Here is a 143,672-nt window from a genome sequence, read left to right as displayed (position 1 = left end):
GTCTAGTCAAAGCTATGGTTGTTCCAGTAGTCATGTATGGATGTGAGAGTTGGACTATAAAGAAAGCTGAGCACTGAAGAATTGGTGCTTTTGAACTCTGGTGTTGGAGAAGACTCTTGAGAGTCCCTTGGACTTCAAGAAAATCCAACCAGTCCATCCTAAGGGAAATCAGTCCTGAATATTCATTGGAAGGACTGATGCTGAAGCTGAAACTCCAACATTTTGGCCACCTGATGTGAAGAACTGACTCATTTGAAAAGACCCTGATGCTGGGAAGGAGTGAAGGCAGGAGGAGAAGGGGATGACAGAGGATGAGATTGTTGGATGGCATCACTGACTCAATGAACATGAGTTTGAGTAAGCTCCAGGAGTTGGTGATGGACAGGGAGGCCTGGCGTGCTGTAGTCCATGGGGTCGCAAAGAGTTGGACACGACTGAGCAACTGAACTGAACTGAATTTCATCAGACACTTGACTGGGGCTTTCAAGGTAAGGCTCAGGCTCAGGCTTTCCTCATCTGGTAGCATATTCCATAGGCCCTCTTGCATGTGGAAGCTTATTTCTTCCAAGCAGCTGAGGAGAAAAGTCTCTCTCTCCGACTATTAAGACAGGGCCTTAAATGATGTAGCACAGCGAAAACAAGATTATCACCTGTGTCTTGTTCCCTGACCTTTGGTCAAGTCATAGATACTACCTGAATTCAAGGGGAAGAGATTTATACATGAATGCTTTTATGCAGTCTTCTGTATATGTAATATATCTTATAGTACATTAAAAAACAAATAAATTAAAAAGAGAAGTAGCATAGATATATACAAGAGTGGAGTCAACTTGTCTATCTATCTACCTACCTGCCTATCATCATAATCAATCTATGGTTAATTAAAAATGAAAACAAAAGAAAACCAGTGCAAGGCGTTAAGTGTATCTTAACCATAGTAGAAATCAAAGAAAGAGCATCTACAAGCACAATGAAGGTCATTTTATATTGATTGTACTTAATTTTTGCTTTTCAAAGGTAATTTTTTTCCACAAGTAGATATTTTCATAATCTTTATTATTCTTTAAATGTTAACATTTTAACACACTGTACCTTGGAAGAGATCTCTCTATTCATTACCTTTTCCAGAACACGGTGATGAACTCTTCTAGAGTTAAAGCTTTGTTTAGTGTGGGAAAATTGACTTCAATGCTATCCTCAGTAATACTTTTATTCCACGTGATTTGACAGGATTCAACTCTTTTGGGGGGAACACCCACCAATCTGTGGGTTTCATTTCACTATATTATTTCTTTTATAATATCTATCCCTATTTTTTCTCATTGTTTTCATTTCTGCATTCACTTCCTTTGTGATCTGAGAGTTTTTTCCAGTTTGTCTTCTAGATAAGTAAGTCGCAAATTTGTCTTTTATCCCATCCAGTGTATCCATTTTATTTCTTCTCCCCGGGTGTTAGTTTCATCACACATCCTTCTTATCTTGGTTTATCTTCTCTTCAAGGAGGTTGCTTATTCAACAGAGGCAATTCCTTATAGGAACATAAGTGAATAAATATTTACCCATTTGTCTTCTGTTTCAGTAAAAGCTTTTCCCACTGAATGATTTGGTCATTTACAAAGGCTTTTCTTCATGCTGTAGAGTTTTTTCATATATATCATATTGATTTTTGTTCTATTATTCATCCTAGAAAGAAGGCAAAGTCTCTATAGAACTGATGTTAAAGAATAGACTTCTGTCTATTTCGATCAGAACCCTCACACTTTTCCTACAAGGGGCTACCTGCATTTCTGCTTGAGTTTAAGGCTGCCTACCTACCACGTACAGGCATATAGTTGTTGTTGTTTAGTTACTAAGTCGTGTCCAACTCTGCAGCCTTATGGACGATAGCATGCCAGGTGCCTCTGTCCTCCTATATCCTGGAGTTTGCTCAGATTCTTGTCCTTGGAGTCAGTGATGCATTCTAACCATCTCATCCTGTGCCATTCCCTTCTCGTTTTGCCTTTAGTCGTTCCCAGCATCATGGTTTTTTCCAATGAATTGGCTTTTTCATCAGATGGCCAAAGTATTAGAACTTCAGTAGTTATACCTCGGGGATACCGTAGGTTTGGTTCCAGCCAGCCACAATAAAGCAAATATCGCAAAAAATGAGCCTCAGAATTTCTTTTCATTTCCCAGTACACATAAAAGTTACGTTTCCATTATATGGTAGTTTATTAAGTGTGCAATAATAGCATGCGTACAAAACCAATATAAATAGTTTAAAGTATTTTATTACTAAGTAATGCTAGCCTTCCTCTGGCTCTTCAGAGAGTTCCAACCTTTTTGTTGTTGCAGAGTTTTGCCTCACGTTGATGCTGCTGACTTCCAAGGGTGGTGGTTGCTGAAGATTGGGGTGGCTCTGGCAATATTTTAAAATAAAATGACAGTGAAGTTTACCACATTGCCTGACTCTTTCTTTCACAATTTCTCCATAGCATGTGATGATAGCATTTTACCCACAGTAAAACTTCTTTTGAAATTGGAGTCAGTCCTCTCAAAACCTGTCTCTGCTTTATCAACAGCTTTATGTAATATTCTAAAACCTTTGTTGTCCTTTTAACAATCTTCACAGCATCTTTACCAGGAGTAGAATCCATCTCAAGAAACTGCTTTCTTTGCTAATCCATAAAAAGCAACTCCTCATCTGTTTTATTATGAGATCGTAGCAATTCAGTCAAATCTTCAGGCTCCACTTCTAATTCTGTTATATCTACCATATCTGTAGTAACTTCCTTTACTGAAGCCTTGAGCCTTTTAAAGTCATCCATGGGTGTTGGAATCAACTCTTCTAAACTCGTGTTAATGTTGACATTTGGACCTCTTCCCACGAAACACATATGTTCTTGAAGGTATCCAGAAGGTGAATCCTTTCCAGAAGGTTTTTCAGTTGACTTTGCCCAGATACAACACAGGAATCACTATCTATGGCAGCTATAGCCTTATGAAATGTATTTGTTACCCAACAAGACTTGAAGGTGAAAATGACTCTTTGATCCATGGACTTCAGAATGGTTGTTGTGATAGCAGTCATGAAAACAACTTTAAAGTTATGGTACATCTCCATCGGAGATTTTGGGTGACAAGGAGCACGGTCAGTGAGCAATACTATTGTGAAAGGCAACTGTTTTGTTTACCTTGAGAATCTGTTGTTTAGTGTATCCACCTTAATTATTCCCTTAGCATTAGATCTCAATAGTGGGCTTGAAATAATAAACGATATTGTCAACAGATGTGCTGCGATCCAGATTTTGTTTTTCCATTTATAGAACAGAGGCAGAGTGGATTTAGAAGAATTCTTAAAGGCTCTAGGATTTTGGGAATGGTAAATAAGCATTTGCTTCAAATTCAAGTCACCAGAGGCATTAACCCCTAACAAAAGGGAGCTCTGGTTCTTGGGGCCGAGTACTGAAGCTTTGGAGCCAAGCATTGATTTTTCCTCTTTAGCTATGATATTTGTCTATTTTAAAAAGCTGTTGTTTAATGTAGCCACCATAATTATTTACTTTAGCTGCATCTTCTGGATAACTTGCTGCAACTTCTACGTTAGCATTTACTGCTTCACTTTGCACTTTTATGTTATGAAGATGGCTTCATTTCTTAAACCTCACTAATCAACCTCTGATATTTCAAATTTTCCTTCTGCAGCTTTCTCACCTCTCAGCTTTCAGAGAATTGAGGAGAGTTAGGGTCTTGCTCTGGATTCGGCTTTGGCTCAAAAGGAAGTTGTGGCTGGTTTGATCTTCCATCCAGACCAACAACACTTTCTCCAAATCAGCAGTAAGGTTCTTTTGTTTTCTGTGTTCACTGGAGTATCACTTTTCATTTCGGCCAACAGTTTCACATCAAAGGCCTAGGTTTTAGACCTATCTCAGCTCTTGACATAGGCCTTCCTCACTAAGCTTAATCATTTCTAGCTTTTTATTTAAACTCAGAGACATGTGACCCTTCCTTTCACTTGAACCCTTAGAAGCCATTGCAGGATTATTAATTGACCTAATTTTGATATTGTTGCATCTCAGGGAATAAGGAGACCCAAGAAGAGGGAGAGGAGTAGAACAGATGGCCAGTGGAGTGGTCAGAACACACACGGCATTTTTCAGTTAAGTTCACTACCTCATTGGGGATGGCTCATGGCAGCCCAAAAGCAATTACAGTAGTAACATCAAAGATCGTTGATTGGGACTGCCTTGGCAGTCCAGTGGTTAGGACTCTGTGCTTCTGATGCAGGAGAGGTGAGTTCAATACCTGGTCAGGAAACTGATTACCACATGCTACTTGGCAAAAAAAAAAAAAAAAAAAAAAAATCATCAATCATAACAAATACGAAAAATCATGAGAACTACCAGATTGGGACGGGGACACAAAGTGAGTAAACGTTGCTGGCAAAATGGCACTGACAGACTCGCTCAATGGAAGGTTACTACAAACCTTTGATTTGTAAACAGACATAGCATCTCTACAGTGTAATAAAGTGAAGCACAACAAAAATGAGGTGTCCTTACAATAAAAAACAATGCTAGCTTTCTCTCTGAACGTAAAGCTCTTCAGTGCAAATGCAAAGAGAAATTGCTCTTACTTGACTCAGCAAGTTCTTTCTTATTTGATAGGATAAGAAGGCAGATAGGGATAGGACTGTATACTCTACAGGCTCCTTTTAGTTTCTTAGCATGAATTTAATATGGTAAAAACACATACACTGTCATTGAACTGAGGATAAACTTTATATGTCTCTAAAGCAGAGACATTACTTTGCCAACAAAGGTCCGTCTAGTCAAAGCTATGGTTTTTCCAGTGGCGTGTATGGATGTGAGAGTTGGACTATAAAGAAAGCTGAGTGCTGAAAAATTGATGCTTTTGAACTCTGGTGTTGGAGAAGACTCTTGAGAGTCCCTTGTTCTGCAAGGAGATCCAACCAGTCCATCCTAAAGGAGATCAGTCCTGGGTGTTCATTGGAAGGACTGATGCTGAAGCTGAAACTCCAATACTCTGGCCACCTCATGCAAAGAGTTGACTCATTGGAAAAGACCCTGATGCTGGGAGGGATTGGGGGCAGGAGGAGAAGGGGACGACAGAAGATGAGATGGCTGAATGGCATCACCGACTCGATGGACATGAGTTTGAGTAAACTCTGGGAGTTGGTGATGGACAGGGAGGCCTGGCGTGTGGTGATTCATGGAGTTTCAAAGAGTCGGACATGACTGAGCAACTGAACTGAACTGAAAGCATTGGTTGGGCAAAAGAGGTTTTAGGGAGAGGCTTCCTTGGGCATTCTTTAACCTGTCGTTTCTGCCTGACTTCCTGGCTAGTGCATTCTGCTTGCCTGAAATGGATTTTTATTCGTGCCTTTGGAATTTGCTTCAAGATACTTGGAACAGCTGCTTCTCTGTGCAGATTCTCTAGTTTCCTCTAGGCGCCAAAGCCTCTGTGCTTTGGGTGATCCTGTTCATCAGGGCAGCCTCCCTTCCCAGCTCTAAGTTGGAAGGTATACCTGAGGCTGTCAAGAAAGGGGTTTCAAGTCACTTCTCACTGAGCTTTCCCTGTTTTCACTTTCCCCCTTCTCTACATATTCCCTCTCCCCTTCTTGCCTATCTTGCTTTCAGGCTATTTTCTCTGCAAAAATTGAGAAGTGGATTGGAGCCCTGTTATGGACTGAATTATATCCACCCCCCTCGCCACCGACCCAGGTTCATATGTTGAAGCCCTAACTGCCTATGTGACTATATTTGGAGATAAGGCCTTTAAAGGGGTGATTAATGACTTGAGTTTGAGTAAACTCCGGGAGTTGGTGATGGACAGGGAGGCCTGGCATGCTGCGATTCATGGGGTCACAAAGAGTCAGACACGAGTGAGCGACAGAACTGAACTGAACTGAACGTTAAATTGTGGTCATTTCACATGCCAGCAAGGTTATGCTCAAAATCCTTCAAACTAGGCTTCAGCAGTATTTGAACCACAGCTTTCAGGTCTACAAGCTGGATTTTGAAGAGACAGAAGAACCAGAGATCAAATTGTCAATATTCATTGGATCATGGAGAAAGCAAGGGAGTTCCAGTAAAACATCTACTTTTGCTTCATTCTACTTTTGCTACTCTAAAGCCTTTGACTGTGTGGATTACTACAAACTGTGGAAAATTGTTTGGAGATGGGAGTACCAGATCACCTTACCTGTCTCCTGAGAAACCTGTGTGCAGGTCAAGAAGCAACAGTTAGAACCAGACATGAAATTGATTGGTTCAACATTGGGAAAGAAGTACGTCAAGGCTGTACATTGTCACCGGCTTATTTAACTTATATGCAGAATACCTCATGTGAAATGCTGGGCTGGAAGAAGCACAAGCGGGAATCATGATTGCCTAGAGAAACATCAACAACCTCCGATATGCAGATGACATCACTTTAATGGCAGAAAGCTAAAGAACCTCTTGATGAGGGTGAAAGAAGAGAGTGAAAATTCAACATTGAATTTCAATGTTGAATTTCAACATTCAACATTGAAAATTTGAATTACCTCATTAAAATTAATGAGGAAATTAAAATTACCTCATTAATGAGGAAATTAAAAGCTTGAAATTGAGCATTCAAAAAACTAAGATCATGGCATCTGGTCCCATCACTTCATGGCAAATAGATGGGGAAAAAGTGGAAACAGTGACAGATTTTATTTTCTTGGGCTCCAAAATCATCACAGACGGTGACTGCAGTCATGAAATTAAAAGACGCTCCTTGGAAGAAAAACAATAAAGAACCTAGACAGCATATTAAAAAGCAGAGACATCACTTTGCCAACAAATGTCCATAGAGTCTAAGCTATGGTTTTTCCCTTGTAGCTCAGATGGTAAAGAATCTACCTGCAATTCAGGAGACCTGGGTTTGACCCCTGGGTCAGGAAGATCCCCTGGAGAAGGAAATGGCTACCCACTCCAGTATTCTTGCCTGGAGAATCCCATGGTCAGAGGAGCCTGGTGGGCTATACAGTTAATGGGATCACAAAGAGTTGGACATGACTGAATGACTAACACACACCCCCCCGACACACACACATGTACAGATGTGAGAGTTGCACCTAATGAAGATTGTGCACCGAAGAACTGATGCTTTTGAACTGTGGTGCTAGAGAAAACTCTTGAGAGTCCCTTGGACTGCAAGGAGACCAAACCAGTCAATCCTAAAGGAAATCAACCTTGAATATTCATTAGAAGGATTGATGCTGAAGCTGAAGCTCCAATGCTTTCGCCACCTGATGGAAAGAGTTGACTCAATGGAAAAGACCCTGATGCTGGGAAAGATTGAGCTCACAGGGAGAAGAAGGTGCCGCAGAGAATGAGATGGTTAGATAGCACCACTGACTCAATGCACATGAATCTGAGCAAACTCTGGGAGACAGTGAAGGACAGAGGATCCTGGCGTGCTGCGGTCCAAGGGGTCACAAAGAGTCTGACATGACTTAGTGATTGAACAACTATGCAGAGGTCATGGGGTTATGTGGATGGGCCCTAGTCCAATAGGATGGGGTCCTTTTCAGAAATAGGAGACAGCAGGAACCCGTAAGCATAGGGGAAAGACCATGTGAGGACCCAGCAAGAAGGCAGCCTGTGCGCCAAGCAGAGGGGCTCCGGAGAAACCGATTCTGATGACACCTTTGCTCTTAGACTTCCAGCCTCCAGAACTTTCAGAAATCAATTTCTACTGGGTGAGTCCCCAGCTTGTATTTTGTTATGTCAGCCCTAGAAAACTAATGCAACCCTATTTACCTGTCATTCTCCTAATCAATAGAGACTTCTCCTGGGGATCTTGGCATAAGTCTAATTTTTATCACTTATATCTGGTCCTGCTGAAATTTTTCTCTCATCTTGGATGTTTTTATGGGCATTTTCAAGGGGGCATTGGAGAAGAAGGGTCTCCTTGGCCTTAATCTCCTCTGAAACTTTACATTTCTTACGGTCTGTAGCATGCATTTAGCAGTTATGCCCTATCTGTTCCATTCACTAATAGCAACAGCTTTCATATCATTTGCCCAATTAACGAAGCCTGCAAGCCGCAGGTTATTAAATTCTGCAATCTCTGTCTAACACAATGCTTATGCTTAAAAATGCTGGAGATCTGGTCAATTGGTTTAAAACCTGGAATTGGATCCAGGGCACAGGGATCCTGTTTCCTAAGTTTAGATGGTGAAGGCAGATTCCATGAGGACTGAGGGAACTAGGGCTTCTTCCAACAGATGTGAGTATTTTGGAGCCCCCAGTCTGGTTTCCACATGAAATGATGTGCTGGTCTGTTGTTTTCCTCAGGGACCTCCAGGCCGATGCAGACAAACAGCAGGTGAAGAGGAAGAGCGGCTCAGAGCTGTAAACAAGCGCAGCTATATTAAGAAAGGTCTCCATCGACAGCACTGTCTCAACCCTGCCCCCTACTGGGCGGATTCCTGAACTGACTTTCCACAGTCAGCTGCTCCGTGACAGGTGCGTCACGATCTGTAAGACACACGTCGCAGCTTCTTAGAATTGGGAAGATTCTTAAATATCACATCCTTTGGGGTTCTGCAAAGCCTCATTGCGGAGCATGAAATGAGTTTAGGTAGCACATGAGATGACTTCAGGTGGCGACATTAGCTTCGCGTGCAAGTTAACTGCTGAATTGCTTTCTCAGTTTTCTTTCCATCCTTCCGAATTTGGGAAGGAAAAAGTATCTATTTGGTAGATCTTTATAATCACTAACCTTCCTTTCTAACACAGAGAGAATTTTTCTTCCTCCATTGTATTTCTGCTACAAACATTTGATAGCTTATAAAAATCCTTCTCTAAGTAAATTAGTAAGTAAAGAAGGTGGCTTCCTTTAGACAAATATTAAACAAATAATAGTGCAGGTGGTATTTGGATAAAGCAAAAATCGTGAATGTGGTCAGAGTGAAATTATGGAGATACTGCTATCCCATTCCCTCCCAATTGCTTCTACAAATGAAGAAACCGAGGCCTCTTTTGTAATGTCTCACTAAGAGGCTGAGTTGGGAGTGATGAGACAATTGACTAGTGGCATCTGTTATGACTGGGGCTTCCCAGGTGGCGCTAGTGGTAAAGAACCCACCTGCCAATGCAGGAGACTTAAGAGACACAGGTTCCATCCCCGGGTCAGGAAGATCCCCTGGAAGCGGGCATGGCAACCCAGTCCAGTGTTCCTGTCTGGAGAACCCCGTGGACAGAGGAGCCTAGGGGTCTCCAGTCCGCAGGGTCACAAAGAGTCGGACATGACTGAAGCAGCTTAGCACACAGGCGCGCATCTATTATGACGAGGACGCCCAAGAGGAAGGAGAGGCTGCCCCAGAAGTAGTCTGAGCTTGGCCTGGGCATCTGCTCGGACCTCCATGATGGTAATGTCTGACACACAGGAAGGTGAAAGGAATATCCAAGATGAGAGACTGATCCCCATTTTCTTAGTCTGCTGGGGCTGCCGGCACAAAATACCACAGGCTGGGTGGCTTAAGCAGCAGAAGCTAATTTTCTCACAGGTCTGGAGGCTACATGGTAGAGGCTACAGGAGCCCTCAGGTTGGTTTCTCCTGAGGCCCGTCTCTGGCTTCGAGACGGCCGCCTTCTCATGGCGCCCTTACGCGGCCTTTCCTCTGTGCTTGCACATGCCTTGGTGTGTCCCAGTTTCTTCTCATAAGGACATCAGTCAGATGAGATTAGGGATCACTCTACAAAATGTTTTGGCATATGATTTTATTTGTTTGTTTATGCTTGGCTGTGCTACGTCTTCGTGCTGTGCGAGGGCTGTCTCCAGCTGCGGGGAGCTGGGGCCCCTCCTCGCTGTGATGTGCGGGCTTCTCGGTCCAGTGGCTTCTCTTGTGAAGCTCGGGCTGTGGCTTCAGTAGCTGCAGTTCCCGGGCTCCAGAGCTCAGTAGTTGCGGCTTACAGGCTTAAGTTGCTCCTCCCCACGTGGGATCTTCCCGCACCAGGGATCAAACCCATGTCTCCTGCATTGGCAGGAAGATTCTTTGGCACGGAGCCACCAGGGAAGCCCAGGGATCGCTCTGATACCTTATTTTAACTTAATCATTTAATCACTTCTTTCAAAACCCTATCTTGAAGTCTAGTCACATTTTGAGGTACTAGGGGTGAACATTTCAGCACATTCACATTCACATTTCAATCTAAAGCCCATGTTTAGATCGACAGACACAAACCACAAGTTGCTTCAACATTATACCATATTGTTATTGATTGCCACCTGGAGGAATAGCTTTGTTAGAAAAAGGGATTTGTGAATCCAGGTGGCCAAAAGGCCCAGGAACCCGGGGGCGATTCCTGGAAACTTACAGCAATTTCTACGTAATGGTCTGTGGTCCATGGGAAACAGAGAAGCCACAAAGGCACTGAGGAAGTCATGATGAGGAAGGCACTGATGTCATGTTACCGAGAACTTTCTTTTTTCTGGTATAACATATGTAATATGTGCATATTAGAGGTATTCATGGGTTCTGTTGTGGCTGGTGATTTTGGGGAATTGAGGGGGTGCATTGGAGAGACTGGAAAAGTTGAGGGGAGCCTGAGGAGAATGAAGTTACATTCTTCTTTGATGGAAGTAAAAAGCATAGCCAATCTCAATTCAAGCTGAATTCGGCTGGTCTCCCCTTATTTGTCACAAAGCAAAGTTACGTTCTAGTTTTATTATTTTAAAATGTATATTATTTTTATTACTGACTTCACTGCACACAGCTTGTGGGATCTTAGTTCCCTGACCAGGAATTAAACCACCCAAGGCAGTGGAAGCATGGAATCCTATCCACTGGACCACCAGGGAATTCCCCAGAGTTGTTTTTTAAAATTGATATGTGGACAGGAAAGAACAGAATCCAGACTTTCTAATAGAAACTTATATAATGAAATAAATAAATAAATAATAATAATAGTATCTTCAGATATAGAAATAAAGATACAATTTTTTTTTTTTCTATAACAATAGTGGTAAAGTGTGATTTTATCTGCATTTGGAAACAGTACTTTTTTTTGAGTGGGAGGAATGTCCCAGAAAAAAATTTATAATAAGATATACATTTAAATCACATAAATTTTCAACTTTTTTGATAAACATATTATAGACAAGTCAATGGCAGGTTTTTGTACAAATATAATTAGAAACTGATTCTGCCTATGTATTTCCAAAAAACTATTCATAAGTTGAAAAACAATATAATTTTAATTAACATTTATTAAAAACTTAGTAGCTGTTCTCATTAGATAAAAAGTCAAGCTACATAGTAACTATAGATAGAAACACAGTTAAATTACAGTTAAATTCCCTTCATTTAAGAGTATTCCTTTCTCACTCTCCAAAAACAATTATAGAAGTTTTGGAGCCCCCAAATTGTAGAGCTTAAGACAGATGCCCAGTTTGACTTTTTGCAAACATATCTGTGGCTGTCCTACAATTAGTAGTTTCAGGCCATATGCTTATTCTAGGCTTGAGAAAGCTCATTCCTCAGACTTGAATTCTAACCCCTGGACACTTAGATCAAATTCATCCTACATTGATATTTGAACTCATTCTTAGACCCTGTACAGCTGAATGAGATGAGAAGAAAGAAATGCCTTTCTATATTTGGGGTTGGAAGGTGGAACAGATGTCTCCAGTTTAGAAAGGATATCTAATAAAGTCTGAAACACTGGACAGCACTTTTCAGTCCTCAGACTCCCTCATGAGACACGTTCCTTCTGTCTTCACTTTTCTGAGGAAAGGGGGAGAAGGCACTCATTAAATATTTTCTGGGACTAGTCAGCAGTAGCAAAGTAAGGAGTTCCATGTTAGACCTTCGACTTTAGTGGAAGACTAGAGTTAACTAGGTCTGGGTCTTGAGCAAGTTAGTTTGACCATCTCAACTTCTGATGTTTCTTACTTAGTCTGTAGGAATTACAGGAGATTCCTACAGAGGCAGGCGATAGTGAAGGGGATGGGTAGGGAAGACAGAAGTCGGGGTACATGGAAGAGAGAAGAGAACCAAACTTACTGACTGCTTCTGACCAGTTCACAAACTTCTTGAGACTTTTTCTGATGGCTTTTTCTGATTGCTCAATGATACAGCCTTTTTTTGCCCACACGATGGCACTAGTTGTTTAGAAAACAGCTTAGCTAATGCCAGAAAGCCCGCCAAGGCACTCTGAATTTGTGGAGAATGAGGGGCAGCTGACGTTTAGAGCAATTAAATGCATTAGAAAATTTACTAACAGGGATAATCCACATTGAGTTAATTAGATGACAATTTCAAGACTGGGGAAGTGGGGGAGAAACGAGCAGGTGGGGGTGCCGGCTCTCCACCACCAGCTCTGTGACAAGTCTGCGTTATCACTGAAGGCTCTAGTCTAGCAATGGCCTGCTATGGTTCTGCTTCGTTGCCAACTGGGTTTCCTTTCCAGGCTAAGAGAAGCAAGAAGGCATCGGGGTGGGCGGGGGAGGAATGCTCCCTTTTCAATGTACTGGAAAGAATCTTGTCCTAGGACTCCAGAGACCCATTTGTAATGCTATTTTTGCTACTAATTCTCATCCCCTCCTATGAGATTGAATAGGACACTTTGCCCTTCGGGGACTGTTTCTCACTTTTAAGAGACATCCATTGGGTCAGATAACGTCTAAGTTCCCTTCCAGCTCTGGCATTCGATTCAGTGATGTTGGAAGACAAGAGTTTTGTGAGCTGGAGATACACAGATACAGGCTTATATATGTAATCACAGTGTCAGTAAACAGCATCTGCTGGATTATGATAAGAGCACGGAAGGCAGTGTTCACACACTCAGACCACAGCTGCAGGAGTAGATTTTGATTGATATCAGCAACTGGAGCTCCTGGCTGTCTGGGAGGAAATTGAATTTGAAAAGGTCTTTTAAAAGGGTCTGCAAGGAGTCCAGGGGAATAAGTGGAGGCAAACTGCTAAGGAGGGTTTGGGGCTTGGGTGGAGAGGCAGGTGAAGTGAGAGATAGTAGGGTGCCTGTTCACCATACGGACCAGGGCCAGTGCTGGCCCCTTCGGCATTTCTAGGATTAACTACAGCTAGTCTCTCAGCCAGGAGGGCTCTGGTCAGCGCTGGGACCTGCCTGGCCTTGAATTGTCCAAACTCTAGTTTGCCCTTTTCATTCTTTTCCTCCTGCTAAACTTGGTCAAGATCTGTCAGGCATGTTTTATTTTTAATCTGCTTGGAACAACGTGGAAGTCTTGGCAGCTCTGACTTTGTTGTTTCATGACGGAAGTCAAGGTTTGCTCCAGGTGGGGGTCGGTCACATGGCAAAGACTTGAAACAGGAATAGTGGGTGGCATTTTAGTGGCCAGGAAAAGGGGACATGGATTCATGGCTCAGCGTGTTTTCCTGGTGATCCAATGGAGGTGTCATCTCTCAGCAGAGAACAGGGGACAGCTATAAGATTTCAACAGGGATAGGAAAAAGAGGTTCCCAGGTGTAATGGGGAGGGACAGGAAACTATTGGAAATCCTGACCCTGAAGAACCTGATGTATAAAAATCCAGATTTTCAAATATAAAAAATTAGAAGTGTTTCTTCACCTGTATCCAGTATCTTATTTTGCTTCATTTTAAATTTTTAATATTTTATTTGTATATCTTGTTTTTTTTTTCTATTTTAAAAGGAAAATGACTGATAAAAAAACTTAAACAGCACAGAAATGCTTGGCAAATATGATAAAAGATAAATCTCTTTCATAATCTGATTTGTCCCTTATGCCCCTGGTCCCTATGGCCTGATGCATATTCTTTAATGAGTCTCTTTGAACATCTACTTTTCCAAAGAACAGTTGAAAAGGATTCCATGTGTGAATATTTGAGGTTAGAGAAATTTTCCAGCTCTGGTTTGGGGTTGAAGGATGACCCACTAACTCTGTTTGCCTTGGACTTTCAGGGCTCAACCCAGGAAAGTTCCAGGAGAGTGGAACAGACGGGCCCTCTAGGGTTACATAACTTCTAAGTGGGTCTGTGGAATTGAAGCCGACCCTTGGAAGCTGGGACTTGCTGCTCTGTTCCAGTTCTGTGAGATATGACTGTTTTCTTGGTTCCTTCAAGGTGAGGTAAGGTGAGGTGGCCCTCCCTTCCTCTTTCTGTGAGTCCAGTGGAGATGCAAGGTTTTACAGCGTGGGAGAGTGGAGGGGAAGGGAAACTTCCTCCACATCAGCAATGCCCTGACTCCTTTCTACATGACCCCATCGTACAAAGAGGACATCAAGACCATAAGTCACATCCTGGAGGCCCTGCTTCCTGCTGATTTGAACAGGGGCTTCGTCTCCAGGAACTTCTCAGCTTCCACCTGCCCAGACTCATGACGGCATTTGAAGCTTGGGTATAAACACAGAAGCTCCTGGAAGATACAGGCCATCTCTCCCAATATTGTTGCAATGGCTCCTGTTCAGTTTTTATGAGCAGAAACTGTGTCCCCCAGGACTGTTGTGTGGTTGGACAGGCCTGAGTGAAAAACAATGGGGATATACGAGGAGGGGGGCTTCACAGGTGGCTCGGTGGTAAAGAACCTGCCTGACAAGCAGGAGACATGGTTCAATCTCTGGGTTGGGAAGATCCTCCAGAGAAGGAAATGGCAACCCACTCCAGTATTCTTGCCTGGGAAATCTCATGGAAATCTCGTTGAGCCTAGTGGGCTACAATCCATGGGGTTACAAAAGGGTCAGATAAGACTGACAAAACAACAACAGCAACATACTAGGAATGTCTTGGAAGACATGTCCTTCCTTGGAAGGAAAGTTATGACCAATCTAGACAGCATATTAAAAAGCAGAGACATTACTTTGCCAACAAAGGTTCATCTAGTCAAGGCTATGGTTTTTCCAGTAGTCATGTATGGATGTGAGAGTTGGACTATAAAGAAAGCTGAGCGCTGAAAAATTGATGCTTTGGAACCGTGGTGTTGGAGAAGACTCTTGAGAGTCCCTTGGACTGCAAGGAGATCCAACCAGTCCATCCTGAAGGAGATCAGTCCTGGGTGTTCATTGGAAGGACTGATGCTGAAGCTGAAACTCCAATACTTTGGCCACCTCATGTGAAGAGTTGACTCATTGGAAAAGACCCTGATGCTGGGAGGGATTGGGGGCAGGAGGAGAAGGGGACAACAGAAGATGAGATGGCTGGATGGCATCACCGACTCGATGGACATGGGTTTGGGTGGACTCCGGGAGTTGGTGATGGACAGGGAGGCCTGGCGTGCTGTGATTCATGGGGTCGCAAAGAGTTGGACACGATTGAGCGACTGAACTGAACTGAACTGAGGAATGTCTAGAGAGGGCAGGACAGCACAGAGAAATCCTCACACCTGATGCTAACAGTTTTTGCTGAAGATGTGAACAAGACCGCCCCTCACAATTAGCTGAGCACAGGGGTACTTGGGCCTAAGAAATATAAAGGGGATTTGAAACAGAGACCTTGCTAGGTAGACTGAAGTTCGTTTTTGAGTCATCCTCACACTCTTGCTGCTGATGGCTCTCAGTATCCTCCTTTTACAGAATAGTGAAGTGGTTGAGAACATGCACTTTGAATCCCACTTCACTATTTAGTGGTGTGTGTCCACGGGTAAGCTTCTCCATTGCTTTAAACTTCTGTGGCTTCTCTTTAGAAAAAATAATGTCAAATGCATAGCGTTGTGGTGACAAATAAGTGAGAGTAAGTAAAGTAAAGCACTTGGAAGCCTGGCCTATAGCTCTGAATAACATGGGGCTAATATAATCAATATTGGGACACAGATGAGGAGATAGCATCTCATAAATCTGTTACTTTGATTTAAGTAATATATCCAAGACCCAAAGCAACTGAAGGCACAGATCCTAGTCTGTTCTTTCAAAACTCTAGTAATGTAAATCTAGTGTTATTTCGAGGAGTACAAACTTCCCTTACTGAGAACTGTCCAGGTAGGTCATTTCAAAATTAAAATAAAAGTGATCACAGAGATGGGAGGGGAGATCGGGATGGGGAATACATGTAAATCCATGGCTGATTCATGTCAATGTACAGCAAAAACCACTACAATATTGTAAAGCAATTAGCCTCCAACCAATAAAAATAAATGGAAAAAAAAATAAAAGTGATCACAGAGTTAGCATTTGATGAGTATCTACTAAGGGCAGATCTCTGGGCTTCCCAGGTGGTTCAGTGGTAAAGAATCTGCCTGCAATGAGGAGATGTAAGTTCGATCCCTGGGTTGGAAAGATCCCCTGGAGAAGGAAATGGCACGCCATTCCAGTATTCTTGCCTGGGAAATCCCATGGACAGAGGAGCCTGGTGGGCTACAGTCCATGGGGTTGCAGAGTTGGACACAACTTAGAGACTAAACAACAACAAGGGCAGATGCTGTTGCAAGTATTTTCCTATGATAACTCTCGCTGTATAAGCTCATTGACTATTTGAGGTGTATGTATTTCCATCTTACAGATGAGGAAACTGAGGCACAGGTATAGAACCTTGGCAGAAGTCCAAAATTATGTTGACAAGATCACTTCCAACCAGTCTTGGGGAGTGAACTGGTGGCTCTGGCAGTGTTCCAGCACACACCAGAGTGTGGTTCTACACTCAGGTCCCCCAGCTAAGCTTCCTGAAGAACCAGGTGCCAGCTGGAGCTGGGGGGCTCACGGGCTATGATTGGCTGCCATCACTTGTGGTTAGCCCTGTGTGGTAGGGGGAGGCTGGGAAAGGTGGTGGAGACTGATAAATAATGCAGCAGCCTGCCTGAAAGACAGGAGAGCACCCTCTGCCTTCTTTTTGGTATCAAGTGATATCAACTGAATTGCAGTCTTCCCAACACTTTGCCCAGGTAGCCTGCTGAGCAAGGTAACACTCATGCTTTTCATGCCTCGAGTCACAATATTTATTATCTTTTTATGTTGCTAACTAGAAGTACTTGGGCTTTTTCCCTTGTGGGGAATGAGAGGAGGGATCAAGGGAAACTGACTTATGTTTGGTTTTTCTCTCTAATGTGCTTAAAATAGGAAAGGAACAAGAAACCAAGTTGAGGAAGACACTGTAGGTCCATAGAGAAGATGCAAAATATCTGAATTACTGTAGATGAGGGCTGTAGGCAGAGGAAGGGGTTTAGGGAGTGTGTTATTTATTTATTTGGCTGCAGTGTGTGGCTTGTGGGGATCTTAGTTCCCTGACCCAGGGATCAAACATGTGCCCCTGGCAGTGGAAGCTCAGAGTCCTATCCAATGGACTGCCAGGAATTTCCCAAGTAGTGCTTACTGAAAGGGTTTGCAAAATGAATCAGCAGAAGGAAAGGAGGGAGACTCTTGGAAAAAGTACTGTGCTAATCTAGGCAAGAAAAATAATCAGGAGAAAAAAAATTTCAGGATTGGAGGAAATATGTACTTGCCCAGGTATTTGCCAAGAATTGCCAGGAATTTCCTGAGCTGCATCAGATTAAGTAGGAGACCAGTATTTCCCAACGCATGACCTGCGGGCCCCTAGAAGCAGTGTCACTGAAATGCTTGCTAAAAAATACAATTTCTGGACTTTGTCTCAGATGGAGAATCAGACTCTCTGGGACCTGATGATATGCATCATTGTTTTTAAACACAAGCTCCCTAGTGATGCTGGCACATAGCAATTTTGAGACCTGCCGCTGTAGAGACCCTACACAGAGGTTACGTTCGTGAACAGGATTCCTGAACAGGGTCTTTCTACAGTAGTTCAAGCAAGAAGTTGCCTGGAGGAAGAGCAAGAATCTTCAGGTCATTTTGTAGATGTCTTGAGACATAAAAGGGCTTTTGATGCTGTCAGTTTTTTGATGTTGGTGTTTGGCCAAAAGTAGACAATAGTTATTTGTGGAGTGAGTGAATAAATGGACGAATGAGTGCAACAGGTGTCACAACAAGGGGTCACGCTTGGGCACACAGCAGTCACTCAAGCATTGTGTGGGGTCCAAAGACGTTAAGAGGAGGGGTTGTGGACCAAGTATGAGCGTGTGTGTGTGCGCGGAGTAGGGGGCTGGGCTGGGAGTGCGGGTGGCGCTGCAGCTCTGCCTTCCAAAATAACTAATGATGCGCTCGTATGAATGACAGTTTCCGCCCCAGCCAAATCACCTTAGACTGGCTGCCAAAGTGAATCCACGCCCATGGAGGGAGAAGGACCTCTCCAGCTGTGATGGAAGGTGATAGCAATGCTGAGAGGGCAGAGCACGATGGGAACAGGGCTGAGCCAGCAACAACCACCCTGCCTTATAGAGTCTGACGCTGGTCCACCACTGAGACCCTGTGTTAGAAGAGAGGAGAGTTTGCAAGATTCCCAGGTGTCAAAAAAAAAAAAAAAAATGACCACACGATAACTCTTTCATGGTTCTAATTTCATGCTGTCTGCAAGTCCATATTTCAGTCCCCTTCAACTTGTTTGGGATTCCCAGGTGGCTCAACGGTAAAGAATCCGCCTGTCAATGCAGGAGACATGGGTTCAATCCTCGGGTTGGGAGGATCCCCTGGAGAAGGAAATGGCAACCCCGCTCCAGTATTCTTGCCTGAGAAATCCCATGGACAGAGGAGCTTGGCAGGCTCCACAGGGTTGCAAAGAGTTGGACACAACCGAGCAACTGAGAACGCATGCACATGTTTACCAGAAAAGAAAAGCTAAGAATGGTGGTCAGATTTGACACTTGGCCAAACTTTTCTGGAAGGAAATTTAGGAAAAAATATGGGAAAATGGGAAAGGAGGAAAGGGTGTCCAGAGGATGAGGTGGCTGGATGGCATCACCAACGCAATGAACATGAACTTGGGCAAATGCCGGGAGATGGTAAGGAACAGGGAGGCCTGGCGTGCTGCAGTCCATGGGGTCACAAAGAGTCAGATACACTGAGTGACTCAACAACAACAATGGGAAAATGACTATGGGTACATAGAAATCTAGCCTTAAAAATACTTTTTTCCTAAAGTAAATGTATCACAAAAGTTTAAAAAATAATATGTATTTGTTGTGAAAAATTCTAATGATATAAAAATGAATTAAATAGAAAATTAGAGATCCTCTCACCAGTGTCAATTCTATTTTCTAAAGTGTTGACATTGTGAAGGTTTCAGCGTATACCCTTCCAGAGTTTCTATATTTTCAGATATATACAAATATGAACAAATATGCAAGAACAAGGTCTTACTATACTTGCTATTGTTGCTCTTGTCTCTGCTTTGTGATGTAGGCATCACTTTATTTCTTGATGTATATAGAAATTGCACATATGTATCAATGCATATAGAAAATTTTAATTTCTGTGCTGTTTTCCATTGTGTACCTGGTACACAGTTTGTGTAATAATGTTTGGTGATTATTTATGCTGTTTTCTATTTTGCAAAGTAACAAAAAATTTTTTAAACACATTTAAAATGTTTTTCTTTCTCTCTCTCCATATAACATATCACTATGGGAATAACCTGTGGGGATGTTTTTATAGAACTTTGTAAAATCAGATTTATTTCACCAAAGATACTATATATTTAAACTTTTAAAAGACACTGCTACATGTTCACTAGAAATATTATACCAATTTACACTCCTCCCAAGGATGTATGAAGATCCCTTCAATCCCCATACCTTCATTAATGCTGATGAGCATCATTGTTTTCAATCTTTGCTAATCAAATATATAAATGATATCTGATTAGAACTAGTTATTAAACGTTCTATCTTCTAAAAATAATAGATGCTTATTTCATAGGCAGTAAAAATCCTAGATAAGGATAAAAAATATAAAACATCTATAACTTTTACCTGCGTGCATCCTAAGTTGCTTCAGTCGTGTCCAACTCTTTGTGACCCTATGGACTGTAGCCCACCAGGCTCCTCTGTCCATGGGATTCTCCAGGCAAGAATACTGGAGTGGGTTGCCAAGCCCACTTCTAGGGGATCTTCCCAACCTAAGGATCAAAACTGCATCTCTTCTGTCTCCAGCATTCGCAGGCGAGTTCTTTACCACTAGCGCCACCTGGGGAAGCTTCATAGTTTTCACATACCACCACTATTAGCTTCTTGGCGTTATGTTTCCCTAAAAAAGAGAAAAATAACACATTTTTCCTACTCCATTCTTGCTTCTAGTTTGGATAAACTTGTAGCAGCTAAATAGAAAGACAATCTAATGAGCAAATTTGATTTGGATGTAAATGGCTAATAACAGCTTGGTGATGGTACTCTTTCTGGGAGTGCTTTCACAAATGTATTTCAGCTGATTTTGATAGACTATTTTAGGGTAGTGGGGGTCAAGGGGAGGTGTGGGTAGGGAGGGGAGAGAGTTCTAGGGCTCCTTCTAAGATGCCTTGACTTACTGATTGTGAAAGTTCAATATTTAACTTGAATAACTCTAGAGATGGTCATACATTTTTAAAAAGAAGAATTCATAGTATTATCTTGGAATTCCAGAGAACTAGTGTGCTAGAAAAAGACAAGGAAGGGGAAGGCTAAAGAAATGATAAAGGCACTTGGGAATGAGTTCAAACCAAGGTGACAGAGAGGGCATGGGAAGGCCCCTGACCCTGACCCAGGAGAGAATTTAGGAACATAACTGAACCGTATGCAACTTTGAGGTGTTGGCTGGGTTGCAGCTGAAATACTTCTGAGGTTAATGAGACCTTTGAAATGGTTTGGAACTGTTTGGTTCTCACACAGTCCTGCATATAGAACAAGGTAACAGGATTTCCTTTTCAACCAAGAGTTGGAAGTTGGCTATTAGTTTTTACGAAAAACATGAACCTCTGAAGCATAATGCATGCAAGATGGAGCAGACTTCAGCGGTTTAAAGGGACGGCCTGGCAGGAAACTGTCAGCAGCCGTCAGGACGGCCCTCGTGGCTTCCCCCTGCCCGCCCGCCCCCACCGCCAGTCCCACCTCTGGGCAAAGTGTGCTCCTCTTGAGGGTTAGTCTCCATGACCACATGACTAGAAAAATATCATCAATTTGGCTAGTTAGTTAATTGAGGGGAAAATGTTATTTAATATAATCGCCAAGTCAAGAGCATTAAACCAGGGACTTCCCTGGCAGTCCAAGTAATTAAGACTTCGCCTTCCAGTGCAGGGGGTGGTGGATCCCTGGTTAGGGAGCTAGGTTCCTGCATGCCTCACCGCACCCCCACCAAAAACAAAAGAGTCCAAAACATAAAACAGAAGCAATATTGTAGCAAATTCAATCAAGACTTTAAGAGAGAGCATTATTCCAGGCAAATATGGGATACATAGATGACAGTTTGAACATACAGTTGCTGTTTTTTCCAGTTATGTGTACTAAAGAATTTTGAGAATATTGGGCTAATTGGGTCTAGAGATACTCAAATGGCATTTTAAAACTTTTTCTCTACAGCGCCATGGTGTCTACACCACAACCCAGATTGTTCGGGTTTCCTGAAATGTATAATTGCTAATGTTTTTCAAAGAAGAAAAATATTACTCCCACCTCTTCTTATTACAAACTATAGAGCTAATTAACGATCAGTGCCTGGTAATGACTTTCAGGATGGCCTGTGGAATTTTATCTGAAAACACTTGAATTTTTCATCTTAAAAGTTCTTTGGAATCTTAGTACATGCACACTGTGGTTTGTTTCAGAGAATTCTGTGGGGTTTGTTTCTAATGGAGACACAGCCTTTTAATTTACAGCAGCGTTCACTAATTAAAATTGTAAGCATAATTACTATCCATGATACTTATTATTAGCATGCATTCACAGAGCTCAAAATTCACTTCATCCTTTCAAGTACTGAGTAATTAGTTTCTTTGGGTTTATAGCTTTATCATCCTTTTATGTCCCATTTGGAAGAAATAAACAATCAACCTCTCAGGAGATATCTTTAAAAAGCTGGAAATATATTGTCCAGCTAGTGCGATGAGTCTGATACAATGCAGAAAATATGACTTTTCTTTGGTTTTAGTAGCCAGTTTTTTTCTTGCATTTATTCAGCAAATAACTATTGAGCATGTAATGTGTGCTAGGAACCTTGGGGAGACAGAGGTTAATCGTTCAGAGATTTTTGTCCTCAAAGACCTTAAGGTTTTAGTGAAAGGGAAATAATACTGTATATATGGTATGTACATCAACTGTACCTCAATAAAATAATAAACTAAAATATAAGATTGTACACATGTATGTAAAATAAACTATGGTGGTGCATGTACTTACATACATGGTTTAAATGACCATCCACACTGTAAGAACAGGGAATGACTCTATTCTCTGCTATATGATCAGCACCTAACATAGTATATCAAAATAGGAAATTTAGTAATCAACTTTCTGGATGATTTAATAAGTGAATAATTGAATGTACTAATCTGTATTCTTTCCAAGATGTATCAGTGGGATGTTGACATTTTTTCCTCATCTGACTTGTTTTTATTGTTCCCAGGTATCAGCCAGCATGGCTGTCTCTCTGCCACCCACCCTGGGACTCAGTTCTGCCCCAGATGAAATCCAGCATCCACATATTAAATTTTCAGAATGGAAATTTAAACTGTTCAGGGTGAGATCCTTTGAAAAGGCCCCTGAAAATGCTCAAGCAGAAAAGCAAGATTCCTCCGAGGGGACGCCCTCTCTAGAGCAATCTCCAGCAGCCCTGAACAAGGCTGGTGGTCCAAAGCCAGCCCTGACTCAACCGGCATTAAAGCCCCACCCAAAGTTTCTGAAAAAATTCCATGATGATGGAAAAGCAAGAGACAAAGCAATTCACCAAGCCAACCTGCGACATCTCTGCCGCATCTGTGGGAATTCTCTCAAAGCTGATCGGCACCACAGGAGATATCCAGTCCACGGGCCCGTGGATGGAAAAACCCAAGTCCTCTTACGAAAGAAGGAAAAGAGGGCCACGTCCTGGCCAGACCTCATTGCCAAGGTCTTCCGGATTGACGTGAAGGCAGATGTGGACTCGATCCACCCCACTGAGTTCTGCCATAACTGCTGGAGCTTCATGCACAGGAAGTTCAGCAGTGCCCCGTGTGAGGTTTACTCCCCAAGGAATGCAGTGATGGAGTGGCACCCCCACACACCATCCTGTGACATCTGCGATGCTGCCCACCGGGGACTCAAGAGGAAGAGTCAGCCGCCAAACTCGCAGCTCAGCAAAAGACTCAGAACTGTGATGGACCGAGCGAGACAAGCCCGACGGTGCAAGAGAAAAACTCAGGACAGGATCAGCAGCAAGGAACTGATGAAGAAGATCGCCAACTGCAGTAAGATACACCTCAGTACCAGGCTCCTGGCAGTGGACTTCCCGGCGCACTTTGTGAAATCTATCTCCTGCCAGATTTGCGAACACATTCTGGCGGACCCCGTGGAGACCAACTGTAAGCACGTCTTTTGCAGGATCTGCATTCTCAGATGCCTCAAAGTCATGGGCAGCTATTGTCCTTCTTGCCGGTATCCCTGCTTCCCCACTGACCTGGAGAGTCCGGTGAAGTCTTTTCTGAGCATCTTGAATTCCCTGATGGTGAAGTGTCCAGCAGAGGAGTGCGATGAGGAGGTCAGCTTGGAAAAATACAATCACCATGTCTCAAGCCACAAGGAATCGAAAGAGACTTTTGTGCATATCAATAAAGGCGGCCGGCCCCGCCAGCATCTCCTGTCTCTGACCCGCCGGGCTCAGAAGCACCGTCTGAGGGAGCTCAAGATGCAGGTCAAGGCTTTCGCCGACAAGGAAGAAGGTGGAGATGTGAAGTCTGTGTGCCTGACCTTGTTCCTGCTGGCGCTGAGAGCCAGAAATGAGCACAGACAAGCCGATGAGCTGGAGGCCATCATGAAGGGACGTGGCTCTGGCCTGCAGCCGGCTGTCTGCTTGGCCATCCGCGTCAATACCTTCCTCAGCTGCAGCCAGTACCACAAGATGTACAGGACTGTGAAGGCCATCACCGGGAGGCAGATTTTCCAGCCTCTGCATGCCCTTCGGAGTGCTGAGAAAGTCCTTCTGCCAGGCTACCACCCTTTCGAGTGGCAGCCACCTCTGAAGAACGTGTCTTCCAGCACTGATGTGGGCATTATTGATGGACTGTCCGGACTGGCCTCCTCTGTGGACGATTACCCGGTGGACACCATCGCCAAGCGCTTCCGCTATGATGCTGCTTTGGTGTCCGCCCTGAAGGACATGGAAGAAGACATCCTGGAGGGCATGAGAGCCCAAGAGCTTGACGACTACCTGAACGGGCCCTTCACCGTGGTGGTGAAGGAGTCTTGTGATGGGATGGGAGACGTGAGCGAGAAGCACGGCAGCGGACCGGCAGTTCCGGAAAAGGCAGTTCGGTTTTCCTTCACGGTCATGAAAATCAGCATCGCTCATGGGTCACAGAACGTGAAGGTGTTTGAGGAAGCCAAGCCTAACTCCGAGCTCTGCTGCAAGCCGCTGTGCCTCATGCTAGCCGATGAGTCTGACCACGAGACCCTGACGGCCATCCTGAGCCCTCTGATTGCAGAGAGGGAGGCCATGAAGAGCAGCGAATTAATGCTGGAGATGGGAGGCATCCTCCGGACTTTCAAGTTCATCTTTAGGGGCACCGGCTACGATGAGAAACTGGTCCGGGAAGTGGAAGGCCTCGAGGCTTCCGGCTCAGTCTACATTTGCACCCTTTGTGATGCCACCCGCCTGGAGGCCTCTCAAAATCTGGTCTTCCACTCCATAACCAGAAGCCACGCTGAGAATCTGGAGCGCTATGAGGTCTGGCGTTCTAACCCCTACCACGAGACGGTGGAGGAACTGCGGGACCGGGTGAAGGGGGTCTCGGCCAAACCCTTCATTGAGACGGTCCCTTCCATAGACGCGCTCCACTGCGACATCGGCAATGCGGCTGAGTTCTACAAGATCTTCCAGCTGGAGATCGGAGAGGTGTATAAGAACCCCAACGCCTCCAAAGAGGAAAGGAAAAGATGGCAGGCTACCCTGGACAAGCACCTCCGGAAGAAGATGAACCTGAAGCCCATCATGAGGATGAACGGCAACTTTGCCCGGAAGCTCATGACCAAAGAGACGGTTGAGGCAGTTTGTGAATTAATTCCCTCCCAAGAGAGGCACGAAGCCCTGAGGGAACTGATGGACCTTTATTTGAAGATGAAACCCGTCTGGCGATCCTCATGCCCTGCTAAAGAGTGCCCGGAATCCCTCTGCCAGTATAGCTTCAATTCACAGCGCTTTGCTGAGCTCCTCTCCACCAAGTTCAAGTATAGATATGAGGGCAAGATCACCAATTATTTTCACAAAACCTTGGCTCATGTCCCTGAAATTATTGAGCGGGATGGCTCCATTGGGGCATGGGCAAGCGAGGGAAACGAATCTGGCAACAAACTGTTCAGGCGTTTCCGGAAAATGAATGCCAGGCAGTCCAAGTACTACGAAATGGAAGATGTCTTGAAACATCACTGGCTGTATACCTCCAAATACCTGCAGAAGTTTATGAATGCTCATAATGCCCTGAAAGACTCGGGGTTTACGCTAAACTCGCAGGGAGGCTTAGGGGACTCGTTAGACCTAGAGGACTCTCCAGAACCGCAAGATTCAATGGAATTTTAAGCAGGGCAGCCGCTTATGAGTTGGTTTTGCAAATATGTTTTTCTCTTGGTGGCATGAGACCTTCTCCTGGTACCCTGCGCTCCATCCAGTGTGTGGGGCTTCACCACCCAGGCAGTGGTAGGTTGGAGAGGCTCAGATGCTGAACCCGTGTCAGGGATGGGTAACTGGTGAGCTGATTGCTTGAGCTGTTGAGGGAGTTCAGAAATGCAACAGGGGAAATCAGTTATTTGAAAGCTCAATAGCTGAGAGGAGGAATAACTGCAGGGGAGCAGAGATGAACAAAGATAGGTATGTGTGTGACTGAGTGACGTGAAAATCAAAGTCAAGGCTGCCAAAGGACCCAGGAAAGAAATTTGACTTGTGGTCTACATCCCCCAACCAAGTTACTCGTTTATATTGAGCTGTGTTTTTTATATCATTTTTGTAGAATTCTTTGTTTTATAAATTTCACATATTTTGGCTTATTCTACAAGATTCAAAAAAAGCTTTTCAGATATCTGTAGCAATGGTATCTTCCTTGTGTATGATACAGTGTCCTTGACAAAGTGCTCCTGGTGCATCCTGTCATTTGGTACACTTATGCAGAAATACCCTACATCCAGAATGTTTTGGAAAATTAGTCCTCTTCTGAATTTAAATGATGTCTCTTTTGTAACAGTTGGAGTTTAGGAGATCATCTGTACCATGAATTTTTCAATAACAAAGTTAGAAGAATAAAACTGTTAGCTGCAGCTAGTTATTAATCTTGTGGTAGTACATGTTTAGTTTGCTATCAGTAGCCAAGTATGATCTTTATTTTTACTTTTAACTAGTTTAGATTCTCCAAATGATTTTCCATACAATCTCAAAGCCACAGGGGCCTTTTTTGTTTTGTTTTTACTTTAAAAAAATTATTTCTAATTGGAGGATAATCGCTTTGCAATGTTGTGTTGGCTTCTGCCATATATCAACATGAATCAGCCATAGGTATACACATGTCCCTCTTCTCTTGAGTCTCCTTCCCACCTTCCACTCCACAGTGGTCTTTTAAATCTGGGTTTGTTTACTGTATAAAAACTGATTTAATGTCTTGCTGAAAATTTCTGCCAGGTTTTCTCCATATGAAACCTGGATCAATTTTACTAAATCTAGTTTTCATGGAGTTTTTCCCTCTACATTATGTTATTTTTTTTCTATTATGATCAGTTTAATTTTGGTGTATTAAGATTTTTGTAGCAGGAAATTGTTGTACTTTTCTCACCTGCTAAGTTTAGATGGAGGGCTTCCCAGGTGGTGTCAGTGGTAAAAAATCTGCCTGCCAATGTAGGAGATGAAAGAGAGGTGGGTTCGATCCCTGGGTTGGAAAGATCCCCTGAAGTAGGAAATGGCAACCCACTCTAGTATTCTTGCCTGGAAAATTCCATGGTCAGTGGAGCCTGGTGGGCTATACTATGGGATTGCAAAGAGCAGACATGACTGAGCCACTGAGCATGCATGCGCAGGTTTAGATGGAGCCTGCTCATAATACAGTGAAAGAGTTAACATTTGTAGAGGTTTTTTTTTTTTTTTTTTGCCACTTTTAAAATATTTCCACATTCATCCTCACTGCAACTTTGTGGGGTAGACATTGCTATGCTTCTCATTTGTGGAGGGTTAAATGACTTGCCCAAATTTGTAGGGATAGTAAATACCTGATCTGGAATTTGAACTCAAATCTTTTGTCTTCAGATTCCATGTTGTTTCTGCCACAAAAATGAACCATTAATTTTCTTTTTTAAATAAAGCAGTAACATAATTTGTTTAGAATCTACAACTCATCACTATAGTTCATAACCTTGAGATTGCATTTCTTGGGAGCAGGGACGGGTGGGTTTGAAGTCCTTGGTGTGCTTAGGGCCTTTTGCTAGGAGGAAGAATTGTCTCAAGTTCTCAAGAGCCCCCCAAACCTCTGGTGGCTCCAGTGTTTGGAAACTCTTGTCTGCATCCTTAGGAATTTGGGAATTGCCAATTGCTGGCAGTTTAGAGCAGGCATGGGAGTTTATATGCTAGTGAGTCAACGATATGTTAGTGTTAATTAGTTTTTCTTCTTCCTTTGATTTTATTGGCCTTAATTGCCACTCTTCATACGCAGTATATCAAAGAGCTTTGTAATTTAGTTGTCAAATGTGCATCAGTGATATTATCCTAAATGGTATGCACTTGATGCTTTTATAGGGATTGAACCTAGTATTTTCCATTTAAACAATATAGCAGTTTTTTCTTGCTTCTTTTGTATAGAATATATAAATTACAAAGATACTTGTAATTTAGTTGTCAAAAAGATATACATATTTTAATTTTATTTTTTTCTAGAAAACGTTTACGTTTTGCATTACGTAAACTAATGGACTTTGAAGCCACCCCTTTCCTTCATCCCCTTTAATCCTTATAGCATGTCTCTGCACTAATAAACAGCTAAATTCCTGTAATCTTCTTACTCCCTGAGGCATGCTTGCTCTGATTTGTAGATTCCCCCCACCAACTTCCTCTCTGTTACTCGATTGGTGGCAATGTAAACACTTTCCAATGTTAAATTCAACTTTTCTAGCATTGTAGGAACTACTTTGAATGCATGTGACTAACAGCATGATTTATAGCACAACCCTCCCAATAATCCCTTAATCAGATCACATTTTAATAAACCCCCGGAACATCTGGCTGCAGGGATTTCAATATGTAGAAATGCTGCCTATGGTTGTTTTTGTCATCCTCACTGTTGAGATTGTAATATCCTAGACCCTGGTTTTATATTCAAGTTTTATTTTTTGACGGCGTCCATTGTAAATGCAGTCACATTCTCTAGGGAAATTCACCACACTGAATGGAGCTTTTTTTTTTTTTTGAAGTATAGACTGAGACTTGAGAAGTGAAAAGCATCTTTCTTCCATGAAACCTGATTCTACAAGTTCTTTTGCCAACCCGCTGAGGTGCACTGCAGGGACCAGTGATAATGGCTGATGAAAATTGATGAATAGCTGGTATGAGGTCAAAAAGCTCTTTGGGGTTAATAAATGTGTACCGAGAAGCAGGAACAGGAGGAAGAGATGTCTTTTCCTTCCAAGTGAATTAAAATTAAGTTTTGCCTCAATTTGTTTTCACAAAATATGGATGAAGGTAAAGATTTTTTTTTTCTTTTGGTTGAGCTTGTGGATCTCACATTAGATCAAACAGAATTCGAATTAAATTCAAATTCAAATTCAAATTACACACAGCTAGGAGGCAGAGTTTGTAAGCACTGGTGGTGGTTGCGAGAATGAATCATCATTTCGATGCAAATGATTTTTGATTGCAGATATGTCTTTGTCTTCAGTTATTGTTTGAGAGGTGGTTTATTCTTTTGATGTTGAGAGATTTTTAAGTAACAGTAGATATTTTGTCACTATTTTATTTTTTCCATTTCGGAGAAGGCATTGGCACCCCACTCCAGTACTCTTGCCTGGAAAATCCCATGGATGGAGGAGCCTAGTAGGCTGCAGTCCATGGGGTCATGAAGAGTCAGACACGACTGAGCGACTTCACTTTCACTTTTCACTTTTATGTATTGGAGAAGGAAATGGCAACCCACTCCAGTGTTCTTGCCTGGAGAATCCCAGGGATGGGGTCACACAGAGTCGGACATGACTGAAGTGACTTAGCAGTATTTTTTCCATTTAACTACAGTTAAATATAAATATACCTTATTTATAAGGTATAAATATACCTCATTCATTTTTGGTGAGATTTTTTTCCTTTTGTGAAATTGCACTTCACTTTATTTTCATACACATAATTGTAAAATTTGTTTAATGGCTTCTAAGACCTTTCTTCTTATTATTTTGTATTTGTTTTAGGAAAAGTTCAGGCACCAGGATGTAGCGGTTTTATTTGATGATTTGTTGTGAAGGAATTTCCATGTCAAATGTTTTCAATTAAAATATATTTCAGCACTTAATTTTTATATTTTAACATTTCTATTCTTTATTAATATTATGGCTATAGTTAACAGTTGTATGTTTAAGTATGTGAAATAAAAGTTTAAAATTTGGAAACAGTGGGTATTGTGATTTATATTCAAATAATAATATTGAGTACAACATTAAATAAATGAAATGACATTTTTCCTTGAGTCAAATACAACATGAATTTGGTGCTTTTATAATAAAAAAACAACAGAATAATGGATATAGTTTATGCTAAAATAAGAAAGACAATTTGGTACCAGACACGGTAAATGTAGGATTTGAAATGAAAATTTAAATTCCTTTGACAATCATAAAAATATGATGCTGTGCCCCACAAAATTCATGCATTCATACACTCAGCATTTTGGTCGAGTGGTTGACTTGCCAGGGCCACACAGATAATGGCAGAAGTGAGCTAGCCCCCAGGTTCTCTTGACTAGTCCTTTCCCTAGTAAAAACAACAACAGTGGTGATCACAGCAACAGTAATAATAGCTACCACTGACCAAACAGTGTGGCAAACACTTTGCCCATGGTTTTCTCATTGGATCCTTTTGGAGTCAGTACCACTATTTTCTTCACGTTACACACGAGGTCACTGAAGCTTATCTCAGCCCGAAATTGACAGAACTGCAGCTTCACAATTTTCCCTCTCGCTCCGTCAATCTTACCTTCGTACTAGTCTGTCATCCCCACATCATCCGTGAAATTTCAAGCAACTTAGTGCTGCTTTGCTGGAGACTTCCCAGCTTGCTCCTACTCAGAATAGAGATTTGGCTTGGCTACTTCCATGTAAACATGTCAGTTTTTTAAATATCGAAATTTGTTTGTATTTGTAGGTAAGCAGCATGTCCCCCAAAGACCCTGGTACCCTCCCTACTCCTGCAGCCCCAATCCATCTTCCAGGAACTCAGATCCAGCAAGTAGCAAGTTGACTGTTGGCCCAGCAGGGGGTCTTAAGGACTGTTCCAGTGCCATCTTCTTTGATGGACTTTTAAAAAATCCTACTATCTTTACTTTGTACTATTCTCCCCCACCTTTACTGAGGTATTATTGACACACAAAATTATCTATATTTAAAGTGATGATTTGATATAAGTATACATTGTAAAATATTTACCACAATCAAGTTAATTAGCTCACCCAGTGCCTCACATAGTACCTGTTGTACATGTGTAGTTCAGTTCAGTTCAGTTCAGTCGCTCAGTTGTGTCCTACTCTTTGCCACCCCAAGGACTGCAGCCCGCCAGGCCTCCCTGTCCATCACCAGCTCCCAGAGTTTACTCAAACTCATGCCCATTGAGTCGGTGATGCCATCCAACTATCTCATCCTCTGTCGCCCCCTTCTCTTCCCGCCTTCAATCCTTCCCAGCATCAGGGTCTTTTCAAAGGAGTCAGTTCTTCGCATCAGGTGGCCAAAGTATTGGAGTTTCAGTTTCAGCATCAGTCCTTCCAATGAATATTCAGGACTGATTTCCTTTAGGATGGAAAGGTTGGATCTCCTTGCAGTCCAAGGGACTCTCAAGAGTCTTCTCAAACACCACAGTTCAAAAGCATCAATTCTTTGGTGCTCAGCTTTCTTTATAGTCCAACTCTCACATCCATATATGACCACTGGAAAAACCGTAGCCTTGGCTAGACGGACTTTTGTTGGCAAAGTAATGTCTCTGCTTTTTAATATGCCATCTAGGTTGGTCATAACTTTCCTTCCAAGGAGCAAGCGTCTTTTAATTTCATGGCTGCAGCCACCATCTGCAGTGATTTTGGAGCCCCCCAAAATAAAGTCTCTCACTCTTTCCACTGTTTCCCCATCTATTTGCCATGAAGTAATGGGACCAGATGCCATGATCTTAGTTTTCTGAATGTTGAGTTTTAAGACAACTTTTTTCACTCTCCTCTTTCACTTTTATCAAGAGGCTCTTTAGTTCTTCACTTTCTGCCATAACGGTGGTGTCATCTGTATATCCGAGGTTATTGATATTTCTCCTGGCAATCTAGATTCCAGCTTGTGCTTCATCCAGTCCAGCACTTCTGATGATGTACTCTGCATATAAGTTAGAACACTTAAGATCAAGTCTTTTAACAATTTTCAAGTCTATAAGACAGTACAGTGTCAGTCGTATAGTCACCCAGCTGTACATGAGATCCTCAGAATCTACTCATCTTATAACTGAAAGTTGGTACCCTTTGACCAAGGGTATCTGATATTACCCCTGCATTTGAAAATGAAGCAGCTTCTTATCCTTTAAGGCTTAGCTAAGTTCTAGATATTTCTTGATACCCTTTGTAAATATTTCAGCCTATTTTAAAAGCTATTTATAGGATAACTTTTAGGAGCAGGCAATGTATACTTGGCACTGGAGATAGAGGAGTGAATTCAGACAGTTTCTGCTTACAAAGAACTGGTTGGAGGTAGACACTGAATCAACAGTAATTATAATAAATGCATGACTCCACAGTCTAGTGGGTGTTATGAATGAGAAGTACTAGGTGCAATTCAAGTACAGTAAGACAAAGGAATTTAAATTGGGAAATCACAGAAACATCTAGGAAGAAGGAACCTTTAAGAGAAGACTGGTAGGATGAGTGGGGTTAGGGCAGGTGAGGACTGATAGACCAGGCCCAACATAACCTGTGGGAAGACAGATGGGAGACCTGCCCACTTTTTGACCTTTTATGATTGGCTTCAGAACAGTCATGGTGCTTGTGGGTGTGTCGTTTAACTTGCTAATGTATTACAATGAGCATGTAATGGGGATCAAGGTCTACTGGAAGTGGAATCTTCCGCCATCTTGGAGCTGGTTGGTTCTAACCAGTTTTTGTCATGCCCCGTGACCATGCCATTCTTTTAAAGGTTGTTCCCTGCCCCCTTCCCTTTTGCTTCAACTGGAGATGTTTCAGAACTGAAGGAAGGTTTGTGTAGCAGAAGCAGACCAAGGGAGGGGCTGCTGAGTTCAGATAATCAGGCAGAAGCCTCATCACGCAGGACCCTGTGGTTGGGTAAAGACTTTGGATCCTACCCCAAATGCAAATGGAAACCATTGAAGAGTTTGAGGCATGCAACCCATGCAAAGCCAGGGGAGGGACAAGAGTGAAATGCTTTTGAAAGGTGTTAAATGTGAAGTGATTTGTCAAAGACTGAGAAGGACTATGCATATAATTTTAAATGTTGGAGTAGCCACTTCAAACATCTTAGAGACACTGCCTGCTAATTCTTTTGTCTTATTCCCTGAAGTGACTGTGGCTCTGTTTCCAGTTTAACAGAACTGTGTTAGTGCCCTTTATTATTACTTCAAGGTACTTGGGACTATTTAATCTGCATGTTTAAATATATACTATGGCAGATATTGGGCTTCTCAGGTGGCTCAGTGGGTAAAGAATCAACCTGCAATGAAAAGATGCAGGAGACTCGGGTTCAATTCCTGGGTTGGGAAGATCTCCTGGAGGAGGGCATGGTAACCCACTTCAGTATTCTTACCTGGATAATCCCATGGACAGAGGGGCCTGGGGGTTTGCAGTCCATAGTACTGCAAAGACTGAAGCAACTGAGCATGTATGGCAGATACGGGCTTCATGCTTACCGCATCCATTTCCCTTTTCCGGGCAGACAGTTAAACTGTATTTCCCAGGCCCTTTGCATCTAGGTGGGGCCGTACTACTTGAGTTTTTTTTTTTTTTTTTTTAAACAGGGGAATGTTGGAGGAAATGATGTCTCATTTGCAGGCCGAAACATTTACAGGAGAGTGTGCCTTCTCCGTGTTCTTTGTTTTACTTGTATCTGAAGTCTTGAGGATACAAGATAAAGATGGCAGAATTGCCAAATTGAAACAGCCTGATTATCTGAGACCCATCTTGGAGGAAACCTACTCTGGTGAATAGCTTAATAAGTGAAAGTGAAAGTGAAGTGAAGTTCACTCAGTTGTGTTCGACTCTTTGAGACCCCATAGACTGTATAGTCCATAGAATTCTCCAGGCCAGAATACTGGAGTGGGTAGCCTATCCCTTCTCCAGTGGATCTTCCCAACCCTGGAATCGAGCCCGGGTCTCCTGCATTGCAGGTGGACTCTTTACCAACTGAGCTATCAGGGAAGCCACCTTAATAAGGGAAACCTGCATTGAACTCTGCTTGAGTGGGGGAGAGACTTTGTGACAATTTACTGGTGTTTTGGAGTTTTTGTTACCACAGCCAGTGTCACTTAACACTCATTTTCTTCTCATCAGTGTAGGCATTCACAGGTTTGTTGGTTCCATTTATTCTTACATCTCTTGCTTATTCAGCTAGTGTGACTGATTCTATTTTGCTTTCAATATTTATATCAGTATTAAGCTAGACAATGAGTAAGTCATTTTGGCTGCCCATACTGGAATGCAGAGGCAACTCATGGAAGAATTTAATTCAATTCATTTCAATGAAAATGTAAGTGCCTACAGTATGCAAGGCGTTATGCTAAATACTAGATATATAGAGATGACAAAGTATCCTATATCTCGGATTGAACTGTGGACTTGGGAGAACAGCACAAACTCCAGATAAGCTTGGGGAAGTAAAAAACAGAGAGAAGAGGCAACTCACTTTCCTGATAGAACCGGAAGCGAATGACTTCAGAGGTGAAATGGTGGTGAAGTGGTGTTCCCCAAGACAGTTGGGGAGAGGTTTTGTGACGCAGTAGAGGTGCAGGGTGAGGAAGAGGTACCCGGGAGTGGTACAGAGCATAGACACATCCTCGATGGTCTCGCTAAGACAACTGTCGCCATGCTGGGACAGGAAGGGACAGAAAGAGCTCCTCTTTATCATACGAGCCCAGATGAACCTGACAATGGCAGAGAGAGAAAGTGGAACTGTAGATGTCCTAAGGCCTGTGGTTAAAGCTAAGGTGCCACCCATGAGTCATCTTCCCAACTAACCTCAGGCTAGGTAGGAATGTGAATGTTGTAGAAGCAGCTGGTGAGGAGGGATAATGACCCTAAATAGCAAATGTTTCACCCTCACTCACTCCCACTCCTGACACCTCAGCATTATATTTCTTCCTAGAACTTGGAGAAAAAGCTGGGTGAAGACAGAGAACTCTAAATTTATTAAACTAAATTTCCAACGCACAGTGAAAGGGATGCATAGTATAATGTGAGTTGATTTTCAGAAAAATGCAGTTTTATTTCTTGGAATTTTGAGTCTATAAGCAGAGATTTGGGGTGAGGGGGTCCAGAGGAGTTTTCTGGGAGGAGGAGCAGATATCTGAACTGGGATGTAAAGAGTGGAGAGGAACGAGCCAGATGGATTTGGGTATTGGCAGAAGTTATCAAGTGCAAGAGGGAAAGTGTACCCTGAGGAAGGAATGGGTTCCCCCAAAGCCCTGAGTACCTGTGAAGTAACTAGGGGGGCTCACCACAAATGTTATCAGTTCAGCATTTTGGGAGATTGTGTATAAAGTGTGAAAGCATAAGCTCATTAGGTGAGGTGTCCCCACACGGAGAGTAGTAACACAGAGAGGCAAGCAGGAAGGAACAGGTCACACGATATGAATGAAGTTTTATGTGATGTTCTTGTGCTGATGAAAATCTGGGGGTCCCTGCCCTGGCCACCTCTCCACGCCCATGGCATTCCATGCTCCTCTTGTTTACTGCGTTCACCAGACCGATGCTGTTCCAATTCCACAAACATGACAAGCCTCCTACCCTTTAGACTGACTACTCCTTTTCCACTATGCTTTCCGCTTTCTTGACACATTGAACTTGTTTGTGTATTTTGCTCTTGTTTATATATATACACTTATGTGTGTCTATCTCTCTGTATAGCTCTATAGGTCCATATGTAGATATCTGCCTGGGGGTCTTAGTTGCAGCACGTGGGATCTTTGTTGAGTCATGCAAGATCTTTTCTAGTGGGGTTTGGGCTCCAAGGGCTTAGTTGCCCCACGGCATATGGGATCTTAGTCCCCTGACCAGGGAACTGAATCCACGTCCCCTGCATTGCAAGGTGAGTTCTTAACCAATGGACCATCTTTGTGCTTGGAGAAGAGTAGAGTCCCTCAAAATAGTCACCGTGGAAAGCCATATACTTATTTGTTGACATTATTCTGTGTAAACCATTTGGGACTTACCTTTAAAATCTATTTGTGAGGCATATCAGAAAACCCATTTTGTTAGCTCAGGCTTCACGTTTGGCCTAAAGTGACAATAATGCTGAAAAATGACACTCTGCTTGGCTTTGGATAACATTTGCCTGTTTCCAAAAACCAAATTCATCTCTAACTGTTGACTATCTTCGAAAGAATGAAACATAGACTCTGAAAGTGATTGGAAAGTGAGTCCTAGAACTGTGTTAGGCAAAAGCATCATATCCTTGGGATAAGTGGGTACTCTTCTAATGTGGTTCATTTGAAAGTTTGCATATGCTTAGTAGAAAAGAAACCTTATTGTCTTCAAATCACATCTGGTAGACTCTTTAGTGAGATGACTTAAAAAGACCTATTTTTACTCAAACTTACGGTAAGTAAATCCAAAGTACTTGCCCTCGACTTAAACACACCCCAAAAGCAACTATAATTGAATTTCTCAGATTACTATATGTAATCTGCTTCCACTATGAAACAAATATGTGTAATTACTTTTTAGCCGCTTGGTCACTGTAGACAAATAAAGATAAGAGAAGATTGTGGGAATAACTACAACTGAGGGAATAACATTTTAAACATTGTGGAGGCTATTTCAGCTCCCACTCAAGTCACTTTCTACTGACAGATAAAAAATAAATAAAAGTAGAGTGATCCTGAGAAAATTAAACAGTATAATTTTGCCAATAACTGGGTAACTACAAATGTTAATAATTGGAAGAAATCAATATAAACAAAAGACATTTTCATATTTTATTAGTTTTATATAGGTAATAGAAACAGCAAAAAGCAAAACAATGGTACAGCAAATTATGCAAAAGGAATATTCATCAAGCAACATTAGTGAAACAAAGTGAACATGATTTAATTTTTTCAGATTTATTTCAGTATCTGAGGCATGAACTATTAGCAAAACTTTGTTGCAGGATTTCATCTCCTGTATGGTTCATATTTCCCCTAAATTTGGCAATAATACCTTACACATTGTTGACTCCGTGAAAACAAATGAATGAGAGGCTATGGTTTAAGCTCTTAGGCTAAAATGGAATACATTTCCAGAAAAATACTCCAGGAGGGAAGACATTTGTATATAAGGTCACCTAATTATCAGTTGATGTGAAGCCTCAACATTAACAGTTCTTTTAATTTTAATTATAGCAACTATCTAACTGAACCTGAGCAAGCTCACTGATTTTACAACTTTCACTGCCAGCAAACTCCACGTACCAACTAGACTGATAAACACACATTTATTTCTTTTTCCCTCTTAAAAATTATCTACCTGTTAACTTTGTCAAATTCTCTAAACTTTTGTTATTTGGGTAAGTAATAAATATTACTTGTGAAAAAAAACCTCTCATGAGATCTATTTAGAGATTCTTTCTTATTGTACTCTGACTCTTCTCCCTGTTTCAAAGAGCTAAGTATCAGTGGACTGAAGTTTTCATTAAATCTCTTGAAGAACCAGTTCAACTGATTAGCTTTACTTTATCATCTGTTAACCATATGAACGGGTGAGTCTATGAAGAAAGTGCATGTGGATAGCTTGATAAAATGTAACAAACGATGTAGATTCTTTTTGTCTTTCTTCATGTCAATGGAGATTCTCAATTTTTTTTTCTATCTAGCTTCCCTGGTGTCTTAGACAGTAAAGAATCCACCTGCAACACGGGAGACCTGGGTTCGATTTCTGGGTTGGGAAGATCCCCTGGAGGAGGGCATGGCTACCCACTGCAGTATTCTTGCCTGAAGTGTTCCCATGGACAGACAAGTCTAGTGGGCTACAGTCCATGGGGTCCAAAGAGCTGGGCACGACTGAGCGACTAAACACAACAATCTAACTATCTCTACCTATCTCCTTAAAGATTTTTCTGTATATGGGCATAGCCAGGTGACCATCTTTGAGGTGTACAAAGAACATTCATGTGGGATACAGGTGATCTCAGTTGTAATTTCTGGTCAACCACCAAATTGTTACAGTTTACAAAATAATTCATTTAACTCCTTTGGGTGTTAGTTACTTTACTGGCTAAATTTGTATTAACTGTTTGGTGGATTATTTGTTACCAAAAGCCCTGTAAAGGATGTAAGCATACCTTGATTATTATTACTATTTCTGTGTTTAAGATTCCTTGAATAAAAATTCAGATCATAAATTCCCATTGAATATAACTTTGAATAAAATATTTTCAAAATACAGGTTATGGGTCCTGTATAGGTCTAAATACAATGACTGTATTCAGTATGGCATTATAAGCACTTTCCCCTAGTACTTTACTCATATAACTAAATGAAACATTAGATGTTTTCAATAAACAAAAATGGGAAGATAAATTTTATCATTGTTACAATTCTTTAAAATAAGTTTAAAATTTTGATGCACCTGAATCTGAAAAGCTTTCATGGAACTAATCAAATAACCTTCTAAGAAAAGATTTCTTGGCAGGAGTAATAATTTTCCCAGAACCCTTTTTGTGGAGGGATCTCAGTGGAGGCTTTTTTAATGATTGAACTCTTTTGGGAGTTTGCAGTGCTCTTGCTATCTCCACATGCTCGTTGCAGTAATATTTATTGCTTCCTTCTGACAGTTGGATGAGTGTGCGTTCTGCCAGATCCATACACTGGGCATGGACCCAATGTCCATCTCCATGAGAGCAATAGATCATGGCAGGCTTGTTGAGCTCAGTTGAATAAAATGGTACCCAAGTGTTGATATCCACATCACAAGTAGAACAGCATGTAATCCAGTAGCCTGTCTCAGACTCATCTTCCTCATCATCTTCATTGTAGGTGTCAAATTCATCATCACCATCGAAACTGTTTGCTTCTGCACTGAAGCAAAATTCTTCTGAGTCTTCAAAGGGAGTGGAGTCCCCTGGGTCTTCTGTTGATGTCTGACTACTTGTGAAAGTTTTCTGATCTTCGTTCACATCATCTTCAGCACATTTCAATGTATAGAAGTAAAATGCTTCTGAAACAGCCTGTTTATTGTCTCCTGGTATGCCGAGGAAAACAGTTCCATTTCCCATGTTGCTTCCAAACCATATTTTGCTATGCTTAATATCTGGGGTCCAATCTGGGGTTTCCATCTCATGAATGTCTATCTTGTTATCCTTGAAAGAGATGATGTTGCAGACCATTCTTTTTTGATTTTCAAGCTGATAGCCACCAACAATAACGAATTCATCATTGTTTATTTGAGTCAGGATTGCACTGGAGACAGAGATTCCTCCTGGCAAGACTGTGCACTCCACAGCTGGGCTACCCAGGGGGAGATCAACCCTTATTCTGTACAGATTGGCAGGGCGGATGTTATTGGCAAGTGAATGGCCTCCTAAAATATAAACGGTATCATTTCTGGCAATGGAGACATGAAAAGATAGCCCATCTTGAAGTTCTGGAAGAATGTATGACGTGGAGCATCCAAATTCAAAATCCACCAAGAAGACATGGGGCAGGCAGTCAGCCACGCTGTTCCATTTCTCTGTGGTTCTTTGGGCAGAAGGTATGTATGACCGTCCTCCAAAGAGAACACCCATACTTTTCCCTCGACTATACACCACATCAATGGAATGACCATATCTGCCTTCAGGAACGTCTCCTACCAAGTCCTTCTCTGTGCAGCGAAAAGTAACTTTTTTGTTGTTCTTGCAGACAACAGACATCACATAAAGCTTATCTGAAAGCTCATTGTTTGGTGTTTTTCCTCCATGGATGATGTACTGATGCTTTTCAGACTCCAAGTTGCCGCTGAATGTGCAAGTGGCTGGGTATCGAAGAGGAGGAAGGTAGCAAGAATCCTTAGAGAAAACTGCAGGCTTCAGTTTGAGATGGCTATGCTTTACCTCAAAATGGAAAACTCCAGTGGGGCAAGACCTCTTGGGCCAGCCTTTTTGGCCAAAGAAGAAAACTTGCCCATCAAAATTCATTAATGAGAAGCCTGGTTGAATTAAGGCTATGCTATTACCGACTGTTACCATCTGTAGTGACATATTTTCTGATGGTGGATAGATCTTTTATCTGAAAGAATTACAAAAGAAATTTTTTTTACTTATTACGTCTCTTCATATAAAATCACTATGTGTAAATTCCCTCACATGCAAAAAGCATGTTAAAAATAAAGAGTTGTCCCACAAGTTTGCAGTGGAATAGCAAAAATTAAGGCCTCACAAGCAAAGAGACACGGAACCTTTCTGCTTCAGGCAATCCTAGCAGCTGGGAGCTGTTTTAGACATGGACTACCGTCCCTTAGATTTCTGGGAAGTGTAGTCCTTTTTCCTTAAAGATTCACCACTTGTCAGCAGAAAGAACTACATTTCCCAGGAATCCGTTCTCTATGGGCCGTGTGGCTCCAGTAGTTTACTGCTCGAGGAGACAAGTCTCGCTGAGTAAAGACGCCAAAAATGCGAAGTGACTAGCTGGGAGCCAAGACGGAAAACTAGGGAATGGGAGGTGAGAATGGCTGATGCAACCTGACATCCGGGTTATGGGAAAGTTGCGTACCAGGAGGGGCGTCAGGCTACCCCCGCCCGGGTGTTTTTGGAGCCTCTCCGGGGGACTCATTAACAGATGACCGGGTAGGAAGCACAACTGCTTCTGGCCAGAGTGGGGTTGCCTGGAAACCGCCGCCTGAAGAGACTCCTGCCGGGACGCTTTGGAGCTCGGACTCAAAGTGGCACACTTGGGCATCCTTAGGTTGCTGGGGCGGGAGTTTGAAGGGGGCACCGAGAGTACAAAATGTGACTGTTTTGCAGAACCAGAAGATTAGTCTCTGAATACCTAGCGTGCTGGGGAGAATTTACCTGATAGTGATTTTTACCATTCCCGTGTGTAGCCATAGACATTTGGTAATTTGACTTTAGCGAATACCTCGCCAAAGGCTGTTTTCTCAGCTGCTCTTGTCGGTTTTAGAGTTCTTTTAGAGAAGCAGAGTTTTCCAACACCTCTTCTCTCCCCTGTCTCTTCCCCTCCCTCCCTTCCTCCCTCTTTTTGGATAAGAAAATAAGAGTTAGTGGCCGTTATTTCAGATCCTTTTCCAGCTCCAGAAGCTGGAAGTAATTCTTTAGTAATTCTGTTGTAAGCAAGCGTTAAGAAAAGAGGTACCAGAATTATACAGAATGTAATATTTGTATGATTTTTTAAAAGATATTTATCAGATGAAGTAAGCTTGATTAATTAAAAAAAAATTATTACCTACCTTGAAGAGATATCAGGAGCCTTTATGTGAAATACACTCCCTGCTTGCAGACTAAATTCCTAAATTAAAGGAAACAAAAAAAGCACAGATTCCTTGACTTCTAAGAATAAACTGTTAATGTTTCAAAAACAGTGGCTAAGAGGATGGACTCTGAAAGTTGACTCCCTGGATTCAAATCCTGGCTCTGTCACTTCCTATGTTACCTTGGGCGAATAATTTAACCTGTGTCTAGTTTCCTCATCTGTAAAACGAAATGATAATTTTACCTACCTCACAGGTTGATGTAAGTTGTGATTAGTAAGTTAATACATGGAAAGCGCTTAGAACAGGGTTTTGTACACTGTAAGTCTTAGTTGTGATGATTATATTTGAACTTATAAAAAGTAAGGTTGTTAATGCATAGTTAGCTGATTAGAAGGGTTTTAAGGTCTAGGAATCTGGTTAGTGGGTGTAGACTGATAATTTTTTAGATTGGTGAGAATTGAATAAACATATGCAACAGTCAGTCCTAAAAAAAATCAGTCCTGAATGTTCACTGGAAGGAATGATGCTGAAGCTGAAGATGAAGCTCCAGTGCTTTGGCCACCTGATGTGAAGAACTGACTCATTAGAAAAGACCCTGATGCTGGGAAAGATTGAAAGCAGGAGGAGAAGGGGATGCCAGAGGATGAGATGGTTGGATGGTATCACTGACTCGATGGACATGAGTTTGAGTAATCTCCGGGAGTTGTTGATGGACAGGGAAGCCTGGCGTGCTACAGTCCATGGGGTCACAAAGAGTTGGACACAACTGAGTGACTGAACTGAACTGATGCAACAGAAGGGGCTTCCCAGGTGACTCATTGGTAAAGAATCTGTCTGCAATGCCGGGGATGTGGGTTTGATCCTGGATTGGGTTGATCCCCTGGAGGAGGAAGTGGAAACCCACTCCAGTATTCTTGCTTGGGCAGTCCTGTAGAGGAGCCTGGTGTGCCTGTAGTCCATGGGGGCACAAAGAGTTGGACACAACTGTGCATGCATAGGACAGAGGTGTTGGTAGTGAGCTCAATTTAAGTAACAGGGAATATGTCATTCTTCTTGTTATCGTTTCACTAACTCCTGATTAAATATGCAGACTCTAAAGTTAGATTGTCTGAGTCCAAATTTGGGCTGAAACACTTATTTGCTATTTAACTCTCTTGGCCAAGTTTATTACCTCTCTTTCCTTTTTTCCCCCCTCTCTTTTCTTATCTGTGAAGTAGAGATAGTATTAGTACCTATTCATTGAGTTACTTTTGAGAGTAAATGGGATGACACATATAAATCATATAGCACATATGTGATTATATATGCTGGTACATAATAAGTATTGAATAAACATTAGCCTGCCAATGCAGGATATGCAGGTTCAATCCCTGGGTCAGGAAGATCCCCTGGAGAAGGAAATGACAACCCGCTCTGGCATTCTTGCATGGAAAATTCCATGTACTGGTCCAGGAGCTGGGGGGGCTACAGTCTATGGGGTTGCAAAGAGTTGGACAGGACTTAGTGACTGAGCATAGCACACCACACAGCAAACATTATTTGATGCTATAATTTATTTTATTCCCCCTGCAAAGTTTCCTTGGGCCATTCGGAATCTATGGTCAGTCTAATGCAGTTTTGGTGGGGCCTTGAAGATCAGATCTAATTAATTGTTAATTATTCTCTTCTAGTTATTTTTAATTTGGGAGATTCAAAGTGTGATATTTTAATAATCATCTTGTGGGTTATTAAAGCAAATGAGGAACTGGTGAATGAGAAGGATTATGCCTAAGGTTATGAAGCAAGCCTCTCTCTTCCTCAGACATGGTGGTTTGTACGTTCAGCAACTTGGCCTTGCTTATGAAATAACCTGGGCAAGTGTTTTATTTACTTGTGGCCTATCTAGGTATACACGAGAGAAGGCATCTGTGCAACTGAGAAAATGCTCTCCATTGGAACGAAAAGGAAATGTTGTTGGCGCTCAGTTTAGTAAATGAAAACCAGCAGTGATTACACTCAGCATGATGTGCAGATGATTTCAGAGTTGCCCACTCTGGGGTTGAGGAAGCACCAGCGCCAGTGCCTGCTTATTGTAAACAGTTGTGAAGACTGGGCTTTGCCCAGTAATGACTGGGCTAGAAAGCCTGCTGTGCAGAGGTAATGGATCCCAGATCCCAAGGGGTGACCATACACCAAGAGTGCTTGCTTTTAAACAGAAAGCTTCATTGTCGCCTATTGGCTTCACTTCAAAGTTCATGGGGATTTTGCACTTAAATTACTTTTTACATTGTGTTAGTTTCTACCGTACAACAATGAAGCAGCCACACACATCCCTTCCCTTCTGGACTTCCTTCTTGGTCAGGTCACCACAGTGCCTTAAGTAGAGTTCTCTGTGTATACAGAGAAAAAAAAAGATTACTAATGAAAAATTGATTACAAACAAAGTTCACAGGGATTTTGACTTCTCATAAAAGAAAACATGGTTATTGTAGATTAAACAGAAACATTTTCTTAGGCAAGACATGAGGAATACTACCCCTTTGTGTAGCTTTTTCGGGTCCCCAAAGATTTCTGACCTGTCTTCCCTTTGATGTCCTGCTTTTGGCTCACCCCATAATTACAGGACCCTAAAAATAGTGGTAAAGTTGATTACCATTAAGATGAATTACCTCTTCTTGCAACACAAATTGTTTGTGTTTTTAATTTTTAGGTTACACATTTTAAACTGTGACCGGATGACTTAGGTATTTAAAGAATGAACAAGAACATTGAAAGTGTTTTCACTTTATTTTGCCATGTAGTTTAGATTTTGCAATTTTGCTTTACTAACTTAAATATGTCTTCACAGGAGTAGACTATGGTATATTTTCCACGGTTTCAATGTGACTCTTGGCCCATCTCTGTTTTTAAATGAGTTTTTAAAAGGTGATACTATAACTAAAATAATCTACTGAAGTGGTTCTCTTTAAATAGGCCAGATAAAAACAGGCAGGGTTTGAAAAAGAAGACACTGTTCTTCGATTGAAGGAACTTTCAAAGTCAACACATCAAAGATTCATTTTAAAAGACAGAAATATGGGACCAATAAATTTATACAACTTTCCCAACCCCATGCTAACATCCCTCAGCAGGGAGCTTTTCACTTACTCTCTGTGAAGCTGGGGCGTAGTTGAGAATCAAAAGAGGACTCATGGTGTGAGGTCTGGGTTTGTAGTTTCCTGTGTCTGAACTGACTGTTTTTCCCTTCCAAAGAAAGCTACTGTACTCAGAAGCATTAAATCTTACTGATCAGTGTGGCACACGTTTTCCTGATTGCTCCAAAATAGCAGGTAACCTCATGTAACTGCAGTCTTTTCAGGGTGTGAATTAACCCTATCTTGCACAGTTAATCAGGCTTGAGGCACACATTGTTTGATTTCTTTTTTTGCTGACGTAGAGCCAGGATTGGGTCTTCCTTCTGACCCGTGTACCAGAGAAGCATTTATGCACTAAGATGAATATGTCAACTCGGATGCCACAGGAATAAAATCCTTTTTGCAGCCTGAGACCAGAAAGCCGCTTTCTCTCCAAATTCTACATCATCCCTTCCCCATCTGGACACCCAATCCAACTGGAACTAATATCCTGTCGAAGAGGGCATCTTTCCCAAAAAGTTGACAAGCGTAAGCTCCCAGGTTTTAGCTCCCGTAGAAATGAAGTTATTGGACCTACCTGAAGGCCAGGGGTCTGCTCAGCCCTCTCAGTCGTTGCCGCTAAACCAGGTATTAAATGTCAGCACTTGGGGAAGATTCACTGCTGACTCTGACCGTGGCCTGCAGAAGGATGACAGTAAACAGAGCGTGTATGTGTGCCTACAGATGTCCCAGGGAACACAGATCTAACGGGAGTAACTGACTGTGACTTTTTTTTTTTTCTTTAGATGGTTGAGGGAGATATCCACCAGGGTGTACCCTCAAGATTTAACTGTTGCCTTACTGGTGAGCAATGAAAACCTAATCTGCTATTCATCTGTAAAGACAGAAAAAAAGCCCTGGTAGAAACCTGATATAATTATTATGATTTAAATAAATACTGGGGCTTACCAGGTGGCTCTGTGGTAAAGAACCCACCTGCCAAGCCAAACAGGAGACATGGGTTTGATCCCCTAGTTGGGAAGCTCCCCAGGAGAAGGAAATGGCAACCCACTCCAGGATTCTGGCCTGGGAAGTCCCATGGACAAATGAGCCTGGCGGGCTAAAGTCCAGGGGTTAGCAAAGAGTGACTTAACAGTAACTTAACTTAAAGTGACTTAACTTAGTGACTAAATAGCAACAACAGCAACAAATAAATACTATCATGATTCAAATGGGAAATTATTTTTCCAAAAGCAGAAACTACTAGTACCAATGTCAGTGATTTTGAGTGTTCTTGTTTTCTTTAATGCAAGGCTCAAAAGGAGTTCTGTTTATGGGAGGCCTGCTACCAACTTTGTATCAGGCAACTGCTGTGTAGGATTGTACAATGGCATGATTAAGAAAATGGGCTTTGGAGTCAAGTGGCCCTGGTTTTCTCTGCCAACTTTGCTGTTTTCCAGGTGGAGTCATCTTCATCCTTAAGCCTCTGTTTCCCCATCTCTGAAATGTGGATAGAAATATTTACCTCAAAAGATTGTTGCAAAAAGGTTAAATAAGTGCTCCACCAAGGAAAATATTCCACAGCGATCTTAAAAACTGTGATAGTAGCCTCCCCCATTCCTACTCCAAAGTTTCACAGTCAAAGGAAGAATAAACCAAAGGGTTCAGAACAGATGTAAAAGCTGGCTTAATTTTTTAAGATAAACTTTATTTTTTAGAGCAGTTTTAGGTTTGCAGCAAAATTGTGTGAAAAATTCAAAGTTTCCCGTATACCTAGTGCCTCTACTCATTCATAGCCTCTTGTTATCAGTACCTCCCCCAGAGATACATTTGTTAAAACAGGTGAACCTGCATTGACACCTTGTGCTGTGCTTGGTCACTCAGTCATGACCGACTGTTTGCAGCCCTATGGACTGCAGGCCGCCAGGCTCCTCTGTCCATGGGGACTCTCCAGGCAAGAATACTGGAGTGGGTCGCCATGCCCTCCTCCAGGGGATCTTCCCAACCCAGGGATTGAACTCAGGTCTCCTGCATTGCAGGTGGATTCTTTACCCACTGAGCCACCAAGGACGCCCACGTTGACACATTATTATCACTCAAAGTTCAGAGTGTACATTAACATTCACTCTTGGTGTTGTACATTCAGGGGGTTTGGACAAATCTATAATGGCATGTATCTATTATAGGATCATGCAGAATAATTTCACTGCCCTAAAAATTCTCTGTTCTCCATCTACTCATTGTTCCCTTTCCTCAACCCCTGAAACCACTGATCTTTTTTTTTATTGTTTCCCTACTTTTGCATATTTCACAATGTCATATAGTTTTCAGATTGGCTTCTTTCACTTAGTAATATGCATTTAACTTTCCTCCATGTCTTTATATGACTTGATAGCTCATTTCTTTATAGCTCTGAGTAATATTTCATTGCCTGAACATCCACAGTTCATCTGTTTTCCTACCAGAGGACATGTTGGTTGCTTTCAGATTTTGGCAGTTATGAGTAAAGCTGCCATAAACATCCCTGTGCAGGTTTTTGTGTGGACATAAGTTTTCCAGTCCTTTGGGTGAATACCAAGGAGCGCTATTAGTGAGTCATGTGGTAAGAGTAGGTTTAGTTTTGTAAGAAACCTCCAAACTGTCTTTATGATTTTGTATACCCACTGGCAGTGAATGAGAGCTCATGTTGCTTACCTCCTCACCAGCAGCTGGTGTTGTCAGCATTCTCGATCTTGGCCGTGCTGATAGGTGTGTAGTGTCTCATTGTTTTAACTTGCACTTCCCTAATGACATGATGTGAGCATCTCTTCATTTGCTTGTAATCTGTATGTCTTCTTTAGTGAGGTGTCTGCTAAGGTGTTTGCCCTGTTTTTTAATCAGGTTGTTTGTCTTCTCGTTGTTCTATCTTAAGAGTTCTTTGTATGTTTTGGATAACAGTTCTTTATCAGATGTGTTTTTTACGAGTATTTTCTCCCATCATATGGCTTTCCTTTTCATTCTCTTGTCTGTGTTTTTGGGCAAGCATAAGTCTTTAATTTTGGTGAAGTTCAGCTTATCAGGTATATTTTTCATGGATCATGCTTTTAGTGTTGTATCTAAAAACCCATTGTGATAGCCAACGTCATCTAGGTTTTCTTCTGATACAGAACTGCTAGGAGTTTCATAATTTTGTGTTTTACTCTCTGTTCAGTGATCCATTTTATTAATGTCTAGATCCCTGTGTTTGCTGGGGGACGTCCAGTTGTTCCAGAACCCTTTGTTGGAAAGTCTGTTATTGTCTCTCTTGTGTTGCCCTTGCCCCCCTCTCAAAGGTCAGTTAGCTCTCCTTGGATCTATCCTGGGTTCTCTGTTCAGTTCCATTGATCTATTTGTACATTCTTTCACCAATACCACACTGTCTTGATTACTGTAGCTGACTTAACTTTAAAACAGTTCATTAAAAAAAAGAAAAATGTATACCATTTATTAAGCCCATTTCCTAAACATAAAATTTTTTATTTCTCCGTGTTCTAATTTTTATCCAGGTGTCCATGCATTAATACTTAATTATGATAAGAATGTATTTAAATTGTGTTTTATCTTTTTGATGTAATGTTATTTCATATGTATTATGAAATGTATATTTCCACCTTTATAATTTTTAATACTTGCCTTAAATTCTATTAGGTAAATATAATGCAATCTATCAGAGCATTTAGTGTTTTTGGTCACTTAATCAGGTTCTGTGTGTCTTAGATGATAGAATGTAGTGGTCAGAGGTAGATAGATTTGGATTTGAGTCTGAGTTCTTCCACTTACTAGCTGAATGGCCTTTTTGAGCTTTAGTCCTTATCTCTAAAAACGGGTGATACCTGCCTTATTGGGAGGATGGATGGATATTAAGTGTCTGTTATAAAGAGTGTTCTCAATAAATCCATCTAATGATGATGGTGCCATAAATTTATTTGTATAAGTGAAGATGTTCATTTTTTGAAAAATTTTAGGGTGCATTTTCAGGGTTGACTTTTTAAAAACCGAGCAAGTAGCTCAGTTGTTTTGCTGATTTTCATCATTTGAAATGTTGATCCATTCTTTAAAAAAGTGTCATCATCTCTTCTGGTTACTTCCATAGTGATTTTTTTTTTTTTTTCTATTTGCAAGAGCATTGGGTTATTTCCCTAACCTGTTTATGGTATTGTATAATGATTTTGGACTGGAAATTCCAGCATCAGTGACACCTCTCATCTAACTGACATATCAGATATCTCCACAATAAATATAAAATAATAAATGCAACACCAAAACCAGGGGTGGGTTCAGGTAAGTGTTTTGCATTCTACTAACACCAGAAAACAGGTAGTTGGTGGCTGAGTGGGTTCGTTGTCCCCAGCCTATCAAAATCCTAGCACAGAAGCTAAATGTGAAGTCATGAACAATATTTATCCAGCATCCACTGTGTACAGAGTCATGTGGAGGATTAGGAAAAAAAAATATCACAGACACAGGTCTTGCCTTAAGGAGCTTGCAGGATAGTAGGAAGTAGTCACCCTTTCTTAAAAATACAAGAAATCACAATTATAGGGGCAGAGTCAAACTCATACTGATATATGTGTATTTCTTCTACCTTAAATCCAAAGACAGTGGGCAATTAAAGAATACAAGTCAGTGTCATTACAGCGTAATCTTTATTCCACAGAGGAGATAAAAGACTTAGTAATGGGATATACTGTCATATGTAATTGAATGAAAAGGAAACATAGTTGGAGAAAAATAGAACATCAGAGATGGAAGACAACTTAAAATCCTGTCCCTTTATATCTACATTCAAACCACTTAAGGCCAGAAAAGTTAAATAACTTGAAAGGGTAACACAGCTGCAGGAGCGTGCGTACATGGTGAGCTGAGGCGGGCAGAGGAGGAGCACAGTTTTGTGAACTCATGACATGTTTCCCAAGAAATGTAGTGACCTGTCGAGCATATCCATCCCCTTTTATAAGTGAAGAAACATCTTAAATGGCATTATTGTCCAACGGGTTAGCAAGTGTTTGAAATAAGGTCAATGGCAGCTTTTCATAGCGTTCAAACAGGCATAGACAATTTTTACTTTTTTAAATAAGTGGCTGATTTTTTTCAGGAAATAATATAAATAGTATGGGAAAGGGAGATGTCTGACTTGTTGAATTAATCCCACGATAGAAGCCACAACTGAAACTAGCAAAGAGGAGAAAAGAGGAAGGAGAAGGAAACACATAGATGGAAGCAATCTACAGTTAGTATGATGGATTGTCAAGAGAAGAAAATGACAAGTGACTTGTCACTTTTTATTTAAAGTGATGAATTAAAAGCAGCCACCTGACCAGAACATTCTCCGATTTTTAAGGAGATTTCTAATTGTAGAATAAAATAGAGCAACATTTTAGAGGTGATTTACAGTGTTGTAACAAAAAGAAAATGCACTTAAAATTTTTATCCTTAGAGAAGGAGGGAATTTGTGTTTCTTAATTTCTACCTCTGTGTATAGAAACCATGCTGGCAAAAAGAAATTGGTTTTTATGTAGGTGTATGTGTGTGTTATGTTGTGTACACCGAAGGAAAATTGCAAATAAAATGCTGAGGGAAATTGAAAGTTAGGGAATCACTGAATTACTGCTTAAGGCCCATTTGTTATAACATGGTCATAGGAATTTAGAATCAAAAATAGCTGGGAAATTCAGCTTTAAAATCTTATTTCTTTTTAAGAGAATGTCAAATGAAAAGGTCGATATTATTTGCACCATCTGGCATTTTGAAACACTCTTTGAAATGAATTCCTAAAAGCAGAGTTGATTTAGTCTGGTGGGTCTACACCTGCTCCTAACTAGCTGTGCAGGTGTTGCTTTAAAGCAGGCTTTCTGGTTTTGTGGAAGTGTTGTGTGCCGTGCACGTGGCCCACGGGCTGGGAAGCCAGACAAAGAGATGACTTTAATTGAAAGTGGATGCTTTTGTGCCACAGTTGTCATGCAATACAGATAAAAGGAGCAATAATGGGACATCGTGTCCCATGGGAAGGCGGGATTACAATTGAGCTAATCACTCTTTTATGATTGAAACCTTATTGCGTGATTATAGAGCTCTAAAGTTGACTTAGAAACTCTCCTGCCTGTTCGGATCCACAGGTTTATCAGGGGCCTTGAAAAAATGTTCACTGAAATACTCAGTGACAATAGTATTATTGTTCGTAACTCACTGAGGTAGATGATCACATTTCTGAGGCTAGGAGATCAGTTTTGAAGATTGAAATATGCGTATTGTACATTTTTCTTGATAAAATGTACTAGTCTAGAGGTCAGTTAATATGTTTGTAGTTTTGTTAGGAGGTGAAGGTAGGTGATTGACTCAAATTTTTCAAAAAAGCAAATTAAGAAACAAAAATGGTAGTGGAAAAGTAATTTTTTTGCTTTCAAAAACAATGGATTTTCTCAAATTTGTCTTATGGGTACATCTTTCGGCTTCCATGTCCACAGGTAGTTTGCTTTTTTTTTTTTTTTTTGTAGTTTGCTTTTTTTAAAAAAATGAGTGAGCAAGAAGAGGGATGCTTAACTCTCTGCATTTTTGTTTAATGGAATTAATAGCTGTGTAATTGAAAACAGTCTAACAGTTGACCCGCCTCAGTGAGTCAATGTAGACATTTCTGGATTGACTTGAGCAGCTTGAAGGAAGAGTATGTTTTGGGGAAATAAAATTGATTTTATACAATCTGTTGAAGAACAAGTCTTAATAAATGATAGCCTCAAGAAACCCCATTACAGTAACTTGGAGGATGATCAGGAAAGGGAAGCAAATTTTTCAAGAGGAAACTTTCTGCTTAAACCTGTAATTTTATAGATTAGTATTATTCCCACCCTCTAGAGCTTTCTGCAGGAGATCAACACGCCTGAGATCCAACATTCTTGGTAAACTTTTACTGGGTGTCTTCTCTTTCTCTTTTCCTGAAGATGAGATTTTTGTCAAGGAAAAAGTATAACAAAGATGTGCCAACTTCTGAGACCTCTGCACAGATGACAATACGCAGCTTTTCTCTTTAAAAGCTTTGCTGTTGTTTAGTCTCTAAGCCTTGCCTGACTCTTTTGTGACCCCATGGACTTAGCCTGCCAGGCTTCTCTGTCCATGGAATTTTCCAGGCAAGAATACTGGAGTGGGTTGCCATTTCCTTCTCCAGGGGATCTTCCCAGCCCATGGATGGAACCTGCATCTCCGGCATTGGCAGGCGGGTTCTTTACCACTGAACCCCTGGGAAGCTCCTCTTCTAAAGCTTTGTAGCCTCTCCTGCCTCCTGCCTCCCACCAAAGGCTTCCTTTAATATTCACTGCAGAGGGTTGTACCAAGGGGAATTTGTATGGAAATCTAGAGGCTTATACTATCAGCTTTTTTGGTGATAATGGAGAATTCGATGCTTTGTAAAGTATTAGAAAAGGCTCGTTGGGAGAAGCTTGTAACTTGAAGTGTTGTGTATTCTTTGATGCCAGAATGTATGTTTTTATCACCCAGATAAAAAACTGTAAAAGAATTTAGATCCTCTTCTATTTCATAAGAAGTTTTGTATTTATGTCTTCCTCTTTTCCTTTGTTTTCTTGTTTGTGTTGGTGAATGTCTAGCACAAATGATACATGTGCATGTGTGTGCTTGTGTGTGTGTGCATTTTGCCTCAAGATGTTTTGTGTGTTATTGGGATAAAGAAAGTAGTTGTAGTCAGACACATGAATACACCCAGCCTAAGTGAGATTGCTGCTTATTGCTTAATTTCCTGATGACTTCATCTATGCATTAAAAATCATAATCAAGAACATCTCATTACTGTTTATGAGAACCACGTAATACTGCTCACCAGTAGAGTCATTAGTTGACAGAAACCTCACTTAGTTTCTTTTCCAGATTCATTTATTTGTATTCTGTGATTGAACTCGATGACCTTTAGGTTTCTCTCAACTCTGAGATTCTGTGCCAATTTCTGTCATTGAATTTCATTCTCCTTAATATGATCTAAACAACATAAAAATATTATAGGATGCAAAGTAGTTGTTGTTCAGTCAACACAGAGGCTGTCAGTTCATACCGGATCTCTTCTATCATGTAAATAAATCTGTACCCTTACTGTGTAATTTGGTCTTTTGAGGTTTGTTCATTTTCCAGAGTATAAAGAGAGACCTAGCCTGTGCAGCACCAAGGTTGACATTTTCCTTCCTCAGGCTAGGTGAATTCTTTGTAAAATATCCCATTTTACCTTTCATATATCAGGAGCTGCTTTGAACAGAACTGAGAATTTGAGACAGTGGGCTTTGATAGTCCCTGCAAAACTCTTTAAAAATGTGTTATTTATTACTTTCAAGTATCAGGAGTAAGCCTCACAGTTAAAAACAACCACCACCACCACAAACACAGTTTTGCAGGCATATATCTTTCTATGCTATTAGAAAGAAGATTATATGTTTTGAAAGGTTACTAGCCCAGGGTGACTTGTTTCTTAAGGCTTCTTGCTCTCGTCTCTGATTAATGTGTTTTAAGTAAGTCACATGAGGCAGGGATCTGAAGATAAGTATCAAAGAAATGCTCCATCAGTGGTGATAGTTCCACATACCCTATTTTATAATAATGTCTGTAAAGGAGTGGGACCCTTTACAGGGAACTTCCCAGGACAGATCACCCCCCGACCCCCACCATGTGTCCTCTGCTTGCCTCTTGTTTATAAAAAGGCTTTAGTCTCCTAAACCTTCCCTGAGCTCCAAAGAGCAGATTCAAACAGGTACTATCTAGAGAAGTGAGGGAATGTACAAAGGAAAAAACAGCCCAACATATTTTTTTTTTTCTGTTCTTAGCTTAAACCAGTGTCTTGATTTATGATTCCAAACTGTTGAGATAATGTCCTGTGGGTTCAACCAACTGGCTCCAAGAGGACCTGAAATTGATGACACAGGGAGAGTCAATTAAAAGCTGAAACTCCTCAACCATCCTGAAGGCTCTAAGTATATAATAAAATGTCCCAACCCTTGCTTTTGCTTTCTTCTAGAAAGACCTTTGCCCCTATTCCATAGAAATGGAATGAAGGATTGACAAGTGGGGACTTATAGGCAGGGCGTGAGCTGATCCATCTTGAACAGTACAGATTTTCAAGTTCATGGGCATTTTCCTTTCCTACTGGCCCTGGCATGCCTCAGAGCTACCTAGATAATGACAAGCTGATGAGGAGAGAATGAGAACTAATCTCACTTGCTTAAGAATTTCAGAAACCAACCTCAAGGATATGGGAATGGAATGACCCGGAGTAGAAAATTAACGAGCACCTAATGAGGATGACATTAACTAGACCAGTTTGGAGATGATTATCGGAGCTGACTGCTGTTCTGCATGTCAACCCCTACTTATTCATCCCTGAAACTCCCCTTGAAAACCTTGGTCTCCTAGCCAGCAACTTGGAGATGTTCTTAGGACATTAGCACACCATCTCCCCAGGTCACTGGCCTCCTGAATAAAGCAGCTTTTCTTTCTTTCTTTCTTTTTTTTTTTTTTTTACTAATACTTGTCTCTCAATATTGGTCTTTCTGGCAGTGAGCAAACTTGGGTTCAGTACCAGCCTGATGTGTTATGTGTTCTTTCAGAGAGCAGGTGACACTACCTGGCTTAAGTGGTTGTTAGTTTTGTTATTTGATAGTAAGAAAGCGGGACTCCAGGGAGATGGGAGCTAGTCCCTGTTAGCTCCCAGGGACTCAGTAAGAAGAGAATCCTGTTCCTAAGAAAGCTTGTGGTCTTTTGTGGAGTTTAGTAGTCTAAGCAGAGCGATACATCCTCCCAGTGGTTCCTTCTGTAGGCTGTGATTGTGAAAGTGTATGTTGTTACACATTTACTTATCATCACAATATGTTCTGGGTCTTTTATGTGGAGCTTTAAGCTTTAAGACAAAAAAACCAAATCAAAGAATTCTGTTATCCAGGCAAGTATATCTCTCTCTCTCCCTTTTTCTCTTTTAGAAAAATTCTTCATGGTAAAAACACAAACTAATCTGAATGGTAACTGAAAAAGCAATGCTTCCTTCTAGAAAACCACTAGGATTTGCATAAACCACTTGACTGTCTGGTAAATCATTATCTGCTCTGTCAGTCTCTGAGGACTTTTAACATGAGGTTATTTGTATTTTCATAGATAAGGAAAGTTCTAAATTTGAAGGTGGGTTAAACTCTTTAAATCATGACAGCTTGTAAAGCTGGATTTTGCAAAAGTCTTTAAAAAGCCCGTACACTTACTGTATTGTGATAACCACAGGAATAAAATTAGAGACATTGAAAGATTTTGAATTTGTGCTGTGCACAGCCTGTTAATTGTCTGCCTTTAGTAAAACTGAGATGTGTTAAGGCTAAATACTCAAAATATACCAGTTTAAGAATTACAAAGCATATTTAAAGGAATTCCTATTATAACTCTCAAAGCATCCACAGGAAGGCATTTACAGCAATATAAAATACAACCTGGCTGCTTCTGTTTGATATTTGTTTGCAGAAGTAGATTACCTGAGATGGCTTGAGGAAGAGGTTGCTATAATACAGTGCTGGAATTTGTTGGGGTCCACTTCTGGAAAAGCAGATTGACATGAACATTTTGGTAATTAAGTATTTGTCCTACTGATAGTTAAATAATAACCACCTTTGAATTTATCATTATTTATTAGCTAGCAATTGTAAGCATAAGTTATTAAACTATGAGTTGCTGAAGCCTGGCAGTATTATAGGTGAATTTGCATAAACTGTAACTGGTACTTTTTCCTATATCTAATTTTCAGGTACAAATTGTTTCTTTCATTTTGGGTTGGTGCATAGCTAGACTTTTTATTTTCACTTGGACTGCTACAATATCATACTTTATCTAGGGTTGTAATGCTTCATGAATTCTCTTGATTGATCTTTGGGTAATATTAGTACCTTCAAAGTCAAAGGGGTCACAGTCAACACAGGTCTTCATGTAAACAAAGGACAGAGTACTAAGACTGATCCACTGTTGTCATCCTCATGGCTAACATTTCTTGAGGCCCCCTGTATATTCATCTAATTCTTCCAGCAAGCTTGAGAGGTACCTGTAGCTTCATCAGTTCAGTTCAGTCGCTCAGTCGTGTCCGACTCTTTGTGACCCCATGAATTGCAGCACGCCAGGCCTCCCTGTCCATCACCAACTCCTGGAGATTACTCAAACTCATGTCTATCGAGTCGGTGATGCCATCCAGCCATCTCATCCTCTGTCGTCCCCTTCTCCTCCTGCCTCCAATCCCTCCCAGCATCAGGGTCTTTTCCAATGAGTCGATTCTTTGCATGAGGTGGCCAAAGTACTGGAGTTTCAGCTTCAGCATCAGGCCTTCCAGTGAACACCCAGGACTGATCTCCTTTAGGATGGACTGGTTGGATCTCCTTGCAGTCCAAGGGACTCTCAAGAGCCTTCTCCAGCACCACGGTTCAAAAGCATCAGTTCTTCGGCGCTCAGCTTTCTTCACAGTCCAACTCTCATATCCATACATGACCACTGGAAAAACCATAGCCTTGACTAGACAGACCTTTGTTGGCAAAGTAATGTCTCTGCTTTTTAACATGCTATCTAGATTGGTTGTAACTTTCCTTCCCGTCTTTTAATTTCATGGCTGCAATCACCATCTGCAGTGATTTTGGAGCCCCCAAAAATAAAGTCAGCCACTGTTTCCAGTGTTTCCCCATCTATTTCCCATGAAGTGATGGGTCCAGATGCCATGATCTTAGTTTTCTGAATGTTGAGCTTTAAGTCAAATTTTTCACTCTCCTCTTTCACTTTCAAGAGGCTTTTTAGTTCATCTTCACTTTCTGCCATAAGAGTGGTGTCATCTGCATATCCGAGGTTATTGATATTTCTCCTGGCAGTCTTGATTCCAGCTTGTGCTTCTTCCAGCCCAGTGTTTCTCATGATGTACTTATACTTCCTATTTAAAACTCTTGAGGTCAGTTGTCTTTCAGAATTCAAAAGTTTTTTGGAGTTTAGAAAGGTAATCAGGGCAAATGCCACATATTATTAATACATAAAATCTCCAGTGGGGTCTGGAAAAGCATCTCAAAAGCAAGCCCATTAGTATTTTTTCAGGGAAACATAAATAGTTGTACTGTTTATACAGAGTAAATAAAAGCCACAAACACTTTCATGTTCATTCAGGTTGGGTCTTGCCACTAAGTGAGTTTGGGTGTCATCTTGTGAATATATTTTTGGTTTGTTTTTCCTGAGCTTTTTGGTAAATATCAAATAATAAAGTTAATAACAGACACCAGATGTTCACTTTTATTCAGGAAAAATTGAAGAACCACGGAATTTATATTTTATCAGAGAACCCCCTCCACCGCCCCCGCATGAGTCACATTCGCTATTTAGGCTGTCATTATTCTTCTGCTTTCTGTAGATAGTCATTTTTCTCAAAGCTGTGTAAGAATCATATTTCACACAGAATAAACAGAATTTAACAAGGTGAAATATCGCAACTAAAAACAAAGTTCAAACTCTGCAAGGATTGAGGTATTGTCTCAGCTGACAAGCATTTAGTTAACGAAGTAGTTAATGATCTGACAACGTGAAGGGGCCACTAGCATGCGAACGTGATCTTTGCATGAAGTAGGAGTGAGATATTTAGAATATGAGAGTTAGTCAAATCTCACTGTCTCCAGACTGTACCCGGAGTCTTGTCTTCATTTCTGGATGACTTATTTTAAAGGGATGCAGACAGTGTGAAATCTTTTCCAGGTAGATTGATCAGAAGGGTGAAAGGCCATGTCACATAAGGTACAGATAGAATGACTGGGTAGGTTTTGTAGAGTTTCTGGCCAGCTTCTAACAATATTTGACTGTAGTACCTGCTCAAATGAGTAATTTTAGCTTGAGACCAGTGGACCGCCAACTCTGTGCCATGTCCTGAGCTATGAAGAGATATGGACCCTTTCTCTCATAGGCTCCGGGTCTCATAAAAGACACAGAAATGTATACAACTATTTACAATATAATGGGATAAATGGAACACAGCATGGAGAAGCAGCACAGAAATTATGATGTGCTCTTGTGGTGATTGGAGATGGAAGGCTAAAGCCTTCAGAGACAAACTGAATTCTGAGCTGAGTTTTGAAAAAGAAATTTGTGTAAGTGGATGAAATAAGAAGATTGAAAAAGGACAGGATAGGCTTGCTCAAATATTTGAAAGGATATCATGTATAAAAAGAATTGAAATGGTTCAGTCTCATCCAGGGGCCTGGGACCAGTTTGGGGTAGGAAACACGGAGACAGATTTTGGCTGTTTTAGAAGGAGGCTTTAATAGAGCTGTCCAAAGGGTTCTTTGGAACATAAAGGGTTTCCAATATCTGGATGTGTTAAAGCACAGACAAGTCAACTGTTTGGCAGCGATAGTATCAGTATGGAGGGGGTGTGTGTGTGTCATGCAGGGGATAGAGAAACATAGTGAAGTGCTTAGGGGCAGGGGTTCTAGGGTCACACTTCTAGAACTGACATTTCTGCTTACTGGCTCTATTCTGAGCTAGAATTGTTATGAAGTTAAAGAACTGGTACCTAATAGGTGCTCAGTTCAGTTCAGTTCAGTTGCTCAGTCATGTCCAACTCTTTGCGACCCCATGAATCGCAGCATGCAAGGCCTCCCTGTCCATCACCAACTCCTGGAGTCTCCCCAAACCCATGCCCATCTAGTCGGTGATATCATCCAGCCATCTCATCCTCTGTCGTCCCCTTCTCCTCCTGCCCCCAGTCCCTCCTGGCATCAGGGTCTTTTCCAGTGAGTCAACTCTTTGCATCAGGTGGCCAAAGTACTGGAGTTTCAGCTTCAGCATCAGTCCTTCCAATGAACACCCAGGACTGATCTCCTTTAGGATGGACTGGTTGGATCTCCTTGCAGTCCAAGGGACTTTCAAGAGTCTTCTCCAACACCATAGTTCAAAAGCATCAGTTCTTTGGCACTCAGCTTTCTTCACAGTCCAACTCTCACATCCATACATGACCACTGTAGAAAACCATAGCCTTTGACTAGATGGACCTTTGTTGGCAAAGCAATGTCTCTGCTTTTTAATATGCTATTTAGGTTGGTCATAACTTTCCTTCCAAGGAGTAAGTGTCTTTTAATTTCATGGCTGCAGTCACCATCTGCAGTGATTTTGGAGCCCCCCCAAAATAAAGTCTGACACTGTTTCCACTGTCTCCCCATCTATTTCCCATGAGGTGATGGGACCAGATGCCATGATCTTAGTTTTCTGAATGTTGAGCTTTAAGCCAACTTCTTCACTCTCCTCTTTCATTTTCATCAAGAGGCTTTTTAGTTCCTCTTCACTTTCTGCCATAAGGGTGGTGTCATCTGCATATCTGAGGTTATTGATATTTCTCCCGCAATCTTGATTCCAGCTTATGCTTCTTCCATCTCAGCATTTCTCATGATATACTCTGCATATAAGTTAAATAGGTGCTCAATAAATAACAAATATTAGCAACTGTTGCTGTTGTCTTTGAATGGGTGGTTGGTTCATCTCACCTTGAAAGATTTTGAGTTTCTAGTTATGTAACTGTGTTATAGTCCTGTGAGGTAAGAAGATGGTAACCAGGAAACTGAAGCAAAAATAAAATTGGGATAGTTAACAATTCTGCAGTTGAGATATGAATAAAACTCTGGTCTCTTAAACTAGGGTATATCATTCTAATAACTATCTTGATTTGTCTTTTTGGGGACTTGGAATTCTTCCACTACCCTTCTAAAGTATTTTCAAGAGAGGCTGGTACTGCACAACCCCCTGTAGCTCATGTTTTTCTTGGTCTTATAGATAAAGTGGCCTCATGAATAGTAATGCCTGCCCAGACACCAGAATTGGAGATGATGGATGAAGATCGGCTAATTGAAGAAGTCTTGGATAAATTTGTTAATTGTCATGAGCAAACATATGAAGAATTTCTGAGAACGTTCACTCATCTTTCAAAAGGTAAGATGGAAAAGTAAACTTTCTGTAATAGTAGTGAAGTAAAATTTGCTCAGTTGTGTCCGATTCTTTGCAACCCCGTGGACTGTAGCCCCCACCAGGCTCCTTTGTCCCTGGGGATTCTCCAGGCAAGGATACTGGAGTGTATCCTCTCCATGCCCTCCAGGGTATCTTCCTAACCCAGGGATCGAACCCAGGTGGATTCTTTACCAACTGAACCACCAGGGAAGCCAGTAGAGATAACGAATTTTATTATGATTTTATGTCTTTGCTGTCTTTTCAGAAAGACTGTTGAATGAGCATTCATTCATTCCATTGTTTTTATCAGGTTATTCTCATCAAGGCATTTGGAACTGATGCATATAAATGCTAACTTTTTTATCCAGCCAAGAGTTGTATTATGGAGTCTGAGCTGTTGAATTTGAGAACTAAAAAGGACCTGAGAAATCGTTTAGTATAATCCCTTTGTTTTAGTTTTGAAAAAATGCAAGTGCAAAGAGTCCAGGCTTTTAAGAGCATACTGAAAACGTTGAAGAAATCTAGCACCATGTAGGATATGGAGTCACACTGCACACATTTGGATTTTGGCATTGCCACTTTCTGGCTTGAGGGGAAGTCACTTGAGTAAAGGGGGTATATTCATAGTACCATAAAGGTTCATGAAGGCTAAGGGAGATAATCCATGTAAACCTCTTAGCATAGTGGCTAGCTTTAAATGCATAATGAAGGCTCAGTATTGTTATTGTTGTTATTGTGGTGATAATGATACTATGGTTTCTGTAGAATGGAAACCACCCTTTAGATCAGAAGTGATAACCGAAGCCCTCAAGGCCAAACCCGTGCTGTGTTTTTTTGAAATGTGTTTGGTTACCTCATGCAGTATTGTTGTCGTTTTGTTGAGCCAACATTTAAAAGTTGGAAATTTTACATAAAAATCTTGATTTTCTATTTTTTCTTTTTTCTGATTAAGTGAGAAGATGGGTTACCTCTTATTTCCCTGATGGCAGTGTCAGCTTGAGTTCCGGAGCCCAGGCCCTGTGACCTCACTAGTGTGATACACTCTCTGGCTCTCACACACCCTAAAACTGTGTGCATATCCTGCCTGCTTCCTTCACGTCCCTGTCTCCTGTAGGCATTGAGTTCTGTTTCGGCTGCCATTGGCTTGCTCTCAACCTTGGTCCTTTTTGGGTCATGAACCCACATTTGGGAGACTGTCCACTTAGATGCATGATGGACTCAACTCCAGGGCCCTAATGGGGCCTGGGAATATAGACTTTTTAAAAGTTTCTGTGGTGATTCTAATGTGTACCCAAGATTGAAAATAGGGAGTTCCATAATCTCTTAGGTTATGATAATCTCAGGATCCTCAGCTCCATGATTTGAAGCCATAATTCATGTGTCCTTAACAAATGTAAAAGAAGTGAAGTTATAATGAAGAAAAGGAAAAGAGATTCTAACCTGTTTCTTTTATTGTACAAGGTAGTGGGAATATCTATCAGTTTTGTTTACTCTTAAGGGAAATAGAAAATTTAAGAAATACTTTGTTAAGTTGGGTCTGAGAATGATCTATTTTGGTATCATATATAGATCAAATTAATCTTGATAATGGCCAAATCACCATTTGTCTTATGCACGTGGATTTAGGAAGATGCTTGCTTTCTCTGAGCCTAATGATTTAATTCCATGTTTTCCAGACCCAAACATGCATGGTAGTGTGAATGGTTGGGGTAGGCTGTGGAAACAAGGGTAAAACTGGCAGAATTCATGCATTTTGGTATGCCAGTGGCATTTTGATAACCCAGATTATTTTGGAACTTACTTGTGAGGCTGACTTTATTTTTGTACTCTGAAAGTGTAAGAACTTCTTGCAAGGACTTGGATATTTTAAGGAGGTTACACTGTTTTTGTTTTTCCGGGTAAGGAATCTGTTCTGTTTGCAGATTTCTGTGTGCTCATTCCATGCCCAGAGAATCTGTTGCAGATGTGGTGACTTCATTTTGAGTTCAGTTTAGGCCCCAAATTGAGCTGAAATAAATGATGACGCAAGTTACATAAACTGCATCTCCAGGCATACTAGTTTTTTCCCTTTCAAAATATCCTTAGGCCTCAGTTCACATTATAAACTAATGACCTGAAAAAATTCCTCCTACAGCACAAGAGTTGTGAGTGCAAAAATATGTCTCAAATCACTAAGTGTCCTTTCTTCCTCTGAAACATTTAAATACCTCTGATAAACCACATAGGACTTAGGGTCAGGCCTAAGAGTTGAATGATAGCCAACAGAATTGACCACAGTCAATGTAGTTAGTTCTGTTTGAAGGAAGAGATGAAAGCTTTTTCTTCAGAGTTTTCTCCTCCTTTCCAGCCCTTCATTTGTCTTAGTGTATTTGGTTGTCTTGCTAATATGAAGTGGAATCTTGTCTGTGTTAGAGTAGTTATCACCATGTATAAAATGAAGTGAAGTCGCCCAGTTGTGTCCGACTTTTTGCAACCCCATGGACTATAGCCTACCAGGCTCCTCAGTCCATAGGATTTTCCAGGCAAGGATACTAGAATGGGTTGCCATTTTCTTCTCCAGGGGATCTTCCTGACCCAGGGGTTGAACCCAGGTCTCCTGCATTGTAGGCAGACGCTTTAACTTCTGAGCCTCCAGGGAAGCCTCACCGTGTATAGTTACGTACGTTTCTTTAGTTAGTTTCTCAAGTATGCTTTCAATGATTGACTCTTCTATTTATTTTTATAATAGTTATATGCCAGAATGCTTATGAGATTTGTTTTCTTTCCAAGAGTGTTAAAAGGGTCAGTAATCCTATTAAAAATATTTCCCTGGAAAAAATTAAACTAGAGCCTTTTTGAAGAAATTCACATTACTGCTTCAGGTGCTTGGAAAACAGTTGGAAACTGTTAATATTGTAGCATAATTCTCACTCCGGTACATTTATGTTGACTATGTTTTGCAGTTTTTGTTTTTTAAAGCAGCTCTGGTTTTTATAATCATGGTGCATATTTGATGATAAACCCTGTGTTTTACCAAAATCTTTAAAGAGACATGTTGCTTATTAATTTTAAGCAGACATTTATAATTGAATTCTTCAGCTCAAGAAAGTTAAGACCGAGTTTAAGATTTGTATTGGGAAATTAGCATGCAGATTTTGAGTTTGTTTATCAGTGAAGACATTATTATATTTTTGACATTATTATGGATAAGGTTGACTTTCAATCTTTGGTATTTTAGTTTCTTTGTGAATATAGTTCATTGATACCAGACTATGTGTCTAAAGGAAAAAAATGCTTCTTCCTCCTTATTTGTTATGTTTCTATCATTTTTTAGGTTACAAAAACACAGATGTAAATAGTTATATTTGATTTTATGTTAATACATTTATTGATTTATTCATTCAACAATCCTTTGAGTGTCTTATTGTCCAAATTTCCTGTTTTAGATGCTAAGGATTCAAAAACATTTAAGGTATGGTTTGTGTTCTCAAGCACTCATCGTTTCCCACACACAGACACACACACTCACACCATTATTGTTTTTGTTGTGTGTTCAGTTTTGTTCAGTTCAGTTGCTCAGTCGTGTCTGACTCTTTGCAACCCTATGAACCGCAGCACACCAGGCCTCCCTGTCCATCACCAACTCCTTGAGTTTACCCAAGCTCACATGCATTGAGTCGGTGTTGCCATCCAACCATCTCATCCTCTGTTGTCCCCTTCTCCTCCTGCCCTCAATCTTTCCCAGCATCAGGGTCTTTTCAAACGAGTCAGCTCTTTGCATCAGGTGGCCAAAGTACTGGAGTTGCAGCTTCAGCATCAGGCCTTGCAATGAACACCCAGGATTGATCTCCTTTAGGATGGACTGGTTGGATCTCCTGCAGTCCAAGGGACTCTCAAGAGTCTTCTCAAACACCACAGTTCAAAAGCATCAATTCTTTGGTGCTCAGCTTTATAGTCCAACTCTCACATCCATACATGACTACTGGAAAAACCATAGCCTTGACTAGATGGACCTTTGTTGACAAAGTAATGGCTCTGCTTTTTAATATGCTGTCTATGTTGGTCATAACTTTCCTTCCAAGGAGTGCTTCAGAGTGAATGATTAATTTCCATTAAGGTTGCCAGTTTTACCAATTTCAGCTTAAAGTGTTTTGGAAATTGAAATGAATCTACTGTAATTTTATGATTAACTCTTAAATAAGACTTTTCTTTTCATTCTCTCATTTGATTCTTCAAATAACTAGGATCCAGATTCCCAAGTGATTTTATCAGTTTCTATATTATGATATAATAACAGCTTTCTACTCACTGCCATATTTATATACTTAAACCTGTTAAGATCAAAGATTTTGTTTCTGATTTTGATGTGTAGTTTCCTTTCTTATTTTCTTTATGCCATTCTCATTTCCCTTCCAATACTTCATACTTGTTAATATTTGAATGAAATTCCCCCTTAGGTAGAACATTATGTGTCTGAATGTTCTGGACAAATGGCCATGCCTGTGACTTTATAATCAGGTGGTGGTCTAGTCTTTGATTATCTCAAACTTTTAGTCTCAAAATCTCTAAATATGTTTCAGTTTTTCTTAGGTTCTAATATTCTTAATAAAATCATGAGAGGGTTTGACCTTCCCTTATTAAGCAGCTATCATTTATTAAGTACTAGGTATTATGCTTAGCACTTTATCTGGATCATCTCAAGCTTTGTAATAACCTAGTAAATTTTTTTTTTTACATTGTAATTTAAAATATTTATATTATTCTCCATTTACAGATGAGAAAACCAAGGCTTAAGTTTAAGTAATTTGCTGTTATGGACTAAACTGTGTCCCTTCAACATTTATCTGTTGCAGCCCTAACTGGCAAGGTGACTGGGCCTTTTAAGAAGTAATGAAGACTAAACGAGGCCATAGGTGGGGTCCTAGTTCAGTATGACTGGTGTCCTCCTGAAAAGAGAGATGTGCCAGGGATGCATGTACACAGAGGAAAGACCACGGGCGGTCACAGTAAGAAGGCAGCCTTTTGTAAGCTAAGGTGAGGGACCTCAGGAGAAAAGCAAACCTGCGCACACCTTGATCTTGCACTTCTAGATTCTAGAAGTGTGGGAAAATAAATTTGTGTTGTTTCACGCCACCTAGTCTGTGATGTTTTGTTATGACAGCCCTAACAGAATTGCCTAAGGTCCTGTAACTATTTAGTGATGGCATTGGAGTATGAGCCTAGTCATCGTAGCTCTAAAGCCCATACCCTGAGCCATTTTGTTTTCTGCCTTCCACGTAGCAAGTAGGCAATTCTCGAGATCTGGGGAGTCCCTGGCATGTGGGTAATGTGAGCCATAGGAATGGATGTGCTTCCTCAAAATACAATTACTCTGTCTTCTCCAGAGTATAAGTTCCATGAGGTCTAGTTGCTTGAGGGTTTTGTTCATTATTATTATTTTTGTGTCTAAAGCAGTGCCTGGTAATATAGAATACATTGAGGCTTACTGAGTATTTGTTGAATAAGTGAAACAAAAAGAAAATAAGAGAACACAGGATGGCAGAAAGATGGACAGGAGGTCCTCAGACCAGACCCTAAAGGACATCCACATGTAATGGCTAGGAGCAGAAAGAAGAGCCTGCAAAAGATGCCCTGATGTTATAATGCCCTGAGTTTGGAGTTGATATACTAGCTAATTGGGAGCCATAGTGGAATTTGAGCACATGTGTGCGTGTGTGCGCGCACGCGCGCACACACACACACACAGAGTAAGTGATTTTGAAAAACAGAGGCAAAGAAGGAGAGAGGCAACTAGAGTCAGGGAGACTAGCTTAGCCAGGAGGTTGCGCAAAAACACATACACAGTGGTACAGACTCCATTAGGGCCGTGGAGGAGGAAATGGAAAGGAAATGGGCCAGTGAGACTCTGCAAGTGAGGAAGTGCAGCCCTGGGTAACAGGTGACTGACAGAGTATTAGGGAGAAGAAACAGCCAAAGATGAGTCGCAAGTGCCCTGCCTGGAGATCTCAAGGCCCACCAAGGCCAACTTGTTCACAGTTCTCATTTCAGGAGCCTTTTATTATTTTTTTTCCTTACTGAGTGTATGTTCTGTCAAAGAGCTTAGAATCTTGGGCTGGGAATTGGTTTACACTCCTGGACTGATAAACTTCGAGTTGTCACTTCAGCTAAAGGGATATGTATCACCACTCACACTTGACAACTTCTAAAAAAGGTAATTAAAAATGAAACTGGTGACAGCACATAAAACAACACTTTTCCAAAGTTGACATATCATTTTGGTCCCCAAAGTGATCTTGAATTTGATCGTTAGCAGTGCATCTTTAAACTTCCACAGGGAGACGAAGCCTCTTTTCCCCATCTGAAGAATGAATTTAAAATCTGCCACCGACAAATACCACAGAGAAAAATAGAGAAAGCAGCTGGCCCTCTTACCAGTTTCAGAGCAGGAAAGGAATTTCAGTAGAGCATAAAAACAGCTTTCTCCCATAAAAGAAAACATGACAACAAAACGTAATCCTTGCTGCATAGCCTTTTGCAGTTGTTTTCTGTCGAGTATTAGAGACCAGCGGGCTTAGCATTGTTTTGACACCCTCACCACTGGCAGATTGCCCACCAGCGGAAGTTGGAAACGAACTGACCAACTTTATGCTTCCAGGTGGCACTTAAGCCACTTTTTCTGTGCTGTTGTTATCAGTCATTTAATTCCCTACTGAATATTGAGTGGTGTTTTTAGTTCACAGGCCATTTGCAGTGTCTTTTGTTTCCTTTTTTACATTAGCCACATTAAAAAAAAAAAAAGCAACTTGGGAAGCACTTTTACAAATGTGAATTTAACAGTAAAGTGCACTGTTGAAAATAGTACAGCAAGTAGTAATAAACTTGCTTTAAATTAGGATATAGACCACTGGGATCTTAACTTCAAGAGAAATTTGTAGAAGGCATCAAATGAGGATTTGCTAATAAAAGGAAGTAGGCAATTAAAAAAAATCCACCTAATTAATCTGACATCTAAACGGAGAGAATAAGGATTGATTGATTTTTTTTTGAGGTGGGTGGTATTGGCAACCCACTCCAGTATTCTTGCCTGGAGAATCCCAAGGACGAAGGAGCCTGGTAGGCGACAGTCCACGTGGTCACAAAGAGTCAGACCCGACTGAGCGACTTCACTTCACTTATTGGTCTGTCTAATCAAGGCTATGGTTTTTCCATTGGTCATGTATGGATGTGAGAGTTGGACTATAAAGAAAGCTGAGTGCCAAAGAATTGATGCTTTTGAACTGTGATGTTGGAGAAGACTCTTGAAAGTCCTTGGACTGCAAGGAGATCCAACCAGTCCATCCTAAAGGCGATCAGTCCTGGGTGTTCATTGGAAGGACTGATGTTGAAGCTGCAACTCCAATACTTTGGCCACTTGATGCGAAGATCTGACTCATTAGAAAAGACCCTGATGCTGGGAGGGATTGGGGGCAGGAAGAGAAGGGGACGACAGAGGATGAGATGGTTGGATGCCATCACCTACTGGATGGACATGGGTTTGGGTGGACTCCGGGAGTTGGTGATGGACAGGGAGGCCTGGCGTGCTGCGGTTCATGGGGTTGCAAAGAGTCAGGCATAACTGAGCGACTGAACTGAACTGAACTGATTGCTGAAGAGACTAAAAGGAGAAGAAAAAAACTCATGATTTTGTATCTGTCATACAGTTAGTGGCTGCCTGTGTGTGACATGTTTATCACAGCATAGTGCCAAATATCACATTAACACCAAAGGAGAAAAGAAGCATTGGATGAAGTGAGCTACTTTATAGCAGAGTCCAGTGGAAGAAATGGCATCAGCTGTTTAACCTGTTCTTTCTCTTTGGGGGAACATCTGCAAATGGTCATTAAGCAATTTTCATTTGTTTCTCTCTTTCTTTTGTCATCACTAAATCACCACACTTAGGGAAAAATTGACAAATTATGAAACACAGAAAACTGCTGGTTCAGTTGCAGAAGGAAATCTGCCCCCCACCAAACTGTGATGGATTTTGAGCTGATCAAGCCATTTTGCTTTGGATATATTAGCATAAATCTTCAGCTGCGGTTGTTACAATTCATATTCATTCTGCACAGGAATATTTGGTCCGTAGACAGTCATTTGTTTTCTGTGTCTGCTGTAGTTTAGGTGTAATTGGATATGGAAAGAAAATGTATTTAAGTATTTACAACATTTTGAATTACAATCATTTAATTATTTTTGGAAGTGTTTTTGACAGGTATTTTCTTACAGTAAATATCTTTTCTAGGGTGTTTTCTCAGTAAAACACAAAAGATATTATGTGAAGTTTTAAATCTGGTTTATGTCCTAATAAATGAGTCATTTTCTTTCTCTTTATAACTTCTCAACACACACACGCATGTATATTATTTAGCATATTTTATATGTATGCATTAGAGGGGTGTACTTTCTTGGGCAAATGGAATTTTGAACTTTTTCAAAACAGAAGCAAAGAATTTCTGGTAGCCAAAGAATTTTTTTTTTGCTGCACGGGGTCTGTGCAGCTGCTCGTGGGTTTTCTCTAGTTGTGACATTGGGGTGCGTGGGCTTTTCATTATGGGGCTTCTCTTGTCACGTATCATTGACTTAGATGTGTGGGCTCAGAAGTTGTGGCACATGGGCTTAGTCACTTTGCGGTTGTGGAATATTCCCAGACCAGGGATCGAACCCATGTCCCCTGCATTGGCAGGCAGATTCTTAACCACTGGACCACAGGGAATCCCCAAAGAAACTTTTAAGATGGTTACTATCATCCTTTAAGTAGCCAGTTTAAACAATATTAAGTGCGTGAACATTTGTTTAGAATGCTGAGCAAGACTTGGCAACCCCCTGCAGTATTCTTCCCAGGTAAATCCCATGGACAGAGCAGCTTGGCGGGCTACAGTCCATAGGGTCGCAAAGAGTCAGACACGCTGAAGCAACTTAGCACACGTGCACGCATTTTTAAAAAATCATTGTTGTCAATGTATTGTTATACTTGATGGAAAAGACTGAATTACTGCACTTGAAACCGGTGGTCGCAAGACTGTCCTTTCATTCAGTGAGTGGGTACATAGTCACATCTGGATGGTTTTAGCAAAATGTTCTTTGAGGCATAGAACAATAATATTTTCTTTGAAATGCTCCACTAAACCCAAAGGGATACAAACAGGAAACCGTATTTTAACCAAACTCTCATCTTTCTTATATGAAAATCAAACTGCAGTCAGTCTAGTATGACATTTTTGGTCTTTTTTTCCCTTCCTGTTCGGGTGTGTCCCAGATAAGGTGGATGGTAGTGACACTCGTTAGCTCACTCTTTTTGCAGCCCCTTGCTCCCTGAGCACCCTGAGGAACCACTGGACCATTCTCACGTGCTTTCTGGACTTAGCTTCCTTTGTTCTAGTTTTTATGGTGTGCAGACCACTGGTTAGAAAAAAAGGATTGTGAACCAAGTACCATTTTTTTCGCCACCTTCTCCAAATTATGCTTTGTGTGATTTGTAGCCACTCATCTAATTTCTGGGTACTGATTCTAGTTCCTAATTGTGGTTTCAATCCAGTTTTTCTTGCTAATGTTGAGGCCATTCCTGTATTGACTGTGTTCCTGCTATAATTCAGGCATTGAGTTAGGATCTGGGAGTACAAGATAAATGAGACAGAAATATGTCATTCTTACTAATTTCTGTGTACTGGGTATTCCAAATGCTCTAGATATATGAGAAAACAATAGCAATCTGTGTATTTGTAGACATTATAGTTATAGATTGATTGGGGAGCCAGTACTTGCTACTGTTTACATACTGCTGATTAAACAGTATCCAGAATATTGCCTTTGGTGTGGGAGTCTCAATTTTCGGTTGAATAAACACTTAATATGAGTTAAGAAAAGAGTAGTAAGAATGTTTAGAAACAGTGCATTTTTCAGACTTTTTCTTTTTTTTGCTTCAAGAGTGTGTTTTTTGTTTTTTGTTTTTTTTTTTACATTCAAGGATGTCTTGGAGTACTCTGAAAAAAAATGAGAGTGTGAAAGACATGTATAATTTATCTCTGTGTTTGCATTGCTCTCACACACCAATGTATGAGTCCTATGTTATTACAAATTTGTACAGAAGAGGTTATTCTACCTCATAAAGTTTGAAAACTTGTAGGAAGCCTTTATTTATGAAGGAGAGAGAAAAAAAATTGCTCCGGCTTTCTCCAACCTGTGTGAGGAAAAGAGACTGTCTTAAGTAGATGCATCTTTGTGTAGACAGGCAGAAGGGCATGACCTCAGAGTTAAGGGAAGTTTCTTAGGCTGGCAGGATTTCGTTTTATGGGGGACTTAGTATACTTCCTTGTATTTCTTATTTTGTCACCGGTAGGATGAGTGTAATGGAAAGGATGGTATTCTAGTATAGGATTCAGAAGACCTGGTCCTGACATTCATTAATTCTTTGATATTGTAGACCTGCCACTTACTCTCTCTGAATCCGTAAATCAGGGGTAATCCTGTTTGCTTGGTATCTCATATGGTTGTGGAGATAATCAGATGAAATATACATGAAGGAACTTGGTAAATTTTAAAGATTTATTCTCAAGTATTATGACTATGCAGACTATAATTTAAAAGAGGATCATCAAGATTAAATATTAAAGAAATCTTGACTTTATAAAAGATGTAAAATACTACCTGTAGTATTTTATATTTTTATAAGATGTTATATATTTCAGTATAGTTTTCTACACTTCTTCACTGAAGTAGTTAAAACCAACTATGTGTAGCATGTATTGTATAGTGTCTATAGTGTATATTATGGAGTGTAACACTGTACAATGCAGAATAATCCTGCACTGGCCTCTGGTGGATGGACTAAATAATATGTCTACATAGATCCTTCAGGCAAAGGTATTTATGTGCTTTGACAAAGACGAGGCATCAGAAACCTCTAATTATAAATTTTTTAGATACTGCTCCATGGAATCATTACTTGGGACTCTCACCTGAGGTATATGTAAAGATCACCTGGGAGAGGCTTATTAAAATGCAGGTTCCTGAGGACCAATCCCCCAACTCTAATTACCAGTTCTAATGTGCAGCCCAGGAACCGTGACTTTCAGACCAGCTTTGATAGACACCCTAAATGAGATTAAGGAAGGGTGTGGGAAGATGGATGAATTCCTCAAAATTCTGTGCTTTTGTGTATATAGTATTTCTGTAGGCATAGTTGCGTAGCTTTCATGAAATTGTCAAAGGGTAAGGACTTTACCCAGAGGGTAAGGACAATTATTTTACTTGAAATATAACTTTTAATTTAATGCCACCATTTTATATTATTTGATAGATACTTTGACAGTGAAAAAGCTTGGCAGGTTGCAGGAATGATTAAAAAAAAATTTTTTTTTTAAATTAAAAAAAATTGAAATATAGTTGGTTTATAATGCGTTAATTTCTGCTGTGTAGCAAAGTGACTCAGTTATACACATATACGTGTTCTTTTCAATTATGGTTTATTTCAGGATGTTGGAATATAGCTCCCTGTGCTATACAATAAGACCTTGTTGTTTATCCGTTCTATATGTAATCCTTTGCATCTACTGACCCCAAACTCCCAGTCCCTCCCTCCCCCATCCCACTCTCCTTGGCAACCACAAGTCTGCTCTCTAGGTTTGTGAGTCTCTTTCTGTTTTATAGATGGGTTCATTTGTGCCGTATTTTAGATTCTACATACGAATGATATCATATGGTATTTGTCTTTCTCTTTCTGACTTGTTTCACTTTGTCTGATATTGTCTAGTTGCAAAAATATACGGAACAATTCACGAATTTGTATGACATCTTTGCCCTGGGGCCATGCTGATCTTCTCTTATTTAATAGCTGATCTTCTATTATTTCAATTTTAGTATATGTGCTACCAAAGCGAGCACTGTAGGAATGGTTTTACTTTGATCTTGCCCATCTGATACAGTGGTGAATATACAATCGCTTACAAACTTTTAGGGTGGTTTTTTGTTCAGCATAAATTCTGTCCCCAGTCTGAAGGATTATAGTGTATCTGTAGGCCAAAGTTACCCAATCACAGAGAAATCTCCTGTCTACTTCTCTTGTTACTAGAAGAGTGTTTGAGTATTTTATCATTAGCAAGTGCACAGGCAAAAGACTTGGGAGGCCACCGGGGCTATGAAGGCGTCTTGTTATGTGTACTTCTAGGAGATGCCCATCAATAATTTTGTACTTTTGGTAACTTTGCTCTATATTTCATACATGAAGCCACTTAGAAAGTTTTAAAAATTTGGTCAAGCATAAAATTTTATGATTGGGGTAACTATGATTTATAAGAGGGACCACCCATGAAGAACAGACTTGTGGACACAGTGTGGGAAGGAGAAGGTGGGATGAATTGAGAGAATATCACTTAAGCATATACATTACATATGTTAAATAGATAGTGGAAATTTCCGTATGCACAGGGAGCTCAAATCTAGTGTTCTGTGGCAACCTAGAGGGGTGGGATGGGATGGGAGGTGGGAGGGAGCTTTAAGAGGGAGGGGACGTGTGTATACCTATGGCTGATTCATGCTGATGTATGGCAGAAACCAACACACTATTGTAAAGTAATTATTCTGCAATTAAGAATAAGTAAATTTAAAAAAATTAAAGAGGGACCACAAAGTTAAATGCTAAAGGAAACTTTTGTCCAAAATATTAAAGCATGTAAATGTAAAATACCATATATGCATGTTTTTCTTCAGTATTTTGGGGAAAGTCTTCTCAAGAAGGAAGGAGATGCATATAGGTATCCTCCCTGAATTGAGTGTTTGAAAACAAAATGCTTTTCACCTCTGTAAATGAATGTTTAATTTTTTTTGTTCATGGTAGGAAATTAGAAAATACAGAGAGGCACGAAAACATATGCACATACACAGCAAAACAAAAAACATACTCTTTCTCCGGCAGTAAAAATTTTAGCTACTCTGTGGTCATTCAGAATTAAAGTTATATTTCTCCTTCTCCCTTACAATTAGGTATAGCCATTTGAGTAAGTATGTGCCTGTAAGAAGTGAGGGGAACTGATGTGTGTAACTTTGAAGTCACATCCTTAAGAAACATGCCCTGGACTCTTTTTGTTTCATTTCCCCTGGCTGGAACTAGGCAGTCATTGGAGCAATTCTGTAGACCCAGAGGTGGAAGGCCTATGCTGAGGATGGCAGGGCACCCCACCAGCCTGGATCCCTGCATCATCTCATGGAGCAGAGCCTGCCCACCTGCCCCGTGAGGAATAAAATGAGAGAAATAAAATTCGTGTTTCAGCTGCTCTGCTTTGGTGCTTCCTCCATTTAGTAGCTTAAGCCAAACCTTGGCGAGTAACAGAGGGAAGCAGACACCCATGCTTTCTTCTCTTCTCTTCATCCTCTTGCCTGGAGCAAGGATGCTTCTTCCTGGATCATGTGGAGAAGGGTAGTTCCTTAAAAACAGCAGAGCAGAAAGATAGAAGGAGCCTGGGTTCTAGGATGACTTTGTGGAGCAGAGCAACCATATTAGCCCTGAATTATCTATACCTGTACTATTGCATGAGTGAGAAGTAAACTTCCGTCTAGTTTAATCAGTTGTTACTTTGGGTATCTGTTTCATGTAGGCAAACCTAAATCCAATTAATAAAACCATAATCCTGTGTCTTAAGAGATAAACCAGGGGCATATTATATATCCTTCTTGAATTTTTCTTTTGGTGAATTTGTATATATGTACACAAGATTATTGGATTTCCCAGGTGGTGCAGTGGTAAAGAATCTGCATGCTAATGCAGGAGCTGCAGGAGACGTGGGTTGGATCCCTGGGTTGGCAGGATGCCCTGGAGGGAGGACATGGCAACCTCTCCAGGATTCTTGCCTGAAGAATCCTGTGGACAGAGGAGCCTGGTGGGCTACAGTCCATGGGGTCGCAAAGAGTTGGACAGGACTAAAGCGACTGAGCACAGACGGGAAGGTAAACTCTGAATGAAGATTGGAAGGAAGTGAGGGAGTTCAGCCAGCAGAGACTTGAGCGAAAAGCACTCGAGGCCAGTGGAACAGCAGTGCAGAGGCCTGGTGAGAGCAGTACCAGCCTGGCCGAGGAACAGTGCGGAGGCCAGAATGGCCAGTGGCATGATCGGGGGGAGAGGAGGAGAAGCTGATGTCAGAGACTGTGGAGGTGGGGGTGGACGAGGCATGGATAGCTTTGCAGGTCCTTGAATGACTTTGGTCATATTGTGTTATTTTTATTATTATTTTGGTAGCTACATTTTTGCACCCTTCTTATTTATGGTCTTTGAATAAATTTTTACACATGGAAATGCTGGTTCAAAGATATGCAAAAATGTAAGGCCTTGATTAAGTAAAAAAAAAATTCAAGGGAATAGATCAGACATTTTTGGCTTTGTAGTGAAATCTTTGCCCACATAATTATTTTTTTGGATAAATTCTTAGAAATGTTGGCTGAAAGATATGCAAAGTGTTAATGCCTTTGAGTGAGTAAAAGTTTTAAGAAGATAAATTCTGTGTCTCTTAGGCAGAGGTCATGTCTTTTAACTTTCTCAATTTCTAGTTTTCCAGCCTAGCATGGTAGAGAACACACAGAAATCTCGCTGGGTGGAGTGTACTGCGTCAGTCCACCTTCCAGTCTTAATCGTTACATGTCCTTAGGAATGGGGAAAGGATATTTCCCTTTCAGGAACTGTGAGTAAGTTTCTGACAGAAAGATCCCTATTCTCCTTAGGCTTACAGTGTAGTAGGGAGAGATAACCATGGAAAATTAAAGAAAGGCAGTTGCAGATGACTTCAGTATATTTGGAGGAGAGAACAGGGTCGTGTTTCTAAGCCTGTGACCATATGAGATGGTAAGATGATGAGAGAGTTATGCAGCTTCAGTTAATATACACATTTCTTCCTTTGTTGGGGCGTGAAGGGGAGCTGGGGCTCTGTGGCTGGCTTTTGTTCTGACTTCAGCATGTCTTGGCACCACAGAGGAATTGGATTAATGACGGTAGTCTTTGGATCAAACTCAGTATTTGAATCAAGGGGGTGCCAAATGTGGAAACAGTCCAACTGTCCAATAACTGGTGAATGGGAAAAAAAGTCTATGAAGGTAATGAAATAGTTCTTGACTATAAAAAGGAATTAAATACTAATATGTACTACAATGTGAATGACCCTCAAAGATGTCATATTAAGTGAAGAAGCCAACTACAAAAGAGAATAGGTATCATTTATGTGGAATATCTAGGAAAGGCAGCTCTGTAGCTTTAAAAAGTAGATTAATGGTTGCCTGTGTTTGGCAGTAGGAATGGAGAGTGACTGCAAATGAGTATCTTAGACTTTTGGGGATGATAGAGATGATATAAAATGTGGTTGTGGTGATGGTTGGCAACACCATATGTTTATTAAAAATTATTGAATTATACACTTAAGTGACTGCTTGCTCCTTGGAAGGAAAGCATGACAAACCTAGATAGCATGTTAAAAAGAACAGACATCTCTTTGCAGCAAAGGTCTGTGTAATCAAAGCTATGGTTTTTCGTGTAGTCATGTATGGCTGTGAGAGCTGGACCATAAAGAAGGCTGAGTGCTGAAGAATTGATGCTTTCAAACTGTGGTGTTGGAGAAGACTTGAGAGTCCCTTGGACTGCAAGGAGATCAAACCAGTCAATCTTAAAGGAAATCACCCCTGAATTTTCATTGGAAAGACTTCCGTGGAAGCTGGAGCTCCATTACTTTGGCCACCCAATGCAAAGAGCTGACTCATTGGAAAAGACCCTGATGCTGGGAAGATTGAAGGCAAAAGGAGAAAGAGGGTGGCAGAGGATGAAATGGTTAGGTAGCATCACTGACTCAATGGACATGAGTTTGTGCAAACTCCAGGAGATAGTGAAGGACAAGGAAGCCTGGTGTGCTTCTGTCCATGGGATCACAAACAGTCTGGCATGACTTAGCGACTGAATAACAACAACACACTTAAGTGAATTCTGCAAATATACCTCAATGAAGCTATGGAGGTAGAGTTACTCTTCACGGACACCTGGATGCTTACCTGAGTTCTTCACTGGACGAGCATATAGCCTTGTGACTCTGGATCTGGCTGACAAACTTGGAGGGTCCTGCTTGTCATAATTATTTCCTACCAAGAAAATAAACCATATGTGTATAGACTTGACCTGGAGGTGGGCATGGCACCCAACTTCAGTACTTCTGCCTGGAGAATCCCATGGACAGAGGAGCCTGGCAGGCTGCAGTCCATAGGTTCACACAGAGTCAGAGGCGACTGAAGCGACTCAGCAGCAGCAGTAGCATAGACTTGAAAAGACTATGGTTTCTCCAGTGGTCATGTATGGATGTGAGAGTTGGACTGTGAAGAAAGCTGAGTGCGAAAAATTGATGCTTTTGAACTGTGGTGTTGGAAAAGACTCTTGAGAGTCCCGTGGACTGCAAGGAGATCCAACCAGTCCATCCTAAAGGAGATCAGTCCTGGGTGTTCATTGGAAGGCCTGATGCTGAAGCTGAAACTCCAATACTTTGGCCACCTCATGCGAAGAGTTGACTCATTGGAAAAGACCCTGATGCTGGGAAAGATTGAGGGCAAGAGGAGAAGGGGATGACAGAGGATGAGATGGTTGGATGGCATCACCAACTTGATGGACATGAGTTTGAGTAAACTCTGGGAGTTGGTGATGGACAGGGAGGCCTGGTGTGCTGCGATTCATGGGGTCGCAAAGAGTTGGACATGACTGCGCGGCTGAACTGAACTGAAAGACTGTGATACAAAACAGAAACAAACTTCCCAGATGCCACAGTACCCTACCTTGTACAGACAGTGTCACTAACAGGGGTCAGCCTGTTAGGGATTCTGGGAGCTCAGGGAAGCTGTGCTCACATATGCTGCATCTGCACCCACACTAGGTCAGCGCCCTTTTACAGCCTCGTAATGAAGCTGTTGGTAAGGTGAACTCATCTTATGGGATGATATGTGCAGCCTCTTGCACCACCGTGTGATTCATTTGACAGATAGCAAGCGTGCTGTAATACCTACCACCACCACAGAGACTGTTTTTTGTTTTGTTCTTTGTTTTTCTAGGGCATGCCAAATGAAATTAAGAGAATAGTACAGATTGCCGTGGAAAAATCAGGTGAACCTTCTGAGATATCTCGAGGGAGGAAACATAACCACTTGGAGACAGTGTCTTCATTTCTGTTATAGACACAAGAAGAACCCACTTTGTGAGCTCTTTTCTCCTTTCTTACCTCCCGTCACTGAGGCTCCCTTCACTTCTCGCTTGGATTGCTGCAGTAACGTCGTACTTTTCACCTCCAGTATCTAAAGCACTCTGGCGCACTCCATCCAGTTCATTTCCTTAGAGCATGGTCTAATTATGACTTCCTAGGGCCTTGGTATAGTGCAGAGTTTTTGTCAGGCCCTGTAAGTAGCAGGCCTTCCATGCATCACTCAGTATGTGCTCCTGTCTTCCTGGAGGTGTGGTGGGTTCTTCCTTGTGCCGTTCTCCCTCGGTGGGATAGCTCTGCGCAGGGCTCACCTGCTGAATTCGGGGCCATTTTTCAGAGTCTAGCTCAGACTCCCCATTCCTATGTGAAGTCCTCTGTGATTCTCCTAAACCAACCGTGACGTCACCCTTCTCTAACTCCGCATCCCCTTACAACCTCTCCTTTTGTTGTTTAGTTCCTAAGCCGTGTCCGACTCTTCCTGTGACCCCATGGCTGTAGCCCTCCAGGCTCCTCTGTCCGTGGGATTTCCCAGGCAAGAATACTGAAGTGGGTTTCCATTTCCTTCTCCAGAGGATCTTCTCCACCCAGGCATCCTTCCTGCGTCTCCTGCATTGGCAGGTGGGTTCTTTACCCTGAGCTACTAGGGAAGTCCATCCTCTGCCTTAGTTGTGTTCTAGCTGAGTGGTTTGCACACCTGGCTTGACTTCTTAGTCTGTAGACTCTGTAAGGGCAGGAACTGGGTCTCCCCATCTTGATCACATTGCACATATTTTATGCTCACAATATAACCTCTGGGTTGAATGAACTGCATAATTCAACTACCACTCAGCTTTTCTCCCTGAAAATAAACTTGCAGCAACTTTACATTCTCTTCACATTTTTTTTCTCCCTGTAAGCACCTAACCCTGGACATTGCAAAAATGTCAGCTTAACTGCTCTTGTGTCCCTCATCTTGGACTTTTGACACACTTCCCCCCCCCCCCGAGCTAGCGTTGTGCATTTGTGTCCTGGCAGCTTGAGAGCTCTGACTATGAATAATGAGTCAGTTACCATCCAGCCTCGGGGAAAGCACAGTGATCTCTGGCTGGCCAGTCTGAGGCAAGTCCCTCCTCCCGGCGCCCTTTCCAGTGAAGAACTTGAAACAGTTGGAATTCAGAGTGCTGCAAAGGGAATTTAGGCAAAACCGTTGTCTGCTGAATTTAGCTGCTTTGGATTTATTCTGATTTATGACTGATTGGCTTTTAAATTGCTTATTTAATCCTAATGACTCTTGCTCCAGGGGAGGCCAGATACCAAGGAACACGTGATCAAGAAGCAGTGGAGTGAGGTAGTTTGGCTGGGCAAATGAAGAGCAGATATTGTCCAGAGAAACATTGCTCTAGGCTAGGAATGTGATGTGAAAGTCACCCCCCTGATTTTCAAAGTACCCGACCTTGTTATAAGCATGAATGCTTATCTCCTGCACTCTTGGCAGAAGGCTTTATGCAGCTTCCCAGGGTTGCACTGAATTTCACACCCCCCCATGAATTTTTCTTCCTCATGGCAGCGTATTCAATATCACTTCATGACTGGGAACATGCTTTTGATTTATATCGCTGTTGACCATGGTGCAGAAAAACAGACCCTTAGGAGTTGCCAAGAGAATTAGATCATGAATTCTGATGTTGGTGGTTGGGTTGATCTCTGAAAACTTTCTCAGAAGCCTAAATTTTCTTCTCAGCTCATGGACACTAGTCCAGCCTTTGAATGGGAGAATTTGAATTTTTAAAAATTGCTTTCAAAACTGAGTTCTCTGAAACAGATCACTTTCATCTGGAAGATATACAGTCTATTTATGATAGGTGTTTAATTTATCAAGGTATCAGTAGTTTCAACCCTTTTCCAGGAGTGTAAACTTTTTCTTTGGCCTGAAAATAGACACAATAGGTATAGTTAGTAGCCTTGTAAGGAAAATCTGTTGGAAGCTTGTCTGTTTGGTATCAAAAGAAAATTGAAATTCCACTGCTTCAGAATAATGAAACTTTTAGGGGGAAAAAAAAACAACCTTTGTTTCATGTATATTGAAGTTTTGACTCAGAAATACCCAAAAGAAACGCTCTTTCAGGTCTCAAAACCTACTTGTTCTCTGAAATATTGCTGTTATATTTCTAAAGTGTATTATGTCTGACACTTATTTCAAAGCAAGAAACATTAGGGATCAGATGAAAGGGTGGAAAAAGACTCTGATGAAAAACAGAAGCAGAAGAATATGAGACACACACTTGGATGGGATGTTTGGATCGCCACCAGAAGCCCTCTGGGAGGCAGCATCTGGCACTCGAATCAGGCTCTAGGCCACTTTAGATCCTGGGCTGTGCCATCATCTGCCATTTTGTCATGATCATATTGAAAAGGAACTTTTTCCCTATCTTATTCTGCCCAGAGATTAATGTTTTTGCTTTTGTTTTTTAAAATGATGAAAGCCGTTGTAAGAAGCACTTCAGAGTCTTTGGAGTAAAGTAGTATGTATTCTTGTGAAACTACTTTCAAGGTTTAGGAAGGAGTCTTCACGTGTAGGTTGACTCAGACAGAGAACAAGTTTTTTTCCTGCATCTTTCAGTATTTTAAAAGTGAAAGCTCTATGTGTACAATAGGAAGAAGTTTTAAAAGAGTGAATGAGAAGTTTTGTTCGATCTGAGACCTGAACAGTCGTTCCACATCAGCATCAGAAACCAGGACTTCATTATATTTTGCTCTTTATTTCGAAGGAGTTTCATCTGGCTATCTGTCAAATAACCTGGTGTTTTATTGGAAATGGCAGAGTAGTACACTGAGTGATTACGGGAACAAATAAAACTTGTCTTTAGAGAGCATTTGTTCTTCCCAGACATCACTGTGCTTTTCAAATATGTAAGTCAATAGATTATTACAGTAGTGTTGTGCTGAGTACACAGTATTTTCTCTGGAAATACTAGACTTAGGTTGTGCTAGACTTAAAGGATGTGCTTCACAGGTGCCAAGTGCAAAGAATCTGCCTGCCAATTCAGGAGACGGAAGAGATGCCTGTTCCACCCCTGGGTGGGGGAAGATCCTCTGGAGAAGAAAATGGCAACCCACTCCAGTATTCCTGCCTGGAAAATTCCTTGGACAGAGGAAACTGGTGCGCTATAGTCCATGGGGTCTCAAAAAGTCGGACACGATTGAAGTGACTTAGCATGCACGCGTGCACTTTACTTCTGCTCCCCAATAGTACTTCTGTGTTAAACGTTCTATAGACAGCCCTACAAGTCTTAATTCTACCAAAGATGAGGTATTCAGAAACAAAGGATTCTGGCTACCTTGCACCAGGCTGAGATCATTAGAACAAAAGTCCCACTGATTTCAGGGGGCCTCCTCTTGCCACACCTCCCATCCCATCCCTGTAGGTCACAGAGCTCTGAGCTGAGCTTCCTGTTAGACAGCAGCCTCCCGCTAGCTGTCTGTTGTACCCGTGGTAGTGTATCTATGTCAATGCTACTGTCCCAATTAAGTTGCACATCACAGTAAGTGGTCAGTAAGGACTGGGTTCAAATCCCCACTTGGCTACTCACCAGCTGTGTCACTTTCAACAGGTTACTTAGGCTCTCTGTAGGCCTGAAAAATGGGGATACTAACAGTGCCTACCTCTACGGCAGTGGTGAGGTTTAAATGAGATTTATGAGGTGCGTATAAAAGACTGTCTGACACTCAAGTAAGCATTAACCCTTATTTATTTTAATATTACTGCTAATATTAAAAATAATTTTATGACTCAAACCATGACAACAGTGTGGTTTGACTCACTAGCTCTTTTACCTGTTGCTGTGATCCGTCTCCCACGTTTTAGCCTACTTTCGCAGCTGCCTGTGGTACATTTCCCTCAGTTTCCTCTGGCACCTCAAATGCAACTTGGGACAAAGGTTAATTTGTCCTCTCTCATCTGAATTTATCTCCCACATTTCTGTTAATGGCATCATGTTATCATAGTTTTCTCTTAATTTAGGATTAAATCTTAGACTCTTTTCTTATCCTAAGGACATAATCATGAATGTGCAAAGATTTAGTACAAAGGCACTTACTGTTTATAGTTTTAAATAGTTGAGAATAGGAACTGGTTAAATAAACTGTGTTAAGTATATACAGTGGAATTCTCTACAGTCATTAAAATTATGCAGAAGAATATGCAATAATATGGAAAAGATATTCTCAAGTTGACTTATAATATGGTATGTATAGTACAGTTCCATTTTTGTTTCAGGAGTTTATTTATGCATAGATAAAAGATGAGAAAAATAGTCACTGAAAAAATTGTTTTGCAGTGTTTCTATCTTGTAGGATTATGTTTGATATTCTAATTTTAATTTTTTTATCTTATAAATTTTCTAAAATCATCTATACATAGCTTCCATATTTTTATTTTTTTAATTAACTTGTTTTAATTGGAGGCTAATTACTTTACAATATTGTAGTGGTTTTTGCCATACATTGACATGAATCAGCCATGGGTGTACATGTGTTCCCCATCCTGAACCCCCCTCCCACCTCCCTCCCCATCCATCCCTCAGGATCATCCCAGTGCACCAGCCCTGAGCATCCTGTCTCATGCATCAAACCTGGACTGGTAATCTGTTTCACATATGATAATATACATGTTTCAATGCTATTCTCTCAAATCATCCCACCCTCACCTTCTCCCACAGAGTCCAAAAGACTGTTCTATACATCTGTGTCTCTCTTGCTGTCTCGCATACAGGGTCATCATTACCATCTTTCTAAATTCCATATATATGCATTAGTATACTGTATTGGTGTTTTTCTTTCTGGAAAAAAAAAAAAAAACCCTCAAATTTAGGAAAAAATAGAGATGGGTAATAACTAAGAGTCTTGCACATACTGTATTTTATTGACCTTTTAACACAGGCTGAGAACAATGCTGGATACATAGTAAGCTCTTGTTAATGTTTGTTGAATGGTGAATGAAATAGTGTTGTCTTTTATGCATTTTTAGAAATAACTTTATAGGCTAAGAGTACTTAATGCTTCAAGCATTCAGTTTGTAGATGTCCTTGAAAAGTTTTCTGTTGCTGTTTGGAAGAAAAATTCTCAATAAACACGAAATAAACTAGACTGGTTGTGGTGGGTGTTTTCTAATATTATGTAATTTATCATTTCAGATAATGTGACCAAAAGAGAAGCCTTTGGAACTAATTCTTCAGAAAACAATTTTACTTCAATAAAATTTACTCAGAGAAATGAACCAAATGATCACCATCTTAGGAATAAAGCCATGTTTCTTCGTACTTCATCACAATGTTCGGAAGAGGAGCAGGTATACCATAGCACATTTATAGAAGCAGAGAAAAAAAATTCATCATGAATTTAAAACAAGAGACTGTAAGAACATAAAAAACACTGGACAGTTGTTGGATCAGTAACTCACACTCCTGATTTTAGAAGGAGAGCCCCTGGATTACTTTACTGAAAGTCGTCATTACATTTCATGATTTCAACAGCCAACTTTTATGATAATATCAGGATCTGCCATCTACAGATTTTTCTTGTAATTATTTCTATATTTTAGCTTATCTTCTGTTTGGGATAAAAGAGTTCCTTTTTATAATTCTCCGTGTAAATGGAGTTTCTTTTACTGTCCTGGATTCAGCCCTTCAGACTTAAAGTAGAATATGTTAACTTGGTTTTTCCAAGAGTTGGTCAATAGATAAATCTCTTCCTAATCTTCAAGATTTCATTGACTATATTCACATTCTTTCTAGCTATGTTTTTTTAACAATCAAGGAATCCTAGTGGAAACTGTTCCATTTTTTCAAGCCATTTGAGTTTCTACTTTAAATCTCATGTGTCTTCCCTGTGATATCGTAGATAGAATTGTATATGAGATTGTGGTTAGACGTGTGTTTATATAGAGTGAAGGCCTATAATTCTTTACTTCTATAACTTATTCCAGAGAGACGATTAAGGGGCAAAACTTTTTTTTTTCCTCCAGAAGATTTCCTGTCTACTGGCAAACACTGGCAACTGGAATTACATTTTCTGTTGAATCTTTAACCAGCATGTGACAGGCAAAGAATTGTTTGACAGTACTTTTTCCTAATAACTTGAAAATGTTGTAGTAGCGTGCTCTGATTTGTCCTTTGGATGCTCGTTGGGATGGCGTGGGAGCCGGGGTGATGAGTGGGGAGTGTTCCTGTTTTACGCATGAGAAGACTGAGGGGAAGTATGTTACTCTAAGTGGCACTGTAGATGGGTCTAGAGGACAGGAGAAGGCAGACCTCCTGAAACCTACTCCCTGGCCACCACTGCGACTTAGCGAATCTGGTCACTAGGTGTGATGCTTCATCAAGCATAGCTAGTGAACAGAAACCGGAAGGGGAGTTTTGTGTCTGAAGGGTTACAAGTTCAGCTCCTTTATTTTCGGTTATTTCAAGTTCCCATCAATATGTCTTCAGTGGTTTTTGTCTTGTTTTTCAGATAATGATAGGTGACGGCCAAAAAGCTGGCAGTTGCTTTCAAGGTGATCTGAATCGAGCAGGGGAGGTGAAGGTAAGGCATGATTCAATTTTGTTCCATGGCCAAAACCCCCAAAAAGCACAGAAACCTCACAGGACTCATTTGCTATCTCCCATAAAAATTTGGAAAATTCAGCAGATTTTGTCCATATGATTTTTTTTTTAATGGTGTTTGATTTGAAAAAAAAAAGATGTTTGATTATCTTCAACTGTCTTGGTTGGCTGGGTTCTGGATCTTTCTTCCTCAAAGCTTTAGAAATGGAAGTGGTGCTTCAATAGAGAAACATATGACTCTTATTCCCCTGAACTTATACCATTAAGAGAAATGACAGTATAACAGATTCTCAAGTTTTAGTGCTAAACCATCATTTGGAAGATAAATTTTTGCTGTCACTTAGATGTCAAAAAATAACTGCAGTTATGTACTTACAAGCAATGGGAGCTACCATTTTTAATTCCTGTGTAAAAGCCATGGTCTGATAAGTAAAGTGGGGAAAAAAGACCTAGGCTGTGTTTTGAATTCCAATGATGAAATCTAAATTTATAATTTTACAGTATTTTGTTATGCACATGTTTTAGATCATAAGCGTAAAAGGCGTTTCGACATCCTGTCTTTGCTAGGTCTGCCAGTGGTGAAATCATTGTTTTAATTTACACTCTTTGATATTCACCTGAGATGAATCAATTCATGTATGAAGTGTTAACATTTTGTTAATCTAAAACGTCTCATTGTCAGCTTGCTATGGAAAGCAGTATTCCACATGGAATAGTTTTTGATTGAAATGCTGCTATTGTGTCTGTAAAGGTCATTTGCTCTGCTTTTTACCTTTGAAGTAATCTTCAGTTTTATTTGCTCGAAAGAGAACACTTGGTTTTTGGCCCTGCTCACCTTTCTTGTGATTACCTGGGGCAGGATGATTTTGTTTCGAATGAACCTTCTCTCCTGCTTTCTTTAGTTTCTTCTGTCTCTTTGGAGTTTAAAGTACATCAGACCCACCACCATCACTGGCCTGAGAAACAAAAGCAATAAAACAAAAACAAGAGACAGAGACACCGCTTTGGACTGTCTTGATGGTGGTATATATTTTGGGACAGAATCAGGAACAAAAACTTTTCAAAAACTCCCCAGACTGTGTTTTCTCTTTCAGCCTAGAGATCTTATTATGGTGCCTACAAAATCCAGGCCAACTTCTAAATTTACTGCTTCTTTCAGATGTTTCTGGGAAAGCACAGTGAACACAAAGAGCACTAGCTGGGCCTCAAAAGTTAATGAGGAAATTGGATTCAGTTGCTCACTTGAGTGTTGTAGAAATGGATTCATTGATTCTTAACTGCATTTTTCCCCCCCTAGGTCTGATTTGCATAAAAATGATATTAATCCTTTTCTAGGTAGACAATTTCCTTGATATAGAAGATTTAGACCTGGATGAAGAGATTAATCCCCAGCTGAGCAAGGGTATGTTTTCTGTTTCCTTTCTACACTGCTTGACCTCTTTCTAGAAACTACACTTAAGACTTTAGATAGCTTTTCTTTTCTTTTTTTTTTTCCGGGTGGGTGGGCGCAGGGTGCAATTCTTACCTCTCCTTTCCCTGAGATACAGAAAACCGGAGTCTTGCAGTCTCTTTTTTATTAATAAAGATTTCAGCTGAAAGGTCAAACAAAGCTTGTTGAAGGTTGTAAAGTCTTTGGTCTTAAAAGAAATAAAGATTTTCTTCCTACCATTTCCCGTTTACCGTATGATTGATTTTTGGATAATTGTCTCAAGTAGAACCATTTAAGTCAAACTCTTATTTCTTACAATTTCTGCGTCGTGCTGTAAATTGAGATTAGTTTCAAATGCTCCATAAAATACCAGTTCATTATAAACATTATGAGAGTTGGTCACAAAATAAACAAAAAAGAAAATCCAGATCTTTGCTTTTATAAATATTTATTAATATGTAAGCCAAACACTTAAAACTAATGGTATGTTGTGAATTTTTTTTTCTGGGCTGTTTTCCTACATAGGCTGGGCTGAGAGAGCCTGCTGTCCGCTGACATATATGTAGTCCATGACGTTTTTGCGGCCTTTTTCCTCTCCTGGTTAACATTTCTGTGTAAGCATAGGTATCCTTTAGTTGCTCCAAGGAGCTTTGAAATATGTTCAAAATTTGAGTTGTTTTGAAAACTCTCATTCCTAATTTAATATGCAAGAATAGCTCAAAATTAGTGTTGAGTGTTTCCATGGGGCAGTTTCCACAGGGGAGTGGGTTGGTGGTGGTGGTTGTTGACGGTCATTAGGTGCTCATTACTGTTGGAGAGGAGGGCTTCTTTCTGACCACACAGGGGTTAAAGTGCAGGCTGGAGCTGGTTTGTGGACTGCTGTCTGTAAATTGTCTACATAAGCCTCTGCTTTGGCTTCTCCGGTTCCCCCTGAATTTGAGAGGCTTTGGTAATTGGAAGCAATTAACATTTTTATTCTGCTTCCAAACATAACACTACTCCACTGAAGGGATCGTTTCTCAAGCAGTCTATTGACCAGCAAACTGCAGATTTTTCTCCCCCTTGGTTTAAGGGAGATGAGAGATCTAAGGGAATCACAGACTCCTGGGAGAGGTTCTCTTAACTTCGGTGCTTTAGGCGGCTCTGAATTTCTTTATAAGAGCAGTTTAGGGGTTCTGATTGGGTTATAAGGTATTGCTAAGGATTTATGAGGAATCCAAATTTGTAGAGCAAGCACACTGTTTCTGGGTTTTGGGTAGTTTGGGGGAAGGGAGCAGATTCCTGGGTCTTGTTCCCCCAAAAGAGTTTAATTCAGAAGGTCTTTTGTGACATCTAGTGATCTGTGTTATTAACCACTCCCCCAGGGGACTCTGAAGAACTATAGTTCTTCTGTGGGTAGTACTTGGAGTCGGCACTTGGAGTTGGCATGTGTACATTTGCAACATAAAACTAATTTCACAGGAGGGTACAACAGTTTTTGTGATGGTTACTTTTCTTGCCAGTAGTTAGAAAGTCTATATACTGACATAATCCTGCATGCCAGCAAATTTGATTTTGGTTGTATCAGTATTTTAAAATTAGTCTTTACTTTTTCAACTACTTTTACATTGTTTCCTTTAAACATTTTTAAGTTATTTTTTTTTATTACTATTAGGTCTGTTTCTTTTGTTTAAAAGATTGCATAAAAACGTCTCACTAGTATGATTTTTCCAGAAATTTGATAACAGGTAGTTTTTCATTTGTGTATAAAAGCTTACTGAGGCTGAACCAAGTCTCTGTGGACTTGGATGAGCTAGTCAAGACCTTCTGAGGTGTAAAATAATGTGAAAAGTCAAGGCTAAAAAGCAATCAAGGCTTCAGTGATCTATTCCAATTACTGAAAAGACCACCAAGCTTCACCGTTTTTATAATGTACAGTCTGGATCATCTGAAAGAAAAAAAAACACAAGAAATTTTCCAAGGTGGGTTTTATCTTTGGGTCTAATTTGTATTACACTTGTAATTTGTATTATACTTCAGGAATATGAGCAGAAGGTAAATATTTATATCAGATGGGAAATGTGACATTTTAAATAGGCAAGTTACTTGTATAATTTTGGAAGCTTGAGAGGCTTACTGATTAGATTCTGTCATTATTGTTTAAACAACTGATTTGCCTGGGGCAACCAGGAAGTGAGTTGCCTATTGTTTTTCTACCATTGACTTTATTTGTTCATCTTCTTCATTTTCATAAATATTCTCCAAGATTCAGGCCTCTGATGCAGTCCTGGGATTTAGCTTGTTGTTTCAGTAGTCCAGGTGGACACAGTTTTTCCAAGCAGCCAACCCAGTGGCGTGCTATTGACCAGTTGTCCAAGGAAACCTTCGCCACAAAGTTCAGTACCCTGTGTTTATTTGACATCAAATTAACTTTTTTTTCCTCCTTTGAGACAAGATAATTACCCTGGTTAGTTACTGTCATGCATATCCAGAAACCTTATTATTTGGAATAGGAATTAATTATTATAGGGGCCTCCCTGGTGGCTCAGTGGTAAAGAATCCACCTGCCAATGTAGGAAACTCCGGTTTGGTTTGAGTTGAGAAGATTCCCTGGAGAAGGAAATGGCAACCCACTCCAGTATTCTTGCCTGGGAAATCCCATGGACAGAGGAGCCTGGCAGGCTATATAGTCCCTGGGATCCCAGAAGTCAGTCAACAATTAGTTACTATCTTTTGCCCTTTAGAGTAGGAAGAATCTTCTGATTGTCTTTATTTCTGTCCCCCTCAGTTGGCCCAGCCTGTTCTCTGGATGAGTACAGAAGGTCAAAGAGACCGTTTTGAAGTCTGGTGTTCAGAATTATACTGTATTATACAAGTGTCTTGACCAGCATATGTACTTGTGTTGTGGTTGATTTCACTAAATGAAAATGGGCAAGTGATTCCTGCTTGAAGGTTGGCAGCCTTATTTGATTTTCATTTTCAAGCTTTCCAGTACTTCCAGTTTTAATGAAGGTATCAGTTTCTCTCCCTCTCCCTCTTTTTTTTTTTTTCTTTTTAAATTTTCCTTATCTGCGACTTAAAAGCAACTTTATGTAGCCTGTGAATGACCTGGCTTTTATTCAGTGACTAACAACTGTGACTGGATCTGGGAATAAAAGAAAAAGTGAAACATATCTGGTTCCTGTCCTTATGGAAATTCATAGTTTATTGGAAGAATCGGACATTAACCAGGTAATCACAAATATATATTTGCAAATTGCTCTAGATCTTATGAGAGCACATTGTAGGGGAATTTGATTTTTCTGTGGATCAGATAAAGAGCAGAGAGCTTGAGATCTAAAGGATGAGTAATTGTTAACTAGGTGAGGGGTGGGCAGGAGAGTATAGGAGCAGGATAAGAAGAGCATATGTAAAGGTCCTGAGCTAGGAGAGGATGGCATATTTCAGCCAACTCAGAGTTTAGGCATTTCATTTACTTTACACTTGAGACTGTTAAAAAATCATCCTTTCACTGCTTAGAAGATCACTAAAAATGTTGAGAAGGAAAAAAATCCTAGCTTCAAAATGTTCCTCTGTCTCTATTCCTCCAATTATTTTTTATGTGCAGACTTATCCACCTATTAAATTCCAGATTGGAAGCCATGTCAGCCACAAAGGTAAATGCTTCCACTCCATTCCTGAGAACAAAATTGGGATGATAATTCTGCCCTTTTGACAGTTCCTATGTTTATTTCTCCCGTAGGAAAAAAGAAAGGCTTTATCTAATTGGAGAGATGAGGGGGAAAAACTGGATGTGTATGGATGAGGCCTTTGTCTCTTCTTTTGGGGTCATGCTGTTTGGAAGATGTATGTCCTCTCTTCTCTGCTCGTGCCTCCTTTCTTACAGTAGACCCACATTACGTGGGGCCCAGTAAAGTGGTTTTCAACCTGAGATACATTAGAATCACTTGAGGAGCTTTTAAAAAAAAAGAGACAGCACTGGATCCTGCCTTTGGGAATCGTTTTCCAGTAGTCTGGTGTGTGTCCTGGGCATGGCAGGTTTAAAAGCTCCCCAGGTGACTCTGATATGCTACTGAAGCTGAGAACCAGCTCTAGACAGTTCTGGAGGTATCACTCTTGAGCCCCTACTCCAAGAGATACAGGGATGTGAAGAAGTTCTCCTTTTAGCTGGCTGGACTTGTGTCGTCTGTATGGACTTCCTCGCAGGTGGGATAGTCTGAGGTCTAGACTTGGGAGGAAAGCTTGACAAATAAGAGGTCCAATTGTGACTGCAAGACAAGCTCCATTTTCAAAATCAGCTTTGTTATTTAGAAAGCTCATATTTTGATCCCCATTATTTTGACTCCTGAATGTATTTTTCTCTTGTTTCTATATTTAAAGGTAGAGGGGTATGATATCACTGTCAAATGCCAGCTCCAGCCGTATGTATGTCTTCCCTGATCTTCCCCAGCTTCTTGGATGGCAGTAGTAGTCTTCTGCCTCCTTTTATATTTCCACTTTTACTTTGCAATTTTTTTCTTGAAGTGGGTGTTGGTTAATGTGTCTCTTGAAAGTGGCATGTGATTTATTCCTGTGTGTCTATACACACATACACACACACACAACTTTGTCTTTTAGAGTGTCTAATCCATTTATGTTTAATATAGTTGCTGATATATTTGACTTTAAATCTCTTATCTTACTATTTTGTTTTCCACTTGTTCTGCCAGTTGTATGTTCTTTTCTTCGCTCATTTTTTTTTTGCCTGTTTTGGATTAATCAAATATTACTGTTTCATGGCCTCCTATTTTTGCTGGGTAGAGAATTCTAGGTTTATAATTATTTTCTTCAACATTTTAAAGGTGCTTTTCTGTTTTGTTATGGTGTTACTTGTTCCTCTGTTGAAAACTGTAGAAAAACCAAATGTCAACCTGATTGTTGTACATTTGAAGGTAATATCAGTATGGTTTTTTTTTTTTTTTTTACCTCATTTGCTTACTTCTGTGATTTTTCTTTTTGTTTTTCAGTAATTTCATTTTGCCTTGGTATTGTTTACTTTGTATTGATTCTGCTTGGGGTTTCCAGAGTCTTGTAAATGTTGGGAAAGTCTCAGCTACTATGTCTTCAAATAACACCTGTGCCCAGACCCTTTCACCACGTCCCACGTCTCTCTATGATCTTTCCTGCATTTCCATCATTTTCTATTTCCTTTCTTTCTTCAGCTAGAATATTTTCTACTATCTGTGTTCCAATTCAGCAATCTTGTCTTGTATTAAATATGATGTTAAAGCCATCAGTATTTCTGTTATAGTCGTCAAGAGATCTGGAGTATCTACTTTTAAAAATTTCACTTCCCTGACAAAATTCTTCATTTTGTAATATGTTTATTGGAATGTATTAATTGGTTATTTTAAAGTTATTGTCTCATAATTACAATAACTGAGATGTTCTGTGGGTCCATGTGTATCATTAATTTTCCCTTTTGATCCAGTGTCTTTGTATACCTGATAATTTTTGTTTGAGTGCTGAACACTGTATGTAAAATATTACAGAGGCCCTGGATGATGTTACCTTAATCTCTGTTTAGAGAAACTTCAACATTTTGCTAGCATTTAGAGTAGTTATAGATCATCTTAACCCAATAGGGGATTGAGCTGATTTGGTGACTGAGTTTCAGGTTTTATGAAAGAAAGTAAAAGTGTTAGTTGCTAATTCATGTCCCACTCTTTGCAACCCCATGGACTGTTTTTTGTCTTCATAGCACTGTGAATCTGTTGGTAGTTCTGCCAAGCTTCTCAGCTTCTTAGCCTATTTCTTCTTTACTTCTTGGTTTTTTAGCCTCTGCTTACAAATCAGCAAATGCCATGTGTAGAAGAACAGCTTAGAATCTAAGACTCGCATTCAGCACTTTCCTTCTCTCCAGGATCTTAGCCCCTCAAGTTCTGGACTTCCCTGGTAGCTCTCCAGTGCCTTTAACTAGTTGATTTTTATCACTTTTCCAGCTATCCCAGTGTTCTTGATGGAAGGTTCAGACTATCTGACGAGGGTCAGATGTTAAATGTGGTCTGGGAGCTCCTTGGGAAACCCCAAGGTCCGAAGGTTAGATATGTTGACGTTTGCACTGATGTTGCAAAATCAGTGATGAGTAAAGATAGTAGTACCTTAGTGTGAATCAAGGTAGAGGCACGAAATTATACAAGTAGTCCCTGTTGTCATCACTGTCATGAGTTTGTAGTTAAAACAAATGCCAGTTTCCGTTGAAAATGTCTTTGATGAAATGGTGTTTGTGTGGGGTGTGCTCAGACATGTCCAGTTCTTTGTGACCACATGGACTGTAGCCCCCCAGGCTCCTCTGTCCATGGGATTCTCCAGGCAAGAATACTGGAGTGGGTTGCCATTCCCTTCTTCAGGGGATCGTCCTGACCCAGGGATCTAACCCCTGTCTTCCACATTGCAGGCAGATTCTTTACCATCTCAGCCACCAGGGAAGTAGTAAAAACTATTAATTTTATTCAGTCTTGATCCCTGAGCATGCCTCTTTTTAATGTTTTGCTGTATAAAGTGCTTCTGCTGCATACTGAAGTATAGCAGTTGTACTTCACATATACATGAAATACATGAGCATTTTTTCACAGAAAAAATGAAAAACACTTTTTCATGAAAAACACTTGTGCCGTTGAGTGTTGTGCTGAATTAAGTTTTTTTTTCTTTCATGGATCAACATTTTTACTTGAAAGAATGACTGACAAAGTGTAGTTCTCAAAAGTGAATGAAGTGAAGCTGTCTTTTCAAGACAAACAACTGATAGTGTTCATTGCCAGTGATAAAGTTGGCAATGGATCAAGTGAAAATTGGATTTTTGGAAAACTTATATCCAGTACTGTGAGCTTGACAGCTTCTCAATATTTAAAGGCTTTTTTGATAAAATTGGTAATGTTAACTAATGTGACTTTTATATTGCATAATGAAATATGTCAACATTTGAAAGATCTGCCTAACAGAGTGAACCACCATTTTCCAAATAACCAATTTATGGTGTTACAAAATCATGCACAGGAGAACGATTCATTTACCATAAAAGGCAGACCAATAAATTTTAAACATAAGAGCATGAAAACTTGACTGAAAGGGTTTCATGTTGCACATTGAAAATATTTTTAAAACTAATATCATTTGTCAAGATCCAGTGTGTATCAAAGAATATCCCCAACTTTATAAAAGGAGTATTAAAGTACTCCTCCCCTTTCCAACATATATATCATGTGAGACTAGAATTTCTTCATTTTCATCATGTGAAATAGCATATTCCAAAAATTGAATGCAGAAGCAAATATAGAATCCAGCTTTCTTCTTCTTAAGACAAGCACTTAAAAGATTCAGAAAATGTAAAACAATGCTTCTCTTCTGTTATCTTTGCTTTTGGAAAATATCTTTTTAAAATAAAAGTATTTATTGTAATAATGATTGTATTATTTTAATAATTTGAAATCAAATATTTGAAAATTCAGTTTCTAATACAGTGAATATTGTTAGATATAACTCCCACAAAAAAAGCTCTTTGGGTCTTCAAAAATTTTTAATAACAAGAAACTCAGACATAAACTATCATAGCTGGAATCCATGTGCATAAGAGGCCTCAGTCCATTTCTTATGTGTATCCTTTTTGGTCCTGAGGAGTGCCCAAAATTTCAGGAAATTTTGGCTATTTCTACATGGCAACAAAGGAATGAATTGGTTGATCTTATAAATATGATAGGCAGATTAAGTATTATTGTTGTCTAGATTATCAGATGTCAGATAGATTACCTTATTTTTTTGTTTTTTTTGATTGCTTACTTTTAAATGTATTACCTTTGACTTGCTGGTCATTGCTTAAATGCAGAAAGGCAGATGGCACAAACAGATAATTTATAAACACTGGACATTCTTACTATGTAGTTGAGAAAGAGATTGAAATGCTTTCAACCAGCCTTGCCATCCAACATGAAAATTCCTTTTTGAGAGTTGCCTTAACTCAACAAAGTCCATCAGTCAAGATGGTGGTATTGATCAATAGTTAAGAAAAAACTAATTGTTTTAGAAACAGTAAGCCTAGATTGAGCAAGCCCTGGGAAATAGTAAAGGACAAGGAAGCCTGGTCCATAGGTTGCAAAGAGTGGACACAACTTAGTGACTAAACAACAACAGCAAAAGTGTCTTAAAGATCAGATTTCAGTGTAGAAAGCTTTACGGAGATCTCCAGAAATTCCATTCCTCATCATCAATGAATACAATAATTTTCCCTCTCAGAGAATGAATATATAAATAACCCATCAGTGACTGTAAAATGGCTAAAGGACAAGGTAGCTTTCTTTATAACTTATTTATTATCAGACTGTTCCTGTCCATAATGGTTTCACCGTTTTATAAATCTATCCTATTTAGAGTTAAAACACTTCAGTTTTTGTGTTGACTATTCTCTGATTTTATGTGTAAAAATCATATCCCTGTTAAAAAAACTTAGCTTTTGAGGCTAAGGACTTTACATATTTTGTATCATTCACAATGTTCTATAGATAGGTAGACTTATACATGCTGTTCAATTTAAAAGTCGAGATACAGGAAATCTATTCCCTTTCTGCAAGTATGCGTTGAATTTACTACACATAAGGTGCTGTGTTAGACTCCAACAACTATGCAAGTTTGTGTGTTTTCCTTTTACCCTGCAGAAACAAATGACAGGAATGTGAAATGTGGTAAATACTGAGTCGTCTTGTTTCGAAAGAACTGTTCCCATGGCACTTGGCTTTTTAAGGAAGGAAACCATTATTGCTGAAAACCCTACCTTCTTTGCAAATATATGAGTGAGGTGAAGAATTTCAGCAAAGGAATGCAGAGTTGTCCTTCTTGGTGCACGATATTTTCAGTTGGATCTTAAATAGCTCTGAAAGCAGAATTGATTTTGATTTCACATTTGAAGTGATGTTTGCTCTGGCAGCCAATGGGTCTGGTGGATATTGGTTTTCATATTAAGAGGCTTGACCCTTACTCTCCTTGCCTCTGTTGTTGGCTGGCCCCTAGCCAGTGAAGGAATTTAGCTTTGGACTCATAAAAGGAAAGCCAGTCTCTCCACCAACGTTATTGAGTATTTAAAAGTATTACTTCTCTGGTTATAAAACACGTGAACACACTGACTGCTGACTAATCACGTTAACTGCTTACCATAGTGACACTTCTTGGCCCTGAGTTTGGATATACAAATCTGGTAGGTTTCAATAACATAAGTGATGAAATGCTTTCTTAAAAATCAGTTTCTGATGTGACGTCTTGGGCTCAGAACAGGGCACTGCAGCCAGACTGCAGCTGTGGTGACTTGAGTGTGGTGATTCTGGGTGTTAAAGCTCCTTGCCTGTAAAACAGATGATAATGGAGTTGTTGAGAGGATTAGCTGAGTTAATGCATGTAAAAGGCTGGCTATTATTATTGTTTTTATTTCTCCTAATTAATCAGGTCACATTCTATGAGTTCAGTAATTAATCATAGTCATGCATGCACGCTCAGTCTCTAACTTGTGTCTGAGTCTGTGCAACCCCATGGACTGTAGCCTGCCAGGTTCCTCTGTCCATGGGATCTTCCCGGCAAGGGTACTGCAGTGGGTTGCCATTTCCTCCTCCAGGGGATCTTCCTCACTCAGGGATCAAAAAAGACATGATTACAAAATTCTTAAGCTTCCAGGTGGCATCTGCGGTGGAGAGAGATGTCTTTCAAATCTGTTTCAGTTTTTGAATAGCAGTACCTGCTCAGTTATCACCTCATATATGCTGCCATTGGCAACAGCCAAGGCATGCCTGTTGTTAATTAATCACTTCCACTGAGAACTTAATTAGTGTCTTAATTAGGATCATCATTGAGTAGCAGACCGCAGCATCCCGTGCCAGCTGCAAGTTACTGGCTGGCTCCAGCAGCCCTTCTGGTCCTGCAGAAGCAGGCCAAGGAGCAATCCTTTTGGGCTTCTATTTGTTTTTCTGTCTTCAGAGAGAGCTGTGGAAGATCATCATTTGTCCATGATGCATCCATGATTCTGCCACGTGTGCAAAAAAAAAAAAAAGGGGAACACATCTACTTCTAATGGATTGATCAGAAAACCAGGATTGGCTTTTGAATTCTTGCTGTTGTGCTAAACAAGCTGGAAACACAAAACACATTGTTGTTGTTTGCAAGAGTTGGAAATGAGGCCACGCATTCTGAGTATGACGGATTATTTCATTTTTCTGCTGCAAGTGAAAGTTCCTTCCTTCTGGCATCATTGTTTTTTAATATGTTGTTTTGAAATATTGCCATATTGTTACAGGATGAAATCAGCACTCCATTTTCTTTCTCTATACCCCCCTTAGGAAAATATGGCAAAATGAGGCAAAAGTAACATCTTTTGAACTTAGTTTCCTATAGAAGTAGAAGTTGGGTTGAAAGGCATGATCAAGCTGTTCCCCAGACAACATTTCTCCCAGACCTTTTGGATGGATTGTTAACATAGCAACAATCAGAGAAAAACTAATACACCAACAGCTTTTATTTTCTAGAAGGGAGACACCCTTGAGTCAAGTTCCCCAGTGAGAACAGGTGTTGTGAAATGGGCCTACTTTACTTGAGCATATTTGCTCATTCTTTTGACTATCGTAGGCTTTTTGATGATTTAGGTCGATTGTGGACCGGTGAAGGGATCGAATGATGTATTTTGTGTTCAACAGACGTGCTGCTGCTTCCAGGACAAGTGGAGCAGGAAGTGAGCTTGAGTGTTCCCTCTTACATTCCTTCTGTGGCCGGCCAGCCTCTCACCCCTGGAACGAAGCCCGGGCCCACCGTGAAAGGAGCAGACAAACAAAGGGAAGAGGTACTTCTCAGGGAATTCAGGCCTCTTGAAATTGCCTTGACTCTATAACTGGTCCTTTCAAAGAAATGCCACCATACCTGTGTGCGCCTGTATTTTTCTCAGGTCTGGGAAAATGTAGAATTCAGGTTGCTTAATTGGGTCCCTCTCGCTGTCATCTCTCTCTAATGTGTATACTCCCTTTTGAACACACAGAGAACAGTTATGTTTTTACTTACGTTTCTGTCATGATGTTTGCCATGCTGCAGGATGGTGCTACCTGGGGACTAATCCACAGATAGGATGGACAGATTTCTTATCTCTTTTTTTTTTTCTGTACCAGCCTCTTTTCTCTTTATTATTGTTTCCAAGTTTCTGTAAACATTTTGCATTAGTTAAGGTAAGGCCAGGCTGCTATACTAGGGAACCCTAACAATAATTCAATGGCTGAAAGGAGAGAGTAGTTTATTTCTCTCCTGTAACAGTCTATAGAGTCTTTAAAGTGAGCAAGTGGTAGATCTGTTTTCAGTCATTGGGGCCCACCAGGTTCCTTCTCTCTGGATCTCACTGCACCTCAGGACATTGTGTTCAGCTGCATGTTTCAAGTCAGGTCACTGTCGTACCTGGAGGGGCAGGAAATGAGAAGATGGGGACAGCGCGTTTCCCCAAGGCTGAAGACTCAGGCTCTTCATTGCTGCTCACTTTCCATTGGCAACCACTTGATTCCATGTTCCTATCTGGTCACCAGGGGAGTTGAGAAATGTCATCTAGCCACGTGCTTCTCCAGCATGGGAGAATGGGATGTGCCACATGTTAATTCTCCCTAATACACAACATGGAGAGTCGTCTTTTACTATCATTTCCAGCTCATCTTCATTTACTTAATAGACACGCACCAACCGAGGCCGCTGATGGTGCTGGGTAGTGACCTTTATCACCTTTTTTACACTAGCATAAAAGGGGATCAGGCACAAGAAGTTGTTAAGGGCTCTTTATTATTGATTCCAAATAAAAATACTAGAGTGTTTCCTGATTATTTAATCGTTCAGGTACCAGTCTTGTCTCCTGAAGATATTCTGTTATGGAAGCAGTCATTCAATCAGAAGTAATCCACACATTTCAATTTTTGCCCTTTGCTAATAGAACTTTTGTTCACTGACATCAGAAAAGTCTATCTAGGAGGCTTGCAGACTTATATTGAACCCCCAAGTAGGTTACTTGGAGAAGGAAATGGCAACCCACTCCAGTATTCTTGCCTGGAGAATCCCATGGACAAAGGAGCCTGCTGGGCTACAGTCCATGGGGTCCAGACAGCCACTTTTCAGTGTCTTTTTGAATTATGGAGCTTTCTCTGAGTATTAATAAGCTAAAATTCCAAGGTGATTGCTAGCAAGAATCAGCTTCTTTTAAAGACTTCACTTGTGACCATACAAATTGTTGGGCCAGCCAGTGGTCAGTGGCACCTCATGCCATTATAGAAATCGTTAGAAAATGGCTTTAGTGAATGGGTTTAAAAAAATGAATGATTTCTATGATCTCTCATATAGCCAGCAAAATGCTAGTTAAAAGCCTGTATATGATTGTATCTTTAAAACGAGTATAAGTTTCTTCTCAGAAAATGTGAAAAATTTTAAATGTTCAAATCAAAATGATAGAACAATTTTCGTGTTGGCAAACTAATGAGGCGTAGATGGATAATTTTTGGTGTTTCTTTAAATATTCAGAGTAGTATTGTGGGTGAGATTTTAATTTCTAGCCACTATTTGTTAGAGAAACATTTCAGGACTGTCTAGAATCACAGTACTGCACCACCTCTGCCTTGGTTTAATAGTATTAATCTTATTCTAAAGTACCCAGTGCAAGAAAAAGAACAGAATCACCAAATTCCAGCACATGTATCTGGTGAGGAGCTACCAAGGGGCTGTTTCGGGCTTGACACAGTGGTTGCTTTCTGTGATGTCAGTCTCAAAAGATGAAAATGTATCCTGGATGTCCTGACTTCCTCTTAATTGCCTAATAAGAATCTATAACTTCTTGATATGAACTGAACCCATTTAGATTTTTTGCTAATTTTATCACTGCTTTTATACATGTGCATTTCCCCCTTACAGTCAAACATTTTTCAAGAACCTTCCACTTTCCCTTTGTGAATAATTTTTGCTGTGGTCACTCTATTTTGATGAATTTTAGACGTTCTGGACAGCTTTATAGAACAAAAAGAATTCACATTAAGAAGATGAAAAATTACGAGTTCCTTTCCTACTTCCCAAAGTACAGAAGAGGTCATTGAAGAAACTTTTGTAATATTTTAATGGGAGATGGCCTGTTTTTCCAATTCAAAATAGGACTCTCAACTTTTTCACCTGTAAAGACAGTTTAGTTAACCATATTACTGTGCAAGACAGCCTATAGCTAAATGCTATTATTGATTTGAGCATTAGTTTTATTTTCTTTAATTTGCCTATGTGGTACTGTGAATGAAAATGATTCTTCCTGTAACAGTGCCCCTCTTAGAATAAGTCACAAAAACTATTTTAAGAAAACCAGCAGTTTTCTAATAGTGTACAAATTCTATTCCCTGGGAGGCTACAAAAAGATTTCAATTAGATTTGAAATTAGACACCTGAAATCCGTACATTTCTCTCAGCTCCTTAGGCAAAAATAACAAGTTAATAACTTAATTCACAGTTGTTTTCTGTTTAGTAGCAGGGGATTTGGTGTCCCATTGCACAAATTCTGCTCTTTGAAATAAATCAGAAGTTCAGTTTGCAATCTAAAAACCTCGGAGCCTTATAGCTTAGAACCCGAAAATGAACCCAACTTGAAAGAAGAGAATTCCCAAAGTGTGCCACAGTAGCCAACAGCTGAAATGCATAACTAGAACTGCAGCTTTCCTGTGGCTGAAAAGCTGTCATTTTGAAGATCATAGCAAAGTCTTCTGAACTGCAGGGTACATTAGGGTTCACTTTGAATTATATGTATGCCCCTTGTCTTAGAAGACTCTACATTCACTTGTGTGTGTCTCTATAAGGTTACTTAATTGAAATACAAAAAAGTCAGGACTTGTGCTGAATTCAGTGCTATGCCTATAGAAGACATAGTAAATACTGAATGAGCAAATAATCAAAAAAACTTTTGCTAGCTACCAGGAGTGACTTTCTGGTATAATAAGATGGTTAGGGTCATTCTCTTTTTCCTCTTCTATTGGTTCATTCCCCTCAACATGTAAATATGTCTAAGACTCTCCCTTTCTTAACAAAATGAAAGAAAACTAAGGAAAAATAGCCTCCCCTTTCCCTTGGACCCCTCTTGGCTATTGTCCTTTTTTCTCACTTTCCGTGTAGATTTCAGAAACCATTAGATCTAGCTCCCCTATTTGTCTCTGCTTCCTTTCCCCTCATTCCTCGTTCAGTTCATTGCAAAATGTCCCCGTGCTGATCATCTGCCTGGACGTATTCAGAATAGAGGGACCGAGCACTTTATTAGTGCTGAATGCCAGTGGACAGTTTTCTGTCTTTAATGGGCCTCTCTGCTGCAGTGATCGCCGCTGATCTTGCCTGACGCTCGCAGCCCACTGGCTTTCTCTCCCATGTATCTGTCTGGGTGTTCTTGCCCGCTTCCTTCGGGGGCTTCCCGCCGAGCTCCCCTCAGGAGTTGGCATTCCTCAGGTCCCATGCTAAACCTGCAGCTCTCCCCACATGCACACAGCGGTCCGTTTTCATCTCTAGGTGGCTCCCCACGTGCTTCTGTCTCCAAACCTGTATCTCGAGAGCTTCAGACTTTTGCTGAGCCCCAGGTTTGTGTGCTTAGCTGCCTGTTGACCGTTCTATCTGGATTCCCTAAGGAATGTTCGAATCAGCATGTTAAATACTGAGCTTATCTATACCTGCTTCCACTCCTGCATTCTTGCCCTTCGTGCCTTCCCGTGTCCAAATTAGCCAGCAAGTGCTGCCAGTTTTTCTGACATTTTCCAGGGTCTGCTCTCAGTGCCCTGGGCTCAGTGTCTCTTGTCTGGACTGCTTCCGCCAGCTCCTGACTCCAAGCCTACCCTTTGTTCCATCTTCAGAGTGACTTATCTTGATGTACCCTCGGAGAGGGCAGGGCGTCCTATTCTCTGCACCGCGCCTGTGTCTCCAGCACTTGTCTCAGTTAGCATTTGAATGAAGGAAGGAATTTATTTGAAATGTATAGATGACCAAGTATCTACATGCTTTAAAAAAAAAAAATCCTTCAGCGACTTTTCCTCACCTCTGGGAAAAATGGCATACAAGACCTGTCGTGATCTGCCACCATCCTCATCTCCTGCCACCATCCTCATCTCCTGCTGCCCTCTACCTGACATTTTCTGCTTTGACAGCACTGAACTACTTGCAGATTTACATACGTGAAATTCTGTGTCTTTCTTACTTGGCCTCCTCTGCTCGTGAGACCTGCTTTTGTCCTTAGCTCTTTTTCCCTCAACTTTGTTAAATAATATTACCTTTGAAGATTCTGCTTAGATAGCACCTCTTCCAGGAAGCCTCCCCTGATTCCTTCCCAAGGCCTTCTAATCTAGGCTGGGTTAGGCTTTCCTTCTCTTTCCTATTCCCTCCTAACTATACCATGTATACTTACTACACTTTACTATAATTGTTCATATATGTATCTAAATCATTTCTCTGTGATTCCATATGAGTCTGCAGCTTTGTATCCTCAGCACCCAGTGTAGCACCTGGATTTTAATAAACATTTGTGAGAAGAATGGAATATATCTAAATGATGGCAGGAGACTCTTCCTCTGACATTTTGATCCAGAGATGTACTGGCCACCTTGCAGTACAGAGTGACAGTGATACACCCAGTTTTAAAATGTCTTGAGTATCATATTTTGGCATTGCAAGTAAGAAATTATTATCACCCTTGGTTTCTTTCTCTTATTATCTACGTCAGCGTTTAACTGATTGCCTAAAGGAATTAATCTAACAATAAGAGCTGCTGTTAATAACTGAATTTCTAAGTGAAGACATTTGTATTTTTACGTATTTTTTATGTTTTTAAGCATACTGTAAATGAATAATTCTTGCATTGGCATCATATATTTATTGGCTAGCTAAAAACTTATTCCTTGGCGCCGTTTAAGTTAAAACCAAATAACTGATGAAGGAAATTGTGCTCTATAATAGAGAAAAATTTAAGTGTGTGAAGAAGAACTTACGGAAAACAAAAACTTTCCACTTAAAGATTAATGTCTGTATCTCCGGTTCCATAATGTTGAGTGTTGTAACCAAAAGGTGCCTTGGGACCCTTGGGGAAGGGAGAGTGGTGAGAAGGTGATGGGCTGGGCCGTGTCTGGGAGAAAGGACTAGCTTGACTGTGGGAGTCAGCCCTCGTCAAGAGAGTCTAGAAGTTCAGCACACCAGCCTTGCTCTGTCTGGGTTGCTGGTACAGGGTGGGTCGCGAGTAGGGTGTTGAGTGGGGAGTCGAGTAGGATTTTCTGGAGCGTGGCCATGCTCGGTTGGAAGTAAGCTAAGCTTCAGCACTTTGCCCTCCATGCTTGTGTACCCCTTTTTGCATCCCTCTGTTGGGGAGCATGGAGCACGATCATGAAATCACTCCCTTACTTCTGTCTTCTCCCTGAAGTTACAAAACCTCGTGGACACAGGTTTTGCTTTTCTTCATCTGTGTGTGTTCCCAGTATCCAGTTCACATTAAACGCTCAATAGCTGTTTATGGAGTGAACACGTGAAGGGAAGGGAGGTGGGAATGTGAGGGCTGTTCATGTGGTGTGAGTGAGTTCGAGAAGGATGGTATGATCTTGCTGAGATTTTAGCTCAGCAAAGAGATTTGTGGAATTCGAACCCGCTTTCCTGTCTCAGAGGGAGGTGGGTGAAGGCAGAGTGACTGCATCTATTGATAATGGCTAGTGAAGTCTAAGCAAGTCTTAGAGGCCTCAGGACAGGGTTCAAAGTCCTAGTGTGGTGGGCAGCTGGAAGCTTGGTGGACATGTGGATGGCAGGCCTTTAACCAGGCTACAGGGCAGCAAGAATCCCATTGGACAGAAGACACAGGCAGAGAGGGGAATCCTCCTCGTCCTCTACCAGGACCAGGCTTGCAGGCCTCAGTGCTCACTGCCGGATAGAGCTGGAGATGGTGAGGATGTTTCTATTCAGGAAATGAGCATTTTGCGTCATTGTGTACACGTTTCTTCACTTGAGCTGGTCTTAGCCCTATTACCCCACTGGTGATGAGAAATTTAATTTTCAGAAAGTGACATGAATGGATAGATCAGCCACTCTGCAGACTGATTTGATTCCTGTATACACTTGCTCCTTTAAAGACAGTCATGGTATTATGTGGATCCTTGAGTGCATTTTTTAATGGTAGACTGGGCGAATTTTTTAGCTTATTTAGAAAAGATCTTTTCTCCCAAAGAGACGTGATTTGGCTTAGTGAAACTTCAAGGTTGATTTTTGCTGGTTTTTTTGTTGAGAAGGTGGAAGCTTTATCTACAGATCACCTGGGATTCAAATCTTGCTTCTCTACCTTACTAATTGTACAGCCTGGGGTAAGTTACTTAACCTCTTAGAGCTTTGTAAGATGGGTTGTTTGAAGGTTACCGGTAATTCCCACAAAGTTCCTAGTACTGGGGCTGGTGTGTGGTGGGAACTCAGTCAGTCACAGGTGCCATCATTACCTTTGTCAGGAAAGCACAGACACTTTCTAATAAAGAGGAAATGAACAAGTCTCTGAAATTTGTTCTCTTGCTGGTTTTACTAAGAAAGGATGATAGATGGCTCGGTGTTTGCTATTAGCACTGCACATCCAACTACAAAATGCAACTTGCTAAACAGATAGGAGGTACCTACTTTTCATGTTTTTTTCTTTTTTTTCGCATCTTTGAAAACAGCACACAGCTCCTGAGTGAGATGCTCCATTTTCAGGAACATTGCGAAAGCCACTCGATGAGACCATTTTCCATGCAAGAATATTTCAAGCTGCTTATAGCTTCAGGGCTTTTTTTTACTCTTGCATAAGCCATAGTTTTCAATTATTTCAGCATCATCATACATAATATAGAGATACAAAGAAGTACTGGGTGATCTCATTGTATCACACACCATTTGATTTTGGAGAGGCTTTCTAAGGGGTGATACAATGAGATTTAAAGCATTCTCTTTTGTTTATTGGAAAATACACTTTTTAAACTACCTTCCTTTAGGGAGTCTTTTAAAATTCACAGATTATGAATAAGCAGGTACAAAATTATTATTCCTCTTTGTAGCTACTCTGAGTTGCAAATAAATTCTGTAATATTTTAAAATTCTTGGTGGAAAGAATGGATCCTGGATTTTTTTAATTTAAGGGGGACACTATGTGTTTTAATTCCTGCTGTTATTGGCCCAAGTACTATCTAAAGAAGTATGTTAAGCATAGAGTATTTTTATCTTCAAAAATGAATGTGTTTTTTTTTTTTGATACAAGCCTTTTTTAGTAAATACTAAAAATAAGAATGTCTTTAAGATTGAACAAAATCTTAGGGTTTATTTTCTCACATTTGAATATAACTCTTAAAATGCAGAGACATCATTTTACCAACAAAGGTCTGTATAGAGTCAAAGCTATGGTTTTTCCAGTAGTTATGTATGGATGTGATAGCTGGACCACAAAGAAGGCTGAACATTGAAGAACTGAGGCTTTCAAATTGTGGTGTTGGAGAAAACTCTTGAGTCCCTTGGACTGCAAGGAGATCAAACCAGTCCATCCTAAGGAAAATCAACCCTGAATATTCATTGGAAGGACTGATGCTGAAACTGAAGCTCAGATACTTTGGCCCCCTGATGTGAAGAGCCAACTCATTGGAAAAGACCCTGAGGCAGACAGGACTTAGCCTCTGAACAACAGCAGACTTAGTTTTTCCATATGCCTGTAGCCCTTATGCTACAAATGGTAAAAATGTATTGAATGTGTGCAGGAGAGACTTTCTGATTCTTGCCGTGGGTGGAATTAGCTAATGATATTCATTCCGATGCAGGATGGTACAAATGGGGCATATTAAAAGGCCTAAATTAGGTCAAATTGAATAATTGAATTTATTCCTTTACTTAAAAACAGCTTAATCAGCTGAGAGTGCTGAAGTCTAAAAAAAGTTTAATTAAATATTAATAGGGAGTTTATGTTTTCAGCTTTATCTTCATTTACAATGATTATATATGATTTTCCGCCTTCGTTACCTTTTATAGATCGTTGGAGATGAAGTTCAGCCCTTCTCGCTTGATGAAGAATTCGATTACGATGCAGTGGTGCTAACCCCCAAGTTCACTCCTGCAGAGCTGAACGCTATCAAAGAGCTATCCAAGCAGAAGACAAAGAGCGCAGACTTAGAGGAGCCCCATGACTGATCCACCCAGACCTCTTTACATTTATTTTTATTTTTTTCTTGCTCAAGTAACATGAAATTAAAAGATAAACCTGTTGTAATCCCCTTTATGGAAATGTATGTGTGTGCATTGATTTATAGGGTTGTCAGTGAACTTCCCCGGTGGTGGCGCAGTGGTAAAGAATTTGCCTACCAATGCAAGTAGATGCAGCAGATGTGGGTTCAATCCCTGGGTCGGGAAGATGCCCTGGGCAAGGGAGTGGCAACCCACTCCAGTATTCTGGCCTGGGAAATCCTATAGACAGAGGAGTCTGGGGGGCTACAGTCAATGGGGTCACAAACAATCAGACACAACTGCGCATGCCCACACCACCAGTCTTTTCAGTAGGCGATGCATCTGAAAAGTGAAAGTGAAAGTAGCTCAGCTGTGTCCAACTCTTTGTGACCCATGGGCTATACAGTCCATGGAATTCTCTAGGCCAGAATACTGGAGTGGGTAGAAGCCGTTTCCTTCTCCAGGGAATCTTTCCAACCCAGGGATTGAACCCAGGTCTGCCACATTGCAGGCGGATTCTTTATCATCTGAGCCACTGGGGAAGCCCAGGAATACTGGAGTGGGTAACCTATCCCTTCTCCAGTGGATCATCCCGATCCAGGCATGGAACTGGGGTTTTCTGCACTGCAGGTGGGTTCTCCACCAGGTGAGCTACCAGGGAAGCCCAGGCGATGTGTTTAACAAAGCCAAACTGCTCTTTATGGTTTATGTGGTTTAGTCGCTCAGTTGTGTCCAACTCTTGCGATCCCATGGACTGTAACACGCCAGACTCCTCCGTCCATTGAATTTTCCAGGCAAGAATACTGGAGTGGGTTGCCATTTCCTTCTCCAGGGGATCTTCCAGATCCAGGGATGCAACCTGGTCCCCTGCATTGCAGGCGGTGTCCTGCATTGTTGATGGATTCTTTACTGATTGAGCCACCAAGGTGGCCTCTATCCTTACAGAATTCTGTTCTGTCACTTGGCTGCATCCATGGCTGATAGGGGGAGATGGAGGTGGCAAATGGGAACAGGAGGTAGCAGCTACAGAACGGTCTGTAGTGAGAGCACTGCAACTAGGTAATGAAGGTATTGTGACGTAGACTGGAAATTGCACCCCATCTCCTTGGGGAAGAAGGGCAATTGAGCTTGCAAAACCCAGAGAAAAACTGGTTATGTGGTAGGTCCCAGGTCCCAGGTATCCAGAGACAGTGACATGAATGTGAGTGCCGAGAGGCTGGGCTTCTAGGATTGATTGGGAAAGACTTTACTGAAAAGGAAAGCATCTGAAAATTGATTATATGTCATATATTAAATTCTTGTACTTTGTTATTGCTATTCAACCATGGGTGAGGATAGTTACAAAGTACAAGGAGTGATCTCGATCTCCAGAAGTTTGAAATATACTTTGAGAAGGCAAGACATAGAGAAGGCAACTAGTGAATGTCAAAGCTGTTATGAAGGGCTAATTGTGTACAATACCCATGAATGCTTTAAAGGGAGGAGGAAAAGGCATGAGGGCCCAGAAGGGGGAATAGTATATATGAAGTGATTTTTGTTATGGAGGAATAAGTAACAAATCAAATGTACTTAGCCTTTTTTCCTTTGTATGCATTCTATTCCTATTTTTTTATTTTCCATTATGACTTATTGTAGGGTATTGAATATAGTTCCCTGTGCTGTATGGTAGGACCTTGTTTATCCATTCCGCGTATAAGGGTTTGCACCTGCTAATCCCAAACTCCTTATCCAGTGCTCCTTCCCTCCCCATCCCCATGCCTGGCAACCACAAGTCTCTTCTCCAGACAAACTTTCTATGAGTCTTTCTATTTCATAGATAAGTGCTGTGAGTCTTTCTATTTCACAGATAAGTTCATTTGTGTCATATTTTAGAGTCCACGTGTTTAAGTGCTACCATATGATATTTATCTTTTTCTTTCTGACTTACTTCAGTTAGTATGATAATCTCTGGGTCTGTCCGTGTTGCTACAAATGGCATTATTTCAATCTCTGGCTGAGTAGCATTCCATTGTCTATATGTACCACAACTTCTTTATCCATTCATCTTTTGATAGACGTTTACACTTTTTCTATATCTTGGCTGTTGTAAATAGTGCTGCAATGAACATTGGGGTGCATGTATCGTTTTGAATTATAGTTCATTTGGATATATGCCCAGGAACTGAATTGCTGGATCATATGGCAACTTTATTTTTAGTTTTTTGAGGAACCTTCATACTGTTCTCCATAGTGGCTGCACCAATTTCAAATGTACTTAGTCTTAATTATTTTTAATACAAGCCTGTGCTTGTATGTGTGTGTATATTCATAACACCGCCATTCATATTCCTTACAAAAGATTTTCTTTAGCTAGAACCCGGAGGCCTGTTTGCAGTGTGGGAGGGGGTGGCTTCTCAGGGGCTGAGTTTGCCCTTTTCCCCTCCCCCCTGCCTCCTACCTCCAGCGGGGATGGGCCGGCTTTTCTCTGGAAATTCTCAGTCCCTTTGTTTTGCGAACCACCGGCAGTGTGTTCGGGCCAGTTAATTTTGTCCCTTGATATCCCACAGTTTAAAAAAGCTCCCTCCGATTGCTCTCAGGGTCTTCGGGCCAGTCCTTACCCTAAGCAATGCCGCCCGCTCCTCTCCGTTCCGCACCGCTTGTTGCTGGCGGGTGCGGGCGTCTGGGGTACTTTTCTGCTGGGAGTTGCTTTTAGGCACGTAATCTGTGGGCCTTGTTTAATTTTTCCTCCCAGTTAGATTGCCGAAAACTTCCCCCAGTCCCGCCAGTGAGAGGGTTTCCTGGTGATTGGAAACTTCCTCTATTAAGACTCCCTTCCCGGGACGGGTCTCCGTCCGTAGCTCTTTTGACTCCCTTATTATCGTTTATATTTTGTCCTACCTCCCTTCGAAGACAATGGGCTGCTTTTCTGGGCGCCTGATGTCCTCTGCTAGCGATCAGAAGTTGTTTTGGGAAATTTGCTCAGCGTTCAAATGTTCTTTCGATGAGTTTGTAGGAGAGAAAGTGGTCTCCCCGTCCTATTCCTCCGCCATCTTGGCTCCTCCTCGATTTTCTTGATTTACTGTTGCTGTAGTCAGGTGATTTCCATGTCTGTTTTTCTTTGTCTAGTCAACAGACTTTCACAAATCACTGTGTATGTGCCAAGCCTGTGCTTGAGGAGGATACAGGTAAATTAGATACGGTCTGATTTAGTGGGAAAGACAAATGTATATGCAAATAATTACCATAGAGCTACACGGTCCAACCTCATAGCCACTAGCCACTAGTGTGACTGAGGAACTGATTTTTGAATGTTAATTTTAACTTAAAATATAAACTAGATATTTGATGCAGTTGTTATGAAACTCTCAAGTTCATTTGGAAGAAATTGGGTATGTGAATCTACTTTTTTCAGTTGTAACTTTTATGACAACTAAATACAGATCAACTATTTTTAATAACAACTTAGTGTCTAAAATATGCTGTAAAGGGAAAACATACATTGGATTTCAAAGAACTAATATGAAAAATTATAGAATATCTTGCTTTTTGTATTGATTACATGTTGACATGATAATATTTTGGATGTATCTGGTTAAGTAAAATATATTGTTAAAAATTACCAATTTCTTTTTGCCTATTTATTTATTTATTTTCATTTATTTTTATTAGTTGGAGGCTAATTACTTTACAGTATTGTAGTGGTTTTTGCCATACATTGACATGAATCAGCCATGGATTTACATGTGTTCTCCATCCCGATCCCCCCTCCCGCCTCCCTCCCCATCCCATCCCTCTGGGTCTTCCCAGTGCACCAGCCCTGAGCACTTGTCTCATGCATCCAACCTTGGCTGGTGATCTGTTTCACCCTGGATAGTATACTTGTTTCAGTGCTGTTCTCTTGAAACATCCCACCCTCGCCTTCTCCCACAGAGTCCAAAAGTCTGTTCTATACATCTGTGTGTCTTTTTCTGTTTTGCATATTGGGTTATCATTTCCATCTTTTTAAATTCCGTATATATGTGTTAGTATACTGCATTGGTGTTTATCTTTCTGGCTTACTTCACTCTGTATAATGGGCTCCAGTTTCATCCATCTCATTAGAACTGATTCAAGTGAATTCTTTTTAATGGCTGAGTAATATTCCATGGTGTATATGTACCACAGCTTCCTTATCCATTCGTCTGCTGATGGGCATCTAGGTGGCAATTTCTTTTTGCCTTTTTAATGACACTACTGGGGCATTTAAACTTATGCCTGTGGCTTGTGTATTTTTATTTGATGTCATTGCAGTAGAGTATAATCAGTATTATGAGACTGGTGTGTACTAAGAGCTACTGGGTGAAGCAAATTGGAGTTACTGAATCTCCCCACTCTGGGGAGCTGGGGAATATTCACAGAGGAGGAGAGGTTTGAAGTTGGTCGGGTAGAATAGTAGGACCTTTTGATTTGAGGCTATTAGAGTAGTTGATGTGGGAGATGGGAGCTGGAACCAAGGCAGTGTAGGTGGAAATGGAGGGCGTGGATCTGATTAGAGATTTGCAGGTAGAACTTTCAAGGATTGTTGGTTGGTGCATTGTGGGCATAAGGGAGCAATTGTGAGGTTAAGACAATACATTTTTTGATGATTAAATTTACTTTTAATTAGAGGATAATTGTTTTACAATATTATGTATATATATATAGCATTTTGCTATTTTAAATAAAAGGCTTCACCATTTTTAAAAAATTTTATTTTTTTAATTATTTTAATTGGAGGATAATTACAGTATTGTGATGGTTTTTGCCATACATCAACATGAATCGGCCATTTTATAAACTTAAATAGTTTTATAATAGAATGAAAAACACAAATATTCAAGAAGAATTACATGTTGACAGAGTATTCCATTAACTGGGGGCGGGGGTGGGGGCAGTGGTAGATGGCAGATGCATGTTACTGCAGAGTATTCTATGTGTAGAGTTGGTATATCATTAGCTTCATTCCCTTTGGAAATTTCTGATTCCTGCATTATTTGGGGCAGTTGTGCATTACAGCAAAAGTGACACTGGAAAATAAGTCCCTTAAAGCCTTTGAGCGAATTAGTTTTGTCTCAACTGTACCGTTACTCTTGCCCTAACTAGTGAATACTCCAGTACGACTTTCAGCTTTATGGATCTCTCGAATTGATGTGAGTGGTTCATTTTGTATTGACTGGCAAACACTAACCAGGTGCCTTTAGAAGAAGCCTGCAAGTGTATGTATGGATAATGCTTAGTTGGATTATGTAGTGGGATTTAGGACAAGATTAAGAAAGAGTAGAAGATCAGGAGAAGCTCCTGCAGGTATGCACCAAAATGGTAGGGGAGAACATGAAAATTTTCAGTATCTTAAAATAATGTGGCAGTTGCTACATGAACTAGCTGAAATGGAGAAAAGTTCACTCCAAGTCTGCAATACCAGCCCTAGCTTGTTCGGTGTGGTGGCTCAACGGGTAGTCTTATTACTTCAGGATCCATCTTGAAAAGATATTTAGACCTGGTATTGAACTTTCTTGGTTTCTTTATTAAAAAAATTCTTTTCCCCATGAATGAGATAGGGCTGTATCCTCTTATAAAAAAAGAAATTTTCCTTCAGTTCAGTTACTAAGTTGTATGTGACTCTTAGTGACCCCATGGACTGCAGCATGCCAGGCCTCCCTGTCCATCACCAGCTCCTGGAGTTTACTGAGACTCATGTCCATTGATGTCAGTGATGCCATCCAACCATCTCATCCTCAGTCATCCCCTTCTCCTCCTGCCTTCAATCTTTCCCAGCATTAGGGTCGTTTCAGATGAGTCCGTTCTTCACATCAGGTGGCTGAAGTATTAGAGTTTTAGTTCAGCATCAGTCCTTCCAATGAATATTCAGGACTGATCTCCTCTAGGATGGACTGGTTGGATCTCCTTGCAATCCAAGGGACTCTCAAGAGTCTTCTCCAACACCAGAGTTCAAAAGCATCAATTCTTCAGCACTCAGCTTTCTTTAGAGTCCAGCTCTCACTTCCATACATGATTACTGGAAAAACCATAGCTTTGCCTAGACGGACATTTGTTGGTAAAGTAATGTCTCTGTTTTTTAATATGCTGTCTAGGTTGGTCATAACTTTTCTTCCAGGAGCAAGTCTCTTTTAATTTCATGGCTGCAGTTACCATCTGCAGCAATTTTGGCACCCCCTAAAATAAAGGCTGTCACTGTTTCCACTGTTTCCTCATCTATTTGCCATGAAGTGATGGGACCAGATGCCATGATCTTAGTTTTTTGAATGTTGAGTTTTAAGCCAACTTTTTCACTCTCCTCTTTCACTTTCATCAAGAGGCTCTTTAGTTCTTTCATCAAGAAATTTTCCTTATGTGATAGTAATTGTATTATTGAATTAAAATATGAAAAAGACAAAAAAATTTCATTTCATTGGCTTGTTTCTTGGAGGTCAAAGTTGTATGAATACAATAGCGTGGGAAATGATGTGAAAGAGACAATCTTGGAATTTCCTAGAAAAATATGTCTCCATAAGCAAGAGTTCCAGAAAAACATCTACTTCTGCTTTATTGACTACGCCAAAGCCTTTGACTGTGTGGATCACAACAAACTGTGGAAAATCCTTAAAAGAGATGGGAATACTAGACCACCTGACCTGCCTCCTGAGAAATCTGTATGCAGGTCAAGAAGCAACAGTTAGAACTGGACATGGAACAACAGACTGGTTCCAAATAGGAAAAGGAGTACATCAAGGCTATTGTCACCCTGCTTATTTAATGTATATGCAGAGTACATCATGCAAAATGCTGGGCTGTTCTATTTCCAGTTTTTTAAGAAATCTCCACACTGTTTTCCATAGTGGCTGTACTAGTTTGCATTCCCACCAACAGTGTAAGAGGGTTCCCTTTTCTCCACACCCTCTCCAGCATTTATTGCTTGTAGACTTTTGGATAGCAGCCATCCTGACTGGCGTGTAATGGTACCTCATTGTGGTTTTGATTTGCATTTCTCTGATAATGAGTGATGTTGAGCATCTTTTCATGTGTTTTTTAGCCATCTGTATGTCTTCCTTGGAGAAATGTCTGTTTAGTTCTTTGGCCCATTTTTTGATTGTGTCATTTATTTTCTGGAGTTGAGCTGGAGGAGTTGCTTGTATATTTTTGAGATTAATCCTTTGTCTGTTGCTTCGTTTGCTATTATTTTCTCCCAATCCGAGGGCTGTCTTTTCACCTTGCTTATAGTTTCCTTTGTTGTGCAAAAGCTTTTAAGTTTCAATATGACCCAGCAATCCCACTTCTGGGCATACACACCAAGGAAGCCAGATCTGAAAGAGACACGTGCACCCCAATGTTCATCGCAGCACTGTTTATAGTAGCCAGGACATGGAAGCAACCTAGATGCCCATCAGCAGACGAATGGATAAGGAAGCTGTGGTACATATACACCATGGAATATTACTCAGCCATTAAAAAGAATTCATTTGAATCAGTTCTAATGAGATGGATGAAACTGGAGCCCATTATACAGAGTGAAGTAAGTCAGAAAGATAAAGACCATTACAGTATACTAACACATATATATGGAATTTAGAAAGATGGTAACAATAACCCAATATGCAAAACAGAAAAAGAGACACAGATGTATAGAACAGACTTTTGGACTCTGTGGGAGAAGGCGAGGGTGGGATGTTTCAGGAGAACAGCATCGAAACATGTATATTATCTAGGGTGAAACAGATCACCAGCCCAGGTTGGATGCATGAGACAAGTGCTAGGGCCTGGTGCACTGGGAAGACCCAGGGGGATCGGGCGGAGAGCGAGGTGGGAGGGGGGATCGGGATGGGGGACACATGTAAATCCATGGCTGATTCATGTCAATGTATGACAAAACCCACTGCAATATTGTGGAGTAAATAGCCTCCAACTAATTAAAAAAGAAAAAATGAAAAAACAAAAACAAAATGCTGAGCTGGATGAAGCACAAGCTGGAATCAAGATTGCTGGGAGAAATATCAATAACCTCAGATAACACAGATGACACCGTGACCCTTATAGCAGAAAGTGAAGAACTAAAGAGCCTCTTGATGAAAGTGAAAGAGGAGAGTGAAAAATTTGGCTTAAAAGTCAACATTTGGAAAACTAAGATCATGGCATCTGGTCCCATTACTTCATGACAAATAGATGGGGAAACAATGGAAACAATGACAGACTTTACTTTTTTGGGGGCTCCAAAATCACTGCAGATGGTGATTGCAGCCATGAAATTAAAAGACACTTACTCCTTGGAAGAAGAGCTATGACCAACCTAGACAGCATATTAAAAAGCAGAGACATTACTTTGCCAACAAAAGTACGTCTAGCCAAGGCTATGGTTTTTCCATAGCCATAGCCATCCATGTATGGATGTGAGAATTGGACTATAAAGAAAGCTAAGAGCTGGAGAATTGATGCTTTTGAAATCTGGTGTTGGAGAAGACTCTTGAGAGTCTCTTGGACTGCAAGGAGATCCAACCAGTCCATCCTAAAGGAAATCAGTGCTGAATATTCACTGGAAGGACTGATGCTGAAGCTGAAACTCCAATACTTTGGCCACTTGATGTGAAGAACTGATTCATTGGAAAAGACCCTAATGCTGGGAAAGATTGAAGGCAGGAGGAGAAGGGGATGACAGAGGATGAGATGGTTGGATGGCATCACCAACTCAATGGACATGAGTTTGAGTAAACTCCGGGAATTGGTGATGGACAGGGAGGCCTGGCGTGCTGCAGTCCATGGGGTTGCAAAGAGTCAGACACGACTGAGTGACTGAACTGAACTGATAAGCAGACGAGAAATCCATTCCCCTCACCCTGGCCTACGCAGCCCGTATATCCTATGGCCCCTCCATAGGGGCCTCTCCGATCTCATTTTGTACCTCCTTCGTCATTTGTTTATTGTGTTCTAACCAGTTTGTATTCTTTTTGTTTTTCAAGCACTCCACCTTGTTTGCAGCTTTGTGCTTTTCTCTTACTCTTCTTTCTGCCTGGTTTTCCCTGCTCTTGGTGTGGCTCCTCTTTCTCTTTATTCGGGTCTCAGGTGAAATGTGTCTCCCAGCGTCTCTTTCTGACCAGCCCTTTGAATCCTGTTCTCGCAGCCTTCACCCTGTCACTGTGCTCCCATTGCCCTACCTTGTCTGTGTCTTACCTAACTCTCCCTTTAGATCGTAAACTGCAAGAGGGTGCAGCGCTCCTGTCTTTCTGCTGCCACGTCCCCTGAAAAGGGCCTGCAATACGGTAGTTGTTCAGTAAAGATTTACTGAATGAATCAAACCTCTAAAGTTTGAAGAGGAACCGAGAGGTCCATTTCATCAGTTCAGTTTGGTTAGACATGTACTGGGCACTTTTATATTCAAGGCATAATATATATGTATATATATTATACATATATAAATATATTACTTCGTAGACTCATGATGATTACCCAATGGCCAATGCAAATATGGGCTAGAACTGTTCCATTTAACCTGTTCCTTCTTTGCCCTGCTTAACTCCATGGAGAATTGAGAGAATCGTGGCTCACATGGGAACTTGACCTACTTCTCAGTTGTTCTTTTAAAACCTTGTTATGACTTCGTTCATTGAAAACCCTATTTGGGAGTCATTCATGAGATATAATACCAGTGTTCCCAACATTCTGCATTAGAAAGTGTGGACTGATGACTGGAAAAGACTGAAAGGGAAAAAAACTGGAAGGGAAAAGAAAGCAAAAGTTAAAGATTGAGTTAGGAAGAAGGAAATTTCATTTTGGTAGCTGACTGTAAAGCAGAAACTTTTATCCATTCATTCAAAAGTGTTAATGCTCACCAGAGTCATCACATTTTAGAGGAGGTCTTAAAGCCTAATTCCCTTGTTTTCATTACATTTGTATTTTAGTGTCATGTAAGTCACAGGAGATTTGTAAACAGAGGAGGGACATAATCTGATTTATATTTGAGGGGAGATGGGTGGAGAGGGGCCAGGGCTGTACTATGTTGGGGGAAAGGCTCTGTTGGAGGCGTATGCCAGGCTGTATTGTAAAGGGTTTTGCTATTGTTCTCTCTCTCTGGAAGTTACTGTGATTTCATTATCCCCTGTTTTCTAAAAAGGTATGGTGATCTTTGCTGACACAGGTCTCTTTCCATTTTTGGTACTGGGCACTCAGTAGCCTTTTAGTCTGAAAGCTACGTCCTTGGTTCTGGGAAATTGTCTTGAATTATTTTTTGATGACCTTCTTTCCATTTCCTCTTTTTTTCCCTAGAATGTTTGGTTTTTGGATATCAAGCTTCTTAGATGCTACTCTAATATTTTTGTACTCTCCTGTTTTCTTTCTTTTTGCTCTATTTTCTGAGACGTTCCTCAACTTTATTTTCCATGTTTTTTATTGCAAGATGCATATAATTTTCTTTTTTGCATTTTACTTTAAAATCCACTAAATAGTAAAGCCATTTCCATGAAAAGGAAAATAAGGACAGATGCCACACAACCACATCTAAAGTGATCAGGACAACATGCCGGAGTTGCATCAGGACTGGATCATTAGAACTGTGTGAATGAAGGTAGCATCTCATCCTTGATAAGGCTGCTCATGGTGCCCTTCAAGGGGAAGCGCAGTGTTTATGACACTGCGTGAGCAGAGGAGATGGAAATGTCAGGAGGGTCTTGGGGATTCCTAGCATGTTGTAGAAAGCCTCAGAAGTGACCAAGTGGAGGCTAAGTAAGTTCTAGGATCCCTGACACTGAGAGAGGGAAGTGATCCTTTAGGTGCTGGGTCTCCGGAATGTGTGTCTGTCCTGTGTTAGGCATTCCATTCTCTGAAGCACCTCCCTTTCCTATTCCCGATGTTCCTATTTCTGTTTATGGCACCAGATTGGTTGCCTGAATATCATTTTGGGCTCTATACTACCTTTTGGTTCCAACCTCTCCTTTGTATCCCCCTGGCCTTTATTCAAGACTTCATTGTTACTAATCTCCTTCTGGAATCCTTCCTACTTCCCAGTTAGTCTCTAAATGCCTCTGTTCTTTTTATTGTAGCTTGTTTTGCACTTTGCTTTCATATTCATCTTTGTGTTGCTATCTTTTTCAAAACCACTACTAGCTGCTCATTGTCTACTGATTGTTAAACTGTTCAGTTTAACATACAAGGCCCTGTTCCCTAGTACTGCCATGATACAGAGAAAACCCAGCACACATGGTTCCCAAATGTTCCCTTCCACCTTCTTGCTTTTCTTCTTACTGTTCTTTCTTTCTGGATGGTCACCCTTCATTTCTGCCCAGTGAATTTCTACTCATCCTTTAAGATGCACCCCAGGGGTCACTTCCTCTGAAATTTTCTGATCCTTCCAACCAGGTGTAATTTCATCTTCCCTGAAACCTCCATAGCATTTTGTTACACTGTTGCTACTTGTCACATTCTGCCTTGTGAACACTGTTTCCCTGCCCTCTACTCCAGTCTAAGGGCAAACACTAAATCTCATTCATTCATGCATGCATAGTTAGGAAGCAGGTTTCTTACATACTATGGCTGTCATCACTGGCTTCCTTTAATTACAAGATCTAGGATGAATGCCACAGAAGTGGGTCACATCAAGATTTTTTCATTCAACTAATGTTTCTTTACAATCTGCTTCCTTTGTTACATTTTGTTATAGAAACAAATAATGTTATGATTTGTCAGCCCACTGAATTTATGATAAACAAGAAACCCAAAATGTCTGTACAAGCTGCACCAGAATCTTGATTTATTGAGCAAACTATTAGAAAAAGTAATTCCATCCAGTACAAAAGTGGGAGGAAAGAAAGACCCAACAATATGATTTTAATGTAAGTAAGTTTTGTAAGAAGGAATATAGGAAGTCATTTTAGTATCAAAATAATGGCAAGTCAGCAATAAAGGTTATGGTACATGATATGTAATTATAGTACTTTTCAGGTCTATAAAAATGCTCTTTTTAAAAGAGTTTTTCTGTTGTTCATTACACTTCAGATGATAGTAGATTATCTCCATTGTATATACTTAGAATATCGACATCCCTGTTAAGATTAGAAAAGTAAATCTAATAACTTTTCAAATTGTGTTACTATTGGCTAAATTCTCAGAAGAAATTAGCATGAATTTTAGTTTAGATTGAACAGTATTTTCAAAGAATGGCTTATGTGCAAGTGGCAGTAATGGTGCTTGAAGTAATTAGGGTGTTTAACAACCAGGCAGAAAAAAACCACAGATTATTCTTATCTTCTCTTTCTTCCCCCCCACAAAGATGGGAAAATCTGGAAAGTATTTGTATCACAAACATGTTGGGGCATTTAGAAAAAACATGGTATATCTTTGCAAAAATGATTTCCTGAGTCCTTTGGGTTTCAAAAGGTTGTTGTCTTGAACGTACAGAGGATTTAGCTTGGAAAGCAGAGATCCACTTAGGAGACTTTAGTTTTTGGAGAATAGTTTATGGTTTTCTTTAAGTGCTTTGGTTATAGTATTATCCTGTTGTTGACGTGTTAACCATAATGACTTTTGATGACTCAATGTTTTTATATCCATATATGTATATCCTTGGGGCTTCCTTGGTGGTTCAATGGTAAAGAAGCCATCTGCCAGTGCAGGAGATGTGGGTTTGATCCCTGGGTCAGGAAGATCCCTTGGAAAAGGAAATGGCGACCCACTCCAGTATTCTTGCCTGGGAAACCCTGTGGACAGAGGAGTCCTGTGGCCTACAGTTCATGGCTGGCGAAAGAGTCGGACACAACTTAGTGACTAAACAGCACATGCATGATATATATTTCGCATGCAAATAAATTTATATTACTTTGCATTGAATCCAGCTTATTTTCAAATGTGAAAGAAATCCATAGATTTGTTGTTCTGTGTTGCCTTTTTGTTTTGCTAATATTGAGTTTGCTAACCTTTCTCTGGGGAAAAAATCCTGCAGTGTTTGTCTTTCTTCAGCTCTGTTCCTTTTCATTGTTCTGTCCTGTGGGCTTTGCCTATGGCGCTGGCTCCTGCTTCCCCTCAATGCACTGAGCGTCATTGTACCGGAGAGAGCTGTGTGTTGGTGGTGGTTTGGTGTTTGAACGGCGGAGCACCTGTCTGCTTGTGTGCAGGTGCGCGGTACTCTGGAGAGCGGGCTCTCGTCCAAGACAAACAGAAAGAAGAATGTGTGCAGGTTGCAGGTGAGGGCTTCGGTGTTGGACTTGAGAGGCTTTTGTTTTCGAAACAATAAGGAAACAACCAAAAACACAAAAAGCAGTAAGGAAATGTGAGTCCCTTATACGTCAGGAACCGTGTGAAGGGCCGGTCAGAGTATTTCTGGAAAATTTCTTCACTTACGTAATGGCTTCTGGATTTGTTGGCCTAAGTGAGTGTATTATATCCTGAGGACCCATTAGGGTCCTCAATTTGCCAGAATCTCACATGGTACCCACAATGATCATTTCACATTGTGGTGAAATTAAGCTCTAATATGCTATATATCAAATACATAACCCACCCAATGAGAAATGAAATGTATTTTGCTACAAGTGTGCTCCCATCTTCAATTCCCCCTAATTTGACAGTCATGACATTCTAAGCAATTAATTAATCAAAATAGAAAGCATTAAGAAAACACTGTCAATTGAATGTTTACCACATGTTTGCCTTCAGCTTAGATGAGATGTGGGAGAAGGAGAAAAGAGTGGCTAATTACTCAGTAACATCACAGAGACGCCAGTTTTGACACAGTAAAGAGAAATCAATGCAATATCCAGGGAACCCAGTGGTGAACTAGTACTGCATTAGCTAGACTCATTGTTTCAAATAAACTGACCTTCCATAGCTAACATGTTAGTTGCTCAGGCATGTCTGACTCTTGGCAACCCCATGGACTGTAGCTTGTCAGGTTCCTCTGTCCATGGAATTCTCCCTAATGCTAACCCTCCAGGCAAGAATACTGGAGTGGGGAGCCATTCCCTTCTCCAGGGGATCTTCCCGACCCAGGGACTGAACCCAGGTCTCCTGCATTGCAGGCAGACTCTTTACCGTGTGTGCCATCTCCCCTCAGATAAGGGGAGAAGTAAATAGACCTTACTTTCTAGAAGTTGAGCTCAGTGTTCCTTGGGGAAGAGATGGCTCATCCTGAGGACATGGCCTCCACGGTACATACCTGAATCTGCATGTATTTCCCTGCCTGTCCCCTCCCCCATCAGACACGACCCTGCAGATGGCACATAGTCATCTTGCGGTGCTGGAGGGTTGACATCAGAAGCAAAGAAACCCTTGAAACCCATCCCTCTCAGCCCACAAGAGCAGCTTCTCTCCACCACAGCGATGAAAGCTGGAGATAAAAGGGGCATTCCCAGCACTGCACTCTCTTGTGGGCAGCTGACAGTTAACACAGGTGGGCGTCAGTGGCTGCCCGTCTTTTGAAGGTCGTCTGTTGAAGTGGAAGCCCACCTCCCTGGCATCAGGGCCCTGCTTTGGCCCAGGAGCTGCTCTGAGAGTAACCAGGTGTTGAGAACCTGCCTGGATTTTCAGAAAATTAGAGGTGGTTGTCAAGAAACCCTCTATGGTTCAAAGGCAAGTTGGTGAGCCTTTGCCATGAGTGCCCGTTTGAGGGACCACCTTGATTCTTGTTTTTGCAGAGGTCAGATTAGATTGCTTTGCAACTGGTTCATCCAGCTCCTCCCATCCGCTGGATGGGAGAGGGGCTGGGTAGGTGCAACCCCAGGGTGCACACAGCTAAAGTGCAGAAGAGAAGCAAGTGTTAAATGAGTCAGCCGTTCACTGAGCAAACATCATTTTGTTTAAATTACACTGTTATTACACTGTGCTGTTTTATCTTGACCCACAACCCAATGCAACTCATTGTAATACATTATCACATACAAGATAGTTGGCTCATTAATAATACCCCAGGAAGGAGACAGGGGTAAACAATGAAAACTCCCACACATTAGCACCATAATGTACTACAATATTTTTCTTTCTTTTCATCAGAATCCTCCATGTAATTAAATCCCAAGTAAGTCAGCAAACAAATCCCTCAGCTTCTTTTATTGTACTTTTTTTTTTGAAGTGAATTAGTTATTTTTCATACTAAGTAGAAACTAAGCACAAGGTCCTAGATGGAGATGAACATTTTCCTACAGACAATAAATATTCATTGAGTGCTTGTGATAAGCGAGGCATCAGCACCCTGGAGTTGCAGCAGAAAAGACACATTGCTGATAAATGCTGTGATGAATGCCAACCTGGATGCAGGAATAGGGAGCATTTGGGTGGAAAGGGAAAGCCTCATTAAGGAAGAAACAGGTAAGATGAGACTGTAATGGCAAGATGGTGCCAGGCTTGCAATGACCTGTAGAAAAGTGTGTTCCTGGTTGAATCAATAGCTAGGTTAAGACCCTAAAGTGAACCAAACTTGGTGACCAGAGAAACGTAAGGAATGACTGTGTGTCTGGAGTGTAACGAGGGAAAGCCAAGATTCTTGGGGATGAGTGAGGCAGCTAGTGGGATTCTGTCTGTCGGAGGTCATGGTGGGGGTTGGATTCTAATCTTGGTGCTATGAGAAGTCATGGAATTTTGAAAGCTTTGATGTGCTTTGTATTTTAAGAGATCCACCCTGCTTGATGGGGTTGAAATGGGATCAGGAGAAGAAGCAGGGTGACCAGCTGTGTGGCTGGTACTGCAGTCATCCAGGTGGGGGTGATGGTGGAGGTGGAGAAACATGGATGGATTTAGGACTCGTTCTGGAGAGGGGATTGATGGGGCTTAGTGAGGGTTACATAGAGGGAGGTTGGGTGGATGAGAGAGTTGAGGGTGAATCCCAAGTTTTCGCCTCACAGTTTTCTCTTCCAACCTCTGAGGGGTCAAGCTGGGATAAAGAAAAACAGGTTGACCAGGTTGAGATCTGTCTGGAACTTCCAAACATTGACACTATGATATTTATTATAGGAGGTTTTATTCTTTACGAAACATCATCTCTTCTGACTTGTGATACTTCTCAGGCCACATGCTAGTTTCCCTCTTTTCAAGTTAAAACCTATGGATTACTTAATTCCACTATCACTTTGCAATAGCCTGGCCTCATTCTAACTCATCTCAGCACGTGAGAGAGGTTTTAAGCCAGTCATCTAAATATCAGTGGTGCCCATGTCACCTAATATAGACCTAGAAATTACCCAATAAATGTCTGAAATTGAATTGAAAAAGGATTTAGGGCAAAGCCTCTCTTGTGTGGTCTGCAGTCCCGCAGCCCACATAGTTCTGTGAGCTGTTACAAGTCCATGGTGAGATAAGTCTGCAGCTGAAGAGTAAACATTTTGAAACTTTTATGGCAAATCGAAATTGCTGTGACATCCAAGCAGCCTGCCATTTCCCCAGTACTTTTCTTTTATTCTATTTTATAATGTAGCCATCTAAGATAGATTGGAAATTATCAGACAAAAAGAACTGATTTTTCACCCCCAACCATTTAAGAAGCACTGGTTGAGGACACTAGACAATATCGTTGGCTTTCCAAGTGAGAAAAGTGTGGTGACAGCACTCAATAGGTCAGGTATTAGGAGGCCACAGAGACGGTTCTTGCTCTTTGTCGCTTTGGCTTCTTCCAGTCACAAGTGGGTTCTGGGTTGTCCAGGACATGCGTGATATGTGTCACCTCGGAAAAGCTGAAACAGGAAATGATGGAAGGAATACCAGGAGTGTGCATGGTGGGGAAGCATGAAGCTGAGCTTGCATCACTTCAGTTCTATTGCTCAGTCGTGTCCGACTCTTTGCGACTCCATGAGCTGCAGCACACCAGGCCTCCCTGTCCATCACCAACTCCCAGAGTTTACCCAAACTCTGTCCATTGAGTCGGTGATGCCATCTAACCATCTCATCCCCTGTTGTCCCCTTCTCCTCCTGCCCTCAATCTTTCCCAACATCAGGGTCTTTTCAAATGAGTCAGCTCTTCACATCAGATGGCCAAAATATTGGAGTTTCAACTTCAACATCAGTCCTTCCAATGAACACCCAGGACTTATTTCTTTTAGGATGGACTGGTTGGATCTCCTTGCAGTCCAAGGGACTCTCAAGAGTCTTCTCCAACACCACAGTTCAAAAGCATCAATTCTCCTGCGCTCAGTTTTCTTTATAGTCCAACTCTCACATCCATACTGGAGAAGGCACTGGCGACTCTTGCCTGGAAAATCCCATGGACGTAGGAGCCTGGTGGGCTGCAGTCCATGGGGTTGATAAGAGTTGGACATGACTGAGCGACTTCACTTTCACTTTTCACTTTCCTGCATTGGAGAAGGAAATGGCAACCCACGCCAGTGTTCTTGCCTAGAGAATCCCAGGGGCGGGGGAGCCTGGTGGGCTGCTGTCTATGGGGTCGCACAGAGTCGGACAAGACTGAAGTGACTTAAGCAACAGCAGCAGCACATCCATACATGATACAAGGCTATCCAAACGATAGCCTTGACTAGACGGACCTTTGTTGACAAAGTAATGTCTCTGCTTTTTAATATGCTGTCTAGGTTGGTCATAACTTTCCTTCCAAGGAGTAAGCATCTTTTAATTTCATGGCTGCAATCACCATCTGCAGTGGTTTTGGAGCTTGCATAGATGATTGAAAATCATGTGTAGACAAGACCAATTTCATCTATTTCTTCTCTATGAGCTGCTCCTAGGGGGAGATTTGAAATTGGTTTTGCAATTCAGAAAGACGTCAAATGTGGAGTCGAGAGGTACTTTCTGATACTGTTTAGTTCCATTCCTTCATTTTCCAGATGAAGTAACTCATATCCTAAGGATATGTTTCAAGAGGAAACAGTCTCATAAGGTCCAGGAGCCAAGGGTAAAGGTCACTGACTGATCTTTTCCACCCCAAACCAAGCTGAATGTATGGGTGGTTTTGCACAAGGCTCATCTTTCAGTGTTTGTGATTTGGATCAACTTTCTGCACAAATCCACATCTCTGTGGAGCCTAGGAATCTATTTTCAGCCTCTTGTTTTGACATAAACCAAAGTTCTCTTTAGTTGTAAATTTGGACTGGAAACATACAATCACGTGCTCTAGCAGCTTTCCTCAGTTTGCACATCTGTCGTTGGAAATATTTGCCAAGAAAACTTCACGAGGTGTCTTTTACGAGGAAACCAAGGAAACCAAGCAACCCGCATGGTTTGTCTGCCTCCCCTCTGATCCATTTCTCATAGGATTTTATGAGCCTTTAATTGTTATATTGAGAGTCATTAGGGCTTGGTGGATAAAAGGATGAGTTTTGGGGTCAGGAAGAACAGGTTTGAGTTTAGCACACATTAGTTGGATAATCATGTGTATACTGTCTGCTATGTTGGTTTAATGCACGCATCGTTCAATGGGGGTAATATTACTTACTTCACAGTGTTGTGCGGTTAAAAAGGTAGTGGTGGTGGTTTAGTTGCTAAGTTGTGTCTGACTCTTCATGACCCCATGAACTGTAGTCTGCCAGGCTCTTCTGTCCATGGAATTTTCCAGGCAAGAATACTGGAGTGGGTTGTCATTTCCTTCTCCAGGGAATCTTCCTGACCCAGGGATTGAACCCATGTCTCCTGCACGAGGTTAAAAAGAAGTGAAGCATATACACCCTTAGCATTGTATGTGCACGCTCAGTTGCGTCCAGCTCTTTGTGACCCCATGGACTGTAGCCTGCCAGGCTCCCATGTCCACGGAATTTCTCGGGCAAGAATACTAGGATGGGTTGCCATGCCCTCCTCCAGTGGATCTTCCTGACCCAGGGATCAAACCCACGAATCTTGCATCTCCTGCATCGCAGGTGAATTCTTTACCGCTGAGTGACCAGGGAAGCACTTAGCATGGTGCCTGGCCCCAAGTCACCACTTTGTGGTGGGCTGTTGTTGCAGGCAGATGTCATACCTGATGCAGGGAGGGAGAGGGGGTGGGCTGTTCAGTCAAGCCCAGTGTGAAGCCCACCTGTTATTCCAACGGGACAGCAGAGGCCACGTGTCCAGAGCTTCCTAGATGCTGAACGGGAAAGAAGAACCCCAGACGGGAGCTGTTGGCCCATGCATGGCTTCATTTGCTGGGTGGGCTTCCTCCCAGGCAGGGAATTAGAAGTGGTGACGTAATGCTTCCAGGGAGATCTAAGGGATCCTGAGCTCCCTGTTGGGGGTCTCCAACCCAGGGGCTCATCTATGGAAAAGAAGGTGGGTGAGTCTGTGAAAGTCGGTCACTGCTGAGGACACTGAGTTGAACAGAAACATTAAAGGCAAGCAAACGAGGATGATGGAGACTTGGGTGAGAGATAGAGACAGAGGCTAAGCCAGTTACTAGCAAAAAGGCAGTCAGGTCTCCAAGGAGAACAGATGTCTGTGGTCAGGATTTGAATCTAACACCCATGTCAGGGAAGACGATGTTTCATTAAGTGGATCTGGGTGAGCTCACCAGCCTTCACCAGCAGGCATGGCTTGGGGCAAATTTCTCAGCTTCTCCATCTCATTTCCTTAATGTATAAATTGAGTTCCTTCCTACCTTGTGGGCTTGTGAGAATCAGGGAAAATGCATGTCAAGTGTCTAGCACAGTGTTTGGTATGGTAAGATGGTTAAAATGATACCTGTTATTCTTATAATTAGTGCCTATTCTGGTTCCTGGGCTTCCCCGGAGGGTTACACAGTAAAGAATCCACTTGCAATGCAGAAGACTCGGGTTCAATCCCTGGGTCAGGAAAATTCCCTTGGAGAAGGAAATGGCAACCTACTCTAGTATTCTTGCCTGGAAAGTTCCATGGACAGAGGAGCCTGGTGGTTTACAGTCCATGGGGTTGCAGAGTCAGGCACGAGTGAGTGACTAACACACACACACATACACACATTCTGGCTCCTAAGGATATAAAGTAGAGGTTGAGTGGTCTGGAAAGATGTATGCCTGACAGTCCTTTTAAAGGTCCAGGAAAGAAAATGGTTTACTTACACCAGCATTTCCAAAGTGGAGTTTCTTAGAATATGAAGGCCTCGAGAAGCTCTATAATAAAAAGCTTCTCTAGTCATATGTCGAAAATATCTCCCTTTGGAATTTCAAATTGTACATGAGAACATTAAAGGCTCTGATAAGTCCTGCAGTAAAGAAATCATTTTGCTTAAAGTTGTATAGAGCATTTTTCAAACCTCACTGTCTCTTTTTCTTTTCTTCCTCCTTCTTTCTTTCCTTTTTTCCTCTCTACATCTTTACATTCTATTTCTTTCCTTCCTTCCTCCTTCTCTTATTCTTTCCGTCATTTCCTCCTTCCTCCCTTCCCTTCCTCCCTTTCTTTCCCATCCATCCTTTCTCTACTCTCCCCTGCCCTTCCTGTTTTCCAGAACACCTCTAAGCTATGAGAGGTTTTGACTGAGGAACAGTTAGACCTACTTGGAATGTCTGCATTATCCAATAATTATAAAAAGTGTTCTTTATAATTATAAATTATTATTTAATATTAATAAAATCTAATAAAGTAATAAAATCCTTGCAGTTTTCTCATCATATTTAAATATTAATAAGTTGCCTAGAAAATAATGTCCAGTCTTACTCTTTGTCAATAGGTCTGAAAAATAGCTTCTTCTTTTGTGCACTGGCACAAACCTGATTTGTGACGCAGGAGACACAAGTTCAGTCCCTGGGTCAGAAAGATCCCTTGGAGGAGGAAATGGCAACCTAATCCAGTATTCTCGCCTGGAAAATCCCATGGACAGAGGAGCCTGGCGGACTACAGTCCATGGGGTGGCAAAGACTAGGACACAACTGAGCATGCAAAAGACAGACAAACCTGATTGGATTTCCTAAAGCAATGTTTTCATTTCATTTCATGCAAAGATGAGCACAATAAAGGACAGAAATGGTACGGACCTAAAAGAAGCAGAAGATATTAAGAAGAGATGGCAAGAATACACAAAAGAACTACACAAAAAAGATCTTCATGACCCAGATAATCACGATGGTCTGATCACTCACCTAGAGCCAGACATCCTGGAGTGTGAAGTCAAGTGGACCTTAGGAAGCATCATTATGAACAAAGCTAGTGGAAGTGATGGAATTCCAGTTGAGCTATTTCAAATCCTAAAAGATGATGCTGTGAAAGTGCTGCACTCAATATGCCAGCAAAATTGGAAAACTCAGCAGTGGCCACAGGACTGGAAAATGTGTTTTCATTCCAATCCCAAAGAAAGGCAATGCCAAAGAATTTTCAGACTACCTCACAATTGCACTCATCTCATACACTAGCAAAGTAATGCTCAAAATTCTCTAATTCTGAGGATGTAATTCCCTTAAGGAACTTGTTAAAATACAGAGTTTGATCCAACAGTACTGGGGTGTAGCCTGAAATGATTCTAACAAACTTCCCAGTGATGTTTATTAGAGAAGCAGAGTCAGGCCTCACCTTTGATTTACTGAGTCAAGACACTCACTTTCACAAGATCCCCAGGTGATTTGTAAGCGCATGAAAGTCTGGGAAGCACTGGTCCATCAGGGTTTCTCAATATTAGCTCTGTTGACATTTTGGACCTGATAAATCTTCATCCTGGGGCTGGCTTCTGCATTGTAGGATGTGTAGCAGCATGTCTGCCCTCTCCCCACTGGATACCAGTAGCATTCCCTTACCAATTGTTATAAGCAAAAAAACCTCTGCACGAATTGATGAGCGTGCTCTGGGATGGGAGGCAGTAGGAACTCACCCTAGTTGAGAACAGCTGGCTTAAATTCAACAGATTGTCTCATATTTCTGTTCCAGGGACTTCTTTTTCCTGGTAAGTGCCTCATTTTTTGTTTGTTTTGGGGCTTTTTTTTTTTTTTTCTCCACACCACTTGGCTTGTGGGATCCTGCTTAAACAACCAGGGATCAAACTGAGGCCCCAGGAATGAAAGCATTGAGTCCTAACCATTTGACCACCAGGGAATTCCCTTGGGTATTGGCTTTTTAAATTTTTTCTTAATGAGATATTATTGCCATATAACATATTAGTTTCAGGTATATAACATAGTATTTCAATATTTTTATGTATTGTGAGATCATTACCACAGATTAATGTCCATCACCATACACTGCCAGGATTTTTTTTCTTGTAATGAGAACTTTTAAGATGATTGCCTTCAGTTCCGTTTAGTTCAGTCGCTCAGTCGTGTCCAACTCTTTGCGACCTCATGAATCGCAGCACACCAGGCCTCCCTGTCCATCACCAACTCCCGGAGCTTACTCAAACTCATGTCCATCAAGTCAGTGATGCCACCCAGCCATCTCATCCTCTGTCGTCCCCTTCTCCTCCTGCCCCCAATCCCTCCCAGCATCAAGGTCTTTTCAAATGAGTCATCTATTCACATCAGATGGCCAAAGTATTGGAGTTTCAGCTTCAGCATCAGTCCTTCCAATGAATATTCCAGGCTGATCTCCTTTAGGATGGACTGGTTGGAACTCCTTGCAGTCCAAGGGACTCTCAAGAGTCTTCTCCAACACCACAGTTCAAAAGCATCAATTCTTCTGTGTTCAGCTTTCTTCACAGTCCATCTCTCACATCCATACATGACCAGTGGTAAAACCATAGCCTTGGCAACTGTGAAATAAACAATAAAATGTTAGTTTTACAAGTGACTAGTAATATAGTCACTATGCTGTACACTATATTCTCATGAGTTGTTTATTTTACAAGTGGAAGTTTGTACCTTTTGACCCATTTAGAGATATTTTAAATAAGATCACTATCACCAGCCCAGGTTGGATGCATGAGACGAGTGCTCAGGGCTGGTGCACTGGGAAGACCCAGAGGGATGGGATGGAGAGGGAGGCGGGAGAGGGGATCTGGATGGGGAACACATGTAAATCCATGGCTGATTCATGTCAATGTATGGCGGAAACCACTACAATACTGTAATTAGCCTCCAACTAATAAAAATAAATGGAAAAAAAAGATAATTAAGTGATAATCTCACTTAAAATGATAAAGTTGCCCATCCATAGTTCTCAAAGCTGTCTCACATCAGAATCACCTAGGGGAAAGTTTGAAGAGTCTGACTCATCAGGACTGGGAGAAGTTTAGGAGCCAGCTTTTTAAAATAAAAATAATATTTTAGACTTCAGTCAGTTCAGTTCAGTCGCTCAGTCATGTCTGACTCTTTACGACCTGATGGATCGCAGCATGCCAGGCCTCCCTGTCCATCACCAACTCCCGGAATTTACTCAAACACATGTCCATCGAGTTGGTGATACCATCCAGCCATCTCATCCTCTGTCGTCCCCTTCTCCTCCTGCCCCCAATCCCTCCCAGCATCAGGGTCTTTTCCAATGAGTCAACTCTTCACATCAGGTGGCCAAAGTATTGGAGTTTCAGCTTCAGCATCAGTCCTTCCAATGAACACCCAGGACTGATCTCCTTTAGGATGGACTGGTTGGATCTCCTTGCAGTTCAAGGGACTCTCAAGAGTCTTCTCCAACATCACAGTTCAAAAGCATCAATTCTTCTGTGTTCAGCTTTCTTTATAGTCCAACTCTCACATCCATACATGACCACTGGAAAAACCATAGCCTTGATCAGATGGATCTTTGTTGACAAAGTAATGTCTCTGCTTTTTAATATGCTATCTAGGTTGGTCATAACTTTCCTTCTAAGGAGTAAGCGTCTTTTAATTTCATGGCTGCAGTCACCATCTGCAGTGATTTTGGAGCCCCCCAAAATAAAGAGTCTGACACTGTTTCCACTGTTTCCCCATCTATTTCCTATGAAGTGATGGGACCAGATGCCATGCTCTTAGTTTTCTGAATGTTGAGCTTTAAGCTAACTTTTTCACTCTCTTCTTTCACTTTCATCAAGAGGCTCTTTAGTTCTCTTCACTTTCTGCCATAAGGGTGGTGTCATCTGCATATCTGAGGTTATTGATATTTCTCCCGGCAATCTTGATTCCAGCTTGTGCTTTATCTAGCCCAGCATTTCTCATGATGTCCTCTACATATAAGTTAAATAAGCAGGGTGACAATTTTAGACTTAGGTAACACTTAATGTGTGCCAGGCACAGATATAGGAGCTCTCTATGCATTAACTTGTTTAATCTTTATAAAAGTCTATAGGGACTTTCCTGATGGTCCAGTGGTTAAGACTCTGCATTTCCACTGCAGAGGGTATGGGTTCGATCCCTGGTCAGGCAACTGAGGTCGCACTGGCCCCTTGGCACAGCCAAAAAATAAAGAGAAACGGAAAACAAGCACTGTAAGGTGGGTCCAGATATTATCTCTATTTTACAAATAAGGAAATCAAGCCACAGGGTAATTTCAAAGATCATGCAGTCAGTATTAGAAGCTGATTGGCGGTGGAGGTGGGGAGGGTGTCTGCCTAGAGGGTTGTGCTTGGGAAAAGTGTCCCAAGGGCTGGTGTTCCTGAGGATGGCAGGATGAGGATTGGACAGTCCGACACTCTCTGGATAGTTTTACATTTCAGCACTTGGAAAGATTGGGCCACTGGCATTTTCAGAGCTATTTCCTTATGCCAAGATTTTGGAATCCTTCACTTTATCTGGGCATAGTAACACAGTTGTCCATTTAGGGCATTTGACTTACTTCCCTCAGTTGGCTCCTCTTGCCTCTTCCCCAGGCTTCCCAGGTGGCATAGTGGTAAAGAATCTACCTGCTGGTGCAGGAGATGCAAGAAATGTGGGCTCAACCCCTGGATCAGGAAGATCCCCTGGGGGAGGGCACAGCAACGCACTCCAGTATTCTTACCTGGAGAATCCCATGGACAGAGAAGCCTGGCAGGTTACAGTCCACGGGATTGCAAAAGAGTTGGACCTGACTGCATGGCTGAGCACACCTCTTTACTGCCCCTGCGAAGTGCTTGCTTTTATCCAACAATTGCTTATATCTTGAGTGAAGGAAATGGAAATAGTATTTATGTCCTAGTGACACTTTATGAAGGATGAAACTGTTTTTCTTAAAAATCTAGAGTTTAAATGATTAACATTATGTTACTGACACATTTAGTCTACTACAGATAATTTTTATTTCTTTTTTTTAAAAATTTTTATTTCTTTTCACCTCACCTGGTGCAGAATGAGGTTTTTTTTTTTTATGAGGTTATTAAAGCTACAGTTAATTACTATGGTGAGTGCTAAATTGTAGGCCACATAAAAACAAGGTGACGTTTTAAAAGGCCTTAATGTAGAGTTCTTCACGTAAATCTTCACTTAGACTTCCCTGTAGCTCAAATGGTAAAGAATCTGCCTGTGAGGCAGGAGATCAGGGTTTGATTCCTGGGTTAGGAAGTACCTCTGGAGAAGGGAATGGCAATCCACTCTAGTATTCTTGCCTGGAGAATTCCATGGATAGAGAAGCCTGGTGGGCTAAGTCCATGGGGTCACAAAGAGTCGGACACGACTGAGCGACTAACACACAGTCTCACTTAGATTGAGACATCCAGGGACATAAGTTTCTAGAAGTATTTCCTGGATTTACTTCTAGAAATAAAACTATTTAAAAAAATTAAAGCTACTTTAAATTTGTGTTTACTGTATTTCAGGCACTGTTTTAAGTTCTTTAAGTATACGAACTCATTTTAGTCTCTCCAACAGCCCTATGGATAGGTACAGTTATTACTAGCAGCATATAGATGGATCATTGAGACACAGAGAGGTTGTGTAACTTGCCCAATGTTGCACAGCTGACGCGTGGCAGAGCTGGAGTTCTAACCTAGGTGCTCTGGCTCTAGAGTTTGGTCTGTGGACCACCTTTACTAGATTTTAGCTGGTATTATATCAGCTCACTGCAGTAATGTGGTAGCCCTGTGCTGACCAGAGCTTAAATTTTCATTTTCTATGTCCTTCATTAATTTTAAAAAATGGGTAACAATAATTATTAAATGCTATTAGCTTATTATTGGTTATTAGCATAAAACATGGGTAGCAATATTTTCTATGTCCTTCATTAATTTAAAAAAATGGGTAACAATAATTAATAAATGCTATTAGCTTATTATTGGTTATCAGCATAATGAAATCCCATGGACAGAAGAGCCTGGTGGGCTACATACAGTCCATGGGGTCGCAAAGAGTCTGAACAACTCTTCAACTAAACAACAACAACAAAAACAAAACATGATGTTTCAATACATGGAAATTTGGGGAAGAGTGTGACAACAAGGGTCCTTAATTGCGAAGATCCTGGACAAACATGGGTGATGACTGCTCATGGGACTATAACGTTGCCCTCCGGCAATGTTTCTGTGTCAGAGGGGGCGTTCGCTGGAGGGGCTCAGGAGTAAATTTAAGGGGCCATGGAAATGTGAATATAGGGAATCAGGGACTGGGGAAACCTTTAGAATCCCTATTTGCAATGGAGGTAGCTGTGTCTACTGTCTCAATAAGGCTCTTATTTGGCTTTCAATAGAGGGGACCAGTCTTCTTTCTGGAAGTGAATATTGCAGGTGAGCAGTTTCTTTGTTTGCTTGAGGTTTTGTTTGTTTGTTTGTTTTTTTCCCCAAAGAATTGAAGGCAATCAAACAAGGTCAGCAGTTTTTTCTCCATAACCCGATCTGGCCTGTTAAAATACATAGCTCTAAGCTTTACTGAAAGAACGTATTTTCATCACTTTTTTTGCCCTTGTCTGACTATTCAAAGGAATTCTGGTCAAGAGTTCCCAGAACTCTGAACATAGCTACTGCAGGCCTATAACAAATTCACCAAGTGCCCTACTACCCCCATAGCCTGGGAGCTGTTTTTTTTGGGAAAGTGTGATCTCTTTTGAAGAGTTTATTCCAAAACTCTTCTGAGTTGAGATATTTCAGGAAACCTAGTCTTTTAGAATCTTTATTTGAAACATTAAAAAAAGATATGAAAATCAATTAACTTCACACATGAAAAAATTCTTCATATGGTTTATCTTCCTTTTCATAATTTCTTGATTATGTTTGGAAGTAAATTGCCGTGATTATACCTTGGATGGAAAGGAATGTCTTTTAATTAATTTGAAGCATGCTGTCATGATGCTGATTTGAACCATAGAATGAGAAATTGGGTTGAAAGCTATAAGTCTCTCTGATAGGAGTGAGCAGCAGTTGGAATTTTATTTTATTTTTGGCTGAGTGGTGGACTTGGAGTTCTGCTTTCTTAAAGGGACAAACTGAAAAATCCATCCCTTATTTGGAAGTCAGGCTGAGTTTCATTGGCCTTTTGTCGCATGAGAATTTGTGAGGGCATTTTACAAACTTCTCCTGTTTTCTTTCTTTTTTTAAAAAAGTAAAAAGAAAAAGTAAAGACTCTGATGCTGGGAAAGATCGAAGGCAGGAGAACTGGATGACAGAGGATGAGATGGTTGGATGGCATCACCGACTCAATGGACAAGAGTTGGAGCAAGCTCTGGGAGACCGTGAAGGACAGGGAAGCCTGGCGTGCTGCAGTCCATGGGGTCGCAAAGAGCCAGACATGACTGCGCAACTGAACAACAACAAATTACCGGGTTATTAGCAGAGACACTGGCTACAAAGATATGGATTTTGAATGACAGAGCTGAACAGAGTGATTATATAACAATTTCTAATAGTTATGCTTTACTAAGGGCATTATCTCATTTAATTTTAACTCATTTTCAGCTGAGGAAACTTCGAAGAGAGGTTAAGTAACTTGATCAAGGTCACACCATTAGTTTATGGCTCAGCAGATCTGTTTGATTTCAAATTTATGCTCTTAATTGTTTAAATCTTGGTATCTTAGGAAATTGGGAGCTTCTCATATGACTAGTGTTCAAGGCTAAATTGTTAAAATTAAACTTAATTTAAATGGTGCAAATAGAAAAATAAACCTTGTAAGATATATATGATGACTAAGCTATAGGTCTACCTGTGAGTTACAGAGTTGGCCAAAAAGTTTGTTTGGGTTTCCATAACATCTTATGGAAAACCTGAATGCACTTTTTGGCCAACCCTGTAGAAACCAGATAGCCTTTTGTCTGTTTGCTCTTACAGTGACAGTGTTCAAACTTCGGATTAATTGAAGATTTGTTGCAATAGAAACTACAATTGATCTTTGTTATGAGGCCATTATTCATTGCTGTGGAATTCTTTAAATGTCAGAAAAGTATAGGAGGTATTTGTATCCAGGATTTAAAATACATGTGTAATTTAAAAAGAAACTGAATATGCCCAATGACAAAATCTCTGAACACTTTGCTGATAGAAATAGAACAGATAATGTGGATAAGGTACAGAGGTGACTTTACACTAATGTCAAAGACATCTATATTTTAAAAAACATTTTGTATCCTTACTTTGAAAATCACTGGAAAAATCCTGAAATGTTTTTGTTTTTTCCTCAGTAGAAGAGCCAGAGTTTTAAAAGAAGACTTACTCCTTTCAAGGAAACTTATAGACGAGCAGAGGGCTTGGAGTTATAGGCATGTGATCAAAGCAGATGTTTACTAAACTTGGGGCCATAGTAAGAAGATATTTAAACATCTTCCAAAACCTATAATTGATTAATACATGTTACATAATCCTTATTTTTCAAATGGAGAAACCAAATTTTATAATAATCAATCATGTTAAAGATTATCCAGAATATTCCAGAATTACCCCTCCTTTCTGGTATTTAATTCTTAGATTTTGCAAAACAACTAAATACCATTCAGTTCAGTTCAGTTGCTCAGTCGTGTCTGACTCTCTCTCTCTGTGACCCCATGGACTGCAGCATGCCAGGCTTCCCTGTTCATCACCAACTCCTGGAGCTTGCTCGAACTCATGTCCATAGAGTCAGTGATGCCATCCAACCATCTCATCCTCTGTCGTCCCCTTCTCCTACCTTCAATCTTTCTCAGCATCAGGATCTTTTCCAATGAGTCAGTTCTTCAAATCAGTGGGCCAAAGAATTGGAGTTTCAGCTTCAGGGTCAGTCCTTCCAATGAATATTCAGCACTGATTTCCTTTAGGATGGACTGATTTGATCTTACAGTCCAAGGGACTCTCAAGAGTCTTCTCCCACACCACCATTCAAAAGCATCAATTCTTCGGTGCTCAGCTTTCTTTATGGTTCAACTCTCACATCCATACATGACTACTGGAAAAACCATAGCTTTGACTAGATGGACCTTTGTTGGCAAAGTAATGTCTCTGCTTTGTAATATGCTGTCTAGGTTGGTCATAGCTTTTCTTCCAAGGAGCAAGTGTCTTTTAATTTCTTGGCTTCAGTTACCATCTGCAGTGATTTTGGAGCCCAAGAAAATAAAGTCTCTCACTGTTTCCATTTTCTCCCCCATCTATTTGCCATGGAAATAACATTCAGCTGGGTTTAATTCTTAATTAATTCCATGGTGTAATATCAAGATATTTTAAAAAATCTCAAATGTACAAATTTATTCAATACAGAAAGATTGGAGTGTTAAAAAATGTATCAGGAAAACAAAACCTCCTGCCAACTCAGAGAACCGTTCCACAAGGATAGGAGAGAAACAATATTATTACTGAACCAGCATTGAACAAGGACATGATGAGTATCACAGGCAATCCATTAAGATATTACAAAGACAGAAAGAAATCTTACCCTTTCCTATGGTTTCTATAGCCAAGCAGATACACCCATTCCATACACATTCTCAAGATAAAGGACCACTAGTCCTCAAGAGGACTTGACAGCACTATTTGCACATGTGCTTTTGCTAAGTCACTTCAGTCGTGTCCGACCCTGTGCGACCCTATAGACGGCAGCCCACCAGGCTCCCCTGTCCCTGGGATTCTCAAGGCAAGAACACTGGAGTGGGTTGCCATTTCCTTCTTCAATGTGTGAAAGTGAAAAGTGAAAGTGAAGTCGCTCAGTCGTGTCCGACTCATAGCGACCCCATGGACTGCAGCCTACCAGACTCCTCTGTCCATGGGATTTTCCAGGCAAGAGTACTGGAGTGGGGTGCCATTGCCTTCTCCGAGCAGTAGTTCTTCCTAAATTCACCATGTAGTGGGGATAATGATCTGTATTTGCTAGTTGCCTTTATCCAAAGAAAAAGTAAGTTTCTCATACCTCCCGACAAGAGGTAAGTTTGCAATATGAATTCAGGAAGGAAGGCTCCTGTCCTTCCATGAAAATGAGAGATAGGGTCTATATTTCTTGATTACTTTTCAAAGAGATGGCTCCCTGCTCCTGGAGGAAACATCCCTGTAAAATTGGCAAGAGGCTTATTTACCTTCTAAAGTGATTTACATACATTTTGAGGAGGCAGAGAAAGAGCTTACAATGATGAGTTTTTAAAGGTAAAGCTCAAAGAAGAAAGGGGGTTGGAGGATGGCGTCTTTCCATTTTCTTTGCCTCATGGAGAATTGCTTTTTTCCCCTTATTTCTAATTTGTATTTACCCTTATACCACCAGTATCGGCATCACCTAAGATTCTGACTTCTGAATGGTATACTTTTTCATGCTCTATTTGGCTTATTCAATGTTGGTGCTTCTCTTAAAAGTATAAAGAAACACACACACCACACACACACACGATCTGGAGTAATTACTGGCAATATTTAGTTCTATTCTTTTAAGTCTTCTCTCTATGAAAGTTGACTTTAAAAAAAAATCAACATCTACCATTCTTTTAAGAGGTCTTACTGAACATAGAGCAGACAGGTGAAAATTACTTGATGTGAGATTTCTCTTTCAGTAGACACTGACATGTTAGAAACCGGCACAGGAATGAGATGTTTCACATAGCGTTTAATTAGTGGCTGTTTGTTTGGTCAAGTTTCATGTGACTTGTGCAGTAATCAAAATAATTATGAGCACAAATTGCCTGTGTACAATTGAGACCTTAGGTGTCCTCATCCACTCCCCTGTTCCCCTGGGGAATTGTTGGTTCCTGATGACAGGGTGGTCTGCAGAGATGGGTGTGCAGTGCAGGGCTTGCTTGCCTGCTCTCTGCTTCAGGGCTTCTTTTTCAAGAGGCAGAGAGATTAAACATTTAAGAGCCTCATGATAGCAGAGGAGGAGGGGAAACATCAGGGGTCGGGAGAGGGCCTTCTGAACTGCCAGCATTTTCGTGCCCTCGCCACCCGTTTGTGCAAGTCAGGTCTTCCCTTTGATTATTCAAGAGTCTCTCTCACTATTAGGCTGAAAGCTCCCTGAGGTTGTAACCATGTATCGTGTCTCTTCTGTGCTTCCTGTAGTACTTTCTCAAGAACTGAAGATGAAGCAGGTGCTCAGGAAGGATCTGGAGAATTTAACTGAAGAGCTAGGGTAGTACAACAGGGTGATATTTTGAAATGTTTTATTTTACACTTCCCTACGTGTAATCTTCTCCCTAGTTTACTTGAGGCATCCTCCTAACTCTTAGAATGGTTTTAAGAGGGAGGCGAAGAGAAAGGAGTTAATATTCCAGGTTTGGTGTTCAAAAGAGTATATTTAATTCTGCAGTAAGATAAGACATTTTCCCCCCAAGGGAAAAAGACATCTAGGACTCGTTTTTTAGGGGTCCCTCTTCCCTGGCGGCTCAGATGGTAAAGAATCTGGCAGCAAGGCCTGAGACCTGTGTTCGATTCCTGGGTTTGGAAGATCCCCTGGTGGAGGGCATGGCAACCCACTCCAGTATTCTTGCCTGGAGAATTCCGTGGACAGAGGAGCTTGGTGGGTTACAGTCCATGGGGTCGCAAGGAGTTGGACACGATTGAGCGATTAAGCACACACTCCCAGCATATTGAGAGGAGGCCTCAGTAGATTAAAGGATACAGATTTTCCAAGTGTAGAGGCTCCTCCTTCTGCCTAGGACAGGCAGGACACAAGAAGTCTAGATGGAGGCCAGTTTGTAGAGGAAATGAAAAATCCATGGTCTATCCCTCTGACATAGGGGAATGCGAAGAAGAGGAGGAAGAGAAATGAAGTGAAGTGAGGGTGAGATCTCCTTTCTCCTGGGCCTGAGCTGGGGCAATGGGAAGTGTGTGTGAGTATGACTGTGTGTGTTTGTGGCTGTGTGTGTGTGTGTGAGTGTGTGTGTGACTATGTGTATGTGAGTATGTGATTCTCTGTGTGTGTGTGACTGTATGTGTGAGTGTGACTGTGTGTGTGTGACTGTGTGTGTGAGTGTGACTGTGTGTGTGAGTGTGTGACTTTGTGTGACTGTGTGTGTGTGACTGTGTGTGACTATGTTTGAGTATGTGTGACTGTGTGAGTGTGTGTGTGTGTGTGTGAGTGTGGCTGTGTGTGTGTGTGTGAGTGTGACTGTGTGTGAGTGTGTGACTTTGTGTGACTGTGTGTGTGTGACTGTGTGCGACTGTATGTGTGTGTGTGAGTATGTGTGACTGCGTGTGTGAGTGTGTATGTGTGTGGCTGTGTGTGTGACTGTGTGTGTGTGAGTGTGTGTGAGTGTGTGTGTGGCTGTGTGTGTGAGTGTGTATGTATGAGTGTGTGACTCTGTGTGTGTGTGACTGTGTGAGTGTGTGACTGTGTGTGTGTGACTGTGTGTATGTGTGACTGTGGGTGTGTGTGAGTGTGTGTGTGTGAGACTGTGTGTGAATGTGTGTGACTGTGTGTGTCACTGTGTGTGTGTGACTATCTGTATATGACTGTGTGAGTGTGTGTGTGAGTGAGTGTATGACTTTGTGTGACTGTGTGTGTGTGTGATTATGTGTGAGTGTGTGTGACTGTGTGTGACTATGTGTGACTGTGTGTGAGTGTGTGTGTGACTGTGTGTGTGTGTGACTTTGTGTGACTGTGTGTGTGTGTGACTATGTGTGAGTGTGTGACTGTGTGTGTCACTGTGTGTGTGAGTGTGTGACTGTGTGTGTGTGAGTGTGTATGTGTGTGTGGCTGTGTGTGTGACTGTGTGTGTGTGAGTGTGTGTGTGTGCTGTGTGTGTGAGTGTGTATGTGTGAGTGTGTGACTGTGTGTGTGTGAGACTGTGTGTGAGTATGTGACTGTGTCAGTGTGTGTGTGAGTGTGACTGTATGTGAGTATGTGATTCTGTGTGTATGAGTGTGTGACTGTGTGTGAATGTGTGTGTGTGTGTGTGTGTGTGACTATCTGTATATGACTGTGTGAGTGTGTAACTGTGTGTGTGAGTGTGTGACTTTGTGTGACTGTGTGTGTATGTGACTATGTGTGTGTGTGTGACTGTGTGTGACTGTGTGAGTATGTGTGACTATGTGTGAGTGTGTATGTGTGACTGTGTGTGTGAGTGTGTATGTGTGTGTGGCTGTGTGTGTGTGACTGTGTGTGTGTGTGACTGTGTGTGTGTATGTGAGTGTGTGTGTGTGACTGTGTATGTGTGTGTGTGAGTGTGAGTGTGTATGTGTGTGTGTGACTGTGTGTGTGTGTATGTGAGTGTGTGTGTGTGTGAGTGTGTATGTGTGACTGTGTGTGTGTGTGTGTGAGTGTGATTGTGTGTGTGTGTGTGTGTGAGTGTGACCCCAGCAGTAAGCTGGCTTTCTGGGTGTAGACTGGTTTCTCAGTTCGCCCGTGCAGCTGCCTGTGGCAGCCTCGTCAGAACACACTGGCAGCTCAGCTGGGTTCGGCCTAGGAGGGCCTGGCTTTCCTGAACCAGCCTTCCTTCTCAAGTGACTGACAGGGACCTGGGATTTCCTCACAGCCCCAGGGCTGGCGCTGACGTTTGCAGAGCCTGCCTGGGGAGCCTGGCAGAGAGGGGTTACTTCAGGGGGCAAATTGGGCTTCCTAAAGAATCCGCCTGCAGTGGGGGACCCCCAGGTTTGATCCCCAGGTTGGGAAGATGCCCTGGAGGAGGGCATGGCTACACACTCCAGTATTCTTGCCTGGAGAATCCCATGGACAGAGGAGCCTGGCGGGCTACAGTCCACGGGGCTGCAAAGAGTCGGACACGACTGAACGACCAACACTTTCACTTTCAGGGTGCAAAGGAGTCCGTGTTGCTGAGGACAGCAGGGCAGTGATTCCCGGCAGGGCTTAGGGGTGTGTCCACTGTGCCAGCAGGAACTAAGGTGAACTGAGTCCAGCAGACCCCGAGTGATGTTGGCCAAAGACTCAGCGGCACCAGCAGAAAGTCCAGGGCACCAGCTCACACCTCCGTGGGCTCCAGGCAAGGGGTCAACCCAGCCTGTACCCTCCTCAGGGAATGCTGGCCGACATCTCGAGGACCCTGGCCATCTCCCCTCTCTCCCGTGAGGTCAAGAAGCCACACTGTTCCTTTCAGACTCTAAGGTATCAGCTTAGGAGGCGCCTGGGATGGGAGGTGCAGACTCTGAAACAGTAAGCGCTACCCAAGCCATCCCAGCGAGATGGGATTCCAACCAAGACGATGTTACTAGGCCGGATAGACATTTCATTGTTTTCTTCTGCCATCAGCCGGTTGAAGTCCTGTGAGGGAAGCTGATCAAAACAGGGGAATAAAAAGGCTCTTTGTCTTTGTGCATCTGAATATAGTGTAGGTGAATATCGATCCTGCTAGTGTGGGTGCGTGTTATGTTTTTCTTTTCTTTTTTTATTTAACTTTCAAATACTATCTTTTTTTTTAAAAAATTGGAGGTTAATTGCTTTACAGTGTTGCGTTCGTCTCTGCTCTACAACAACGTGAATCGGCTCATAAGAGTACATATGTCCCCTCTCTCTTGAGCCTCCCTCCCACACCCCTAGCTCGTCACAGAGCGCCCGTGTTATAGAGCAGCTCCCACTAGTTATTTTACACGTGATGGTGGATAGATGTTGATGCTACTCTCCCACTTCGTCTCAGCCTCTCCTTCCCTCCCTGTGTCCGATCGCTATGTCTCCGTTTCTATTCCTGCTTTCAAATAGATTCATCAATACCATTTTTCTAAATTCCATATTATATGCGTTAATATATGATATTTGTCTTTCTCTTTCTGACTTACTTCACTCTGTGTCCCAGATTCTACTTCATCCACCTTACTACAACTCATCAGTTTCGTTTCTTTCTATGGCTGCTGCTGCTAAGTCACTTAAGTCGTGTCTGACTCTGTGCGACCCCATAGACGGCAGCCCACCAGGCTCCCCCGTCCCTGGGATTCTCCAGGCAAGAATGCTGGAGTGGGTTGCCACTTCCTTCTCTAATGCATGAAAGTGAAAAGTGAAAGTGAAGCTGCTCAGTCGTGTCCGACTCTTAGCGACCCCATGGACTGCAGCCCACCAGGCCCCTCCATCCATGGGATTTTCCAGGCAAGAGGACTCGAGTGGGGTGCCATTGCCTTCTCCGTCTATGGCTGTTACGCTTCTTTAAATTCTCTCGGAATGAAGCTTCCCAGCTTTCTCTGTAAGCTCCCTCCTGATACTCGTGTCTGGAGGCAGTGCCTCTCAGCGTGGAAGGAATGTGGGAGAAAACTCCCCAGTTGCTTCAGGTGAGGTGAGGGTAAGCTGGGAGGATTAAACTTGATTTAACCGAAGCTGCCGACCAGCAGATCTGACAAACAAATGTGCTTATTCTCTTAGAAAACCCCCTACTCTGCCTTCATAGAGGCAGCTAAATGTCTCATTTTACATTAAATGTCAACTCAGCTCCCGCGACAGAGACAAAAGCCATTTTGAATCTAACTTTTTAAAGGAGGAAACACTAAAACTGTCAGCCATACTATAGGAGCAAAAGAGATTCTTCATCACCGCTGCAAAGGTTTCCAGACAAGAGCTCTGTGTGTGTGTGTATGTGTGTGCTCATGTTTAGTTTTGAAAGCAGCATTTAGGAAGAAGAGCAAACTGCTATTTCTAACCTGAGAATTAGAAATAGCATGGACATAGAGGGCCTTACCCAGGGACTGGGATGCAGTAGGGCCATTAATAATACGGGGAAACTATAAAAATAAAGGGTAACCAGATATTTTGTCATCAGAAGTGTACTTGACATATAGTACACGCTCAAGTTTTACTAGTTACTTGTAAGAAGCCATACGTTCATGGAGCCCTGAACGTGCAGTCGTGCAAGCTTTGGAGATTGTTCTTTTCAGGTAAATAAACTTCCTAAGGTATATCTTTAATTCATTTACAGAAATAATTCTTTTTTCCCCTGAAAGTTTCAGATGGTGTGTGAGTCTCTGATATTCATACTAGCTAAAAACTCCTATACAATTAATAAAGAGAGAAGAAATGTCCAAGAACAGGCAAGTCAGCTGCTGGACTGATCATTGTGAGTTTTCAGAATTTCCCATCTTTTTCCGTCTCTTTCTTTTTTCTCTCTTCCAGACCAGGATAAGAGCTGGTTGCTAATGGTTGGATTGAAGGCTTTGTGAAACCTGGAGAAACATAACGAGGGTGGGATCTATGCTTTGAACTCGGTGGGGGGCACCCTTAAATGGCCAGCAGCTGAGATTCAGGAATGGCATGGAAATTGATTAAGCTGTAACAAATAAAAGCTGCTACCAAGAAAGGAACAGGGTGGGAAGAGAACAGAATGAATTGAAGGAGAATTGAAAATGGGAATTCCTGGGGGTACCTGATTACCCAGGCACTGCCTCACTTTCTGATTAATGCTTTGTGTCCACCCAAAGAAAGTCCTCACCTGCCCTCTTCCACCTGAATTCTAAGCTCAAAACGCAAAGGTTAAGCCTCTTGGGAGACTCTGGAAGCAGCGTATCCTTTTCAGTGGGATGGTTATTATTTTTGCTCAGCCGTTTTCACCTGGGAACCACACGGTGGCAGTGTTGCACCATTCCTTGTGGAAGCTTAGCCCACAGCAGGATCGCAGGTGAATTCAACTGCTAGGCAATAACATGGGAGATGCAGGATGGTGTTGGTTTAACCAGCGAACATTATACTTGCATTTGGTGCAACTGATTGTGTTTTCCATGATAAAATATAGCAGACTCCAGGAAAAGTAACACATTTTCACTCCTTGTTAGAACGCGTGTGTAATTCAAGCAAATAACCTACCTGGACACATCTGAAATAAGGCTCAGTTTTCCCCAAGAGCAAACTAATTAGTTTTATTCTATCCAGCCAACCACCTGCTTGAGAAGAACATTTAATGTCCTAAAATGAACCACCCACCAAGACATAAGTAAACTATGAAAGGCCCACACATCAGCATCACATGGCCAAGCTTAGCTCTGAAACAAAGCCTTACAATCTACACTGCATTCTTTTGGAGGAAATTCTATTTTCTAATCTTCTTGTTGTTCAGTTGCTACGTCATGTCCTACTGTGTTCCCCGTGGACTGTAGCATGCTAGGCTTTCCAGTCCTTCACTGTCTTCTGGAGTTTGCTCAAATTCACGTAAGTATCACCATTAAAAATTCTGTTCAGAGTAGTGAAAGGTTCCTAAGCAAATGATATTGTTGGGCATCTTTTCCCTCTTCATTAGGAACAATCTCTGAGGACACATTCAGGGTGGAGTTCTTTCAGCAGGTTTTTTTTTTTTTATTGTGGTTGATTTACAATGTGTTAATTTCTGTGGTACAGCAAAGTGGTTCCGTTCTACATAAATATATATATATTCTTTTTTAAAATATTCTTTTCCATTATGGTTTATCAAAGGATGTTGAGTATAGTTCCCTGTGCTATACAGGACCTTGTTGTTTATACACTCTATTTATAAAAGCTTACATCTGCTAATCCCAGCCTACCACTCCATCCCTCCCCCAAACCCTCCCCACTGACACCTCCATTCTATTCTCTGTATCCGTGATTCTCAGCAGATTCTCGAGTCCTCTGATTTCTGATTGTGTTTGGGGAAAAGAGACTACAGTGAAATCAGGCAGTAGAATCAAATGTCACAGGGCATAGAGCCTTGTCGGAGAAGGCAATGGCACCCCACTCCAGTGTTACTTGCCTGGAGAATCCCAGGGACGGAGGAGCCTGGTGGGCTGCCATCTATGGGGTCGCACAGAGTTGGACACGACTGACGCGACTTAGCAGCAGCAGCAGTTGGAGCCTTGTAAAGTATGATGGACTTAGATCAAATGCTGAATACCTGTTAGTGCTTTTTAAGGTGAGGTTACACGTGTTAGGATTGTTCTATCCAGAAAAAGTTCAGGTGTAAATGAGTGGCCTTGGGGAGGGGTTAAAGGAAAGCATGTCATTAGTGAGTGGTTCTCAAAAAGGCATCAGAGTTACCCGGGGACTTAAAGCACAGATTCCTGACCCCCACACCCAGAGTTTCTGATTTAGTACGTCCTGGGTGGTGTCTGAGATCTTGCATTTCTAATAAGTGTTCTCAGCTGTTGGTCCAAGCACCACACTTTAAGAATTCTCACTCAAGACCTATTTTTCTCAAAAATGGAGCAACCAGGTGATTCCCATTTGGGTGCTTTGCAGAGAACGTTGAGAAACTGACTCAATGGGAAGAAAGGCTTGCTTTAGGATCTAAAGTTGTGAGTTCAAATACAAGAACAATAACTTTGGAGGTGAATGAAGAAAAGGAATGACATAACCTCTTAGAACCTCAATTTGTCATCTAGAAAATAAGATTGTATCAGATATCAGAATTTGAGTCCTGGCTCTGCTAGTTACTGTGTGACTTTGTGCAAAATACTTAGCCATTCTGAGTCTGATTCCTTATGAGTTAGAAAGTTCTTTATTTCAGAGTTGTTTGGGAAATAAACCATTTAACATTAAGGATTTGCTAATCCTTCTTTCCCTTTAATTTTTCTTTCCTCAGGTGACTTATGTACCTGAAAGCACTTTGGTGGTGGCGTGGTGGTTTAGTTGCTAAGTCCTGTCCGACTCTTGAGACCCCATGGACAGTAGTTCGCCAGGCTCCTCTGTCCGTGGGATTCTCCAGGCAAAAATACTGGAGTGGGTTGCCATTTCCTTCTTCAGGGGATCTTTCCAACCCAGGAATCGAACCTGGGTCTCCTGCATTGAGGCAGATTCTTTACCAACTGAGCTATGAGGGAAGCCTGAAAGTACTTTATGAAATATAAAACATCATAGAATTTTTAGTTAATAGTTTTCAGAGAAATAGCTTTAGGAGAAGCCTTCCTGGGCCCCTCAGATGGAGTGTTTTCATTGACCAGACTAATTAATTCAGATAAATTGGCTATTTTCTTTCCATGATTTCACATTTGTTTGATTGAAATCACTGGGCAAACTCCCAAATTGCAGGAGGAAACACTGATAACTTTTGGAATCGTCTCCAGAATGGGTTGGTCAGCTCTGTTTCTCTCTTTCAGGTCCCATTTTTTTTTTAAAATGTATTTATTTGGCTGTGTTGGGTCTTAGTTGCATCTTGTGATGTGTGGGCTCAGTAGTTGTGGCTTAGTTGCCCCAAGACATGTGGGATCTTAGTTTACCAACCAGGGGAACCCTTGTTCCCTGCATTGCAGGGAGGATTCTTAACCACTGGACTACTAGTGAAGTCCTCAGCTCCCATTTTAAAAGACAGGAATAAAGACGGAAGATCTGGATGACTCAGTACAGCTTGGTTTAGAGAATGGGGGTCGGTGGGTGAGCAGTCTGGTTGGAGTCTTCTCATGTCCCAAGAGAGGATGGTATCCAAGCAGCATGAAGCAGCTGGTTTCCACATTATTGCTGTGTCTGCTTGATGTCAGTATGACTTGTTATACGGTGGGAAAAAGTTGGTTAGATAAGTGTTGGTTTGAAGATGTTGAAGACCTAATTCTGTTTCTGCCTGTAAAATAGTTGTGTCACCTTAGGTTAGTCATTTCCCTTCCACAAAGCCTCAGTTTCCCCATCTATAAAATGACAGATTTGCATGAGATCACGCTTCTTAAGTAGCAGTCTATATCTAGGATTCATGGACCACCCCAAACTCCAGATCTTGTGATTGTGCATTTTAATGGAGAGGGGACTCATAGCTTTCCTCAGATTCCTTTAAAGGGGTCTGTGGCACTAAAAAGTTTATCTTCAGGTGTTACTGTTGACCTCAAGTCTAGCCTTGCACCTCTGCCTCTGCTACTAAATAACCATTTCTACTGGATTTTTCATTCCACAATTCAAAGAGATAAACTAGTTCTTTTAAAAAAAATTATATTGGTGTATAGCCAATTAACAATGTTGTGATAGTTTCAGGTGGAGCGCAGAGACTCAACCGTAAATATACATGTATCCATTCTCCCTCCAAATCCCCTCCCATTCTGGCTTCACGTAACGGTGAGCTGAGTTTCCTGTCCTGTACAGTAGGTCCTTGTTGGTTATGCATTTTAAATATCGCAGTGTGTACATGTCCATCCTAAACTCCCAAGCTATCGCTTCCCCCCAACCTTCCCCACTGGTAACCATGAGTTCATTCTCTAAGTCTGTGATCAACTAGCATTTTGGGTAGTGTATAGATACTGCTAATGAGCCAAACCATTAAGGGAAATTTACCTTTTAAGCAATGGTGAAAGAATGGCAAAAGATTAATGGCAAACAAAAGGATAAACCCATCGAAAGTCTTCTTGGTGCTATATAGCAGCAGCTTTGTAAATGTACCACTGTCTATGGGGCTACAGAAACTGGGCGTTATCAGTATACTTAGAGTTGA

At 41.2% G+C, this 143,672-nt stretch overlaps 3 protein-coding genes, 1 long non-coding RNA gene and 1 pseudogene across 8 annotated transcripts; 2 read left to right on the top strand and 3 right to left on the bottom strand.

The window, feature by feature from the left end:
* Window positions 1-22,410: 22,410 nt before the first annotated feature.
* RAG1 (recombination activating 1) lies at window positions 22,411-25,816 on the top strand. Its single transcript, XM_020904965.2, has one exon. The coding sequence runs from the start codon at window positions 22,411-22,413 to the stop codon at window positions 25,540-25,542; it is 3,132 nt and encodes a 1,043-aa protein (XP_020760624.2). The 3' UTR covers window positions 25,543-25,816.
* A 12,202-nt stretch (window positions 25,817-38,018) lies between these two features.
* RAG2 (recombination activating 2) lies at window positions 38,019-39,603 on the bottom strand. The gene has a single exon (XM_070472856.1). It carries the CDS (start codon window positions 39,600-39,602, stop codon window positions 38,019-38,021), a length of 1,584 nt encoding a protein of 527 aa, XP_070328957.1. The 5' UTR covers window position 39,603.
* A 317-nt stretch (window positions 39,604-39,920) lies between these two features.
* IFTAP (intraflagellar transport associated protein) lies at window positions 39,921-103,401 on the top strand. Of its 5 annotated transcripts, XM_070473158.1 has the most exons (9): window positions 39,925-40,062; window positions 44,730-44,787; window positions 58,741-58,896; window positions 79,126-79,272; window positions 81,305-81,459; window positions 82,620-82,691; window positions 84,047-84,113; window positions 94,826-94,968; window positions 103,164-103,401. In XM_070473158.1, the coding sequence occupies exons 3-9, from the start codon at window positions 58,764-58,766 to the stop codon at window positions 103,320-103,322; spliced, it is 876 nt and encodes a 291-aa protein (XP_070329259.1). In that variant the 5' UTR covers window positions 39,925-40,062; window positions 44,730-44,787; window positions 58,741-58,763; the 3' UTR covers window positions 103,323-103,401. The 5 variants fall into 5 exon arrangements, with proteins under 5 accessions (XP_070329262.1, XP_070329259.1, XP_070329258.1 ...); XM_070473157.1 differs by lacking the exon at window positions 44,730-44,787 and having other exon boundaries at window positions 39,926-40,062; XM_070473161.1 differs by lacking the exons at window positions 44,730-44,787; window positions 94,826-94,968 and having other exon boundaries at window positions 39,921-40,062; window positions 103,164-103,268.
* LOC139037242 (U6 spliceosomal RNA) lies at window positions 70,685-70,809 on the bottom strand (annotated as a pseudogene).
* LOC139037096 (uncharacterized) lies at window positions 91,656-103,242 on the bottom strand. The gene is made up of 2 exons (XR_011489904.1): window positions 103,155-103,242; window positions 91,656-93,486 (listed from the first exon to the last, which is right to left on the bottom strand). It is a non-coding gene; the product is annotated as an uncharacterized lncRNA (long non-coding RNA).
* Window positions 103,402-143,672: the final 40,271 nt, after the last annotated feature.

This window comes from Odocoileus virginianus, chromosome 10, assembly GCF_023699985.2.
Source record: "Odocoileus virginianus isolate 20LAN1187 ecotype Illinois chromosome 10, Ovbor_1.2, whole genome shotgun sequence".
NCBI classification, from domain to species: Eukaryota; Metazoa; Chordata; class Mammalia; order Artiodactyla; family Cervidae; genus Odocoileus; species Odocoileus virginianus.
This window is presented reverse-complemented; position numbering and strand designations above follow the sequence as displayed.

Bases quoted from the DNA above. Each gene is read 5' to 3' on its own strand.
- RAG1 (XM_020904965.2), top strand. From the start codon at position 22,411: ATGGCTGTCTCTCTGCCACCCACCCTGGGACTCAGTTCTGCCCCAGAT.
- RAG2 (XM_070472856.1), bottom strand. From the start codon at position 39,602: ATGTCACTACAGATGGTAACAGTCGGTAATAGCATAGCCTTAATTCAA.
- IFTAP (XM_070473158.1), top strand. From the start codon at position 58,764: ATGCCTGCCCAGACACCAGAATTGGAGATGATGGATGAAGATCGGCTA. The intron at 82,692-84,046 runs GTAAGGCATGAT...ATCCTTTTCTAG, and splicing joins ATCGAGCAGGGGAGGTGAAG to GTAGACAATTTCCTTGATAT. The intron at 94,969-103,163 runs GTACTTCTCAGG...TACCTTTTATAG, and splicing joins CAGACAAACAAAGGGAAGAG to ATCGTTGGAGATGAAGTTCA.